Source organism: Schistocerca piceifrons, chromosome 3, assembly GCF_021461385.2.
Source record: "Schistocerca piceifrons isolate TAMUIC-IGC-003096 chromosome 3, iqSchPice1.1, whole genome shotgun sequence".
Classification (NCBI taxonomy): Eukaryota; Metazoa; Arthropoda; class Insecta; order Orthoptera; family Acrididae; genus Schistocerca; species Schistocerca piceifrons.
Window position 1 is genome coordinate 428,827,226 of NC_060140.1, and position 144,179 is coordinate 428,971,404.

Below are 144,179 nucleotides of genomic sequence, written 5' to 3' on the forward strand. Positions count from 1 at the left end.
TTGTTCTCCATTATAAGTAGCCAAAGAATGTTTTGCCGCTGAAAGTTTAGGGCGGCCGATAGCCGCATACGTAGCACTATTTATGAGAGTCACAGACGCACCAGTGTCTAATTGAAAATTGAAGGTCTTATCCTGGATGCGTAGCTTCACAAATAGTTTATTACACTGTCTCTGGATCGGTGCAGTGGAGGCGGAAGACACAAAATCAGCGCGTTTAGCGCGTGTTCGCTGCTTACGACAACTCGTGGGTTGGGCGGGTGGAACAACAACTCCCGCTTCACTTGCAGTCTGTACATTACTTTTTACAGCGTTGGAATTACGCTTGGGTCGCATAGCAGAGGGCTGGGTGGGTGGCTTATTGCGAACAAGTTTATTACCCACACGAACCGTGGAAGAGTCTTTAAACGCGACCTTCTGGGCGGGCTGGCTTTGAAGAACATGAATATCCATGGGCTGGGCAGCACTAGAATTGTTCTTGCGTTTACGCAAACAAACAGTCTGGATGTGTCCTTTCCTTTGACAAAAGTGACAAACCGCGTTTCTTAACGGGCAACGTTCACGAGGATGAGCAAGAACACACTTAGGGCAAGACTTAACTCTATCGTTTTGCACACGCGGCTGACGAATGTGTTGAACATGACGCGGCCGGCTAGTGTTTACAGTCTGACTCTGCCGGTGGGGCCGCGGGCGTGACATAACTTGCTTAGCACAGGCAATTTGAGAAATACATGGCTGATCTAACTCACACTCAGCATAGTCAAAAGTATCTTGGGCTTCAATGATGTTCATCACAGTCTCTAACGACGGGTCAGGCAACTTTAAGATAGCAGCACGAATACGAGAATCTGCAATGTTTTGAGTAATAGCGTCTCGTAACATGACATCACTGTAGGAAGCTCCACACACAAAATTAAATCGGCACTGACGGGTGAGGCCCCGTAAATCTGTTAACCACTGTTTATTAGATTGATGTGGCAGTTTCTTTAATCTGAAGAACTTGAATGTGGCTGCTGCCACATGAACTCGCGACTCGAAATACTCAGCAAGCTTGTTAACAACAATGTCATAGTCTAAAGCTTCTGGCTGGGATTCCGGGAACAACTTACAAAGTAGTCGATAGACTTCCACGCCTGCAGTGGAAATTAAATAAAGCTGCCGCTCAGTACCTGTGATTTTGTAGACTGTCATGTGCGCCTGCAACTGCGCGAAATATTCTCGCCATTCTTCTCTTGATGCATCAAAAGCACGGAAAGGTGGTGCTGCCTGTGCTTGTTCCTTTTGTGTTGGAGGATTAGCCGCTTGTTTGGCGATTGCTTCCACCAGACTTTGTATTTGCTGACTCTGTAACAAGATCAACTGTTGTAATTCGGCAGACATAGTGAACACAAATTAAACCAGCCCCCAAAATTTTATCTCTATAATTAGTATAACAAGAACAAGTTGAACCAGCCCTGCACACGAGTTCGGAAGTCCTCGTCGCCAGTTTTGTGGCGGCGTTCGTAGCGACAAACAATTCCCTGTAGAAACGGCTTACGAAGTCACCGCCACACTTTTAATAGCGGGTCGACCGGTCCGCTGGAACAGTGAACAGAAAGATGAAAACCCAAACACTCTGATTAAATAAAAGTCGGTACTTATCTTTATTGACGAAGATACAGAAACACAATAGTGAACTCCGTGTCTACAGATATCTGTCTAGTTCGAGTCGGAGCGGCTAGGTCAGCGTCGGCTGACGACAAACAACAACTCTGCTGCGATGAACACACAACTGACTAGCAAGTACACAATCCGGTGGCGAGTATACAACTGAGCGGCGAATACAGAACTGTCCTAGCGCTCGCGAGTCCTGCGCTTAAGAAGCCAGAAGCCAGCGGTGGCGCGCGCAGACTTGCGGCGATTTCCTGTCTCGCTGGCGCTGCTTATGCGGACGGTGTCCGGACTTTGATGCTGCCAACCTTTTGGCAGCGGGCTCGGGTGGCATTACCGGCTAGGATATAACAGATCTGTTACAGCCTACGACGTCTCTCAATGTCCCTCAATGCCCTCAATGTCAAAAACCATGACAGGTAATTAATAATGCAGTCACTGTCCGTCGATTTATGTGACAGAAGTACTTTCACTGATTGACCTTTCTGGTAACAGCAGCTAATCATGAACCAGTAATCTCCTTAGTTGCCCGCCCATCCCTAGAGGCGTAATTAGACAAGCAAAACGGTCATTCTGCAGGGCCCGCTGGGGCACGACCACAGCGTTGTGAGACAGAGCCTCTGCCAACTCCACAAATAGCGCTACGTCCTAAAGTTCTGTCCCCTTAGATGAAACCTGGCCCATTTGCTCTGGAGACGCGAAGTATATTTTGTTCACAGACAGTAATATAATTCAAACAGATCTCTAGAAGTATGATGTCACTATCACAAATCGTCAAAGAGTGCGCTGATATTTCAACTTAATGTACCACCTCTACTTTTGTGCAGCGTGCAGTTACACTGCTTTAAAATAGGAGTGGAGCACCGAGCAGGGGAAGCAGAAGGGAAATGCAACTTCACGGGTTAAGAGGGGACATTATTTGAGTGATTACACCATTGAGGAAAATTTACATGGAATTTGGCAGTATGAGCCCATTTAATTAGTACGATGTTAGACCGCATATGGCATGAATACATGCATTGATCCGTTTGGAAATGATGTCATAAGGCCTTTGTATCCTGTTCGGAGGCAAACTGGCCCACAATACTAGTCTCTGGTGTGGAAAACCTAGATACTGGCACAGTGATGGATTTGACATCCGAGCGGATTCCACACGTGTTCTCTTAGGGACAAATGTGGCAGTCTTGCTGGCTATGGGAATACCTCGACATAACGCAGACAGTTCATAGAGACACCTGTCATGTTTGGACGAGTACTGGTCTGTTAAAAGTGGCACCAGGATACTGCAGCATGAGAGGTAACCTGCCCGCATCTCGTGGTCGTGCGGTTGCGTTCTCGCTTCCCACGCCCGGGTTCCCGGGTTCGATTCCCGGCGGGGTCAGGGATTTTCTCTGCCTCGTGATGGCTGGGTGTTGTGTGCTGTCCTTAGGTTAGTTAGGTTTAAGTAGTTCTAAGTTCTAGGGGACTGATGACCATAGATGTTAAGTCCCATAGTGCTCAGAGCCATTTGAACCATTTTTTTTTTTTTTGAGAGGTAACCCTTCAGTACGCAGGATGGTCGCGACATGCTGTTGTGTAGCTAGAGTTCCCTCGGTTACTGCCAGCTGTGACCTGCACTGATACGTGACGGCTTCCTACATCATCTCTCTAGGAGTAACCCGCAGCGCCTTCCAAAACAGCGGAAGAACGGGAACTCTCCCCAGGTCGCCGCCATACCTACCGACGATGGTCATCCGGGTTAGTGCATAACACTAATTCATCGCTGAACACAATGTGATGACATTCCTCAGCAATCCCTACTTCAAGGCACCACTTCTACATCTACATCTACATAGATGCTCCGCAAGCCACCATAAGGTGCGTGGCGGAGGGTACGCTGTAACACTACTTGTCATTTCCCCTCCTATTTCACTCGCGAATATAGCGAGGGAAAGGCGAGTGTCTGCAGGCCTCCGTATGTACCCAATTTAACGTATCTTGTCTTCGTGGTCCTTACGCACGATGTATGTTGGCGGAAGCAGAATCATTCGGCGGTGAACTTCAAATGCCCGTTCTCAAAAGTTTCTCAATAGTGTTTCCCGAAAGGAACGCCGCTTTCCCTCCAGGGATTCCCATTTGTGTTCCCAAAGTATCTCCGTAACACTTATGTTCTGTTCGAACCTACCGGTAACAAATCTAGCAGCCTTCCTCTGAATTGCTTCAATATCTTCCTTCAGTTCGATCCGGTACGGATCTCAAACGCTCGAGCAGTACTTAAGAACAGGTTGCACCAGCGTCCTACACGCGGTCATCTTTACAGGTGAACCACTGTTTCCTAAAATTCTCCCAATAAAACGAAGTTGATTATTTGCTTTGCTTACCACAGTTTTCATAAGCTCGTATCACGTTAAGCCCAGATATTTAAATGACTTGACTGTGTCAAGCTGGACACTAGTAATACTGTATCCGAACATTACAGGTCTGTTCTTCCTACTCAGTCGCATTAACTTACATTTTTCCACACTTAGGGTTAGCTGCCATTCATAACAGCAACTGGAAACTTCAAATGCAACCATTGTTTTGTGGTGTTATCGACAGCCCACACATTTTCATATCATTCTTTCATTATGGTCTACGCCATAGGCCTGTTCCATCGTTTAGATATCTAGGTCTACCTACGGAACTTGTAATTAAAGGTTCAAAATTTAAGTTATATCATGATAGTCTTGAATATGACTTTATTTGGAGATGTTCTAGCCAGCTTTGTCGATTAGACCCTTGTTCACAGTACGAGCAGCCCTTAGCGGGTCGCCATCTCACAACTGTTCATGACGTCGCCTTTCCGTCTCAGATCTTTTTTAATATGTGACTTGTAAGTACTGCATCTTTTCCACTCAGTACAAACTTTAATTTTATTAATGTACTATGTACCTAATATGTTTTAGAACAGTTAGTCTAATTCTGAAGACGACGCTCATAGTAGCGTCGAAACCAGGTCAATTTTGACTTCATATTTGTGACCGAGGGCTTATTTGTTCCAAGATAATTCAACAGTCGCCAGCAGACTAGGGCAATGAATGTCCAGAATCCTAAGGAACGTAATGGCAAAGAAAACTGAGTAAACACAGAAGATTGCCACGCTTTTGCACAACACAATAACTCACAAGTAAATAAATGAATTACAAAATGGTCCAAATGGATCTAAGCACTATGGGACTTAACATCTGAGGTCATCAGTCCCCTAGACTTAGAACTAATTAAACCTAACTAACCTAAGGACATCAAACACATCCATGCCCGGGGCAGGATTAGAATCTGTGACCGTAGCAGCGGCGCGGTTCCGGACTGAAGCGCCTAGAACCGCTCGGCCACAGCTGTCGGCAATGAATCACAATGCACTGAGTTTGCGGTTACTTAATCTGACAAACTAAATTTTGAAAGCAAAGTTAGATGAAGTTGCTGTTGAAGTAAATGCCTGGCTGTAACTGAAACTTTGTTTCTTGAAAGTGACTTCAGTAACCTCAAAGTAACTAATGCAAAATATAGAAAAAGACAAAATAATTTACTTTTGATTATTGAGAGACTGAATTGAATTTACTTTAAGGATATGAGCAACCGATTTTCTTTCAACATAAGAACAACAAAGTATGTACCAAGCCAGCAGAAGCCAGTCGCAAAGATAAATACAGAATATATGAAATTATGCACTCTTAATTTGTGCTGTATCTTTAGTTGTTAATATTGCCAGTGAAATATTACGTTACTTTTGAGTGAGTAAAGTTAATACCCAAAATTGCAACTCCGTTGAGCACTGTTATGCAATAAAAGAATGAAGAGTTAGTGAGACAGCAAAATTTAGACCGGAACTGGTCATTAGCAAACAAACAAAACTGGCAGTAAATAGTTAATCGGTGATTGCAAGAACACAAAAGGGACTCTGCTTGGTAATAATGTATGAGGACAATGACTACACACGTGCCCTACAAGTTTTAATTGTTGCAAGTAATTATTCAAGATTGTTAGCCAATTTTTGTGAAAGAAATGCCAGTGGGTAAACCCCGTACAGTGTTAATTATATTCTCTCAGTCGACAATCTACAATGTTGTAGCTGTGCGGACTACGTAGAACGTAGCCGACGAAAATGCTGAACTCCTACTGTTGCTGCTGCTGCTTGAGAACCACGAGTCGCTTCGAGAGTCACAGATAATTATGGGACAAACAACAGTTAGCATTGCAGCTTCCTCCGCCTGTTCACTCCTATCGTACTCTTAGTACTCGCGGGTTAACAATGTAGACGCTCCTACACTGCTGCGATAATAGCTGGACACAGGATCTGCCGGAGTACCCAACAAACACTTCCGCACTCTTTCATGACTCAAGTTGCTTTGTTTCCTCTCTGCTTGCAGCGCGACAGAGTCTCTCTGTACGCCAAGATAAACGACGGCAAATCTACTGTCGATTCGTGATTGCTATCGATACAATTAAATGAAGTTCGCTTGGCTATTACCCAGCAATTTGCAATATTTACATGATAATTACAATCAATTGTATACATTGCCAAATAATTACACTATTACATACCTTACGTATTACATACAGTTTCTGTAAGAAAGCTTTCAGATTCAGAATTAGAAGTACAGTACAAATTAACAATGGATATTAAACGGCGAAAAATTTTGGATGATGCAGTGCAGAAGGTATTTTATCTGCATTTTCGGTGTTACCTCTTCGACATCTATTTCGGGGGGTTGCCTACCTTCAGGCGCTACAGCAGCCACTAGGATGAACTGGTGTAAAAATTTCTGACAACTATATTTGTAATGCGCTCAACAAAGTTGCGTGGGTGGCACCAAGGGTGTTGACGAATGGGAGTCTTCGGTTGACCCTTTGCCATTCTGATTCACGCGCATGTTCATGTTGCACTCTCACCTGATCACGTTACAGGAGGGTGGAAAACCGGAGCTTTGTAAGAGCATAAGTATCCTTTGCTGCTCTGGATCACGTTCTAATTTCATCCAACGATTTTTAAAGGCCCCTAGCGGTTCCAACCTGTACACGAGAGCAAAGCATTAGAAAGAGAGCGGAGCATGCTCAATGAGGATGCAGCCCCATAATGTCCTTAGAGATGGGCTGAAATGTGCACGCGTGTCAGCACTGTGAAAGGTTATCAAGAACCTCTTCCTGTTGCTCATAGCACTGCGGGTGTGGTTTTCGTGCGTGAAATGTTACGAAATCAATACCCCAGCAAAAGTGGTGGTTTCATTGACGCTCTTTATGCGACACCCTGATGCCTTTTCTTTTTCTTGTCGATTCTGAGCCGCGGCGTGTCTGAAATGTTTTCCTCGGCTTCCCATGAGAAAACTGGCGAGATTTCACCGCTGGATGAAGCGATTCTGACCTCCATTACAGATACGTCAAAAGAAGTAATGAATGTTGGTAAGAGAGGCTGCCACAACCTTTTCGTCGTGTGATACACCCACGGCGCTGATTGGGAGGATTGTGGCGAAGTTTATTGCTAATGTGACTTCATTAACGCACCTTACAGTTCTCATGAGCTTGCGGGCTTTGGTCTATTTCCTCAAGTGCCAATACCTCGTTGTTTGAAGCGTCGACGAGCCCGAAGGCGACATTGCTGGGCGCCACGCATTTGCAACATTACGGGGGAAGTCTGTAGACACTTTCGACTCAGAGACAGAAGACGTGTCACGCTGCCTCATGTCGGTGATGGCAGATCTTACCACACTCAAGGTCTGATTTCATTTATACAGCCAGGAGAGATTTAGATGATGGAATTCATAGCGCAAAAGCAATTGCAGTGATAGGTTCGTTATTGTTAGTCCGAGTTTGCTATAACCCCATGTTTTGCTTGTCAGTGAAAGAACCCACCTTACCCTCCAAATAATAATTATTATTCTCCACATCTAAATAATATGCTATGATTACTAAATGTTAATGCAACTTTGAAATTAAAATAATTTGTTAATCTGGCACTCAGCCATTATTGACTCACATGTCACTTGTCATTGTCATTATTAATACTTTTTCATGATTCTGAGGTTTTAAGTAGACTTTATGAATGAAATCCCTTCTCAAAAGGTATTTAGTGCTTAACAGGACCCAAGCAAACTCCTTTTTATTAAATTCATTCTTAGTAACAATAAGCTTTAGCCGTTGCTGCCACATGCTGCTGAAGATTGCAGTAAACTACATGGAAAAAGGCAGTTACCTACACAGGTGAGTGTAAAACTTAGGGCCAAAATAGAGACACTGACACACCACAACATGTCATGTACTCCAGTCCAGTAAAATCCGTTGCACAAGCCAGAATCTGTTTCACTTGTAAATTCTTGTTCAAAAACGCGGTCAAATAGCTTAGGTATTCGTTGTTACAGGTACATTTTTCCTGTAAGTTTTCATATTCAAATACCCAGACAGATAGCTTATCCAAATGTTAATTTTAACTTTTTCATGTATCGGTATGTTGAGGGCTTAAATGACAGTGAAAATGCCGATCGCAGTGGCCGAGTGGTTCTAGGCGCTTCAGTCTGGAATCGCACGACCGCTATGGTCGCAGGTTCGAATCGTGCCTCGGGTATTGACTTGTGTGATGTCCGTAGGTTAGTTCGGTTTAAGTAGTTCTAAGTTCCAGGGGACTGATGACCTCAGATGTCAAGTTCCATAGTGCTCAGAGCCATTTGAACCATTTTTTTGACAGTGAAAATGACACTCATACAACACGCACACAATGTTATGCAGTTAGATTCCTTTTACTGATAGCTCAGGTTGCTTATCGAGTCCAGTTTCACAGACGAACATAGACAATATTGGCTGTAGCTACGTTACATATTTGTTGCATATATGTTACATTGTGACTACTCTCTCGTCCCTTATATACCCTACCAGCTCCGGCAACAACACTAGACACGGACAGCACTAATGCAGGCTGGTGAGCGTTACAGCTGTCACAGAAAATTACAAATCTAATCATTTACATATGGGCCGATGTTGCGCAGGTATAAAGTTGCATTAACATCAAAACGTGGCTTCGAGACGCTTCACTTTTCATGTCAGCCTGTGTATTTATTGTTAGGATCGCATGGAGCACTTTGTAAGTTATAGATGTGTGTTGAATCACCTATCACTACCAGATCAGATATTTCAGTGGCAGTGCCCTGTTTTCTCAGGAACGTTGTGGACACAGAGATTGAAGTAATTTGTTGTGTTTCGCGGCACACCAGTGTGAGGAAGGTGAAACAATTTTCATGTCTTTACTGTTAGACGGACGTTTTTAGACAGAAAAAATTACCGCAAAAAACTATAATATTTCTTATATTTTATGTAAACACTGGTTATCAGTCGCTGACAAGCCTCTCGGACGCGGCTGTAACCCATTCGGACGTGGTTCTGTAACTTCCATAGAAGAGCCCCTACTTCCCCGAAAGAAATATTGCGACGGAAATGTAATCAAGGGTTGTACGATAGACGAAAGATAAGTTTCGATTCTCGGAGGGTTCATATGATGTCGTATGGTCAACTGTAGAGGGTCATTTGTACATGCAACGGGAAGAGTACATTACAGATACTGAAATACCAAGAACTGATTCAAATGGTTCAAATGGCTATGAGCACTATGGGACTTAACATCTGTCCCCAAGACTTAGAACTACTAAGACCTAACTAACAGTACGCCAGACATCGGACAGGTTTGCGCGACTTTGTTGCCGTGATAACAGACGCCTCGCCCAGTGACTCACCGCGCTTTTGTGGACTATCAGATTTCCATACACATTCTGCAAGCGCCTATGAATACCAGCGAGTCTCTTGGTTTTCCGTCAAAAGAAATGGACAGCTTTCTGCTTCGAACGCACCTGCGTTACAGACACGATTTGGAAGGCTACGTGTAGCGCCGCCACCTATGGGAAAGTCATAAAACTATTGGCCCTGAAAGGGATGTGTTCCACATCAAATTCCACATTATTTCCAACCGGAATTTTTCTAGGAAAAAAGATGGGTTCATTACTTATTGAGAGCCCCTTTTAAAAGGGGGAGTATTTTGTTTAAACCAAAGCACCACAACGATCGGAGATTTACAAAGGTGTTTTTCGGCCTTTCAGATATCTTAATAAGCAAGTACAAAGTATTTCATATAATACGCATCAAATTGACGCTACTGATATACACTGAAGCGCCAAAGAAACTGGTATAGGCATGCGAGTTCAAATACAGAGATATGTAAAGAGGCAGAATACAGTGCTATGGTCGCCAATGCCTGTCTAAGAAAACAAGTGTCTGGCGCAGTTGTTACGTCGGTTACTGCTGCTATAATGGCAAGTGGTGTGGCGGCCGTGGTGGCCGAGCGGTTCTAGGCGCTTCAGTATGGATCCAAGTGGCTGCTACACTCGCAGGTTCGAATCTTGCCTCGGGCATGGATGTGTGTGATGTCCGTAGGTTAGTCAGGTTTAAGTAGTTCTAAGTCTAGGGGACTGATGACGTCAGATGTTAAGTCCCATAGTGCTTAGAACCATTTGAACCATTTTTTTGAACGTGATGTTACAGTCGTCACACGAGCGGTGAGATACCACATCTCCGAGGTAGCGATGAAATGGGAATTTTCCCGCACGCCCATTTGACGAGAGTACTGTGAATGTCAGGAATCCTGCAAAACATAATACCTCCAACATCGCTGCGGTCGGAAGAAGATCCTCCAATAACGGGACCAATGAGGACGGATGAGAATCGTTCAACGTGACGAAGTGCAAACCTTCCGCAAATTTCTAGAGATTTCAGGTTTGAGTCATCAACAAGTGTCAGCGTGCGAACCATTCAAGGAAACACCATAGATATGGGCTATAGGAGTCGAAAACCCAGTCGTGTACCCCGATGACTGCACGGCACAAAGCTTTACGCCTCGCCTGGGTCCGTCAACACCGACATTGGACTGTTGTTGACTGGAAACATGTTGCCTGGTTGGACGAGTCTCGTTTCAAACTTTATCGAGCGGACGGACGTGTACGGGTACGGGGACAACCTTATGAATCTATGGAGCCTGCATGTCAGCAGAGGACTGTTCAAGCCGATGGATGCTCTGTAATGGTGTAGGGAGTGTGCAATTGGAGTGATATGGGACCCCTGATATGTCTAGATACGACTGTGACACGTAACACGTACGTAAGCATCCTTTCTGATCACCTGCATCCATTCATGTCCTGACCGAGCAAGATGGTGCAGTGGTTAGCACATTGGCCTCTCATTTGGGAGGACGACAGTTCAATCCCGCGTCCAGCCATCCTGATTTAGGTTTCCTGTCGTTTTCCTAAATCGCTTCAGGCAAATTCCGGGATGGTTCCTTTGAAAGGGAACGGCCGACTTCCTTCCTCGTCCTTCCCTAATCCTATGAGATCAATGACCTTGCAGTTTTGTGTCTTCCCCCAAGTCAACCCAACCCAACCATTCATGTCCATTGTGCATTCTGACGTACTTGGGCAATTCCTGCAGAGCAGGACGCTGCTACACCCCACAAGTCCAGTATTGCTGTAGAGTGGCTCCAGGAAGACTCTTCTGATTTTAAATACTTCTGTGGGGGTCCTCCACAATATTAGGCTGGTGTACCGGTTTCTGTGGCTGATAACCCTATTTTGTAAGACCAGAGCAGCTCCTTCGTAAAATATTCAATGTGCTACTTTCAAACTATTCACGCTGTATATGAATGAACTTTAAATTATGCTTCATGTCAGCAACTACAAAGCCTACATATTCGATGATGATGACATATGGATGACAGTGCTAAACAGCGTCTACACATGAGAAGTTTCCATTGACATCTAATCCATTAGACGAAGTAGGACACTTGACTGCCCAACTCTATCATTTTTTTAAAAATATCTCTATATTGTCTTCAATAAATGAAGCGAAAACATTGGAAGCTACATGATACTGGTATGACGAAGATTTCAGCTCAGTCCCCTCAAATAACAGCCAGGTAACGCTTCACATAGCTGGATACCATAATGTTTGGCATTCTCTACGCTTCCTGGTTACCCACTACTCGTCTGCAACAGAAATAAAGTGTGGAACTTCTCAAGTAATCTCGAGAGTGTTCTGTAACTGGAGAAACAAAATACAGACTCAAGAGATAGCCGCCGGATTTATCGCGGTACCGACACTATTTCTTCCCCAGTGTGGGGAGATGAAGATTTTTCTAGTACATTATGTACCACCTTTCACATACAGTGCGACGTTGTTTGTAAAGTGATGTAAATTCAGACGTTAGAAGTCTATGTCTAAAATAAAATATAATATTATTTCAATGTTTTGGCTCTTATTTCATTCCCCTTCTTGCTTCTCAATACAATGTTGTTGAGTCTGAATTACCATCACTTAGTTTTTATACTCTGTAAATGTTCTTGGTTCATGATCGATCCCATCTTGTGATACAGAACACGTTCTGGAGATGGCAGGACGGAAATCTTATGCAGAAAGTCTGCCAAACAGTCATTTCCAGTAGTCAAGTGGAATATATACAAACATGTATACAAACACTAATCTTTGTTCCATAGATCATGAATGATGAGGAATGTGTCACTTTAACATAAGTTTCCTTTACACAAAATAATTAATTAATCAATTGCTTTACAATTACTACTTCATAGCTAAAAATTCATCTGTTGAGTAGAAGGAGTTGTCATACAGACATTGTTTTAATTTGGGTTTAAATGTTGGTTGGCTATCTGTCAGACTTTTAATACTATTTGGCAAATGACCAAAGATTTTTGTGGCTGCATAATCCACCGCCTTCTGGGCCGAAGTGAGATTTAACCCAGAATAGTGACGATCATCCTTTCTTCTAGTGTTGTAGTTATGCACTTCGCTGTTATTTCTGAATTGGGATGGATTATTAATGACAAATTTCATAAGAGAATACATGTATTGCAAAGGTACTGTGAATATCCCGAGTTCCTTAAATAAATGTCTGGAAGGTGATATTGGGTGGGCTCCAGCTATTATTCCGATTACACGCTTTTGTGCAATGAATACTTTCTCTGCCCAATATATGATGCCATATGACAGCAGTGAATGAAAATAGGCATAGTAGGCTAATTTATTGATATGTTTCTCACCAAAATTTGCAATAACCCGAAGAGCATAAGTAGTTGAACCTAACTGTTTCAGCCCATCATCGATGTGTTTCTTCCAATTAAGTATCTCATCATTGTACACACCCAAGAAGTTCGAATATTCTGCCTTGGCAACAGACTTCTGTTCATAGTCTATATTTATCAATGGTGTTATGCCATTTATTGTACAGAATTGTATAAACTGCTTTTTCTCAAAATTTAGTGAGAGCCCATTTCTAAAGAACCACTGAGTAATTTTCTGAAAGACATTATTTGCAACTTCCTCAACAGATTCTTACTTTTTGGGTGTGATTACTACACTTGTATCATCAGCAAAAAGAACTAGCTTTGCATCTTCATGAATATAAAGTGGCAAGTCGTTAATATATATTAAGAACAATAATGGACCCAATACTGAATCCAGTGGGACACCATTCTTGATACCTCCCCAGTTAGAGGACTCTGGTGATTTTTACAGACTATGTATACTGTTAATTTCAACCTTCTGAAATCTTCCAGTTAAGTATGAATTTAACCATTTGCGCATTGCCCCATTCATGTCACAAAACTGAAGTTTATCTAGAAGAATTTCATGATTCACACTATTAAAAGCCTTTGAGAGATCACAAAATATCGCAAGGGGGTGATGTTCGGTTATTTAGTGCATTTAATATTTGATCATTGAAAGCATATATAGCAGAAAAGCTTTTCTGAAAACCAACTAGACATTTAGTTAGTTTTTACAAATATGTGATGTGACTCTCGAATACATTACTTTTTCAAGAATTTTGGATGGAGCTGTCAGAAGTGAGGTTGGGTAGCAGTTTTTAGCATCAGAACATCCCCCTTGTTATACAATTGTTTAACAATAATGTATTTCAGTCTACCTGGAAAAATGACATGTTTCAGTGATCTACAAAATTTTATGGCTAAGAATCCTACATATTTGTTGGGAAAAAGCTTTTAGTACTCCGTTGAAAATGCCATCAATTCCACGTGTCCTTTTACTTTTGAGTGAATTTATTATTTTCGTAATTTCAGTAGGAGAGGAGGTTTCTATTTCAGTTTTATCAAATTGCGTAGGTACTGACTCTTCCATATAATGCCTTGCATTTTCTAATGAACAGCTGGATCCTTTTTTCGCTACAACACTTAAGAAATGATTATTAAAAATGTTTTCTACTTCTTACTTCTTGTTAACGAACATTTCATTTTGTTTGATAGAAATATAGTCTTCCTGTGCTTTTGGTTACCTGTTTTCCTTTTAATTGTTCTAATTTTATTATCAGATGTACTAATCTCAGATATAAGGCACATACTTCTGGACTTTTTAATAACTTTCCTTAATACAATGCAGTAGCTTTTATAATGTTTCACTGTTTTGGGATCATTACTCCTCCTAGCTATAAGATATATTTCCCTTTTCTGTTTACAAGATACTTTTATCCCCTTAGTAATCTATGATTTTTACATGGTATCCTACAATTATATTTTACTGCTTTCGTAGGGAAACTGTTTTCAAATATACTTACAAAGATATCAAGAAATAGATTAAATTATAAAATAGCGTTATGTTCCCTGTACACCTCATCCCAGTCTAATTGTTGCAAGCTTTCCCTAAAATTTTGAATTGTTAAATGGTTAATTGAATGTGCTTTTGGAGGTCTGTTCTGCATTACTGTATGAAGCTATATCATATACTGTAACTAGCTGTGCATCATGATCAGACAGACCATTCTTAACAGGAGAAACGTTTATGTGATTAAATTTATCTTGATTTATGGAAACATTATCTATCAGTGTGCCGCTTTCCTGTACAGCCCATGTAGGAAAATCAAGAACTGATGTCAAATTGAAAGAACCAAGTAATACTTCAAGATCAAACTTTCTATCTGACCCTTTCAGAAAATCTTCATTGAAATCCGCACAAACAATAATTTTCTTTCCTCTGTCTGACAGAGAGCACAACAAAGAATCCGAGTTTTTCAAAGATAGTTGAAAATTTCCCAATGGGGACCTATATATGGCTACAATTATAAAATTGCCATTATTCAGTTGAGGGCTCAAATGCACATGCTTCTATATGTTGCTGTATGCAAATTTCATAAATTTTTCACGCTATGACAGATTTTAACATATATGGCAACTCCTCCTCTCTCCATAGTGTCTCTACTTACATGTGCTGGAAGCTTACATCCACCTACATTTACCATTTCCACGGATATTCCCGAGAAAGTGATTACCAGACAGACAATAGTTCTGGCAGACAAAACACTCAGGGTAACCAAAGTGGTTACAACAACGCGAACAAATCACCCCCAAAAATGGAAATAGTAATAACAACAACTTCAACCGAAAACGACACAGTGAAGGAAACTATAATTCATCCTTTGGTAACAAAAGTATGAAGACAGCTAATGAGTAGTGGCAAAATTGTGGCCCTGCGAATTTGCAAGCTCAACAAGGCCACTCCGCTAGGAACGTGCCTGTGAACAATATAAATACCATTCCCATGCCATCGCCTAATGTGACAGCGCCTCAGCATGTACCGTAACAGTACTCACTGCAACAGCAGGAGATTGTGAGAACTGTACAGGTGGTGGACGAGACAGAAACCAATCATGCGGACGTAGCAAACACAAACCGATCGATTTAAGCTTTCTCCATTTGGCCAGGAAGGCGCAGAGAAGAGTCGCACAAGGTGTACCTATACAGATGTTAAGGTATAATGAATGTAGTGATTTAAGACAGGAACTAATTTCTGAGTCTAGAAAGTGTAACCAGCAAAATGATGGACTGGTGCAAGCTGCGATACGAGCAAAGATGAACAGAGTACCGGTGAATGTACTGATTGACACGGACGCAAGTATCTCAGTCATAGACCAAGAGTTCTGTAAATGTGTGAATCAGTTGCAAAGGTTACCATCACTGCCAGTTCAGCACTGTAGAATATGATGGGCCATACGTGGTCCTGTCAAATAACCAAAAACCAAGTGCAGGCTGTATTAGACCTGGAAGACGAAGCACTAGAACGGTCATTCCTATGTGATCAATAGTGTAGTGGTGCCGTGCATTCTTGGTATTGATTTACTGCGAGAAAGGAAAACAAGAATTGACCTTTCTCGTGCAATATGCATATTTTTAAATAAAGGTAGAAGCATTGAGCTTGCATTGATTAAGACTGCTGCCGCAGACAGTGGTTAATGTAGGCAGATTCGGGTAACTTTTGTCAGACCCAAGATTCCACAGTTTAGAGATAATTAATCCATAGAGGGTTATCCGCGTTTAGTACAGGAACGGAAGCAGAAAAAGTAGCAGTACAACAAGAAACTACTGAGAAGGTCACTGAGTCGAGCTGGCTGGACCAAATCCAGCAGCGTGAACTAACTTGCATTCTAAACAAATATGTCACTGTGTTCGAAGAAAGGCCTGGGATCATTAAAGGTTACGTGTATGACATGCAGGTCAAAGAACACCAAACGTTTTGCTGTGCCACGTACTCCGTGCCTTGGTCAAAGAAGGAAGCCGTATCAAATGAAATACAAATAGCAAAGGCCGACGGAAGTACGTGCCTTGTGCTAGAGGCAGGCGATGTTAAAATAATCGTAATTCCTGTGCAGACTCGCCCATAAAATGTGGAAGAACAGATACAAAAGTTTCAAGGTGTAAGATCCTTTACCAGTATTGATCTGAAGGATTCGTACTGGCAGGTGTTGCTGTCTGAAGCATCGGGAAAGTACACAGCTTTGATTTTCGCTTGGTGTAGCTATTAGTTTAGTGTGTTGCCGTTCGGGGTCAATGTGAGCGTCAGCGTGTTTTTGCTGCACTGGACACCATGTTGGGTTCAGATTTATTGGACAAAGTAACACATTATGAAGATGATCTTCTGATAGCAACTAATTCTGGCAAGAACACCTAGAGTTACTAGAGCATGTGTTACACAAGTTTGTTAAGACCGGAGCTACGACGAACTTAAAGAAATCTAGGTTCGGCCATGAAGATATAAAATTCCTAGGACATATAATCTCGACAACAGGCATAATGCCGGATCTCAGGCGTTACAACAGCTCCCATACCCGCGCACTAAAAAGCAGTTGAGAGTGCTTATTGGCATTGATTCGCTTTTTTTTTACATTTTGTTCCAGCGCATTTGTTGAATAATGATGATTTACTGTCCTTACTCAGGAAGAATAGATCGTGGGTTTGCGCAGAGAAATGTAAGAGTGCTTTTGATGCCATTAGGGATGCATTGCTTAACTCAGAAATCTTGCATCACCCAGACCTGTCAAAGGACTTTTACTTAGAAACAGATGCCTCATTTTGTGGATTAGGAAAGTGCTTGTTCCAATAGGAACGGAGCATGACCGGAATGGAAATAACAGAAAAAGGTTTTCTCGGCCATGTGCTGACAGGCTGCGAGTGCTAGCTCTCCAAGATTACCGTTTTGAAATCCGGCACGCAAAGGGAAATGAGAACGTCGTGGCCGATACACTATCACGTTTACACCAAGGACTGCCTGAATTCGCAGAAATGGTCGAGCAATCGACAGAGTTTAAAATTTTATTACTTAAGGACTCGAACCGACGGCACGCATACTTGAAAATGTGTAACTAGATGCAGTCGCTGCAGGTGGCTGATGAATTATGGAAAGAAGTGATCGCCATGTTGAAAGCAAACGCTGCAAGTGAGTTGAATAAGCATTACTGAATACAGAATGAGATATTGTTTCATCGCAATCAAATTCATCCAGAGCGGTGGTGTGTGTGTATTCCAGCCCCATTGTTGGGGCCACTTTGGAGTATGAATGTGCTCAGACAACATATCAACATAGAATTGGAAGGAGAATCAGAATTGGTCTTATTTTTTTTTTGTTTTATTATCCGCAAAATCGATTTTCGGTCTCTTAGTGAGCATCCTCAGTGCTGTAATTTTAATTGTATATTACAGCACTGAGGATGGTCACTAAGTGACCGAAAATCGATCTTGCTAATAATAAAACAAAAAAATACGACCAATGCTGATTCTCCTTCCAATTCTATCTAATATTTGGTCGTGGTGCACAGAACACTCCATGGAGTCGCCAATCAACTTATCAACATATTGCTATTATCCAAACTTATCAGACTTGTCTGTAAGCCCATACGAACTTGTCTGGTATGTCAAAAGGCTCAACCAACTAATTTCAGCACTCGAAATGAGTTACATTCCGTAACAGCAACCGAAATCTTACAGCTCGCATCCATTGACGTCACAGGACCGTTACCAACTGCTAGGGATGGCTTAAAGTACCTGGTGGCAGTGTTCGGTTTATTTTCAAAATATCTGGAATTGTACCCCACTAGGAACTCCACCCTACTTGCAATAGTTCGTAAGCTAGTAAATGATTACATTCCGCAAATTGGGAGGCCCGTGACAATATTGTCGGAGAACGCCACCTACTTTAAAAGCAATACCTGGAAACAATTCCTCAGAGAACAAGGTCTTAAACACATTTTAGTGTCCTATTGCAGTCCGAGTGCGAATCCCGTCGCAAGAATCTTTCTTGAGTTCAACAGATTTGTATGGACATATGCTACAAACAAACACATGAAGTGGGTAGAGTATGTATTTACCTTCCAACAGGTATATAATAACATACCGCATATGTCCACTGTATGTACACCAGCGGAAATAATGACGCCGGGAGTAGAGGTGGACGAGCGAGTCCAAACCTTGCCTAAGATTCATAGGCACAAAGACCAAGAGCAAAAGAAACAACTGGCGTGGATAAAATTAAAGAGACAAGCAGACTTACGAAAGAGGAAATACAATTAGCAGTGTAACGCTATACATCAATAGAAAGATGAGGAGCTGGTAATGTGACGGACACGCCCGAAGGCATCCAGCATAAAAAGAATAAATAAAAAATGGCAAATGCTGTACTGCAGATCACATGTGCTTGTGAGGATTCCTCATAATGGGTGCTACTTTTTAGCACATCCGGCGACACGAAAGACAAGGGGTTTATATCGACATAAGGATATTAAACTGTACAGACAACAGGAACTTGACTGAAGCTTGATCACGGATCAAAAGTAAAACCTGTACATATGTAAATAGTGTTAGGGGTAGGCTAGGTTTATTGTTAGATATCATGTATAGTATAATGTTTGTTTGTATTGTTGTGTGATTCACGAATGACTGTGGAAACTACGAACCAATATACATAAGGATCCACTATGACACGGTAAAGCTGTTTAAATAACGTTTACAACCACACAAAATTTGCTATATTACTGCAAAAGTAAGCAGAATGCATGGTTCACAGTTATCTGTGCTTATTTCCGGTTTTTTCATTAAATATGATTAGGTCAGGTAACCTTGTTGTTAGAAAACATGATAGGTTTGTCAGTACTTACAGAATATGTAGAGACTGCGTTTCAATGTTGAAAACAGACAAGAAATTTGGGAATCATGAAACCGTATCCCAGCAGGGATATCTCCTGAAATAGTAAAAGCAAGAACCAGTGTCAAATGTTATGCATAAATGTGAAAATTACCTGAACTCAGTAGTCTAGATGACCTAATAGTCACACTTTGAAATATTAGGGAGAGACTACTGCTTAAGTAACTCAGAGCTGTACAAAATGCTGTAACAAAATATGAACAGTGCGTACAGTATAATGCAAGTGAGATTTGAACTATCCTTGAAGTGGACTTTCTTTCTGCAACTGTACGAACAAGTAACTGAAAGTGCGTTAAAGGTGTTCTAAAACAAAACTTTATGCTACGGACGCTTCACGTAAGCGCAGTGTTATAAAGACTGTTTATTATCAACAGTGAATTTAGTTAAATGGCCTGTGACCGTTGCGAGAACATTTTAAGATTGTGCAATTATGCATGTGAGTATTAAAGCAGTGTGCTTCGGCTGCGACAGAAAGCAACAGCCGAATCAGGACATCTGAACGTTACTACGACAGGTGTGCCAGCCAGCCACGAAAGACGAAATCACTAAGTTCCTGCACGTCTGTATTGAAGGCCCACCACAGTGCTGAACAGTGTCTATCAGTGTGGAAACTAGTGCATGAAAGCAGTATACGGTAGCGTTTCGGTGAAAACTGTACTTACAGCGAGAAACCTACTGTTCTGATGTGTTAAAGTGCTGGAATAGCAGTGATCGGAACTACACACACAGAAACAGAAACAATATTACGCGTGCGACTGAAGTGTGAATGATCGCTACTGACAACCTCTTTAAACCAAACTAAACTCCGTCTGAACGGACCTCGGATAGCCCAACGGCACCGACCGGCCGCCGTGTCATCCTGTGAGCCCAGGGGCGTCACGGATGCGGATACAGAGAGGCATGTGGTCAGCACACCGCTCTCCCGGCCGTTGTCAGTTTTCGTGACGGAGCAGCTACTTCTCAGTCAAGTAGCTCCTCAGTTTGCCTCACAAGGGTTGAGTGCACCCTGCTTGCCAACAGCGCTCGGAAGACCGGACGGTCAGGCTTCCAAGTGCTAGCCCAGCCCGATAGCGCTTAACGTCGATGATCTGACGGCAACTGGTGTTACCACTGCGGCAATGCCGTTGGCACAATTCCTGTACAGCGAGTTATAAATTATATTTTTGGCTGGAAAGTGATGCTCGGTGAAATGTTGTTACCTGACGCACGGGACGCGCGGCAGCGGGAGACGACGCAGGCGATAAGCTGATCGTCGCCTGTGGAGGAGCCTTCCCCTAGTTACAACACAGCACACCTGACGGTCAGTTAACGACCTCGCCTGCGAATGGCGTATTTCCAATCATCGTACTATCTCACTGGCAATATCTTCCGTGGGAGAACTCTGCTATGCAACAAAAATTGTACAAACTTTGTAAATGTGCATCACGCACGTAAATGTTTGTAAAACATGCTAAAATGAGCTAATGGTTCAGAGAGATGAAAGTTATAGACTTTGGTTTAAAAAAACGGGAACATAAATAATATGCAAGAACAGTTAATATCTAACGTTTTGATACAAAAGTCAAATATCTTAAACTATTTTCTAAGAAACATGTTATTTTTAAAACCCCGTTTATGAAAAGACATAACTTTGCCTAACAAATGAATAGATATAAAGTTCTGGAGAATGTTGCTGCCTGCCATCCGCAAACTAATGGGTTTACTGAACGCCTTAATAAGACCTTGGCCGACATGCTATCAATGTTCGTCAATGTTGAGCAGAGCAACTGGGATGAGTTGCTACCTTTCGTGACGCTCGTCTACAACACCGCCAAACAAGACACCACAGGATTTACGTCATTTTTCCTGGTGTATGGGCGTGAGGCTACTACGACCATGGACACTGTTTTTCCGTTACATCCTGATGACATGGACGACGACTACATCGGCCAGGTGCTGAGGAAGCTCGGCAGTTAGCTCGACTCCGCACGCTGCAGGCCCAAGGAAACGATCGCCGAAGGTATGACAGGAGCCACCGCCCTGTTGTCTACCAGCCACGTGGCCTCGTCTGCATCTTCACTCCTATTCGGAAGATTTATCTCTCTGAGAAGCTCCTCAGGCGCAACTTTGGACTTTATAAGGTTATAAGACAGTTGTCTGACGTTACTTATGAAGTTGAAGATTTCGACCACGACACAAGACGGCGAAAGATCAGAGATACGGTCGATGTCCTTCGAATGAAGCCCTATAAAGATCCTGGAACCCAGGGAAATTCGAAGCTCCAGCGGTAGGCAACAAGAGGAAAGATGACGAATAGCGCAGCGGGAAAAAAAGTTCTAAGAAGATCACACCCAGGGCGGGAATCAGTCGTCAGGGGTCGGACTAGGACGTAACACCGAGACGCTGTTCCCTTAAGGAGGGATCAATGTCGCAGAAGAAGCTGAGTAGCATCGCGGTGTAGTGGATATGATTCTAAACTATTGCGTGGAGAGTCGTGACTTCAAAATTCACCTGGACTGTACAACTTAAATTTTTATATTCGGTTCGAGTACATTATAGAAGTATCCACACATGTCTAGAATCGTTGTACTGGAATGTTCTGTATCCGTATATATACTGATTGTGTTCTGGCCGGAGACAGTGCGCTCCACGCTCTTGTGTGCAAGTGCTGAATAAACCTTCGTTAAGTGATGTTAGTGTTCGTCATTCATCTTATTACACTCTCTTCTACGTGACACTATCCTGGTGGAGGCGCTGAGTATTGGAACTTTTGATAACGCACATTATCGACGACACAGTGGCTCCCATCAGGCCACAACAGAGCCGCCTTTTACGTGGCGAGAAAGCCATATTCAACAGATCGCAATCTATCGCATACAGAAGAAGAGTATGACGTTAAGATGACAGCAACTGTGTACCACCACATGAGACATCCTTCCGGGTTCTCTGATGACTATGGTCAAGATGCAAACAAGTGGCTGAAAATATCTGAGCATATAGCCAAATTTAACAAATGGGATGACACCGTGTGTTTGGCTAACGTATTTTTCTACTTGGAGGGCGCTGCCAAGCAATGGTATGAGAACAATGAGGACAGGTTCACAAGCTGGGAAGTATTCCAGGCGGATCTGCGCAAGTATTTCTGCCACGAGACAGAAGTGCAAGGCTGAAGATAAATTAAAGTGCAGGGCACAGCGTCCAGGATAAACTGCAGCATCCTACATTCAAGACGTCTTTGAGCTGTGTAAAATAGTGGATCCTTCCATGAAAGAGGAAGGTAAGGCTGCACATCTCATGAAGGGTGTTGCTGAGAACATGTATCAAGCCCTACTCCTGAAGGAGGTTTCGTCAGCAGACGACTTCATAAAATTGTGCCAGTATATCGAGACACTGCATCAAAAAAGAATTACACGCCAGAAGTTTGAACAACTTCCAAACGTCGTATCGATGTCTGTGATGGAGGAAGGAACTGATATCACAAGTGTTCTTCGCCAGATAGTGAGAGAGGAAGTTCAGAAGGCACTTGGATTGCACAGCGAGCAAAAAACCGACGCTTGAAGAGGTCAAGAGGAAGGAAGTGGAACAGACATTGAACCCAATCTCTCATCCTCCATGTCCCTTTAAAACGGTGAAAAAGTCTAGACCCAGGCGAAGTTACGTTCCTACAATGCCGCACGAGGAACCTGTTTGGACACCAAAGAAGACTGACTTCTGAGGACCCAGGATAACCAACCAGTGTGTTTCCACTGTGGACGACTGGGACATGTGGTGGGCTATTGTCGAGAAAGGCGGCGGATATTTGATGAGGTCCGCGTCAGAAACAGCAGATCTATGTTTGACGACGCCAACTCCGGGATGACGAAGATGAACAAGAAGATGTGGTTGCAGGACGACGTAGGTCACCATCGCCGCAAGGTAGCCGCTGGAGAGGACGCTCCCCAACACGCCGATCAAGGTCTCCATCGACCAGCCGAAGCTCTTGTGGACTCTGGAGCATCATATTCAGTCATTTCGGAGAAGTACCGTCGCCAGTTGCAGAAAACCGTATTCGTCGACAGCAAAACGTCTCTGCTGAAGGTGGGTAATGGGAAGTATGTAAAACCTACAGGAAGATGTGTCATTCGTGTGGGTATAAGTGGCCATACACGGCCCATAGAATTCATCATCTTACAAGAATGTAGTCATGACGTCATTCTCGAATGGGACTTTTTGAAAGGTTGTAAGACAATTATAGATTGTGGTTGCTCGAAGATTCTGCTGGACGAGATGAAATACTGTGGACAGGAAGACGCACATACGAGTGTGTGGAGACTATGTGTGTTGCATGAAGTGATCATTCCTGCAGTCACCGCTAGAAAGGTAACTGTCACGTGTCATGCCATGTATCAACCCATGGATCTTGTAGTGGAATGTCAGAGAATACGACTGAAGACTAACTTGCTCATCCCAGCCTCTGTCGTCTCGTCTATGAATGGATTCGGTGAATTGTGGATAGTTAACTGCCGCCGATAACCGCAGATCCTTCCAAGACGCATGCGCTTAGAAGACTCTGAACCATTAATTTCCGAACAGTTGAGCGTCATAGAAACCTTCCATGCAGAGTCTGTGGGCTAAATTGGCGCTACCACTACGATACAAGATCTTCTAGCTCGACTATCGCCAGATCTCACTAAGGCACAAAAGAAGAAGCTACTTGCCATTCTTAAGGAGTTCTCTGAATGCCTCAATCCACAGGTGACGAGCAAATTAGACAAATCCACGGTGAAGCACCGCATTAGCACTGGAGACCATCAAACCATAAGCCAGAGAGCATACTGTGTGTCAGCAACGGAATGTCGAATAATTCGCGACGAGGTAGAGAAAATGATGAAGAATGACATCATTCAACCTTTGCAGAGGCCATGGTCGTCACTAGTGGTTTTCGTCAGGAAGAAGGATGGTAGTTGCCGCTTTTGTGTTGATTACAGAAAGCTCATAACGTAACTAAAAAGGACGTTTACGGCCTTCCACGAACTGATGATACACTAGATTGTCTAAATGGGGCAAAGTTTTTCTCGAACTTGGACATGTGCTCGGGATACTGGCAAATGGAAGTAGATGAGGCTGATCGTGAGAAAACTGAATTCATCACCCCTGAGGGCCTGTATGAGTTTAAGGAAATGCCGTTTGGTTTGTGTAATGCACCAGTAACTTTTGAACGGATGATGGATAATCTTCTAAGTCACTTGAAGTGGACGATTCTCTTTGTTATTTAGATGACATTATAGTGCTCTCAGACATTTGATGAACATGTAAAATGACTGAGGACCGTTCTTAAGTGTCTCCAACAAAGCGGACTGAAACTTAATCCACGAAAATGTCTCTTTGAAGGAAAGTAAATTAAAAATACTTGGGCATCCAGTGTCTAACGAAGGTGTGCGGCCAGACCCGGAAAAGGTGAGATCTATAACGGAATTTCCTATTCCTGAAAGTATTAGAGACGTGAGACGCTTCCTCGGATTATGTTCTTATTACCGTCGTTTTATCAAAGACTTTTGTATCAAAGTCAGGCCACTCCCAGAGTTGATAAAAGCCGATGCTAAATTTATCTGGTGTGGCGCTCAACAAGATTCTTTCGACGTGCTGCGAACAGCTATGACCACTGACCATGCACTTGGTCTGTATGATGAGAGAACACCTACAAAACTACAAACAGATGCCAGTGGGTATGGGATCGGTGCTGTTCTGGTGCAAATTTCGGATGGAAAAGGGAGAGTTATAGCCTATGCTTCTAGGAGTCTTACAAAAGCCGAGAGATACTACTCAACTACAGAAAGAGAATGTCTTGCTGTGATCTGGTCCATGTGCAAATTTCGACAGCATCTCTATGGAAGGCCATTCACAGTTGTTACAGACTACCATTCACTTTGTTGGTTGACATGTCTTAAGGATCTAACAGGACGACTCGCCAGGTGGTCACTACGTCTTCAAGAGTATGACATTACCATAGTGAACAAAAGTGGAAGAAAACACCAAGATGCCGACTGTCTCCCAAGAGTCCCTGTGCAAGACTTTGATGAAGATAGTGACTGTCTCACTGCACTCCAGGATCTCTCTGCTGAGCAGAAGAAGGACGCCAAGACATCTCAAATTATGCTTGCCTTAAATCGGTCAGAGGATGTGAAAGGTCAATTTAAGGTAGTTAATGGATTACATCGATCCGTTTGGAAAGAGGTGGCTACCAGTGATTGCTAAATACATGTTCTACAGAAATTCCATGACACATCTGAAGCCGGACATTTAGGATTTATTAAGACATATGATAGGATCCGCAAGAGATTTTTCTGGCCGGGTTTATTTAGAAGTGTCCGTCACTATGTGTCGCACTGTCGAGAATACCAGAGGAGAAAGGCAGTTCCTCAGATACCATTTGCCCGACTCATACCAATTCCACCAGCCGAAAGGCCTTTCTAGCGAGCTGGGATTGACCTCCTCGGACGATATCCAACGTCTGCTAGTGGCAATAGATAGATTATTGTTTGCACTGATTATCTGACACGCTATGTCATTACAAAAGCCGTGGGAACAGCCGAAGCATTCGAGGTAGCCAAATTCATCGTGGAAGACATTGTATTAAAACACGATGCCCCAAGGTCGTTAGTTACGGATCGAGGGAATGTTTTTCAATCGAATCTTGTGACAGAGATAAACCGTCGGTGCAACATTACTCATCACATGACGGCTGCCTACCATCCGCAAACTAACGGGCTTGCCCGACATGCTATCAATGTTCGTCAGTGTTGAGCAGAGAAGCTGGGATAAGGTGCTACCTTTCGAGACATTCGCCTACAACAACGCCAAACAAGTCACCACAGGATTTACGTCATATTTCCCGGTGCATGGGCATGAGGCGACTACGACGATGGATACTGTGTTTCCGTTATATCCTAATGACGTGGACGTCGACTACATCGGCCAGGTGTTAAAAAGAGATGAGGAAGCTCGGCAACTAGCTCGACTCCGCACGCTACAGACTGAAGAAAACGATAGCCGAAGGTATCAGGCGAGCCACCGCCTTGTTGTCTACCAGCCTGGTGACCTCGTCTGAATCTTCACTCCTGGTCGATAGGTTGGTCTCTCTGAGAAGCTCCTCAGGCCCTACTTTGGACCTTATAAGGTTGTAAGACGGTTGTCTGATGATATGAAGTTGACGATTTCGACCCCGACACAAGACGACGAAAGATCAGAGATACGGTCGATGTCCTGCGAATGAAGCCCTATAAGGATCCTGGAACGCAGGGTAAATTCGAAGCAGAAAGGTGACGAAGAGCGTAGCGGTAAATGAATTTCTGAGAAGATCACCGCAAGGATGAACATCAGTCATCGGGAGACGAAGTATGCACGACCGATGACTCGTTCCCGAACAAGGATGTAACACCGAGACGCTGTTTCCTTAAGGAGGGAGCAATGTCGCAGAATAAGCTGAGTAGCGCAGTCACCGTGGTGTGATGTTTATGAGACTAAACTGTTGCATGGAGAATCGTGAGTTCAACACCTACGTGAAATGTGAAATTTTAATTTCTATGTTCGGTTCGAGTGCATTCTATAAGTATCCACAAATGTCAAGAATCATTGTATTGTAATTTTCTGTAGCTGTATATATACCGTATGTGTTCTGCCAGAGGTAGTTCGCTCCGCGCTCTTCTACGTGCAAGTGCTGAACACACCTTCGTTAAGTGAAGTTAGTGGTCGTCATTCATCCTATTACACCTTTTACTGCGTGACAATATGTATTCTTGTCAAATGATATTTAACATGCAATTTACTATGTCGAATGAACAATGTTCAACTTAACATGAACAACTTACTATGTAACATAAACAATTTTCGATGCCTAATGAACAATATTCGATGTAACCCGAATAATTACTTATGTATGACGAACAATTCTGATATCAAACGAACAGTCTATCATCTGAAGTGAATTACCAAAGTTCATTGTGTATAGTTTGAGCAATTACAACGCTCAACCTCATTAACATACAGTGATAATGCTACATGTGGAATTCCTGTTAAAAAAAAAAAATATTGATTTTGAAACAGATATCCCAGGAGGCCGTTGTACAGTGTGCTCCTAGTAATGTCAATTAATAAAAGACGCTTGGTTTAAATAAAGATTAATGTCTACGAATAATAATAAAAATTTAGAAAGGCATTCTACAATTACGTTGTCGAGAAAATGTGGCAGCGAATCTGTGTATAAGAACGTATGTTCTTTGAAGCAAGTGACATTATTTAACGCTCCACATCACATTGTAATTCACAGATAATAACTGTGACTTTCTCTCTCTCTTGTACTCCTGTCTGAATAGCACGCACGGTTGACCATTGCCTACGTAGGTGTTAACTATTGTAAGAACTTTATGCTATTTACATGTTATCTAGTGTAAAATTGCTTTACTTAAGTATGCAGTCTCTCTCTCCTCCCAAAGCAAAATATTTTTATACGTTTTCAGGAAGTGTTTCGCTACCATTTGTTAAAATTAGTCTTATGTAGGTTTTGTATATGTTGTTGGCCACTGTCCTCGAATATCCCCATTTATTACCAGCTAATGTATGCAGTATGTTGATTTTATTTTTTTGCTTCCTCAGAAATTTTATTTATGCGGGTGTGTCAGTTTATTTGCTGTACATCTTTCGCTCCAGTCTTTAGAGCTACTTCTGGACGAGAGTGACACAAAACAATATTTGTTAGTAGGTTTTCTCAGTGGTTATTTCTAGAAGTTTTCCTGTGACCACTCTTTAAGGCGATTTATCTCTTGGTTAATTTTATTTGACAGCTGGTTCATTTTTATTTTGGTAATGAAACGCATATATTGCGGTTTTTACTTCTTCTGTTCTAGATATTTGTGAAGAGAGGTGACTGACTAAAGTATTGAATAATGTTGGCCAGGTCATAGCACCTTGAGAAAGTCATTTTTTTGTATTTTTTTACTTGATGTGTTATTTATCTTATATGAACATAATCTTGTGAAATAATACTTGTACAAACAAATCGATATATAGAAGCAGATGACTCAGATAATGTTAGAAAATGTCAAACCACTATCTACATGTCAGTGCAGCGTACGGAGAACTTATCTGTTTCCTCCGTGGTAACGCCCAGATTTTATCTCAAACATTTCATCGCTTATTTGACAGCTAACAATACGTTTCTGTTTGTGAGGTGGTAATCTTGGAGTGTATTCGGTGCTTTGTGCCAGATGGCATTATTCAAACATTACACTGGACGGTCCTTGAGTTCTATTTGCTAGGCCTGTACTGTCACAGAAAGTCAGATCAATCGTCAACAGTTTAAACTATGCAATAATCGATTGAGCATCACAATTTATTTAAAATGGGATAGTCGGAAGTAAAGCCCCTTCTTCTCCTCATGTTCAGCGGTGTTAACGTCTTCATATATGTTAGTGACTGAATGTGTGAATCTATGTTGGTTGTGAGATAAATAACATAACATAAACGATTGTTTCGCTTAGTAACACTGACTCCAGCGCGTTAAATGAGGCTGTGCAGGATTCTTCAGATCTACGGGACAAGCACTTTTTCACGAAATTGCTGCATTCAGGCTTTCTTAGGTAAACGCTTTTTAGGCAAACCAGTAATCGTGAAGATGTTCTTACATTGTCTAGAAACTGCTACAAATAGACAAAAGGAAATCAATCTTACAATTTTAAGTAGGAAAGTTTTAAAAATCACTCAAAACCGAGTATTTTATCTAAAACAGGGCCGGCCGCAGCGTGCCTTCGCTATTTGTTAGTGGTGTCTTTCACATCTCCAGTGACTGTTTGTACAAAAGGAAAAAGTATGCTAATATATCGTCACAAGGCTTAAAAATGAATGGGAAGGACAGAAGAGAGGGCTGATAATTCTCAGTACATATTGTATAGACGTATAAACGATAGATTCTGTAAATTTGTAATGAAACGACGTTACGTTACCAAGCCAAAAGAGTTTAAAGATTTAGTTGACAATGAAACAGCAAAGAGCTACAACGATCGACAGACGAGATTCATTGATCTGTACGTCAAGAAACACTTTGTGTTAAATTCGCAGACACGCAGCACGTGAAGAAATTGATGGTATAAAAATTAAAATTTATGAAGTAGTATACATTATTCTACTGTCATTTGCAACATTTTTCCATGGACCTGAACGAATAGTGCGGAGATTTTAATGTATATTACTGGAAAGAATGTTGGTTTAGTCAATTTTTCGATTTAAACTCGCTATTGTTGCATTTGTCGGGGGAAAAGGAGTGCAGGAACGAAAATCAGAATATTTGGAATTGATTGAAGACTTCGCGTTTTAAGTGAATTCGACTTCTCACAGTACACAATAACACACTGCAACGCGAGGAACATTGCATGGTGAGATACAACGCAAAGTGAGAGACAAATGCTTTGTGATTTGATGGGGATGCATTAAAAACGAAAATCGCTTTATGGAAGTGACTCATTCTGACAAAATCTGTCCAGTTACCTACGCTTGCTGCCATCAAAGTAAACACGAGGTCTGAAGCATTCACTGTGGCGTTGGAATACAAATATGGATAGTTTTCTAAACGTTTTCAGTACAGGCTAATACTGAATCCGTTTTCAAGCTGCTTCCGAAACCGTCTGTTGTTTCAGCTGATTCAAAATGGTTCAAATGGCTCTGAGCACTATGGGACTTAACTACTTTGGTCATCAGTCCCCTAGAACTTAGAACTACTTAAACCTAACTAACCTAAGGACATCACACACATCCATGCCCGGAGCAGGATTCGAACCTACGACCGTAGCGGTCGCGCGGTTCCAGACTGTAGCGCCTAGAACCGCTCGGCCACTCCGGCCGGCAAAAGGTTTCAGCTGAAATCGGCCCTGTGCATGTGCTGATGTAACCGACTGACCTGCAAGGTTATTACTGTTTTACTTTAAAAATGTCCAGGATGTCTACGGGTAGATTTCTATGTATCCATAATGAGACTGCAGAATTTCTACAGTTAAGTATTTCGATTGACATATTCGTGTAAAGACATTTTTCCGATTACGAAGCCAAGCAAGTCACTATTACGTGGAAACCTGAGTGTGAAAATCTGTGAAATTGTCTGCGTCTATCCGTATGCCGACATTTTGTACCAGATAAAAATTATATTACGTCCTCAGTGAGCCAAAAATAATTATTTAATACCATAATTCGTTTTCTTTCTTCGTGATCAACGTTGTTGCAAAATGTGGAATATAATACCAAGTCATACACAGTGCGTCTGCACTGCTATTTAAATGTGGCGTGTTTGCAGTTACCTCCTATCCCCTCCTCGCGGTCAGACAGCGTGTCATAGTGGCGGGGGAAGTTTCCAGTGAGGCCTAGCGCTATGGCACAGAAGCCAGGGAATGGCTCGCGAGCTGAAATCTTAGTCGCCCGTGATCTCAAAAGTTTATTTTTGCGCCGTTTTCGTGATAACATCATAAAATTCTGATGAACTGAATAGCAACTGAAGATAGAAAATGGATACTAGATTCCGTTCTGTTGCAATGAGAGAAAAACTGTATCTTACATTTTGGACATGAAATAAAGTTTATTTTCAGTTTTAACTCTTATAAGGAATTCAGTTACATCTTGTCGGTTTACAAGCCATATCACTTGAAACATTCATTTATGAAGGACTGTCAATAACAATACAAGAAATTAACAGAAAACGTATTTACTGTATAAGGGCTAGATCTTACAGTGAAGTAAAAACGGCAACTATCAACTGTACGTGTATTTATTATAAATAAATGTCGCAGATGCTGATTTTTAATCGACAGTTCCTCCTGATATGGCTGTTCCAATTCACATTATATTATTCTGTATGTATTCTATTAGCTGATTGTGGTGAAGTTACTTGGGATGATGGTGACCTACAGCAAAAATTAGTTTAAATAAAAGGACTATTTTATTGTGCATTTTCTTCATAGTAGACAGCATAGCAATGAATTTATGAAAGGAAAGGGCTATTTTCCACTTTGGCGCTAATAATTTTATTAGACCACGACTATCTTCATCCTTCTGGGCCATTCGCAAGTGATTTTCTTGTTTTGTAGTAAAAAATTATCTCAGATGTACTGAAATGGCACTGTCTTTAAATTTTTGTCTTCTTTTCCCGTTGCTGTCTTTTGGTTCGAGAGCTTGACATTTACAAAGGTATTACATAGATATCAAGTTAGGAGTGTTTTCGAAGGTTGCAGTTAGTTGTGAATTTGAAAACTTATTACATAGAAGTGGAAAACACCGCCTTCTGTTCATATTTTGTTGTAAATGGATTTGTCGATGAATTACAACAATGTAAATAACTTCCTAAGATGGAGAATTAATTAGTTTCATTTATACTGCATCTCCTGAATATTTGCTTCGCACTGCTGTTTTCGAAGAAATGAAAATTTCGACGTATACCAGAAAATAATTAATAATTTGCTGGACGTTAAACACACGTATAATGGAAAGAAAACACACACACACACACACACACACACACACACACACACATACACAACTAAGTATTTAGGTCCCATGGATATTTAGACGCATATATGGAGATTTACAAATAACTAAATTGAGTAAAGCAGTGGCTGTTAGGAATGCAACGATATGTAAATAAATCACACAGCATGAATGTTACACTAAATGTAATGTACACTGAATGAACATTAACTGTCGTTAATGTAAATTTTTTATGTTAATCACAGTTAACGCTCATTCGCTGTGCATTTCATCTACTGATGCCTTACGGGTGTAATTGTGTGTCTCTTATATACGAGGGCAATTTAGAAAGTAGGGAACATTTCCGTCTGACGCCGCTAGGCACGCACCGATCGCGTATATTTTGGTATGTGCGTGCTCGGAAGCTCAGTCGGCATTCATCCGTGACAGCTGGAACCTCTTTGCACGTCTGGTTTACTTCAATATTCGAATTTGAAATGTGCGCTGCAGTCGAAAATCCCGCCAGTTGTGAGGTGCGGTCTGGGATACGGTTTTTGTTGGCAAAAACCTAAAACCTCTAGAAATACATCGTGAGCTGTGCAAAGTGTGTGGGAACAATGTAGTGAGTGAATGTTTCGTCCGGAAATGGTGCATTCGGTTTAAAAATGGCCGAACCAACGTTCATCATGAAGAGAAGAGTGGACGCCCGAGCATTGTGACTGACGACTTGTCGTTATAGTTGATGATACGATTCGTAAAAACCGTCGCTTCACAATAACTGAGCTTTCGTTTTCTTTTCCACAAGTTTCACGGACTTTGTGGTTTGAAATTGTCACTCAAAAGCTAGGCTACCACAAATTTTGTGCACGATGGGTGTACAAAATACTTACAGAGCACTGTAAAGAACAGCGAATGGGAGCAATGTTGACATTTCTGGAGGACTGTCACAAACATGGTGATTCATCACTAGATAGAATCGTAACCAGTGAGGAGACTTGGGTGAAACACGTCAATTGCGAAACAAAATTACAGTCCATGGAGTGGGGGTACACAAGTTCCCCCCCAAAAACCAAGAAAATGTTTGGAAACCTTATTAGCAAGGCTGTTGATGGCGACAGTGTTTTGGGAAGGCAAGGTGTGCTTCTTATTACGTGGAGCAACCATAAATTCTTCCCGGTACTGTCAAACTTTGCACAGCTTTAGAAGAGCATTTCAAAACAATCGCCGTAGAAAACTGACGTCCAAAATTTTGTTTTTGCACAACAGTGCCCGACCTCACACGGTAAACAGGAATAAAGAGCTCCTTAATTCATTCAAATGGGAAATTTTCCCTCATCCACCCTACGGCCTAGATCTTGCACCAAGAAACTTCCACTTGTTTCCCAAGATGAAGAGCTAGCTTGCAACATAGCGCTTTGATGACGACGCGGGACTCAAGGCGGGCGTGACTCACTGGCTGAAGTCTCAGGTGGCAGAAATTTACGACAGAGGTCTTTCAAAGCTTGTCCACCGATATGATTAGTGCGTCAACGTGTTTGGTGACTATGAGGATAACTAGAATTTCAGTCGCTCTTTCTGGTGTATATAATAAAATGTATTCCTTGTACTTAGTTCTCTTTAATGTCAAAACGTTCCCTACTTTGTGAATATCCCTCCTATTATTGGCGTCGTTTTGCACTTTATTGCTTTAGTAAAAATTGGGTTTTTAAATCATTTTTAGTTGGTGAGGAATACTTGTACCACTAAATTTCAGAAAATTGAAGTAACAATCTTATGTGGTATGGCAAAAAGACCTTCAAATTTTACGTTGAAAATTGTTGTGTAATATGACACACATTTCACTGTCATGAGTGTATATGGATTTGAGTACTAATCTGTCATACATTTCTGTATTTAACAACAAGAGAGAGGTCTTCCACAAATAAAAATTTAACTCTGAATGTCATAGGTTCTAAGGAAATCTAGGAGCTAGTTCCATTCATGCGATCCATGTGCCCCACCTCACTTATTTTCAAAATCAGTCAACTTTTGTGAAAGCCTAATATTGGCCACTAGTGGACATGTGCGATTTCTATTTTTCAAATCCGTTCAAAATGAACTTTCACCGTGAGAGTATCGGCATTTCATCAAAATTATTACTTTAACGTGGATGCGTCTACACCAGCTACTAATGCTCGAGACGTGGTGGTTGTCTTTCTGATATACCCAGTGAGTTTTCTCCTGGGTAACAGCAAGCATACTGAATATTTACCTCTCCACTAAAATTGAAAGTGACTTCTTTAGTCCAAAGTATGACAACAAGCGTAGATGTAGACTCAGAAACTGATGAAGAAGATGATTATCGTCTGGGAAATTATCTTCGTTTAATGCTTGGTGACCATAGATGTGTTATGGACCTAATCATGTATAGTGCAGAATTCTCCAGAGAGTAATTCTGCGCCCACCAGAATTCCATTGGATTCATCTTATAGAACGGTAAGGCTTAAGGTTCACTGCAGCAAGTATATCTGCACTTGCAACGTCTTTAGCATTTCTTCTGACGTGTTTATTGCAAATGTTATTACTGCTCATGGCCACTACGGCGAACCTATGTCTCTGAAGCACAGTACAATATTATTTCTCAAATAGCTAATTAAATTCCCCCTATGGCAAAACTGCAGTTATTCTTCAATTGCCACATGAAATTTATGACATTCATATAAAAAATTGGGAGATAAAATAGATTATGATATTTATGGCATCAGGTCGGTGATGTACAGTACATTCCGTTACATGAGCACGATATGGTGAGGTTCCTGGTCAATGTGGGTAGGAACATACCGAAGTTATGAGTAGAATATTGGATGTAGATGTAAAAACTTGAATTGTATGCCAGATGACCAAGGATAGAGTGGGTTGCAGCATTAATTTGGGAGGAGCTGGAAGTGTGAGGCAGGTTATCGTTGGAAGGATGTGTCTCTGCAAGCCCCTGCTGCCTTCTGGTACGTCTCAGGACGATCTCAGAGTACAAATTACAAATAAAATGTCTCTTTGTTAGAAAATGCCATTACTCAGTGAACAAACTAAACAAACTAGAGATAATCTCTGAAATTGTACCGCCAAAACGTCTCTTCTTAGAGGAGAATAATGACAATGGCGTATTGTAGCATCAACAGTTCTAACACACTTCGGCTGAGTGGCGTGTTATCGCATAGCTTGTCGTTAGAAAGAGTTTTGTGATGATATCGCAAGAGAAACATATTGCACAGTGAGTAAACATTAGTGAATCAACTAACATAACGACTTCTAGAAAATAACAAAAATTGTAATTGTAAGGTATATGTAAACCACCAAGTCAGTTGCTGTTTATTAAATGCTATAAGGCTGATTCCGTTGGCGAGACCTGCAATTCAACGTAACAGACGCTTCTTAAGATATGTAGCTACAATCGTAATGTTAAAAGGGCTTTCTTCACGTTTTAATATTCACAAGTAGGTCTAATTGTTTACAGTTATACGCAGCCTCCGATGTTCTTACTGCTATTGTGGCTGATATTGTTTCATAAGACCACTTACGCACTTCAGAATTAGAGTTTTCTTAGATTTAAGACTGTTGTATCGTGTATTTGTTTAGGAGAGAGTAGCTAAGTGGTACAGTGTCCGGTAGATACTACCTTGTCCAGTTTATTTGTCCATGTTATAAATAAAACGACACAAGGTGAGTTTTCTGCTACTTGTCTGCACACTACTTGCCAATGTGATGCAACTGGTGGATTCCTTCGACACAAACACATTGAATTTTAGTAGCTGTGGTTCATTCATATTTGTACTTTATACTACACTTTATGTCACGAGGCTAGGTCTATAGCAACACGCTACTGAAACTGACAAGAGCGAAAGCGCTCCACAGTGTACAAAACAGATGTGATATTCTTGCGTGCATATTTTATTTTACGGTGATAATTGCATATATCTAACTATATTTTTGTTGTTTTGTACTGCAGAGAGCCAAAGTGTGTGTGTATGATGATCATAGCTAGCACAAAAATAAAATTATCTTGTAACTAGAGGTAAAGGTGATAAAGATTTAAACATTGTTTTAGCATTGTTGTTTGCGAAATCCGACGGATCGGCTTCAGGCGCCTAGTGAAAGATGTTCTTCCTCTCCGAACATCGGCCAGTTTTTTAAAGGCTATATGGATGGTGTGTTGCACTAGTACGTGTAAAATATATGTGGTGGTTCGTCGGTTGTTTCGGAGGAGGACACCAAACACCGAGGTCATCACTCCCATCAGCTTAGGGAAGGATGGGAAAGGAAGTCGGCCGTGCCCTTTCAGAGGTACCATTCCGGCATTTGCCTGAAGCGATTTAGTGAACGCGGAAAATCTAAATAAGGTTGGCAGGACTCGGGTTTCAACCGTCGTCTTCCAAAATGCGAGTCCAGTGTGCTAGCCACGGCTCCATCTCACCCTGGGGGAGTGCATGTGAGTGTAAATGGATGCATGTACATTTTGGTGCTAGGTTTGTTCAGGTTCTCTCATTTCGTAAAACATTGCAAAGAGATATGGAATTTGTTTAACGATTTTATCTACATTCGTTTGATTTAATGAGTGCAATGGCGCTGATAACATTGCTGTTGAATTCCCATAAGCACCAAACACACACACACAGTTGAAATTTAATCCAGACCATTAGCGTAGAGACTGACCAGGACCGTTACGCTACCACCATTTCTGGCCAAATATTAGCAGTGAAAATTTTATCTACAGCCAAGATTGGAACCGGAAAGCTTCCGAGTTGAGTGTCCCTGCACGCGTTAACGACATCGATTTCATAGGTGGGTAACCAAGGTTACAATTTATATAACGCTCAGTCGTATTACTGTGACCACCGCCTATGTTCGACATCAACTAGCAATAACCACTCACAGACGCCTTGTGACAGTAACAGCAGCGGCCGGTATGTAAAGCGTGCAGAGAGGACCCGGAAAACACTGCAGTCGTTGTCGTAATGCGGAAGTGGAGCAATTTATCTGACATCCTTAGGGCATCGTCATTGACGTGAGGACCACTGGTGGAAGCACTTCGAAAACGGCTAAGTTTGTAAACAGGTCGCGTGTTCGCGTGTCGCAATGGTGAAGGTATATCCTCCGTGAAAAAATGGTGCCATCCAAAACAGCCGTCAAGGCAACTGCGGTGAACCTCGGGCCATAGATGACAGGGGTGAACGACGGTTCAGATGTGTACGGGCAAACAGACGTACAATTGTGGAGGAACTCGCCGCCGGGATGAATCAAGGGGCTCGAAGCGCTTGAGAACGGGTGCTACAGACGAATGCTGAAAATTAGGTGGACTGATATTGTAAGTAATGAGGAGGTTCTAAGTAGTATCGGACAGGAAAGGAATATATAGGAAACACTGACATGTAGAAGGGACAGAATGATAGGACATCTGTTAAGATATGAGGGTATGCCTTCCATGGTAGCAGAGGGAGCTGCGGAAAGCTAAAACTGTAGAGGAAGACCGATTGGAATACATCCAGCAGATAACTGAGGACGTAGTTTGCAAGTGACAGGTTGGCACAGGAGAGGAATTTGTGGCGAGTCGCAAATCAAACCGCAGAAAGAAAGAAAGAAAAAAACAGTATGTACACCACTGGCAGGGATCTACGCCACTGGTGTGTCCCATCATATTTTAAGTGCATGTTTACATATTCATGGAAGAAAACATTTTGTTGTTAAGATATAATCTGTCCACAAGTTGTATTTCATTTCCCATGTTTTGCTGCAAATGGGGGCATCTCTTGATGGAATTCTTGAATTTACTGTTATTATCTGTTACTCATTTGTCATTTTAGTTGACTGTTAACTTCAACACTTTGTTGCTTGTTGAAGACTGTGATGCATAGTATTTATAATTATCCACTCTTATGTCTTATTTAACATTATTAATTTTTTTAAATAGCTGTATTTTCTAAGGCTTTAGTTAAATTATTTTGGTTACTTTCTCTGAAATTATAATTAACACTTCCGAAGAATTAGCATGTCACATTGATGAAGTTGCAAGGCAATTTGCAACTGAAAGTGAATACGAGTCAGATAGTAATGTAGCAAGAACTTGCAGGTTGGGTTGTGAGTATTCTGATACAAACACCAAACGAAATGAACAGGATGAGTCAAGTGGAAAATTAGATTGTGAGAGACGTTACTACGACAAAAATTAAATTGTGTGGTCAAATACAGAAGTAACGAAGCAGTGACAACTCGTGCTTGCAATATTATTGCGTTATTTCCAGGGTAGGAGCCCTTTCTAAAAAATTTAGTGTCGTTCTTCTAAGAATATATTTTTCAGTCTCTCCTCTAGGCATCCACAATGAATTGTCTCGAGAATCAGTGAGTACATTTCTATAGCTAGAGAAAAATATAAATATTAAGATTAAAATCATCTCCGGAATCTTGTTTGAGTTTCAAGGGCTTCCTGGTATCCTGTCACATTGTGGGTTATTCAAACCCAAAGATGAAGACGCCTAATCAAGGTCTGTGACAAAAGATACCAACATAATTTAGCCCACCTATTAATTGCTATGTTAGTAAACATTCCTCGTTACTTTATGTACAACACCCTTAACGACATTACTCTAAATTCCTCTTGCTTTGTATAATCGGTATTCATTTTTGATACATTACTAATTTTGTATTCTTTGGACCTGAGACTTGTTTTTAAATACAATTCCTTTTCTAATTTGTTACTTGCGTGTTCATATCATCGCTAAATATTTGTACCGTCGTTAAAACTGAAATTGTACGAAACGTCACTATAAAATGCTTTGAGTTTAGTTTCTAGACCCATGAAAATCGAAACTGGTGTCTATAAGTGATTGAGGTCTGGGCAGTAGGCCGAGGAAATAATAAAATAATTAAAAAAGAAACGGTTTGGCGTAGTATCCAGGGTGCAAACCATGCTATGGAGTACCACACATATTCTGGCGTACGAAGGCGTTAACTGAATCAGATTGTAATGCAGATATTACACAGCATTCTGCATCATGTTTATGTTTATCACTTCACATGGCACAATATTATGTACAGGGGCACTTTGATTACTTAATTCTTCCTGAAAAAACACCGAATTAAGATACTTTGTACTCTGACTAAATTTCGGGAAAACGTATCATTTTACTGTGGCCAAAATGGTACGAGAAAGCATTAATACGGTTCTGCCATGTTGAAAAGTTTGTGTTGCGCAGTAGCAGGCACCTAGACGATCTCACTCCTAATTACTAACCGATCGCTATGGAAACATTTCGTAAGGGTTAAGGATCTCAGGAACGATATTTATCAGCGGCTCTTGAAAGAAAAGTTGATGAGATAGCACACAGAAAGACATGTAAATTTTATCTTTGAGATGATTACACGGATACATGACACGTTGAAAACAATCGATATCATACTTGTAATGGAGCAGAGAGAATTTGACCTTATCCAGGTCGGTATGACGTCAATGACATTTACTATATAACTCCAGCTCATTTCCAAGCCAAACATTAGTTTCGTTCTGTGTTCGCCAGAATTAGCTGGAATATCTTTCGCCATGAAACGTAAGTTTAAACTTTCATTCTGTTTATATGCAGCTGACAATCAAAATTAATTGCTCCGCTTGAAATGTAACGTGGGTACAAGGTTATCAATAGAGGAGCTTCCAGTTATATTTAGTTACGTGTCTACAATTGCTTATCGTACACAGTCATTAATATCTATTTCTGAGGACTGTGTTATGGACTGAATTATGTATATTGCAAATGCTTCGGACTCCTTCTTAATCGCTCGTTATTAAGAGACTACTGGGAGCTACATTCTCTTCTTAACTAAAATAAAACCATGTCTGTCATGAAACGGTAATGCAACCGGGAGCGTTCTATTAACACAACATGGACGAATCGAATTAATTTGCAACAATTTATTTCTTTCAGTCGATATGCACAACTATACTTTTAAACCTGCCACTAGTAAACATTTCCCAGAGTTGAAGTGAAAACTATGAGAAGGAATTACACTTTAACACCTTCTAAAGTGGGACGTTGGTTTGCTGTTTTGTTCTGAAATACGTATTATACCTATCATAGCTTAGACGAACGAAATACTTCTTAAATGATTCGAAATATCGAAACGAAGATGTCAGCATGCTACAGTACATGACAGAGCGAGCGTTTCTCCATGCCTAATACTATTTACAGTGTGTGTTAAGGATGCGTTTTTCTTTCAATGCGTAGTATGCCTATTTTACTCTTTATAGTAGCGGACAGTGAGAGAAGATAAAGGTATAACATATGAAAAATTTTAAGGGAAATTTAAATACGACATTATGTAATAACATCATATGATACTACCATAGAAACTAAGCTGAAATTGTGCTGTTTCCATGCATTTCAACCTATGCACATTATTTCATGTGTTGTGTTATTGTACCTCAAGCTTGACATGTGACCAAACCATAAACTAACTTGCTTAGTAGAGAGAATTTCTGCATTAATTAAAGAAGCAAATGCTTGTCCTCCTATGTTCTACATCTTGGGGACAAATGCGTTCTGAAAGATCGTGACGTTAATCAAACTTAATAAGTATTTGATTACATTTTACCTCTTAACAGATGGAACCAAAATTCCAACGCCAGTGGGGGAAAAGGAATTTTGTTGGTCTTATTGCGCACTCCAGCTTGAAATACACGAAACACTAACCCTCTTTTCCTACAGTGTTGGCAGGCCTTCTGGTGCTGAGCGTGTTGGCCGCTGTGGCCACAGCGACCACCCCCACATGTCCCGAAGATGACGGCGCCACGGCCGTCTTCTATCCAGACGACACGGACACACACGGCTTCTGGGAGTGCAGCAACGGCAAGGCTGTCCACATGGAGTGCCCTGCTGGACTCGTCTGGAACGCCAATATCAACGCCTGCGACTGGCCGTCCTCGAGGAAGTAGAAGATGCGAGCTTGCCCCGTTACCAATAGATGTTTGCTAAGAAAACCTTAGAATAAAATTTGCGTGTCTTATGACTGTGGCTGATAATTTACTGTGTGTATTTCCTTTGCTACCATTGAATGTAATTATTATTACGTTTTCAAACATATTAATTCATAATAAATAAGTGTTGCACAATATATATATCTCTTGTTCATCCCCGTCTGTTCACTTCTAAGGACCACATCATCGAACGGAAATGAACTCTAGTTTTACGTTCTTCCGTCTTTCTTTCTGGCCTGCATATTCTTCCTTAGGTAATGCTCTAATCAACTATAGCTGAAGTGCTGATAGGGACTCTGATGTATTAATTATAAGGTAACTCAGTGTTGTGCTTTAATCAGACTGCTTCGTCTGACTTGACTACAGAAGGTAGTTATGCAGAAATAGCTAACACATCTAATGTACTGAAGCCTGTATTTATATAAAATCTGGTTCAGCTTCATCTTTACTTACCCAAACGTCTAACTGAAGCTATGATAACAACTTCACCTGTTTTTACAGAAGTTGCAGGTGTATTACTTTGATTTAAGAAGCGGACGGGTGAAATCTCGTACACGGAGTGAAAGAACTTACTTTTACACTTATTAATTGTTGTTCTGAAGATGTTAAGTAAAAAATCATACCGGTGGACAACTTTACTTAGGGAGCTAGTCTCCGGAACATTCAGAAGCACACACGCTGGAATTTTGTAGTGTAGTGAGGTAAATAATTTTGTCGTTCGTATTGACAAAAAGGGTTTCGGAAACAATTGCCTCCAGTTGTTAAAGACGTTTGTGGGTTCAAGTAAGATCTTCGGGCACTTCAGTCCAGCAAGTCCACTTCTTACAAGGAAACAGATAAACGCAGTGCAGCAGCACCCGACATACTAAAATTACGAGTCATTCTGCCACTAACTCTATAAACAGCATATCATCAGGCAAATGTATACAGGGGGGTTGCAGTGCCTCACAAGCACCTATCGCTAACTTAGTTATGAAGTTGAAGTGTCGACTTTAGCAGCGCGGGATTAGCCGAGCGGTCTTGGGGGCTGCAGTCATGGACTATGCGGCTGGTCCCGGCGGAGGTTCGAGTCCTTCCTCGGGCATGGGTGTGTGTGTTTGCCCTTATCATAATTTAGGTTAAGTAGTGTGTAAGCTTAGTGACTGATGACCTTAGCAGTTGAGTCCCATAAGATTTCACACACATTTCAACATTTTTTTGACGACTTTACACTCAAGATTTAACGGGAGGGGGGGGGGGGGTAGAGCACACAGAAATCATAGTTCGTCTAGAGGAATGTGCCATGTTTCATCTCAGATGAGGTGGAAGTTATCTGATGCAGGATAGGTTGACAGTGCAGTTAATAATCGCAAGTGCTTTAAATCATACACAGAAGAAGCGGCTGTATACGTGTCGAAAGCAGGCTATGTCACGTGACCGCAGATGCTTTATAGACGGATGGTTCTCTGCCTTCCTGAAAAGCGTCAAATACAGTAGTCAACTCGCAAGTATCACTGAGACCTCAATAGACATACAGTATAATGCTGCCTCAACGGACAAAAATTGACTGCTTCCATCATTCCCTTCGCTTCCATGTCGACGTTTTCTCAGATTCCTCTTGCTGCAGCATACTTGATCCCATGTACAAATTGTTATGCACCATCCGAAAGATACGCAAGTACATGCACAATGTCGCAGTATTTATATTCGATCAATTTATACCTTTCCCCCCATCACTTTTCGCGATTCTATCTACTTTATGTCAGTTCTACCCATGCAGTCATGACATAATCCCTTGTTCTGGTTTCTAAAATTGGTTGTAAGTTTAGTACAGCCACCAACACCGATTCGGAGGTGTACTATAGCACTTTACTTGATTGTATCCAGTCCCACAGGTTCCGAAGGCGTTTGGGAAGTCTTCTGATGAACTAGAGGTTTACAGTTAATGCTCGCAAGTAGCTAGTGCTTTAAATCATGTACAGAACACGCGGCTGTATGCGAGTCGAATACATGCTATGCCATGCGACCGCAGATGCACTGAAGTTTATAGACGGATTGTTCTCTGTCTTCCTGAAAAGCGTCAAATACAGTAGTCAACTCGCGTGTTATCACTGAGACCTCAATAGACATACAGTATAATGCTGCCTCAATGGGCAAAAATTGACTGCTTCCCTCATTCCCTTCGCTTCAATGTCGACGTTTTCTCAGATTCCTCTTGCTGCAGCATACTTGATCCCATCTACAAATTGTTCTGACCACCCAGAAGATACGCAAGTATTTGCTCTATTTCTCAGCATTTGTATTTGGTCAATTTATACCTGTTAGCCTATCACTTTTCGCAGTTCTGTTTTATGGCAGTTCTATCCATGCCATCGTGTAATAACCTCTAGTTCTGTTTTCTAAAATTGATTTAAAAATGTAGTACAGCTGCCAACACCTAGCCAAAATACATTGATCGGGGGCATAGTACAGCACAGTACTTGACTGTATCCGGTCACCCACACATTTGGAGAGTGTTTGCCCTGTTTTCAGTTCGACTGTGTGTATGCATGTGTCGCGGAAGGCTCCCAGGACCCATAGTAGAGTCTAGTTAGTGTTTGAGTGTGTATCTGCCACGCGTTATATATATCTGGACTTATATCGGGAGGCGGATCCACCTTCAAACCCATATTGTGGATCTGCATCCCAACATCGGCCCAGGTATAGTGAGTGGCGAATCCACACTCTAACGCTAACTCGGCTCTACTGCGGGTCCTGGGAGCCTTCCGCGACACATGCATATACACATAATGGCTTGTGTTCTGAGATGTGTGCAGAGGAGATGACTTTGTCCAGTGGCAAGGAAGGGTTGGATTTGACGTGGAATACTGTGACAGCAGAGGGGGGAGTATGTCAAGTGATAAGAAAGGTACAGATATTTCTATTTCCAGAGCCATAAGCAGGGTGTATTTCAGATACTTCGCTTATTGTCGACTGTTATTCGATTGTAAATATAGCGATCAAATACACATGTGTTCGATTTGGTAGGATGACTCTGTCTACGTGTGTCTTGTGGTGGGAATGATTCAAGTTTTCCACGAACAGTGGGAGGCAATTCGAATGGAGAGGGCTGTGGCAATGCAGAAATGTATTTTGAATTAACCGTGCAGTCGTCTAGACCACCGAATAGCGAACTAATACTTAGTATGTGTTGGACAGCTTTCGTGATGAAGTGGGAATTTGACAAGATTGAATATGGACGTGTGATAGCGCTGGGTCATTGTTCTGTTATCATGTAAATTGTTCGTCCGAGTGCTTCTTCGCGTTTGACTTCTTTATTTAGTTGAGAGGAAGTCTATGGTGGTGTGTGCATCTACCAGATGGAAGATACATTTGCCAGTTGTCTAGATATGAGAAAGACGTTATTTGACTTTTTAAATTATAGGGCATGATTTGGAATCTGCTAAATCACGGAAATCTCTGTTCGTGAGAGGAAATATTGGTCTACACGTAAATGTTTTAGGAGAGGTGATAAGTTTCTAAGTCGAACGTGAAAAATTATATGTGTTTTTGCTCATAAAACTGGACTTTATTTATTGTGAACAGAAATGTTTTGCTTTATTATAGGAGCGAAGTTGATGTTAAATAAATAATAATCGTATGCTGAACGGTGGATGTCGTCCAGCCTTGCTCAGCATAGTACGTCTGTGGGCCTGTGCCAGCGATGATTCGTAGGCATTAGGGATGAACAGGAGGCATTTGAAGGGGAAAGCGGGGCTTGATGTACATGGTGTGCACTCGATCATTTTGATTGGGTTGTTTGAGGGACGAGATGAGACAGAGAGGTCATCAGTCCCATCGGATTAGCGAAGGACGGGGAAGAAAGTCGGCCGCGTCCTTTCAATGGACCAATCCCGGCATTTGCCTGGAGCGATTTAAAGGAATCACGGAAAACCTAAATCAGGGTGGGGCCGAACGCGAGACTGAACCGTCGTCCGCCCGAATGCGAGTCCGGTGTGCTAGCCACTGCACTACCTCGTAATTTACGAGTTGTTTGCGTCTCTGCACATCAGCATAATGCATTATTTAGCGGTACTTTCGAAGTCTCTAAACAGTATTTTGTGACTCTGAGCACGTTAGGGTGAGTGTTTTGCATCAGTGTAATAAATAAGTTAGGTGATATCCGTTGCTAAATAAATTGTCCAAAAAACAAATAAACTACATCCCTTCCTCTCTCCAGTAGCCCAGAACACGCTGATTCGTTTTTCACATCAATTTTCCCTCCCTCCAGACCGCCGTCAGGGTGAGAGTTTTATATCAGCGTAATAAACTAGGTACATACGTTGCTCGATGTATGTAGGAAATGTGGTTACATGATCTTGAAAAGTAACTGAAACTAGGTAGTTGCCTATATGAATGAGCAGCCTCTAGTTGGGGTGACACCATACTAACCCCCCTCAGCAAAATTCTTAGACATTTTCTGAGAGGATGGCAAACACATTGTTGGTGGTAGTGGGTCTAATTGTTTAAATAAAGACCTACGTCCAGAGCTGAATGAGTGCATGTAATACTGCTATTAAAACACTGAGAAAAGGATATCTAAGCCTCTTGTGGCGGTAACACAACACTAATGCTGTAGGTAGATAACAAATTTAAACAAATATAAAAAATTTATTCAAATTTAAAAAAATTTACACAAATTTAAAGAAATTTATAGAAATTATATTCAAATGAATGGAAACAGAACCCGCATCAGCTTTTAGAGCAAATTTCGTGAACAGAGTAGATGGTTTTATTGGCTCTAATTGTTTAAATAAGGACTTATGTCCAGTGTATGTAATACCGCTATCGATATCTCAGCCTATTCTGGTGGTAACAGGAAACTAATGCTGCAGGTATTTAATAATAATAAATAAATTTAAATAAATTTTAAAAAATATAAACAAATTTATAGAAAGTATATTCGAATTGGATGTAAGCTTTTAGAGCAAAATTGGGGAACATTTTCAAAGAGGATGACGACCATGCTTGATGGTGGTACTGATTCTAATAGTTTAATAAAGACTTATGTACAGTGCGTTGGAACCGGTTGGATAGGTTAGTGGAGGTAGCGCAACTGCCCTTTCTTTGGCAGCATTTACTTTCGTTAATAGATGTAGCCCAATCGAGCTATCTTTCATAGAAAAATTTAAACTCCAGCCCCCTCCCCCCCAGTTCGTAGTATGAGGTGACTTAGGCTACTGCAGGTAGTACAGTTGACCTTTCTTCCCGCCAAAATTCAAACATCCAGCGAGTTCCTAGGAAGAAGTTACTTATATTAGTGGAGGATAACGATACACGCGTAATCAGCTGACATCACGTGACGTCATGTACTATCGTCATGGCCGCCATCTTGCATAACGGTACTTAGTTTTAGAGCGGCCCTTGGGGTGACCTACGGTAGGGTGACCTCCTTTGGGGTGACCTATTTTAGGGTGACGCTCTCCTTGCCCTACTACTGATGCTATCACTACATATTTGTATGGTCGTTAAAACTGTGATTCTACCTGATTAACTTTGACTGTCCGTAAGTCACTGACATAAAATAAAAGAGACTTCACCATAAAACGCTTTAAGTTTAGTTTCTAAACCCCTGAAAACGGGAACAGGGGCCTCTAAGAGACTGAGGACAGGGTAATAGGTTGAGGAAATGATAAAAGAACTAAAAAAATGAACGATCTGTTGTAATATCTGTACTCTTTCTTAGAAAGCCGTCAAGTGAGGTTTTATCTGCTTTCTTATACACATATACTTTACGTTTGCTTTTGCTGGCTTGTATGTTACGGTTTTCACTTTCACAACAATCATCCTGTAATCACTAGCCCCTGTACCCGTCATGATACTCCGTATTTTTCTAGGGGAATTTGTTGCAAACAATGTTAAGTGGGTTTCCGCGACTACTCGTATATGCGCTTCGCATAATCACCTGAAGACAAAAATTTTCGGAGAAAACATTCAGATAACAAATTTTCGCCAACGTTTCTAGGATTGCTTGAAATAACAACCAGTTGTAACTGACTGAATGGTCGTGTAAGGAATGAATCGCTGGTTAATTTATTTTGTGGCGAATACGTTCATCATACATAATATCTTTATGGATGACCTTGTTTTAAGAACATTGTGTCCGAATAAGAAAATGAAGTGGATTTGCTGGACTGTAGTCCCCAAAGCTCTTACTTAATCCCACAAACGTCTTTAGCAACTGGAGGTAATTGTTTGTGAAATCATTTAAGCAATACGAACGACAAAATTATTTACCGTAATACACTAAAAAATTCCACCGTGTGTGCATCTTAATGTAGTGGACACTAGCTCCCTAAGGAAAGTTGCCCACTTGCATGATTTGTTACTTAACATCTTCAGAACAACAAGTAATATGCGCAAAAGTAAATCCGTTCACTCACTGTACGAGATTTCAGTCATCATCTTCTTGAATCAAAGTAATACATCTGCAACTTCTGAAGAAACAGCTGAAGTTGTCATCATAGCTTCGGTTAGACGCACGGGTAAGTAAGTAAGCTTAACCAGATTTTATTTAAATACAGGACAGTAAAAAGATGACTTCTTCCTTTGGCTTCAGTACATAGATGTGTTAGTTATTTCTGTATAATTGTCATCTGTAGTCAAACAGCTGAAGCAGTTTGTATGAAACGTAAGACTGAATTACTCTGTAATTGATACATCAGTGTCCTTAGCAGCACTTAAGCTATAATTGATTAGAGCACTACGTGACAAAGAATATGTAGGCCAGTAATAAAGACGGAAGAATTTAAAACTAGGGTTCAGTGGCCTTTCGAAGAGTTGAACAGAAGGGTATGAATTATAGATTTATATATATTGTGCAACAGTTATTTATTAAGAATGAACTTGTTGACAAGCATAATAATAATTACATTCAATGGTAGCATAGGAAATACAGATATTACATTATCAGCCACAGTCATAAGACACGCAAATTTTATTCTAAGGTTTTCTTAGCAAACATCTATTGGTAACGGGGCAAGCTCGCATCTTCTACTTCCTCGAGGACGGCCAGTCGCAGGCGTTGATATTGGCGTTCCAGACGAGTCCAGCTGGGCACTCCAGGTGGACAGCTTTGCCGTTGCTGCACTCCCAGAAGCCGTGTGTGTCCGTGTCGTCTGGATAGAAGACGGCCGTGGCGCCGTCATCTTCGGGGCATGTGGGCGTGGTCGCTGTGGCCACAGCGGCCAACACGCTCAGCACCAGAAGGCCTGCCAACACTGTAGGAAAAGAGGGTTAGTGTTTCGTGTATTTCAAGTTGAAGTGCGCAATAAGGCCAACAAAATTCATTTCCCCTCACTGGCACCGGAATTTTGGGTCCATCTGTTAAGAGGCAAAAAGTAATTGAAAGCACAACAAAGTTCTTAATGCTGAAACAGTTGTTGAGCGTACTAATTCACGTACATCATGAACTCTCTCCGAATAAGAAGCTATTTCCTTATGACAATTAAAATATACAAGAATATATATATGAATTTTCACTCCCATTCATCAAGCTATTCTTCTGCCAGCCAATTAAATTTCATTAACGTCAAGATTTTTGAGAATCCATGGAAACAATATAATTTCAGCCCAATTGCTATGATGGTATCATATGATGCTGATACATAATGTCGCGTTTAATTTTCGCTTAAAATTTTTATTATGTTATACCTTTGTCTACTCTCACAGAACGTAACTGTAAAGAGTAAAATAGGCATCTTAGCATTACACACACTGTAAAAAGTATAAGGCATGAAGATACGCTCGCTGTATCAGGTACTGCACTATGCTGTCAACTTTGTTTCGATATTTCGAATCATTTAAGAAGTATTTCGTTCGTCTAAACTCTGATGGGGTATAACATTTATTTCAAAACAAAACATCAAACTAACTTTGCACTTTAGAAGCTGTAAAAGTGTAATTCCTTCTCATAGTTTCCATTTCAACTCTTGGAAAAGCTTACTAGTGGCAAGATTAAAGGTATTATTGTGCTTATCGACTGAAAGATATAAGTTAGTAGAACTTAGTTCGACTCATCCAAGACGTGTTAATGGAACGCATTACCGTTTCTTATCAGACGTGGTTTTAGTTGGGTTAAGAAGAGAATGTTGCTCCTAGTAATGTATTAATAACGAGCGATTAAGAAGGAATCCGAAGCATTCGCAATGTACATAATTCAGTCAGTAACACAATCCTCAGAAATAGATATTTATGGCTGTGGACGTTTAGCAGCTGTAGACACAAAACTAAATACAACCGAAGGCAGCTCTATAGATACACTTGTAACCATGTTACATTTGAAGCGTAGCAATTAATTTTGATTGTCATCTACATCTTAACAGAAGGAAATGTTGAGCTTACGTTTCATGGTGAAAGTTACTCCAACGAATTCTGGCGAACTCAGAACGAAACTAATGCTTGGTTTCAAATTGAGCTGGGGTTATATACTAAATGTCATTGACGTCACACCGACCTGGGTAAGGCCAGATTATCTCTGCTCCATTACAAGTATGATAACGATTGTTTGCAACGTGTCATGTATCCGTGTAATCATCTCGAAGATAAAATTTACATGACATTCTCTGTGCTATCTCAACAACTTTTCTTTCAGGAGCCGCTGATACATATGGTTCTCAAAACCGTTCACCCTTACGAAATGTTTCCGCATCGTTTAGTTAGTAATTAGCAGTGAGTTCGCCTAGGTGCTCGCTACTGAGGAATCCAAATTCTTCAACATTGCAGAACGGTGTTAATGCTTCCTCGTAGCGTTTCGGGAACAGTAAAACGATACCTTTTTCCAACAATTAGTCGGAGTATAAAGTATCTTAATTCGCTTTCTTTCCGCAAAAATTAATTGTGGTAGCTGAAGTGATAAATGTAAACATGGTACAGAATGCTGTGTATGATTCAGTTAATGCCTAGCAATTAATAGGTGGGCTAATTTACACTAGTACAGTCTGTCGTAAATATTGATTAGGCGTCTTCATCTTGGGGTTTGAATGGCCCACTATGTGACAGGTGACCAGGAAGCGCGTTTGAAACTCCTTCAAGATTCTGGAGATGATTTTAATCTTTTTCTTTATGTCTTTCTCTAGCTATAGAAATGTACTTACTAATGCTTGTAAGAATTTCGTGGAGGACACCTAGAGGCGAGACTGAAAAATATATCATCAGAAGAAAGACACAAATTTTTTTTAAAAAAGGGCTCCTACCCTGGAAATATTGTAATAATACTGCAAGCACGAGTTCTTACTGCTTCGTTTCTTCTTTACAACACACAATTTCATTATTGTCGTGGCAACGTCTCTCACAACTTAACTTTCCACCTGACCCATCCTGTTCATTTCGTTTGGTGTTTCTATCAGAATACTCACACACAACCTGCAAGTTGTTGCTACATCACTATCTGACTCGTATTCACTTTCAGTTGCAAATTACCTTTCACCATCATCAGTGTGACATCCAAATTTTTTGAAGTGTTAATTACAAATTCAGAGATGCAGTGTCATTCACAGAGACTTTCCCAATGGTCCCCAAACAAGTCATTGTAAACCAAAAGAAATTAAATGATGCTTTAGAATATACAACTATTTTATTTAAAAAATAATCTTAAATAAAACTTAAAAGTAGATAATTATGTTATACTCAGTCTGTATCGTTAAAAATATGAAACTAGAAAACTTACTTAACTGGATCAGCGTGTGCTCAGGAACCTCTCTGCAATCTGACAGTTATGTAACAATCTTCAGCAACCAACGAAGTGCTGTCGTTAACAGTCAACTAAAATAACAAAGCTATTGACAAACACACGGCCATTGCAGTACGTGTAACGAATATATACACTCCTGGAAATTGAAATAAGAACACCGTGAATTCATTGTCCCAGGAAGGGGAAACTTTATTGACACATTCATGGGGTCAGATACATCACATGATGACACTGACAGAACCACAGGCACATAGACACAGGCAACAGAGCATGCACAATGTCAGCACTAGTACAGTGTATATCCACATTTCGCAGCAATGCAGGCTGCTATTCTCCCATGGAGACGATCGTAGAGATGCTGGATGTAGTCCTGTGGAACGGCTTGCCATGCCATTTCCACCTGGCGCCTCAGTTGGACCAGCGTTCGTGCTGGACGTGCAGACCGCGTGAGACGACGCTTCATCCAGTCCCAAACATGCTCAATGGGGGACAGATCCGGAGATCTTGCTGGCCAGGGTAGTTGACTTACACCTTCTAGAGCACGTTGGGTGGCACGGGATACATGCGGACGTGCATTGTCCTGTTGGAACAGCAAGTTACCTTGCCGGTCTAGGAATGGTAGAACGATGGGTTCGATGACGGTTTGGATGTACCGTGTACTATTCAGTGTCCCCTCGACGATCACCAGTGGTGTACAGCCAGTGTAGGAGATCGCTCCCCACACCATGATGCCGGGTGTTGGCCCTGTGTGCCTCGGTCGTATGCAGTCCTGATTGTGGCGCTCACCTGCACGGCGCCAAACACGCATACGACCATCATTGGCACCAAGGCATAAGCGACTCTCATCGCTGAAGACGACACGTCTCCATTCGTCCCTCCATTCACGCCTGTCGCGACACCACTGGAGGCGGGCTGCACGATGTTGGGGCGTGAGCGGAAGACGGCCTAACGGTGTGCGGGACCGTAGCCCAGCTTCATGGAGACGGTTGCGAATGGTCCTCGCCGATACCCCAGGAGCAACAGTGTCCCTAATTTGCTGGGAAGTGGCGGTGCGGTCCCCTACGGCACTGCGTAGGATCCTACGGTCTTGGCGTGCATCCGTGCGTCGCTGCGGTCCGGTCCCAGGTCGACGGGCACGTGCACCTTCCGCCGACCACTGGCGACAACATCGATGTACTGTGGAGACCTCACGCCCCACGTGTTGAGCAATTCGGCGGTACGTCCACCCGGCCTCCCGCATGCCCACTATACGCCCTCGCTCAAAGTCCGTCAGCTGCACATACGGTTCACGTCCACGCTGTCGCGGCATGCTACCAGTGTTAAAGACTGCGATGGAGCTCCGTATGCCACGGCAAACTGGCTGACACTGACGGCGGCGGTGCACAAATGCTGCGCAGCTAGCGCCATTCGACGGCCAACACCGCGGTTCCGGGTGTGTCCGCTGTGCCGTGCGTGTGATCATTCCTTGTACAGCCCTCTCGCAGAGTCCGGAGCAAGTATGGTCGGACTGACACACCGGTGTCAATGTGTTCTTTTTTCCATTTCCAGGAGTGTATTTTGTATTCAGATGCTCTTGACCTGGATTGCCCCAGTTAAGGGTTAACGTTAAAAGCCAATGAGGGACGTCCCATGCATCGATAATTTTGGCTAATGTTATGTAACATCCATCTGACTGTCTCCATTACCTCTCATTATAGTCTTTTCAACCCAGCCAAATAAATTAAATAAAAAAGCTGACTCTCTATTAACGTATATTAAACATGATAACAAACGTCACTAGTCCGTTAAAATATTGTGAGGAGGTACTCCAGCATATGAAATGTATCATTAAAACAAAAATACGCAATTAGAAACGGACGGCGATCCATAGTCAGATGGCCATTGAGGATGCGACAAAAATCACAAAATTAGGCATTTCTCGTTTTTATAAGAATTGGAAGGCTTAATACAAACATTTATTTGTATGTACCATAAATAGGATAGAACAACATCAAAGTAGTTGCCGTCAAGTATCATGAAAGAAGAAAAAGAGCTTGCAATATTCATTTACACTGATTGCATCAATGCACTGACATAAAGACGAAGTTATATATACCACAGCGTTTAATTCAGAGTAAGTACATGTATTAGTTCGGCCAAGAAATTCATCAGTGAACGTATGGGCTAGCAATTAGTGATATAAGCTCCTCTTAAAGTTTATTAGTAGCCAAACGTGTAGACAGGCTGTCAAACTTGTGTATTTTTGAATGATGAACGTACTTACTGGGCCCAAGTTTTAGACTTTATTAAGGAAAACATATAATAAAAAGCAACAGGTAGTATACCATTCTTCTTCATGACATTCTTGAATTCATCCCGCGAATACATCGTATCATTTTTTCTACAGGTGACGTAAAAACAGGCAAATTTTCCCAGTGATATAGAAAGACATTTATATATTATTTAATCCAGTTAAAAATCATAATTTTTTTATTTACATGACAGTTTATTAAATTTGATCTGTAATGTGTTACTGACCATCTTCAGACCTGGTTACAGACACTTTGGTAGTCATATGGAGTCGGCGTAAGTATAAATGGTAGAGTCACATTAATACGTCTTTGTCGTTTATAATTGGTACTGTATCAGTTTTTCATAGCCCAATTTGATTTGATCTGAAACATGTGTGTACTCTAATCTGATGAGGGTAATTATAGATCGAAATTAATAACATGATATATAAAATGTTTTGTGATCATTAAATCGAAGAATAGGAGAACAAATCGAAGTAGTACATTCATTTGCAGCTGCAAATCTTTCATTTGGTTCATGGAGTTACTCCAAAATACGATACCAAAACAATGTCAGGAATGAATTAAGCAATGTATGCTAGATATTTTATTTTGACGACATCATTGCAGGTCATATTTGAAAAGGAAACATTTGTTTTGGCGTTTCAGGAGTTCTGTTCTGTGCTGGTCGACTGAATTTACTATCAAGCTCTAATCTCAAGAAAACCTGCCAATGTCTGCTAGTAGCATGGCGTAATACTGAGTGCATTTGTTGGGTGGAAATTTTTTGCAATTTACGAACAGTAATAGTAATTTCCTGTCAATGTGTAAAAGTACTGAGTTGGATAGAAACCATTAATCACAGTTCAAGAAATTTCGATGTTAGCACTTATTAATGCTATATTTTATTTGCGATTTATTTCTCTGTTTACTTTATTGGTAAATGAAACCAACACTCGGCTGCCGGTTTTAGCATCATTGTGAATGGTCCCACTATGACGTGTGATAGGTGATTAGGCACATATGTCGTGTGTGTTTATAGTAGTCACACTAAGAGAAAGGTTAGTGGCTCATAGTTTGTCTGCTGGCATCATGTGTTAGTGTTGTTTTGAAGCCTTTGTGGCATCTGTTTGAAATGTGATTCGCATCTCAGTGATATGATACGTGCATTGGGTTTATTGACGAGGAAATACGTTTTGCGTGTCATTTGAGAGATGTGGGATTAGATTTCGAACGGATGCCACAAAAGCTTCAAAACAACGCTAAAGAAGATACGAATAGACAAACTATGAGCCGCTAATATTTCACCTGCGTTGACAACTAAAAGGAACACAAACTCTACACTAACCGTGAAACCATAAGTGCGACAGCTTGCCGGTCCCTTCAAGAAGCAACTCTTACTACAGCTGGAAAAAAGTGAGAATTCCATCTACTGTTTACAACATTCTTTCAAAACTTTTAACACATTAAGAGAAAATTACTGTTACCATTCATAAACTGCAAAAAAATTCCACCCAAAAAATGCACTCAATATTAAGCCATACTAATAGTAGCCGCACGTGGTGGTCGAGCGGTTCTAGGAGCTTCAGTCTGGAACTGCACGACCGCTACGGTCGCAGGTTCGAATCTTGCCTCGGGCATGGACGTGTGTGATGTCCTTAGGTTAGTTAGGTTTACGTAATTCTAAGTTCTAGGGGACTGATGACCTCAGATGTTAAGTCTCATAGTGCTCAGACCCATGTGAACTAATAGCACGCGATGGCAGTATTAAGTTCTTGAGATTAGAGCCTGATAATAGATTCAGTTACGACCAGCATAGATTGGAACTCCTGAAACTCCTAAACAAATGTTTGCTTTCCAAATATGACCTTCACTGATGTCGTTAAAATAAAATATCTAGCATACGTTGCTTACTTTCATTCCTGGCCTCGGTTTGGTATCGTATTTTAGAGTAACTTCATGGATCAAGTGAAAGGTTTCCAGCTGCAAAAGAATGTGTTACTTTTATTTGTTCTTCTTTTCGACTTAAAGATCACAAAACATTTTATATATTATGTTATTAATTTCGATCTCTAATTACCCTCATCAGATTGGAATACACATGTATTTTTAATCAAATCGAGCTTGCATATGCAAAAATGGTACAGTACCAGTTACAAACGAAACAGACGTATTCTTGTGACTGCATCGTTTATACTTATGCCGACTCCATATGATTACCAGAGTGTCCGTAACCAAGTCTGAAGGTGGTCAGTAACACATTAGAGACCAAATTTAATAAACTGTTATGTAAATAATAAGATTGCCATAGTGTCTGTAACCGGGTCTGAAGTTGGTCAGTAACACATTACAGACAAAATTTAAGTACCTGTTATGTAAATAAAACTTTTATGATTTTTAACTGAATTAAATAATATACAAACGTCTTTCTGTATCACTGGGGAAATTTGGCTGTGATTACATCACATGTCGAAAATATGATACGATTTAAATATGACATAAATTCAAGGATGTCTTGAAGAAGTCTGTTGCAAGAAGGGTATATTTACTGTTGCTTCCTATTATATGTATTCTTTTAATAAAGTCGCATACTTTGGCTGAGAAAATATGTTAATTATTCAGAAATAGAAATGTTTGACAGCTTGTCTACAAGTTTCGCTACTAATAAACATTACGAGGAGCTTATATCATTAATTGCAAGCCAGTACCTTCACTGATGAATTTCTTGGTGGAACTAATACCTGTACTTACTTTTAATTAAACGCTGTGGAATATGTAACTCTGACATTATGTCAGTGCAGTGATGCAATTCGTGTAAATGAACTTTGCCAGATGTTTTTCTTCTTTCACGAAACTTTGAGATTGCAACTTTCGTGTTCGTCTATCCTCTTTATGGTGCATACAATTAAATGTTTGTAGTAAGCCTTTGGATTCTTATAAAAACGAGAAATGCATAATTTTGTGATTTTTTTCGCATCCTCAATGGCCATCTGACTAAGTATCTCTGTCCGTTACTAATTATGCATCCTTTTTTACTAATAATTTTCATATGCTGGAGTACCTCCTCATCACATTTCTAATGGACTAACAAAGTATGTACTCATATTTAATGTAGCTTAATAGTGACTTCACTTTTTTATTTATTTCCTTGGGCTGGGTTCACAATGCTGTAATGGGAGGTAATGGATGCAGTCGGCAAGATGTTACAAAATATTAGCTAAAATTATCGATGCATGGAACGTACCACAGTGGCTCTTAACGGTTACCCTTATCTGGGGGAATTCAGGTCATGATCATTTGATTATAAACTATGTATTCGTTATGCGTACTACTAGGGCAGTGTGTTCGTCAATAGCTTTGTTATTTTAGTTGACTGTTAACAACTTCAGTTTTTCGTTTGTTGAAGATTGTTTCATATTGACAGTTTGCAGAAAGATACTTGAGGATGCAGTTGATCCTGTTCTGTAAGTTTTATAGTTTCATATTATTCATGGTGCAGGATGATTGTAATACAATTTTTAAATAAAATAGCAGTAGATTGTAATGCTACGTTTTAAATTATTTTAGGTTACAAAGACCAGTTTGGAGAACATTGAGAAAATCTCTGTGAATGTGACTGATTCTGTGAAATAGTAATTAATACTTTAAAAGAATTAGGATGTCATATTGATGATTGCGAAAGGTAATTTGCAACTGAAAGTAAATGTGATAGTAATGTAGCAAAAAGTTGCAGGTTGGGTGTGGGCATTCTGATACAAACACCAAACGAAATGAACAGGATGAGTCAGGTGGAAAATTATGTTGCGACAGACGTTACTACGACAATAATGAAACTGTGTGGACAAATATAAATGAAACGAGGCCGTAAGAACTCGTGCTTGCAAAATAATTATAATATCTCCAGGGTAGGAGACCTTTTAAAAAAATTTAGTGTCTTTCTTCTAGTGATATATTTGTCAGTCTCTCCTCTACGTATACGCAACGAAATTCTTACAAGAATTACTAATTACATTTCTATAGCTAGAGAAAAATATAAAGACCAATATTAAAATCATCTCCAGAATCTTGATGGAGTTTCTACTGCTTCCTGCTATCCTGTCACATAGTGGGCTATTGAAACCCGAAGATGAAGACACGTAATCAATGTTTGCAACAGAAGGTACTAGCATCAATAATCCCACCTATTAATTGGTATTGTTGTAAACGTTCCCCGTTACTTTATGTACAACGCCCTTGACGACATTACTCTAAATTCCTCTTGCTTTGTATAATCGGTTTGCATTTTTTGTTACATTACTAAGTTTCTATTCTTTGTTCCTGAGTCTTGTTTTTAAATACAATACCTTTTCTCATTTGTTATTAGCGTGTTGTTATTTTCACTAAACATTTGTACAGTCGTTAAAACTGATATTCTACCTGATTAACTTTGAATATTTCTAAGTCACTGACATATAATAAAAGAGACAACTCCATAAAACGCTTTACGTTTAATTTATAGACCCCTGACAATTGGGACTAGTGTCTGTAAGTGATTGAGAACAGGGCAGTAGACAGATGAAGTGATAAAATAATCAAAAAGTAAACGGTTTGTTGCAGGATGCAAACCATGCTATGGTGTACCACACATATTCTGGCGACCAAAGTTGTTAACTGTTGAAATCTTATTCCGCATCTCAGTGATATGATACGCGTATTGAGTTTCTTGACGAGGAAATACGTTTTGCGCGTCTTTTGAGAGATTCGGAATCAGACTTCGAACAGACGTCACAAAAGCTTCAAAAGAACACTAATACAAGATACGAACAAACGAACTTTGAGCCCCTAACCTTTCACGTGCTTTGAGTACTAAAAACACGCACGACACCGTGCCTAATAACCGACCACACGTCATAGGGGAACCCCTCACAATGGAGCCAACGCATTTGACAACACGTCATTCATAATCGATTAAGAACACAAACTCACTACACTCACCGCGAAACCACAAAGACGACAGCTTGCCGATCCCTTCAAGAAGCAACTCTTACTACAGCTGGAAAAAAGTGAGAATTCCATCTACTGCTTACAACATTCGCTAAGTGAGTAACCTTAATGGGAAAAGTGAACAAAATACTTAACGAATTTTTAGCTACTCCAAATAATACGTAAGAGAACGCAACTCCGCTGTAGTGTCAATGACAACATAATGGAAAGCCTGTCAAATCAACATGACTTCACGCCTCAGTGACACAGCGAAGAAAACTTATCATCAAAACGGCTAGAGACGACCCATAATGCTAGCTACTTCCGCATTCCTGCAGGTCGTGACAGAGAAAAGGCCGTTTCCGTGGCCGCTCCAAGTACCAGGTCGCGAAAACAGCTAGCAGAGGCTTCGTTTCAGAGACAGAGCCGTGCACCACAGGTGGTACGACTTTTAAAATCCGGGGTGGCGTCGACCGCATGGCATAATTAAGTAACTAAAGTTGCTTCGCCCCACCGTGGATATCTACTCCTGTGTTACTCACGGAGGCAGCTTGTGAAAACCGTATTTAGTAACACTGCCTTCGTGACAATCAAATTGGTAACATTACCAACGCTGTCACGCGGTGAAGTTATTAATTGTAATTTGATGCCGGTGTACGTTTCATACGACCACAATCTCTTAAGATTTCCTGCCAGATATCGAGAGAGTTTTGACGTGGAGACTGTTAAAACCTTCTCGTATTGAAATCTGCGTTATTTTTCGAAATTCTGTAAGACGTCCCCAACCCTGAGGATTGTATGTTCTAAAAAACCTTGCAAGCTCTTTCCTTTCCTTCTGCGTCAGCTGCGTCAGTGTTCTGAGATATTTTGTGTACCACTGGAGATGTGTTCCATCGGAAAGGAGACCGCCTCTTAGAAAGCTGTCAAGTGAACTTTTATCTACTTTTTATACAGATATACGGTAAGTTGCTTTCGGTAGCTTGTATTTTACAGTGTTCACTTTCACTTCAACCATCGTGTAGTCACTAGTCCCTGTACCCGTCGTGATATTCCGTATTTCCTCAGGGGAATTTGTTGCAAAGAATATTAAGTGCGTTTCCGCGACTACTCGTATATGCACTCCGCGTAAACACCTGACGCAAACAATTTTCGAAGACAACATTCAATATAATATTTCATTCGATGTTTTATGGCTTCCATAGGCTCTGAAAACGAATTTCCGCCAATGTTTCTACGATTGCTTGAAATAACCACTGACTGACTGGGATGCCTGATTCAGAGGATACTCACGTCACCTTTGAATCCTTCTGGAACAGTATGATCTTAGTCTGGTGGTCGTATAAGGAATGAATCACTGATTAATTTATTCTGTGGCGAATACGTTCATCATACATAATATCTTTATGGATGACCTTGTTTTAAGAACGTTGTGTCCGAATTAGAAAATGAAGTGGACTTGCTGGGCTGAAGTGCACAAAACGCTTACTTGATACCACGAAGGCCTTTAGCAACTGGAGGCAATTGTTTTCGAAAGCATTTTTTCAAGACGAACGACAAAATTGATTACCGTACTTCACTAAAAAATCACAGCGTGTGTGAATCTGAATGCAGCTCACACTTGCTCCCTAAGGAAAGTTGCCCACCAGAATTATTTGTTACCTAACATCTTCAGAACAACAAGTAATATGTGTAAAAGTAAGTTTGTTCTCTCCGTGTACGAGATATCATTCGTCATCATCTTAAATAAAAGTAATACAGCTGCAACGTATGAAGAAACAGGTGATGTTGTTATCATAGCTTCAGTTAGACACTTGGGTAAGTAAAGATGAAGCTTAACCAGATTTTATATAAATACAGACAAAACCAAAAAGTGACTTATTCACTTGGTTTCAGGACATTAGATGTGTTAGTTATTTCTGTATAACTGCCATCTGTAACCAAGACAGCCGAAGCAATTTGTTTAAAGCATAACATTGAATTGCCTAATAATTGATACGTCACTATCCTTAGCAGCTCTTGAGTATAGTTGATTGGAACATTACCTGACGTACAAAATGTATCCCAGAAATAAAGACGGAAGAATGTTAAACTATGTGGTCCTTAGAGGTGAACACAAGGGGATGAATTCTAAATATATATATATATATTTTCCAACACTTATTTATTATGAATTAATATGTTGACAAGCATAATAATAATTACATTCAATGGTAGCATCTGAAATACAGATAGTAAATTGTCAGCCACATTCATAAGACACGCAAATTTTATTCTAAGGTTTTCTTAGCAAACGTCTATTGGTAACGGGGCATGGTCGCATCTTCTATTTTTTTGAGGGTGGCCAGTCGCAGGCGTTGATATTGGCGTTCCAGACGAGTCCAGCAGGGCACTCCAAGTGGACAGCCTTGCCGTTGCTGCACTCCCAGAAGCCGTGTGTGTCCGTGTCGTCTGGATAGAAGACGGCTGTGGCGCCGTCATCTTCGGGACATGTGGGGGTGGTCGCTGTGGCGACAGCGGCCAACACGCTCAGCACCAGAAGGCCTGCCAACACTGTGGGAAAAGAGGGTTAGTGTTTCGTGTATTTCAAGTTGAAGTGCGCAATAAGACCAACTACTTTATTTCCTTATGTGAATCAAAATACACGGTGTTACAAAAAAATACAGCCAAACTTTCAGGAAACACTCCTCACACGCAAAGAAAGGAAATATGTTATGTGGACATGTGCCCGGAAACGCTTACTTTCCATGTTAGAACTCATTTTATTACTTCTTTCCAAATCACATTAATCATGGAATGGAAACACACAGCAACAAAACGTACCAGCGTGACTTCAAACACTTTGTTACAGGAAATGTTCAAAGTGTCCTCCGTTAGCGAGGATACATGCATCCACCCTCCGTCGCATGGAATCCCTGATGCGCTGACGCAGCTCTGGAGAATGGCGTATTGTATCACAGCTGTCCACAATACGAGTACGAAGAGTCTGTACATTTGGTACCGGGGTTGTGTAGACAAGAGCTTTCAAATGCCCCCACAAATGAAAGTCAAGAGGGTTGAGGTCAGGAGAGCGTGGAGGCGATGGAATTGGTCCTGCTCTACCAATCCATCGGTCACCGAATCTGTTGTTGAGAAGCGTACGAACACGTCGACGGAAATGTGCAGGAGCTCCATCGTGCATGAACCACGTGTTGTGTTGTACTTGTAAAGGCACATGTTCTAGCAGCACAGGTAGAGTATCCCGTATGAAATCATGATAACGTGCTCCATTGTGCGTTGGTGGAAAAACATGGGGCCCAATCAAGACACAACACCAACAATGCCTGCCCAAATGTTTCCGGACATATGTCCACATAACCTCTTTTCTTTATTTGTGTGTGAGGAATGTTTCCTGAAAGTTTGGCCGTACCATTTTGTAACACCCTGTATACAATAATATGAATTTTCACTCCCATTCATCAAGCTATTCTTCTACCAGCATTTATCCCAAAGTTGTAGAACATAGGCAGACAAACATTTGCTTCCTTGATTAATGCAGAATTCCTTTCTACTAAGCAAGTTCGTTTATTTTTGATGTGGTTTGGTCACATGTCAAACTTGTGATAAAAGAACACAACATATGTAATAATGTGCATAGGTTGAAACTCACAATTTCAGCTCACTTTCTATGATGGTATCATATGATGCTGTTGTATAATGTCGTTTTTAAGTTTCTTTTAAAATTTTTCATATGTTATACCTGTATCTCCTCTCACTGTCCGCTACCGTAAAGAGTAAAATAGGCATCTTAGCATTAAAAGAAAAACGCATTCATAACACACACTGTAAATAGTATTCCGCATGGAGAAACGCTCGCTCTATCATGTATTGTAGCATGCTGACATCTTTGTTTCGATGTTTCGAATCATTTAAGAAGTATTTCGTTCGTCTAAGCTCTGAAACGTGTAATATATATTTCAAAACAAAATAGCAAACCAACTTCGCACCTTAGAATCTGTAAAAGTGTAATTCCTTCTCATAGTTCCCACTTCAATTCTTGGAAAAGCTTACTAGTGGCAAGATTAAAGGTATTATTGTACTTATCGATTGAAAGAAATGAACTAGTAGACATTAGTTCGACTCATCCATGATGTATTAACGGAACGCTCCCGGGTGCATTACCATTTCGTGACAGACGTGGTTTTATTTTGGTTAAGAAGAGAATGTAGCTCCTAGTAGTCTATTAATAACGAGGGATTAAGAAGGAATCCGAAGCATTCTCAACATACCTAATCGTTCCATAACACAGTTCTCAGAAATAGAACTTTATAGCTGTGTATGATTAGCAGCTGTAGAAAAGAAACTAAATGCAACCGAAGGCTACTCTGTCGATACACTTGTACCTACGTTACATTTGAAGCGTAGCAATTAATTTTGATTCTCAGCTGTATCTAAACAGAAGGAAAGGTTGAACTTACGTTTCATGGCGAAAGTTATTCCAGCGAATTCTCGCGAACGCAGAACGAAGCTAATGCTTGGTTTGAAAATGAGCTGGAGTTATATACTAAATGTCATTGACGTCACACCGACCTGGGTAAGGCCAGATTCTCTCTGCTACAAGTATGATAACGATTGTTTGCAACGTGTCATGTATCCGTGTAATCATCGCATAGATAAAATTTACATGACATTCTCTGTGCTATCTCAACGACTATTCTTTCAAGAGCCGCTGATACATATGCTTCCCGAAACCCTAAAACCTTACGAAATGTTACCACACCGTTTGGCTAGTAATTAGGAGTGAGATCGCCTTGGTGCACGCTACTGGAGAAACTAAACTCTTCAACATGGCAGAACAGTATTAATGCTTTCTCTTGTCGTTTGGCCACTGTAAAGCGATAATTAGTCGGAGTACAAGGTATCTTAATTCGGTTTCTTTCCGCATGAACTAATTAGTCTGAGCGCCCATGTACATAACATTGTGGCTGCTGAAGTGATAAATATAAACACGATACAGAATGCTGTGTAACATATGTATTACTTCTGATTCAGTTAAAGCCTTCGGACGCCAGAATATGTGTGGTACGCCGTAGCATGGTTCGCATCTCCGATACTGCAACAATTGCAGGTTTAACGACCGTACAAATATGCAGTGATGAAAATAATGTATTGATATTGCAGGCACGCGTTCTTACTGCTTCGTTACTTCTGTATTTGACCGCTCAATTTAATTATTGTCGTAGTAACGTCTCTCAAAAATTAATTTTCCACTGACTCATCCTGTTCATTTCGTTTGGTGTTTGTATCAGAATACTCACACCCAATCCGCAAGTTGTTGTTACATTGCTATCTGACTCGTATTCACTTTCAGTTGCAAATTACCTTTCTCAATCTTCAGTGTGACATCCTGATTCTTCTGAAGTATTAATTACAAATTCACAGAAACAGTGTCATTAACAGAGATTTTCCAATGTTCTCTAAACTGGTCATTTTAACCTAAAATAATTTAAAATATAGCATTAGAATATACAGCTATTTTATTTAAAATATTAAATAATCTTAAATACATAAGAGTAGATAATAATATTACACTCACCGTAAGATTAAAAACATGAAACTAGAAAATTTACTTATCTGTATCAGTTGTGTACTCAGGTACCTTTCTGCAAACTGACAATAATGAAACAATGTTCACCAAACAACAAAGTGCTGATGTTGACAATCAATGAATATGAATGATAAAGCTATTGACAGGCACATGGCCCTAGTAGTACGTGTAACGAATACATAGTTTATAATCCGATGCTCTTGACCTGGATTGCTACATTTGAGGGGTGACGTAACTCCAACCAAATTTTCCCACTGATATAGAAAGACGTTTATATATTATTCAATCTAGTTAAAAGTAATAAAATTTTGGTTTACATAACAGGTCATTAACGTTGGTCTGTAGTGTGTTACTGACCATCATCAGACCTGATTACTGACACTTTGGTAATCATATGGAGTTGGCGTGAGTATAAATGGTACAGTCACAATAATACGTCCGTTTCGTTTGTAATTGTTACTGTATCATTTTTTCATATGCGAACTCGATTTGGGCAGCAATACACGTGTACTCCGATCTGATAAGGGCAATTAGAGTTCGAAATTAATAATATGATATATAAAATGTTTTGTGATCTTTAAATAAAAAAAACAAATCAAAGTAACATATTCTTTTCACACATCAGTGAAGGTCATATTTGAAAAGCATAAATTATTTAGGCATTTCAGGAGCTCCGTTCTATGCTTGTCGTAACTGAATTTATTATCAAGTTCTATTCTCAGGAACTTAAATCTGCCAATGCCTGTTATTAGCGTGGGTTAATACCGAGTGCATTTGTTAGGTGGAATTTTTTTGCAGTTTATGAACGGTAATAGTAAATTTCTCTCAATGTGTAAAAAAAGTGAGTTGGATAACACCCATTTATCACAGGCGAAGAAATTTTTTTGTTTGCTCTTATTAATGCTATATTTTATTTGCGATTTCTTTCTCTCTTTACGTTATTGGTAAATGAAACAAATTTAGTGTATGGTATCGTTGCCGTGAGGTGTCCTTAACTGTAGAAAACGTATAAGTGCTGTAGAGGGTGTGAATATGCTTTGGTAAAGGACAGATGGTCGGAGTTAGTCAACGTGTGTGGCTGTGGTCGAGTAACGTCGGAGGCAACGTGGCAAGCTGGCATGAAGTGTGTGTCCAGCTATACGAAGTAACGTGCGTCCAGCCCTCCTGGCTATCAGTGCGGTCTGAGGCGCTGCTTCCCGAGCGGGTAGGCCTGCCGGTTCAAAATGATTCAAATGGCTCTGAGCACTATGGGACTTAACATCTGAGGTCATCAGTCCCCTAGACTTAGAACTACTTAAACTTAACCTAAGGACAGCACACACATCCATGCCCGAGGCAGGATTCGAACCTGCGACCGTAGCAGCATCGCGGTTCCAGACTGAAGCAGGCGTGCCGGTCCTCGGCACGAAACCGCCCGGCGGATTAGTGTCGTTGCCAGGTGTGCCAGCAAGGCTGTGGATGGTTTTTCGTGCGATTTTCCATCTTCTTTTTTACTATCAAAAACAGTCTTGATCACAATCTGCCTCAGCGAATGCGGGCTTGATAATCTTATTCCGCCTTTCTTTACACCATGTCAGCGATTGCTACATAAACACTATCTCCACATAAGCGTACACAATCATTAATTTACCACGCAAACATCTGGGGTTACACTCGTCTGGTATGAGAAGTTCCTGTCTGTGAGGAGGGAGGGGGGGAGGGGGGGGAGGGGGGGGAGGGGTTCCACTGTTCCACTGAGGCCAGAACCGCATAATAACCTGGGTTTAGTGTGGGGCGGCGTTGGGCTGAGTGGATTGATGTGGCCTCTTGTGGGGTTGTGAACCACTGAAGCCTACGGTGTGGACGAAGTCTCTCCGTCGTTTCTAGGTCTCCGATTCAATACACAACGCACAACATTCGCCCTGACCGTTGGTTGGTTAGCGGTGCCTCCCACTAGTAAGCACCGCTGTGGTTCAGTGGCGGATCGTCCCGTCAGGATTGTGGCAGAGCAGCAGTGATTTCACGATGTAGGTTGACACTATAACAGTTGACGACTAAATGACCTGCTGTTTGAATTTGTGTCCAGCGTAGGCGATTGGCGAGTATTTATCTGCACCAAACAGGTTTGTTGATGTCTTGCGACTACAAGAGTTTTGTACTTACCATTCCAAAGTGTTCCTGGCTATGGCCAACAGGTACACAGTAACGCCCAATGTGCGCTGTGTCCTGACACTGGGTCGGTGTATCGCTGGAAGTGGCTCACAATATGGCATACAGCCCATCACCCTAGCCTCATGTCACTACAGCGCTAATATGTGACTACAATGTACACCACATGTAATCTAGAATGAGATTTTCACTCCGCAGCGGACTGTGCGCTGATATGAAACTTCCTGGCAGATTAAAGCTGTGTGCCCGACCGAGACTCGAAAACGGGACCTTTGCCTTTCACGGGCAAGTGCTCTACCAACTGAGCTACCGAAGCACGACTCACGCCCGGTACTCACAGCTTTACTTCTGCCAGTACCTCGTCTCCTACCTTCCAAACTTTACAGAAGCTCTCCTGCGAACCTTGGAGAACAGGCACTCCTGAAAGAAAGCATATTGCGGAGAAATGGCTTAGCCACAGCCTAGGGGATGTTTCCAGAATGAGATTTTCACTCTGCAGCGTAGTGTGCGCTGATATGAAACTTCCTGGCAGATTAAAGCTGTGTGCCCGACCGAGACTCGAACTCGGGACCTTTGCCTTTCGCGGGCAAGTGCTCTACCAACTGAGCTACCGAAGCACTAGTCCGAGTCTCGGTCAGGCACACAGCTTTAATCTGCCAGGAAGTTTCATATCAGCGCACACTCCGCTGCAGAGTGAAAATCTCATTCTGGAAACATCCCCTAGGCTGTGGCTAAGCCATGTCTCCGCAATATCCTTTCTTTCAGGAGTGCTAGTTCTGCAAGGTTCGCAGGAGAGCTTCTGTAAAGTTTGGAAGGTAGGAGACGAGGTACTGACAGAAGTAAAGCTGTGAGTACCGGGCGTGAGTCGAGCTTCGGTAGTGTAATTTATTTTCCTTCTTTTCTACGTAATTATGTAGTTCTCAATTCGTTCGAGCAATCAATCATTCATGATAGGAAACACAATCATAGCTCAGTCGCTCAAAATGATTCTGAAATTTTGCTTGTTAGAATGAAATCAGGCGATGATTCTTCTTCTCTGCAGGCTCGTGCTTTGCGGCAGTCTGCTAATCTTCTATTTGAAGGAGCCATCTATTTATATTTCCTTTTAATCGCACAGTTCGTATCAGTTACCTTCTGTGAAAAACCTCAATAATCAGATTACAGTTCTTCCAAAACAAGCTCCGGCTAATCGGCACGAAGACAATCTCGGAAGCTCCCTTTCTTTTTTTTTAACAACCACCAGAGAGAGTACTACATAGAATACTTATGCGCTCATGGCATAGCTATTGTATGAGCTACTTTTCGCATGGATTCTGCGAGTATGAAGATAGAAAATTAGTAAACGTCATTCAAGGGTAGAATTGTATCTGAATAATTCATCGAATATAAAGAGATATTACAATGGCCCCTCGCAGCGAGCAAAGTTAATGATAATACACTTTGCGAGCTAACAGAAAAAATTTGTTGGGTTGTTTATTCAAAAGAGGAATATTTTGAATTAGTAGAATTTTACTATAGAGAGTATGGATAACATGTTAAGACAGTAAGTTACGAGAATACCTCAGCTGTAGCTTTTACATGTACCGCGGTATACCCGCATCCCAAGTACATAGCCAGGGAAGATGTAGATTGGTGTAATTACGAAAAAGGTCTACCCATTTGGGAACTGGCCTTCTCAGGGAAACCCTGGAAAAGCCGGAAGAATAGACCCAGCTCAAGTATTAAAGAAGATAGGAAAGCCTAAATCCAGTAATTTTGAAATATATAGAAGCTCCATAGATTAGATCGAAGGAAAAGTGCCTCATAGCCAAAAAAGATTTTACAATATTGCTCAAAAAAAATTTTCAAATTTCTTCTTTCGACGATGTATCCGGCGATCTCGTTGTGAAGTCTATGGAGCAGGAACACTGGATACGGACACTGGGTAGGCGACGTACAGTGTTTGGTGGAGGCGGCACGGAGGACAGGCGATGGCTTATGGTACAGGGTAGACGCTGGTAATGTGCCGTAGAAACAGGAAGATGTTCTCAGGAACAGATGGTCAGGGACGTGAACATGAAACAGGTTTGAAGTGGAATAAGAAAAGGTTCTGACTGAATAAATCCCTGGAAGAGAGTGGATTCAGGCAACGAAGTCCATATTACATCGTTGAACTCAAAATCGGAGTGGATTCTTATATTCTTCCATCTGTACTAGACTGGAACATCCATCAGTCCTGACAATCGCAAATTTTTTTGTAGTCCTCAATACCAAAGTTGTTTTGCATTACAACTGCTGATTGTCCAAAACATTGCCAAATAGACTTTGGGCATTTAAATTTTGTTGTAGCTCATATCGAATGTATTCCTCTCAAAAAAATTTTAAATCGAATCTTCGTTTTGTTATAGTGCAGGTGGAAGTAGAGCATTGAATCTGTCCGAGGTTTGCTCTCAATTACGAAATTATGGATAAAATTTAAGTGTACACCTGATGAAAAATTTTAAACATAGGCATATGACACTGACTCCACAAAAGGAATAATTTGAAAAATTTTCATTATTCTTATAATTAATTGATTTATAGATCCACTTGCAAATAAATATCATTAATGATGACGTATGTTCATTTAACGAATCATCCACTCGCAGAATCTTCTTCATCCTCTCATGAACATTTATGGAAATATATTTCAACAATTATGTCCATAATATGAAACACACAAACTGCTATACTTAAAATGTTAATTAAAATTCTTAAATTAATTCTCCTGGTAAAGAAGGCATAATGAAAAATCTAAAAATTATAATAATTTTCTCTCGCGCAACCAGAGAGTTTCTTCAATTGTTTGCAACAGTGACATTATCGACTGTTGCTTCATTTCACAGTTCATTTGTTTCCTTGCGCGAACAGCGCACATCATACACACAGCGTATTTACCTACATATCCCACACTGTTCAAGTTTCACACGCAATTCTCACATAAGTGCCGTGTCTTGAGGAAATGTAGATGCACTTTCATTGTATATGACTGTGGCTTCTGCTCATAGTCCACACTTACAAACACTAGTAATTAACAAATTCTTCTACCTATCTTAAAATTTTTGTGCTAAACTATCACAGGAGTAATCTCACTGTCTCTTAACCTATCACAGGAGTAATCTCACTGTCTCTTAACCTATCACAGGAATAATCTCACTGTCTCTTAACCTCTAGACAACATAAACTTCTTGATATTTATATACACATTTGACTCATAGTCAAATTCCACTCTAAATTCTTCTCCATATTTGGCATCACAGATCTACGATCCTTCAAAAAATTTCTTAATATCATTATGAGGGAATAATCCCTTTATTCTTTTCGATTCGGGATATGCCAACAAGTATGATCCAGGATTTGGTATATTTACAATAACATATGGTCCGGTATAAATAAGATTCCATCTCTTTATGTTCTTCATTAGTTTCTAGGAATGGATGTGTCGCCTCAATAAAACCTTTTCTCCAAGATGAAATGTCTGAATCCGGTGAATCCGTTTATCATATGTCAATTTCCGTTGTATTGCCTTTTTAGTTAAATTGACAAGTGCGAGTCGAAACTTTTCCTCCCATTTTAAATTCTGGTCTTCATACTTTTCTTACGTTGCCTCCAGGTTTTGGAACGGAGAACAATATGGACTAGATGATAGCTCAATCAAGTTCCATTCTAACAATCTATTTATCTCCCTTTGAACAGATAGTTTTAAACGCCAGGGGATCGGATAGTACGTGTAACAGTAAGTCTGATGTGGCTTCACTTGTAGGTGACAAATATACCCTTTAATAATTCCTGGTTTCTCATCAAAAATCTCTTCATATGCCTCTAACAGATAATGAATCTGCTGCCTTTGTTCTCCGGTAAGCTGATTTGATTCACTAGCTTTTATCATTGTTGTTTGGTTAAAGTCCTCCTGTTGTATCTAATCCTTTGAAAGCTCCTTCCAACGATCGTTTGTAATGTCAATTAATTGAATTATGGCACCGCGACAATATTTCTCATGCACCGTTTCATTTCTATTTAAATCCAGTGCTATCTCTTCTCCATTTAATCTAAATTTAACTATTCCAAAAAATCAATCTGACAATCGTACTCCTGCATACTCCCAATACCAAGAATACAGTCCACTAATAACTTCTCCACTACAAGGAATGTGCATTTTATTGCTACATTTCCCATTTTCATCTCTAATTGTGTTTGTATTTTGACATTGGGAGAGCGTGCTCCAACATCTCCGATGATTTTGCAGTTCTGTACTGGCAAAATTGGTACCTTCTTCTTCCTAATAATTCTCCAAAAAAGAGCGCCTGAGATGACATTGCCGGCCGCGGTGGTCTAGCGGTTCTAGGCGCTCAGTCCGGAACCGCGGGACTGCTACGGTCGCAGGTTCGAATCCTGCCTCGGGCATGGATGTGTGTGATGTCCTTAGGTTAGTTATGTTTAAGTAGTTCTAAGCTCTAGGGGACTGATGACCACAGATGTTAAGTCCCATAGTGCTCAGAGCCATTTGAACCATTTTTAAATGACATTGGCGGAAGCGGCGGTGTCCAATATCACATTCGTTGGAACTTCCTCCATTTCAACAAATACTTCCGATACCGGAACACTCGATCTGTCATTATGACACGTTATTAAAGCCTTTGTTAACTCTTCAGTCAACAGCTCACCATCATTATATCTTAACAATTGTAATTTTACTGTTTCGCCCCTAACAGATCCCCTGACCGCTCCTCCGGGGCACGATGCGGTCATGTTTAGATTGACTGATTGTTGGTCCGACTGGTATTTGTCTCTTCAGCTACTTTAGTGATTACCGGTTGTTGTGGTGAATTCTGTCTATGTTGTCTTGCTTGATTCGTGCAATTATTGTTGTTCTGCTAGTGTTGGTAGAACTGTCCTGTGTTGCCATACATTGGATTATATCGATTAAAATTCCTACTGTTCCTAAAATAGCCCCTCGCTGCACCATTACTAAAGTTTCCATTATGGTAATAATTATTGTTTGCATTTTGCCCATTCCTAAGTCTCCTCGGAGAGTGTAGTTGGTTATGATTATTGTTAATGCTACCATTACTGCCATTCCCACTCGAGTTGCAGCTCGGATTTGCTTCTATTGTTCTTCTTTGATATGACATTTCTCTTGCCCTTTTATTGTCCTCCTCAATTATATCAATACGATCAAGCATAGTCATAAATGAGTCTATATCCTTATCATTTATATATAACAGCTGATTCCTTATACTGGTGGGTAGTCTGGACTCGAGTATTCTAAGTATATCCGGCAAAGGAATCGGCACATCCCAGTACAAAGATTTATTAACGTATTTCTCAAAATACCTCTTTAGAGATCCTCTAGAAAATGAAAAAGGCTCAGGATATAATACTTCCTGTCTAAGTCTTTCTTGTACTCCAGCAGACCAATATTTTGCTAGAAAAGCCTGCTCAAATTCTTTGAAACATTTACAAGAAGATGTTTGTTCGGATGCCCACAATGCTCCTGTTCCTTGTATATATCCAGATACAAAACCAATCTTTTGCCATCCTGTCCAAGATCGTGGAAATAGACCTCTGAAACTTCGAATAAAGACTACAAGATGAACATTCTTTTTGTCAGGGTTAAAGATTTGAAATTGTCTGTGTTTAATCATCTTTTCCTCAACGGTACTACAATTCCAAAAATCATCCTGTTCGTACTCTTCCCTGTGGCTATCCGTTATATCGAATCCAACTTGTGACGTTCCAGTTCTGTCTACATCGGATCTTGACGTGGACGGAATGTCACGCACAGATTGAGAGTTTTGTTTCCTACTCCTCGGTGTTTCTAAATCCTCCTGCGAGAGATTTAGTGATCTTTCGATATTTTCTTTCCAACGCGAGAATTCTACGCCGAGTTGTTCTCGAACTTCGTTTAACCCATTGTTGAAAAAATTCGCCTTGGAACTCTTTGAAATTGACTGTAAGGCTACTTTCACAGTTTCTTCTATGGTTTCCGAAGGAAAATTTTGCCGCTCTAATGTCATTTCTGAAAACTTTCCCGCAAGTACATTCATTCTACGTTCCACTGTCTCCTGTCTTTCCTTCACTTCGTCAAATTGCTTCTTTATATTGTCTTGGGATTCTATAATTTCTGGTATTATATCTACGGAACACTGTATGTCCTTTTGAGCTTGTATTACTTGAGGAAACAGTTCTACTTGTTTTTGTATCGTGTCAATTTTGACGGATACATATTCGGTTAGTTCCGCTTTTAATTTACTATTGTTTTCTTGGCATTGTTGGCGGACCTGCTCAATTTGAGCAATAAGATTCTGTTCGGTCCTTTCTGCCTGTTCTTTTATTTCCTGTGTCTGGGTATTTAATCTCTGATCTAATTCGGTAAAGGTTGCTCTTAACTGATTTTGTAATTCTGTTTGATTTTCGGCTAGTTAATTTTGGAGTTCATTTTGTATAACGGAAAAGTCTCGTTTTACCTCCGCTTGGCCTTCGGCTAATAGAGACAACTGTTGCATAATAACAACTAATGTGTCAACAACAGTCTGATCAGCTGTTGTGTGAATGTTTTCTGAACCAGTGGGATTATTTATATTGCTACCGCTAGCCACAACAGTCTCAGAATTGCTATCCGTGGCCTCTGCTTCTGTGCAAACAGCTGAAGGCAGTTGCACGTCTCGTTGCTGATTCAATGACATTTTAAATGCCGCTCTAGTCAATACCATTAAATAACTGTCAATATCAGTTCGAATCACTAAATACAGTTTCAAATTTACTTTCGTAGACACACTTAACTTTCAAATTACTTCACAGATGGTATAAAGTTCAATGTCCAGATACGAAAACCACACAATATACAGTTCTACAATCCAACTACTATCTGGAAAAAAGTTCTTTCTAAATTGATTTCAAACAATTTTAGCTACAGGGTGCAAAAAATTAGATTTCTCTGGCCTTGTTCTGTAGTCTCGGTGTTGTCCAATAGTTGAAATCGTTTCTTGGTATCAGCAATCTTTTACAATGGGCACCGAATCTCTCTTCAGATTAGTTTCCTCTCTTTCTCGTTGGTTTTCATGAAACAAAGAATACATATATTATATAACAATCCAAGAGAGTCCTGTAACTGGCGCCACTGTAATTTTTTTCCTTCTTTTCTACGTAATTATGTAGTTCTCCATTCGTTCGAGCAATCAATCATTCATGATAGGAAACACAATCATAGCTCAGTCACTCAAAATGATTCTGAAATTTTGCTTGTTAGATGAAATCAGGCGATGATTCTTCTTCTCTGCAGGCTCGTGCTTTGCGGCAGTCTGCTAATCTTTTATTTGAAGGAGCCACTATTTATATTTCCTTTTAATCGTACAGTTCGTATCAGTTACCTTCTGTGATCAATCTCAATAATCAAATTACAGTTCTTCCAAACCAAGCTCCGGCTAATCGGCACGAAGACAATCTCGGAAGCTCCCTTTCTTTTTTTTTAACAACCACCAGAGAGAGTACTACATAGAATACTTATGCGCTCATGGCATAGCTATTGTATGAGCTACTTTTCGCATGGATTCTGCGAGTATGAAGATAGAAAATTAGTAAACGTCAATCAAGGGTAGACTTGTATCTGAATAATTCAGCGAATATAAAGAGATATTACAGTAGCTCAGATGGCAGAGCACTTGCCCGCGAAAGGCAAAGGTCCCGAGTTCGAGTCTCGGTCGGGCACACAGTTTTAATCTGCCAGGAAGTTTCATATGAGCGCACACTCCGCTTCAGAGTGAAAATCTCATTCGGGAAACATCCCCTAGGCTGTGGCTAAGGCATGTCTCCGCAATATCCCTTCTTTCTGGAGTGCTAGTTCTGTAAGGTTCACAGGAGAGCTTCTGTAAAGTTTGGAAGGTAGGAGACGAGGTACTGGCAGAAGTAAAGCTGTGAGTACCGGGCGTGAGTCGTGCTTCGGTAGCTCAGTTGGTAGAACACTTGCCCGTGAAAGACAAAGGTACCGAGTTCGAGTCTCGGTCGGGCACACAGCTTTAATCTGCCAGGAAGTTTCATCTCAGCGCACATTCCGATGCAGAGTGAAAATCTCATTCTGGAAACATCCCCTAGGCTGTGGCTAAACCATGTCTCCGCAATATCCTACCTTTCAGGAGTACTAGTTCTGCAAAGTTCGGAGGAGAGCTTCTGTAAAGTTTGGAAGGTAGGAGACGAGGTGCTGGCAGAAGTAAAGCTGTGAGTACCGGGCGTGAGTCGTGCTTTGGTAGCTCAGTTGGTAGAGCACTTGCCTGCGAAAGGCAAAGGTCCCGAGATCGAGTTTCGTTCGGGCACACAGCTTTAATCTGCCAGGAAGTCACATGTAATCTGTTCTCATTCATATGAGCACCATTGCATGAATGCAGGACTTTTTCCCATTTGCACCCAGTTTACTGTTGAATACATTTGACTTGACCCAACTAACACATAATATTCTGAATTACTTAAAAGGATGCACACAGTAAGCTGCACTCTCATAGATGACTAACTATACAAGTAGTGTGTAATTGCTGTCAAAGAATTTTACTCGCTATGCGTGTAAACAGGCTTGAGAAATCCTAACTGTAGCTTCAGTTTCATTTTCTTTTTTGCCATAAGATTAGATTACGAAGATACATATTATTTTTATTTACACATAAAGTTCCGTAGGACCAAATTGAGGCGCAAATCTCCAACGTCATGGAACATGTCAGTACATGAAATTACAACATAAAAGTAATAACAGATCAAAATAACATTTTTATGAATCCGAAAAAAGCCAGTTCGTAACTTTAAGTAAATGAAATCATCAATACAACAAGAATCAGCTTAATTTTTCAAGGAACTTCTAGACACAATAGGAGTGACCCATGAGGAAACTCTTCAGCTATGATTTGAAAGCGCGTGGGTTACTGCTGATGTTTTTTAATTAGAGCGGTAGTTTATTGAATGTGGATGCAGTATTATACGGCACACTTTTCTGCACAAGAGTTTAGGAATTCCGATCCAAATGCAGGTTTAATTTCTGCCGAGTATTAACTCAGAGATAGCTGCTTATTCTTGGGAGTAAGGTAATACTGCTAACAAGGAATGATAGTAAGGAATATATATATATATATATATATATATATATATATATATATATATATATAAATCTTGAGAGTGCAATGTCAAAATACCGAGACTCGTGAACAGAGGTCGAGAAGAAGTTGGTGAGGTTACACCACTTATTGCCCAACCCCCCTGTTTCTGAGCCAAAAATATGCTTTTAGAATAGGATAGTTACCCCAAAATATAATACCATACGACATAAGCGAAAGAAAATAAGCAAAGTAGACTAATTTTCGTGTCGAATGATCACTCACTTCAGATACCTTTGGAATAGTAAAAACTGGCAGCTTTAAGTCTTTGAACAAGATCCTGAACGTGGGCTTTCCACGATAGTTTACTATCTGTATGAACATCTAGAAATTTGAACTGCTCATTTTCACTAGTCATATGCCCATTCAGTGAAATTAAAACGTCAGGTTTGTTTGTATTGTGTGTTAGAAACTGAAAAAGCTGGGTCTTACTGCGATTTAGCGTTAGTTTATTTTCTACAAGCCACGTGCGTACGTCATGAACTGCACTATTTGAAACTGGAAGAGTGTTGAACACACCATCCTTTAGTACAAAGCTAGTATCATCAAAAATCAGAAATATTTTTGAGTTGCCCGTAAAACTAGAGGGGATATCATTTATATAAATAAGGAACAAGAGTAGCCCCAACACTGATCCCTGGGACACCCCCCACTTGATGGTACCGCACTCAGACCCATTCTCGACATTGTGATTAATGACCTTTTGCTGACTTTTACTAAGGTTAGAGGTGAACCAATTGTGAACTATTCCCTGTATTTCGTAATGGTCCAGCTTCTGGAGCAATATTTTGTGATCAACACTATCAAACATCTTAGTTAAATAAAAAAAAATATGCCTAGCGTTCGAAACCTTTTGTTTACCCCATCCACCACCTCACAGAGGAAAGAGAATATATCATTTTCCGTTGGTAAACGACTTCTAAAGCCGAACTGTAGATTTGATAGCAAATCGTGTGATATAAAATGATCAATTAACCATACATACACAGCCTTTTCAATAACTTTAGCAAACACTGATGGCATGGAAATAGGTCTAAAACTGTCTACATTTTGCCTTCCTCCCTTTTTATAAAGGAGCGTTACTATTGAGCACGTTAATCGTTCAGGAAGTTGACCATTCCTAAAGGAAAAAATACAAATATGGCTAAGTACACGGCTAACATGTGCAGCACAGTTCTTTAATGTTCTGCTCTCATACCCATGAGAGTCCTTAGTCTTCAGTGATTTAATTATTGACTTTATCTCGCCCTCACAGAGGAGTGTTTCAGACATCAATTTCGGAAAAGCATTTGCCAAGAAAGTTATATGATTCCCTGTACAAACTAAATTTTTATTTAATTCACCAGCACTGCTCAGAAAAGATTGTTAAATACTGTACATATATCTGATTTATCAGTAACAGAAATATTTTTACTACGAACTGACTTTATACCATCTACCTTGTGCAGCTGACCAGATATTTCCTTCATAACTGAACATATGGTTTTCGTTTTATCCTGTGAATTAGCTATTCTATTTGCATACCACATACTCTTTGCCTACGTAATTACATTTTCAAGCAGCTTACCATACTGTTTTCAATGGGCTACTGTAGGTTGATTGTGAGTACTTTCAACATTTTGATATAATTCTTACTTTGTTCTACATGGTACTCTCATCACAATAGTCAGCCGCCTGGGCTGCCTATTAAAACTAGTACCTATTTACAACGTTCTAATGAAAATCATCTCTCAAAGAGCATGAGAAATGTGATACGGAAATCGTTGTAATTATCATCTATGTTATCGGCGCTATAGATATCCTGCCACTCTTGTTCGTTGACAAGGTTTAAAAAACTCTCTATTGCTGTTTGAATTAACTTTCCAACATAGTTCGTAATTACATGTGACATTTGTTTGAGTACAAAAGCCTTTTAGTGAAAAAATTTGTGCATCATGGTCTGAAAAGCCATTCACCCTTTTCCTAACAGAATGCCCATCTAGTAATGGAGAATGACTAAAAATATTGCCTATGGCTGTGCTACTGTTCCCCTGCACACTAGCTGGAGAAAACACAGTCTGCATCAGATCATATGAACTTAGGAGATCTACTAACATCTTTTTTCTTGCACCATCATGTACAAAATGTATATTGAAGTCATCACATATAACTAGTTTCAGGTACTTCCTACAAATTGAATCGGAACCCTCTCTAGCTTGAGCGGAAATGCTCTGAAGTCGGAGTTAGGGGACCTATAAACAACAACAATTAGTAGTTTCACTAAATTCAACTGCCATTGCATAACATTCAAATATCTGTTCAGTGCAGTGTCGTGATACGTCTAGGACTCAAATGGAATACTGTTTTTAACGTACATAACCACTCCCCCACCCCGCAAGGAACTCCTTGAGAAACAGCCAGCTAATCTGTATCCTGGTAAAGGAAGCCTTTGAATTGTCAAATTATTTAAGTGATGCTCTGATATACCAATAATTTCAGAGTCATCATCTATAAGCAGTTCGCTAACCTTATCTCTAATACCTCTCATATTTTGACGAAATATGCTAATTCCTTCTCTACTTGGAAACGTCCTCTGAAGGTGAGCCCTTAGTTAGAGGGACTTCCTTTAAGCAGGTATACCTATCAGCTGACTTCAGTCTAGAAAAGGTGCAGCTCTAACAATAACTACTACAGGAATTTTTCCATGAGTGTTCCAACCACCAACTCACTACACCGTCACCTATAAGCTTTGCCAGCCTCCCCTTCCCGTACCTATTGAGTTGCACGCCATTCCTAGTGAAACGCGATCTACTGATAGACCCATTTGGCACCACTGAAATGCGACCCTTGCCCTCTGCCATCAGCACCCTCTCCAGCCCCATGTTAACACGCCTAACATCCACATTAAGATGAGGCCGATTTTAACGCTGAAACACTTGCGCGAGATGCACATTAGTGCCACCAGTTTGAATAGCTATTTTTACCAGATCACCACCTAAATCATATTCAACGTCCTTATCAAGTCTGCTACTAATTAATTTTTCCATAATTTCTGAAAATTTTTCGAAATCGTCTGGTGCGACTGTTTATCTTTACCCCCATTTTTTACTGTGGGACTGAAGATCAGTTCATTTCAGTCGTCAGAAGTAATTCCACTTGTAAATGATTGGTTGTGCAAATAACTTACTATTTTGTTAAAACTCAAAAGATCCCTCTTAAAACTGTCAATATTTTTTCATAACAACAAGAGTTTTTATATTAAAAGATACTGTAGTTAGTAGATGTTGTACCTTATAATGTCTTAAATGTCAAAGTGGTGTTGTTAAAATTATTTGTAAAATGTGGTATTAGGTAGTCCAGGGATGATTTTAGCCATGTGATCAGTGAAAAGAACGAATTATTCATTTTTTGTCGTTGTCTAGTTGGTGCACGTACACGATATCATTCCTAAAACTTTTTTTCTTAAAGTCCACTGTGTCCTACCATTCTGAAAATGGACTTGATGGACTGACATGTGAATGATCTTACTTGAATTCTACCAACGTCTTTGGGAACCGGGAGGCATCTGTTTTGAAAATAATTTTCCATAGACATAGCCAATGAGGAGTATTTACTTTACTACAGTGAAAAATTGACCTTGTGCGTGTGTCCAATGTTTTGGATAGAAGCTCCCTAAAGGAAGTTGTCCACCTATATAGTTAGTTATCTGAAATTTGAATGAAAGTGATGAACTTGTAACTTCTGAACAAAAAGGTGATGATATTATTCTAGTTTCAGTATGATGCTTGGATAAGTAAAGATGAAGCTTTGTCATATTATCTACAAATAGCAGACAGTAAAAGAGCGAATTTTTAGCTTGACTCAGTTCCTTATAAGCACTTCAGCTATGGTTGGTTAGTGCATTACCTGACGAAGAAAATGTAGGTTAGAAATAAAGAGAGAAAAATGGAAAACTAGGATTCAGTGTCCTGTCGATGATGTGGTCATTAGAGGTGTGTGTGTGTCCATGGCGCGCTTCACCTTTTGAGCCGCCATTCACCTCAATGACGACGTTTGTGGTCACGACAATCGACGTAAGTGATTCATCGGAAGACCCGACACGTTTCCATTGATCGATGGTCGAAAAGTGATGGTCCCCTACCCACTGAATTCGTAATTGGCTATGGCGTTGTGTCAACATGTGAACACTTAGGGATGGTCTGCCGCGGAGGTCCATGTTCAGCAATATACGATGAACGATGTACTCCGAAACACTTGTGCGTGCACCAGCATAATGCTCTTTCGTCAGAGATGCCATAAGTATCCATCTATCCTCTTTTACAGGGCAAAAAAACCTCAGAACCACACTTTCTGTGAAGTGTAGCGAACGTCCATCCATTCAGCGCCTCGTGGTAATTTCACTGTCCTTCTACCTCTTTCCGTAAATGCTCACGACAATAGCACGTGAACATTCGAGCAGCATCGCCGTTTTCGAGATACTCGTTCACAGGCTCTGCGTAATAATAATCTACCCTTAGTCAAAGCCGCTTGTCTCAATGGATTTCCTCATTTTCAACCCATATCTTCGCCAGAGTGATCCCCTCGTCCCTGTCTTCTCCGCTTACATACTTTTGTTATTGCGTCGCATTGCCGCAACGCCGCCAGGTAGGATCCAACGTCTCGAGGATGGCGGTCCTAATGAAGAGTCAGAAGCATTCACGATGTGCGTATTCCACAAAAGCAGAAGAATACGTTTTGCACCAACAGTCCTCAGAAATCGATTTCTATGGCGGCGTACGCTGAGCAATTTTAGTAGGCTTAACACAGATTTACTCTATCGATTCATTAGTACCCACGATACAGTTCTAGTGCAGCAGTTCATTTTGATTATTAGTTGCATGCAGGCAGTAGGAAACGCTAAATTTAGTTACCATGGCGAAAATTTTTGCAGCGAATTCTGTCGAACGCAGAACAACCCTAATTTTTGGTATGGAACTGAGCTGGTGTTGTACGCCCCATTTCATTGACGTCACACCGACCCGAGTAAGGCCATATTATTTTCTGCGCTATAAAAATGTGCGATAACGATTGTTTGCAACGTGTCGTGTCTCTGTGTAATCAGCACAAAGATAAAATTTATATGGGATTCAGTGAGCTATCTCAACAACTTTTTTTTTTTCAAGAGTATTCACATTTACAAAATATTTTCATACCGCTGGTTAGTAATCAGGAGTAAGATCGCTATGCGGTTTGCTGTTGGACAGTTAATCAACTGAGGGAGCCGTAAATTTAGACACTCTTCGACTTGACAGGACAACGTTAATGCCACCTTGGAGCGTTTTCGCCCTAATAAAACGATCAATTTTCCCCTCGTCCTGTCAGAAAAAAAATTGTTTAATGATATTAATCTTAATTCGCTATCATTTATACTAGGTTTCAGTAGTTTGAGTGCCTCGGTACGTATCATTATGGTATCTAGAGTGATAAATATAAACATAATACATAATGCCATAATATCTGTATTAAAATCCGATTGAGTTAAATGCTTCGGGCGCTACAATATATATCGTACACCGTCACATAGTTTGCATCTTAGGTACTACAGCAAAATGTTTAATTTTTGAATGTTATTTTATCGTTTTCTCAGTCTACTGTCGTGACTTACACCGTTTTTTTAGACACCATTTTATCTTTTCAGAGGTCTAGACAGCTGTGATCACCGAGACACTAAAGTTTCCGTGGTAGAATATTCGTTTATTATTTCCCAAAGACTTAGAAATATAAACCAAAACTCAGATAAAATTGTAGTTTTAATGACAGTAAAAATATTTAATGATAACATCAACAAGTCTGTTTCACAGCATATACTTACATCTTGTATGCTGATGAATGTTAAGTGCAAATAACAAATGAGTTAAAGAACTGTATTTATGAATAGGTCGCAGGACGAGGGAATAAATACTTAGCGACGTGAAAAAAACATGAAAATTGATTAAAAGAAAGTATAGAATGACGCTCACAAGGTATTATACAGAGTTATGTGGAATGAATATTATCATAGCAATTAATAAGTGGGCTAATATATGCTATTCGTGTGCTTACTGAACTGAAATCGTTAGATCCGAAGACAAAATTTTCTGAATATTGCTAACGGCATCTGGACACTTTACTTGAAATGCTTTATTTGTCAAGAAGGAAGAGTTGGAAGAGACAGCTGAACACCTTCGAGTACTGAAGTCAGGAAAGTAATATGACAAATAAATTTCTAAATCATTTACTTGGACAGGGGCCTATTGTTCTCTGTGTCAACAACTACACCCCACTGCGTATGACCACAGAATCAAGTTTGTGCATTTAAAATGTTTTATCCGTTAAGAAACGAAGGCGGAAAGAGGCAGCTGAGCATCTTTGAACAACGATGTGGGGAAAATAAGACGAAAAATTAATTTCTTATTTTCGTTGGACACCAGGGTACTGTTGTGGACAGTGAAAACAGTTATGCCTCTCTATATTTGACCCACAATGATGCAAATATGACGTGCTAAATGAGTAACAGATAACAACAATGAATTCAAGGATTCAAACAAGACATGTTCCCCGATTTGCAACGAAACATGGGAAATGAAATACAACTTGTAGACAGATTACGTCTTAAGGGAATAAAATATGCCATAACGAAAAATTGTTACAACCATGGATATGGACACATGCACTTAAAATATGACGGGAAACATCAGTGGTGTACATTCCTACCAGTGGTGTACAAACCGTTTTTTTTTCTTTCTTTCTTCTGCGGTTTGACTTGCGACCCGCCAAAAATTCCTCTCTTGTGCCAACCTCTCACTTGCAACCTACCTTCTCAATTATCTGCTAGATTTATTCCAATCTCTGTCTTCCTCTACAGTTGTTGCCCTCCACAGCTCCCTCCGCTACCATGGAAGTCATGTCCTCATGTCTTAACATTTGTCCTATTATTCTGTCCCTTCTACTTGTCAGTGTTTTCTATATATCCCTTTCCTGTCGGATACTGCGCAGAACCTCCTCATTACTTGAATTATCAGTCTACCTAATTTTCAGCATTCATCTGTGGCATCCGTTCTCAAATGCCTCGAGCCCCTTGATTTATCTCAGCGGCGAGTTGCTATACAATTGTACGTCTGTCCCCGGTACACAACTGAACCATCGTTCACCCCTGTGAGCAGTGGCCCCTGATTCACCACAGTTGCCTTGACGGCTGTTTTGGGTGGCACCATTTTTTCACGGAGGATATACCTTAACCATTGCGGCACGCGAACACGCGAACATTTTACAAACTTAGCCGTATTGGAAGTGCTTCCACCAGTGGTCCGCACGTCAATGACGATGCCCTCAGGACGTCAGATAAATCGCTCCACTTCCGCATTACGACAACGACTGCAGTGTTTTCCGGCTCCTCTCTATAGGCTTTACATACCGCCCACTGCTGTTACTGCTACCAGTCGTCTGTGAGTGGTTATTGCTAGTTGATGTCGAACATAGACGGTGGTCACATCAATACGACTGGACCTTGTATAAATTGTACAGTTTGTTACCCACTTATGTAAACGATGTCATTAACGCGACCAAGGGCACTCAACTCAGAAGTATGCTGGTACCAATCCTGACTGTAGATGAAATTTTCACTGCTAATGTTTGGCCAGCAATGGTTGTGGCGCAACGGTCCTGCTCAGTCTTTGCGCTAATGCTCTGGATTAAGTTTAAAACTGTGTGTGTGTCTGGTGCTTATGGGCATTCAGCGGCTAGGTTATCGGCCCCATTGCACTCATTAAATCAAACGAATGTAGATAAAATCGTTAAACAAATTCAAGCTCTCTGCAATGCTTTATGAAGTGAGAGCACATGAACAAACCGAACATCGATTTACAATCACATGCACTTTCCCCGGGCGAGGTGGAGTTGCGGCTAGCACATTGGTCTCGCATTTGGGAGGACGACGGTTCAAACCCGAGTCCAGTCAACCTTATTTAAATTTTCCGCGTTCACTAAATTGGTTTTAGGCAAACGCCAGAATGGTACCTATGAAACGGCACGGCCGACTCTCTTTCCCATCCTTCGCTAAGCTGATACGACTGATGACCTCGGTATTTGGTCTCCTCCCCCGGAACAACCAACGAACCACCACATATAGTTAACACTTACTAGTGCAACAAACCATCCGTATAGCGTTTAAAAAACTGGCCGATGTTCGGGGAGGAAGAACACCTTTCGCTAGGCACCTGAAGCCGACTCGTCGGATTTCGCAAACAACAATGTCAAAACAATATTTAAATCTTTATCACCTTTACTTCTAGTTACAAGATAATTTAATTTTTGTGCTGGCTATGATCATCACACACAGTCACCTAGGCGCTCTGAAGTACGAAACAACAGAGATATAGTTCGATATATGAAATTATCATTGCAAAATAAAATATACACACATGAATACTCACACCTGTATTGTACACTGTGGAGCGCTCTCGCTCTTGTCAGTTTCACTAGCACGCTGCTATAGACCAAGCCTCATGACATAAAGTCTGGTATAAAATACAAATATGAATGAACCACAGCTACTAAAATTCAATGTGTATGTGTCGAAGGAATCCACCAGTTGCACCATATTGGCAAGTAGTGTGCAGACAAGTAACAGAAAACTCACCTTGTGGTACATTATTTCTAACATGGACAAATAAACGGGAAAAGGTAGTATCTACCATACACTGTACCACTTAGCTACTCTGTGTTTATCAAATAAACGATACAACAGTGTAACGTCTAATCTTATACGGCAGAAATTACATCGGAAAGTCTAAGGAACGTCTTCTACTAAAGTGCATAAGGAGTCTTATGAAACATCATCTACAAGAACAGTCAGAACTTCAGAGGCTGCGTAAAACTGTAAACAGTAACACATGCTTGTGAAAATTAAAACGTGAAGAAAGCTCTTTAAACATTACGGTGGTAGCTGTATATCTTGATAAGCGTCTGTTATGCTGAATTGCAGTTCTCGCCAACGGAATGAAACTTACAGCATTTTATAAACAGCAGCTGACCTGGTGGTTTTCATATACCTTATAAATACATATTCTGTTATTTTCTAGTGTTATTTTCTAGAAGACATTATGTTAGCTCTCTTGCTAATGTTTACTCGTTGTACAATATGTATCGCTTGCCATATCATCCCAAAACTCATCATGACGACAAGCTACAGCACGCCACTCGGCTAAAGTGTGCCGGAACTGTTGATGCTAGAAAGAGTAACTGGAGTTTCATCACTGTTATTGCCATTATTCGCCTCTAAGAAGAGACGTTTTGGTGGTACGCTTTCAGAGGTTATCTCTAGTTCTTTTACTTTTTTCACTGAGTAATGGCATTTTCTAACGAGGAGACATTTTATTTGAAAGTTGTACTCTGAGAACGTCCTGAGGCATACCTGAAGGCAGAAAGGGTTATAGAGACACATATTACAGAGACAAATCCTTCCAAATTAGTGCTGAAAACCTTTGTTTCCTTGGTCATATGGCATACAACTCGTGTTTTTACATCTACATCCAATATTCTCCTCATTATTTCGATATCAATCCCTACCCACATTGACCACGAACCCCTCCATATCGTGCTCATGACACGGAATGTACGTCACGTCACCGACGTGATGTCATAAATATCATAATCTATTTTATCTTCAAATTTTTTATATGAAAGTCGTAAATTTTATAATGCAGTTGAAGAGTAATAGCAGTTTGGGCATAGGGGGAATTTAATTAGCTATTAGAGGAATAATATGAAACTGTGCGTCAGAGACAATGATTAGCAATAGTGGCCAGATTCAGTCGAAACACTTGTAACAAACAAGTCCGAAGAAATTCTAGAGACGATGATAGTGCAGATATACTTGCTGCAGTTAACCATAACCATTGCTTTTCTACACGATGAATCCAATGGAATGCTCGTGGGCACAGAACTACTGTCTGGAGAATTCTACACGATACATGATTAAGTCTCTAACACATCTACCGTCACCCGGCATCAAACGGAGATAATTTGCAGACGATTATCATCTTCTTCATCAGTTACTGGGTCTACATCTATACTTAACAATTGTCGTACTTTTTAGGGCTGAAGTCACTTTCAAATTTAATGGGGAGGTAAATATTCAACATGCTTGATGTTCCCTATTAGAAAACTCACTGGCTATGTCAGAAAGACAACCACCATGTCTCGAGCATAAATAGCTGGTGTAGACGCATCCATGTTAAAGTTATAATTGTGATGAAATGCCAACACCCTCAAGGTGCAAGTTCATTTTGCACATATTTGGAAAATAGAAGATCGCACATGTATACTCGTGCCCAATATTAGGCTTTCACAATAGTTGACCGATTTCAAAAATAAGTGAGGTGGAGCACATGGATTGCATGAATGAAACTGGCTCCAAGATTTCCTTAGAACCTAGGGTATTCAGAGTTCAACTTTTATTTGTGCAGGATCTCTCTCTTGCTTTCGAATACTGAAATGTATAACAGACCAGTACCGAAATGCGTTTACACGCATGGCAGTGAAATACGCGTTATATCATACATTAATTTTCAACGTCAGATTTGAAGATATGTTTGCCATATCACATATAATTGCTACTTTTTTTCATGACATTTACTGGTACAAGTATTCCCCACCAACTACAAATGATTTACAAACCCAGTTATTTCTAAGGCATGCAATAAAGTGAAAAACAATGCCAATAATATATACGGGACACAGAATTACACTCTTCAGTCATCAGCCAATGACTGAACAGTTGATTACTTCTGCATCTCTTTTCCTTTTATAACTGTGAGTGGGGCCTGTTGATTTCTGCGTCCCCTAGCAGCTTTATTTAGCTGACTTGAAACAGGTAAGTTAGCTTAGAAGGAGCAGAGTGTCATAAACTTGTTCAGCGCTAAAGACAGCCCCCGAGCTGATAAGGAACAGGGAAGACACGGTGTTCGAACTCGGCACTGTAGGCACATTAGAGTGGCCTGTATTCCATAAAACTGCGTCGTGCTAGATGGTAGCAGGAATACTAATTGGCGAGATAGAGATCTGAAATCTAGGTGAACAACACAGAAATTGTGACTGTGGGTCTGGTCACTGCAATTTCTCCATGAAGGGATGTTCGTTGAAACCCGAGCAAGGAAAACCCACACTGATAAAAGGCTCTTTTTCCTACATATGTCTATGTGAAAAGCTTTTGGCTGGCCAGGTTTGAACACTGTCATTCAGTGGGGAATGTTTTCTACCTCCCTTCCTGCACAACACCACTATTGGCTAACTATAACAAAATACACGAGTGCAGGAAATTTTTAAACTTGTTTGTAAAATTATTATTTCTTGGCTCACACAAGGTCTCTTGCAACTGGCCAGCGAGGTTCCTACGCTGTCAGAACCAGCTATGTTTCAGGGAGTAAAGTGAGAGAACACTCGCTGCTGCTGCTGAAAGGCTGATGAGACAAAAGCTTCAGCGGCGCACTACAGAATGCACTTCACTTTAGGCAACTGCAGTGAAAGATGTCTCCGACTTAGAGCAGAGTACAGAGGTCGAGTTTGAGTCACAATTTCCAGCTGTCACTGCAACTGTGTTCCATACTCATTCTGTCTAAGAATGGTAAGCAAGAGCCAGCTTCGAAATCACCTAGCCAAGGGCGACGCAAAGCTATTACATTTGCATCAAGACGTCACTGTACAGTTTTAACATTTGCAACCAGTGTGTTGCACCCATCATGCTCTTCGATGAATCTATACTGTTTGGATTTCCTTTTCCGAGGTTCTTTCTTAAAATCACCAACCATTTTGCAGTCATTGGCAGAATCTGCCATACAGTGTCACATAATGCTGCATGTGTCCACCAACGAGTACGAAGGCTATAGTTCATGAATATAATATTCGTTCATTTACTGAATGTTTATATCACTTTCCTTGACATCTTATGATAATAAAAAAAATTTTAATAGTGATTACTAGTTTCCTTTGGTAGTCAGATGTGACCCTTCATTAATATATCCGTACGAGGTGTGGTACTCGTTCTTTCATGCTTTATTGGGACACTCCTAGTAGTTTTCATTCAATAAGACGTTATCGGTTGCATGGCATCTTATGGGGAGCTTCTCTTCCCTGCAAGTCTCCAAGGGTCGGCCTTAGAGCATCTTAGGGGGATGAACACACTATCCTCACATTATCCTAATGACTATTAATAATTAATGCAAAGTACTGCAAGTTGTGGTCTGAGCGATTACCAATTGCTGGTTTTGCAATATAATCCTCCCACACTGTAGACAGACGCTTACGTTGACTAATCCAACATTTCGGCATGTTGTATCTGAGGGCATCTTTATATCTTTACGCTCTCGCCCTCACGTACGTTGTCCATACCTGTATCTACACCGTATGACAGTTCTGTAATTCACACTTAACTTCCCAGTAGAGGGTTCATCGAACCACTTTCACCCTATTTTCCTACCGTTCCACTCTCGAACGGTGTGCTAGAAAAACGAACACTTAAATTTCTGTGCGCGAGCTCTAAATTCTTATTGTTTATTTGAAAGTAATATATTTGTCTCTATGTAGTTGGGCGTCAACAGAAAATTTTCGCCTTCTGAGGAGAAAGTTGTCTACTGAAATTACGTGAAAAATTTCGGCGCAACGAAAAACACCTCTGTTTTAATGTTTGACACCATAACTCACGAATTATGTCGATTGCACTCTCTCCACTATTTCCCAATGGTACAAAACGTGTTGCCCCTCTTCGAAATTCTCCGTCAATTCGAGCTAATAAGGGTCTCATACTGCACAGCAACACTCTAGTAGAGAACAGGCAAATGTAGTGCAGGCATTCTCTTTGTGTCTTTGTTGCATTGTCTAAGTGTTCTCCTAATAAAAGGCAGTCTTTCGTTAGTGATTGTTTCAATTTCAGTTGATCGTATTCGTTATCCCTAGGAATTTAGTTGAAATAACAGCGTTTAGATTTGTCTAGTGTATGGTGTAACTGAAATTTAACCCTTTCTAGTACTAATGGGATGATCTCAGACTTTTCATTTTTTAGAGTCAACTGCCACTGTTCGCACCATATAGATATCTTGTCTACAGATTTTTACAATTGATTTTCATCTTGTGATGAATTTACTACACGGCAAACGACAGCATCATCTGCAAATAATCTAAGAAGCTGCTCAGATTCCCTCCAAAATCATTTATATACACTCCTGGAAATGGAAAAAAGAACACATTGACACCGGTGTGTCAGACCCACCATACTTGCTCCGGACACTGCGAGAGGGCTGTACAAGCAATGATCACACGCACGGCACAGCGGACACACCAGGAACCGCGGTGTTGGCCGTCGAATGGCGCTAGCTGCGCAGCATTTGTGCACCGCCGCCGTCAGTGTCAGCCAGTTTGCCGTGGCATACGGAGCTCCATCGCAGTCTTTAACACTGGTAGCATGCCGCGACAGCGTGGACGTGAACCGTATGTGCAGTTGACGGACTTTGAGCGAGGGCGTATAGTGGGCATGCGGGAGGCCGGGTGGACGTACCGCCGAATTGCTCAACACGTGGGGCGTGGGGTCTCCACAGTACATCGATGTTATCGCCAGTGGTCGGCGGAAGGTGCACGTGCCCGTCGACCTGGGACCGGACCGCAGCGACGCACGGATGCACGCCAAGACTGTAGGATCCTACGCAGTGCCGTAGAGGACCGCACCGCCACTTCCCAGCAAATTAGGGACACTGTTGCTCCTGGGGTATCGGCGAGAACCATTCGCAACTGTCTCCATGAAGCTGGGCTACGGTCCCGCACACCGTTAAGCCGTCTTCCGCTCACGCCCCAACATCGTGCAGCCCGCCTCCAGTGGTGTCGCGACAGGCGTGAATGGAGGGACGAATGGAGACGTGTCGTCTTCAGCGATGAGAGTCGCTTCTGCCTTGGTGCCAATGATGGTCGTATGCGTGTTTGGCGCCGTGCAGGTGAGCGCCACAATCAGGACTGCATACGACCGAGGCACACAGGGCCAACACCCGGCATCATGGTGTGGGGAGCGATCTCCTACACTGGCCGTACACCACTGGTGATCGTCGAGGGAACACTGAATAGTGCACGGTACATCCAAACCGTCATCGAACCCATCGTTCTACCATTCCTAGACCGGCAAGGGAACTTGCTGTTCCAACAGGACAATGCACGTCCGAATGTATCCCGTGCCACCCAACGTGCTCTAGAAGGTGTAAGTCAACTACCCTGGCCAGCAAGATCTCCGGATCTGTCCCCCATTGAGCATGTTTGGGACTGGATGAAGCGTCGTCTCACGCGGTCTGCACGTCCAGCACGAACGCTGGTCCAACTGAGGCGCCAGGTGGAAATGGCATGGCAAGCCGTTCCACAGGACTACATCCAGCATCTCTACGTTCGTCTCCATGGGAGAATAGCAGCCTGCATTGCTGCGAAAGGTGGATATACACTGTACTAGTGGCGACATTGTGCATGCTCTGTTGCCTGTGTCTATGTGCCTGTGGTTCTGTCAGTGTGATCATGTGATGTATCTGACCTCAGGAATGTGTCAATAAAGTTTCCCCTTCCTGGGACAATGAATTCACGGTGTTCTTATTTCAATTTCCAGGAGTGTACATTAGGAACTGCAGTGGGAACCTATAAGACTTCCTCCTTGAACGCCAAATATCACTTATGTTTCACTCGATGACTTTCCGTTAGTTACTGCGACACACGCACCTTCCTCCAATATTTAAACAATTAAATATTATGAGTTTAGATTAACCAATGCGGAGATAGGAAATCACGGGAACAACTCAAATCGCGCATCGCTTCGCAGCAATTACATTTATTGTAACACTTGATAACAGATCAAGAAAATGTCGCGTCTTACACTTGACAGATAATTGCACTAGAACAATAATAAACACCTCATTCAGTTTTCTGCACTTTAGTTAAAGTTCAACAGGGGAACACACTGTAAGTTCTCTCATAAATATAAATATGCGCGTAGGCGCGTTAAAGGACTGGTTATGAAACAGTCAATTATAACATCAAGGCAGGCACATTCCATGTAAAGAGAAAATAATTAGAAAGTTTACACAAAAAACACTAAATTGCAAATTGACAAATTACTCTCAGAGGAGCCGCACTCCATCGAAACAGCCCAAAAATGGCAACTTAATATCTATCTAGAGTAACAGATTAAGAATAGCATGCTTATAGATTGACTAGAATAAAGGAATAAATAACACATACACGGTTTCTGACGGCCGAAAAACTGTGTTGGGCTATTGATTAGCGATTAATTTAAAATAGCCACAACATACGCTAAACAGGTTAGCGGCGTATTTGAAGACAAGCATCGAGCAAGGACCCTGGTCAGAAGGTAATCAAAACTAGCTGGATTCCCTTATACGGCAGACGTGCCAACACATCCTTTCATACCCCAGAATCAACTAGTGCAACATAAATCATTGACACATTTCAGATAATATTTTAAAACAACATACTTAAATACCTTTGTTTACCACAAGCCTTAATTAGTTAACAGGTTAGGCTCTGTTATTGAAGCCACGCAAATGAGGTAGCAGATTAAGGTCTAGAATTGTATTTCGCCATTTAGCACGGGTCGTGACGAGGAAAAGGAAGTATCCAGCTAATTAATTGAATGTCACTACTTGGATCCAGTATTTGACGATGCGCCCAAAATCAGCAGACAAAGGTGAGGGTCAAGTTTACATTCGCAAACAACACACATGACGAAGAAAAGGAAGAATCCAGCTAATTGATTGAATGTCACTACTTGGATCCAGTATTTGACGATGCGCTCGAAATCAGCAGACAAAGGTGAGAGTAAAGTTTACACTAGCAAACAGCACACGCAGGACACGAGTATAAGGTGAACATTAAATAAACTGCTCCTTGTTCAATCATTTACACACCGACGAAACAAATAATTTCCGCCGAATTACTGTAGACGCCGGAATGCCCAGTTGCTTGCAAATACCGCAGAATAATAGTCAAAACGTCTTACTTGAAGTCCGACAACATCCGCAGGACAGGAGTTTCATTGAACAACCAGACCTCATCCCCTTTGATCCATCTGCGACCTAGACAGTAACATTGGCTGCTATCACGGCCTTATCGATGCACCACACCTGACACGAGTCACGCCAAACATCAACAAAATGCGTGGCCTCCTATACGCTCCCAGACATCCGCGCCGGCCGCTGTGGCCGAGCGGTTCTAGGCGCTTCAGTCCGAAACCACGCTGCTGCTACGGTCGCAGGTTCGAATCCTGCCTCGGGAATGGATGTGTGTGATGTCCTTAGGTTAGTTAGGTTTAAGTAGTTCTACGTTCTAGGGGACTGATGACCGCAGGAGTTAAGTCCCATAGTGCTCAGAGCCATTTGAACCATTTTTTAAACCAGACGTCGGCAGTTGGAGTTCCTCCTCCAGACCGACGCTCTCTCGAAAACACGGCAGGCAGCCGGCCGCAGAAACGCCACAGCGCCCTCTGGCCAGGTGAGGAATCAAGAAGCGGAAATTTCAAAAGGAACGGGCTACAGACAATGAGGAAACGCAGTTACTAAGAACTGTGAGATTTTTTCCAAGACATTACGAAACCAGTCGCACGACTCAGATGGTATATGATAGGCACGTACAATGATTAACAGCCGCTTGTGAGTAACGATATCAGATGACTTCTAGTACTATGGAACGAATTTGAAATCCCCAACCGATTGCACATATTGCTTCGTGGGAACAGAGAACTAGTTGTGTTGCACGCGGTCGAATTTCTTAATCCGTGCTGATTGTATCAGCACACCGTTTTCTTCCAGGAAATTCACAACGTTCGAACGTAGTATACGTTCCAAAATCATACTGCAGATCGAACCACTGACACTGCTCTATTCCTCATCGGATCACTCATGTTGCATGTCGTGAGTATTGGTGCCATCTGGGTAGCTCTCCAATCTATAGGTACGGATCTTTCATCGAGCGAACGATTGTGTACGGTTGCTGACTATCGAGCTATCATATCAGATCTATAAATACAATCTAAGTGGTATACCATATGCACCTCAAGTCTTAATTTAATTGCTCAAGATTCGACACAGATAATACGAGAAGCTTTTTAGTCGTTCCTCTCAAATGTGTACAGAAAAATATAATAATAATTATTATTAATATTTTTAAGAAAAAATAAATGAATAAAAATAGTAATAAAAATAAAATAAATAATGTTTATTTCATTAAAAAGAAAAAATCTCTCTTCCTCTCTAATACACACACACACTCACATTCACAAGACAGTTGTATGCAGAAAACTGAGAATATTGGTTACACTCAGAAACAGTGAACTGAAAGCGAATTGTAAGATGTCCACCTGGTTGCCAGATGAGAAAAAGCAGTTTGCTTAGATGCAATGAATTAGAAGTTATCTGTAAGTACCTTTCCATTTCTTAAAAAAACGTAAAGGAACTGTTTTTAAGTCTATAACCTAGATGTGAAACCATAACCTATGTGTAAAAATGGACAAATCCTGTAATATTTCAGGTCACCCACTGAAGATGCCTAGTAAAGAAGGTGAAACGCGTCTGGGTGCATAAATAAAAACTAAAATCTCGATGTGCAGCATACAAAAAAGGCATTTTATTTGAAACAACTCCAGTTTAAACTGAAAACGTTTCTCTTTAATAATTGCTCCTCTTCCGCAGTAGATGATCTATTACTGTAATGTGTAAATGGTGATGGGTAGGAATTACTGACTAACATATGTCTGTCTCTAATTAAAAAACATGAATCTAATAAATGATCAGTATGGAGGCTTATTTACCAAAAAATATTGACATCAGTACATAATGACTCGTTTTGTATCATTACCATTTATCATTCAAATGATACACAGAACATTAAACTAAGTATCTAATTATTGGTGTATCACAAAGCATGGTGTGGACTTATATACTTTGAAAACCTCAAAATGATATTCAAACGTAAAATGAAGCAAAGGAGCAAAGTGAACGCACATTGAAATTGTGCTATGTTTGGTTTTTCCTGAAAAACTGATAATGTTGCTGGCAAGAAATAGTCTGGGGAAAGATGCGAACAGGCTACTGTTGGAATGATAGACCTACATCTTACTCATTTTAGCCAGTCATTACCGGAAAGTCGACATAAGAGTTTTCTGTTTGGTACCGCGTCATAATGTAAAAACTACTGCTGCTATAGAAAAGCCAACGTTTCGGCCACGATTGCAGCGGCCTTCTTCTGGGTCTAATGGTGCATTCTATCTACGCAGTGTCCTTTATATTTTGTTGTTAGTGTTCACTGCGCATGCCATTACGTCATAATTTTAAAAAGGTAGTTAGTTTATTGGTCACTTAAGGAAGAAGGAGAAGGAACTTTATTTTAATAGGTTGTTGCGGTGGAGGGAGAACGTGACCTCTGTTGTCCATTGGCGCTTGTGTTATGTACCATGATTGGTGGCCACCGTGGAATGAGAAGTTTGCTGCTGTTTACCAACTGGTGGACGTCGGCCGCGCGGCGGCAGTTACTCGCCGGTAGTGCTCGTGCCTCGTGTTGACAGTGCGGTCTGTTGGGGTCTGATTGCTGGCAGCCAAGATGGGGCGAGCCTGAGTCCATCTTCCCTGTTCGTGTTGTTAGGGTGTTTAAGTATTTCGATGGCCTCTCTGATTTTGCGTTTCGTCATAATTGGCTGCTTGGCCAACACACAGGCTTCGCGGAATTTTATTTCTTTTCCGCAGTCATGGTGAAGTTCTGCCACTGCGGATTTGTTGTGCTGCCCTAGACGAATATAACGCTCGTGCTCCCGAATGCGCGTTGCTATTGGCCTAGCAGTCACGCCGATGTATGCCTCTCCACATTCGCATTCCACCTTGTAAAAGCCTGCAGTGTGTAATGCATCCACCTTGTCCTTGGTGGAGCCCAGCACGTCCTGGATTTTGCACATACACTGAATGTCACATCATAAGTAGGATTTCAGAGTGTGAGGATGGGTAAACTAGAGAGAGACTAATGAAAGAAAAACTCTGTTCTGCGTGGAGTTATACCTCTATACATTTCGACTTCTTTGATATTTCATGACCATTCACTTTTTTGACATGCACAAGATGCGATAGCATGTCTTGCTTCTTTCCTCATTGCATAGCAAAGAACGCATAGGTAAGTAATTTGCAAACTTGAACGTTAAAAATGTTGTGCATACGTGCTCAAAGCCGAAAATGTAAAAAACAAGCAGCACTACCAGTCAGCAAAGAAGCTGTGGTTTCGACAGCTTCATTTGCTATCGATGCAAATACAGTAAAGGTGGAATTAAATGAACCATGAAAGCGTGCTTTTCACAACACTTATTTCTGGTTCTGGTTATCCGGAATACAGCAGTATAAAAGTAGTTACGTTAACGAGGCCAAATGTGTTGTATTACTAGCGCAAATACCCGTTCAAGAACAGAATAATCGTTCGAAATTGCCGTCCTGACACTATGTTATTCATGTAAGATCTATTATTTTTAGAGTTTCAAACAGTCGTTGGGCACACACGACAGAAATAATGAACAAGAAGAAATCACAAACAGTAGTCTGCTTATGTTTTGGGATATTTAAAATGGTGGCAGGCCTCGCTCAATCTGGCTTCAAAACAACGTACAACGTAAGTCTTTAGTGCCATCTCCCATTTTTTTTACCTCCATGATCTAGCCTGTATCAGTAATAATACCTTCGTTCAAATAACAGTGAGACAACAGCTCTAAAAAAGTTAAATTAATTTCAATTGAAATAATTAAAAGAATTTCACCTTTAAAATAAGGTCAGAACACTATATTGTCAGTAAAGTCGCTGCACAACGTAACTAGTAGGTTGTTGTATTGTCCCTCTCCGTAGCAATATTGAGAGGACTTTTTAACAAACTACGATTATGTATATGTTGGGAGCGTATCTGTACTGCGAAGCGAACTTCTGCATTGAACTAATTAAATCTCTTTTTACCAACGTAGTGCATTTCATTGCTACCAGAACATAAAACTAGCCGTTCATATAAACGTGCGGCAAATTATTTACACAATTAAAGGAGTGAGCGGCGATAACATTGGAGGACGAATATTGTGTGGCTCTAATCAGATGAAACATATGTTAAATAACTGATGAATCTTGTGGTAATTATTGTTCATTTTCTTTTCTATGTCGACCATCGATAGCGCAAAACTATATCAACGGAGAATCATTCTTGGCAGCAATAAAGACAACCTAAGCGCCAAGGAACATCAAATACTTAAGGCAAAGAAAATAAGACGTGGATGAGTCGTAGTAACTAAGGGCACTAGTGTGTCTTCCTAGATATGTTCGTATCGGAAGGTTAGAAAACTTAGAATCTTACGTGCGCAAAGATGGGAGTATTTCATGACTTCAGACTGAAGTTTCTAGCAGGAGTAGTGTGTAGTAATATCACACAGTCGTATTAAAGTTTGTTAAATAATTGGCAACATTTTCCTACCGGATATCAGTACAAAAGGATAATATTACTTCCCACCTGTAGATTCGTGTAGGGACTCGTCAACAAATGCGAAGCGAGGCAGACGATTTGTGTGACGCAGGATCTCCAGACAACATTAATGAAGTAGAAGATGAAGGCAATGAGTTAGTATACCCTTCTGTCCAGGACATTAATTCAAAAACTAAATTAGTTCGGTCGGAAGTGAGTAGTTTGCAAAACATGGCATCCACTTACACAGAAACTACAGTAGATGCCGATTTAACTGATACAATATTGACAACAGTGCTCGTAATGGCTTTTTGTTGTCTTTTTTGGTGGTGGTGGGGGGGAGGGGGGGAGCGAGGAGGGGGATGGATTCTCCCGCAGATTGGAAGCAAAAGAAAAGGAACGTGAGGATCGGTTAGCTCTTTAGCTCTTAAAGAGAAAGAACATGAGTATCGTTAGCACTTAAGAAAGAGAACGTGAGTATCAGTTAACGGTTAAAGATAAGGGACGCGACGAAGCACTGTTGTTGAAACAAAGTAAGCAACAGGAGGCTCGTGATAATGAACGTGAAGAGAGGTTAGAAAAGAAAGCTGAAATTCTTACCCGTCAAATAAAAACAGTTTTGATAAGACGAGATGAAGTCACAGCCAAGAAAATCGCTGAGAAGCTAGGTACGATTCAAAATAGAAGAACTCAGGTGAAGGAAGCTTATCGAAAGCTACCGGTATCTGCGAAGAAGCTGATGATTCATGTGCATAAGTGTCAGACATCACAGTATGATATGAACATAAAGCTACAGGAGTTAACTACGAGGTTAGACCAACTTACTCTGAGACAGATATAGCAAGTGAAGGAGCAAATGAAGGCTCCGACAGAGGTGGCTAAATGGCTTGAAAAGAAGGACGAAGAAATAAGGGAACACGTAACCGCTGAAATTCAAACAGTAGTTCTGAGGGGGAAAATGGAAACAGAGATCGATAGAAAGGACTCTGCTAATGAATTAAGATCACAATTAATGCTTATTCGTCAGACTTTAGACGCAAATCTTCCGCAATTGAGGGCGGAGGTCACGTCAAGGATTGCACGAATAGAGAAAAATTGTTGTGCCTAACGGTGAACGAAGTCTGGTAACGAACAGGCCAAGATACAGTAAAGAGTGCCACTTACATCAGCCTGGTAGTCATAGTCCTATTCGTGAGAATACAGCAACAGCTGTTGAGCCCATACCGAACTGATCAACTATTAAACTACTGGATAGTCTAATTAAAGGAAAACAATAAATTAAACCACCCTGTGACATTTGTAAATGTAAGATGTATTGTTATCTCTTTAATCCAAAGTGCCTATTTCAGTAAGGTAAAAGTTGGTATAACCGTACTCGATACTGATTCAAACAAATTTCTGTCTAAATTGGATTCAACTGACCACATACCCAAGGAAATAAAATAAAATAATGAAATGTAATAATGGAAACAGTGACCGTTATTCTCCGAGATGCAGGAGAAATAACAAACACAATCTCAACGGAAACGCCAACGGCAGTCGTAGGAGAGACGAGTGCCGAAACAATGATGGGAATACCTTATATGCATTCGCAGTTGCCAACATGGACAACCATCAGCTGTGGAATGGAACGACTTCAATGAAAATTTGTGCCGGGCCGGGACTCGAATCTGGATTTCTCGCTTGTCGCGAGCAGTCACCTCTACATTTGGCTATCCGTGCACGATTAAAGGTCAGACCCGAATTTCCACATATCGTCAGTCATGCGCCTACAACCTACACAAGTACAGCTATTGCATATAATCCAGTATAGCTGATGTTTGTCCATATTTGCAAATTGCCAATGCTTTTAATGTATTTCGTAACAGCTGTAGTAATGGAAATAGTTGGTATCAACAACCACACGACAGTTGTGCCCGCCAAACTCCAAACAGAAATCAATACGACAAAAATCCGCTGAAGGGAAAGCGCCATGAATACGCCACTGGCGGTGCTAATCATGGCTTCCAAAAGTCAAAAGCAAGCACGTGTAACTCAGACAGATGGCAAACACGACATGCAGGTCCGTCGAATCGAAGATGCGTTCAAAATCACCCCGTAAGTAACCAAGAACAAGGTAACTTGCAAGGGCAAGATAGCCATGAAATGCTACCTAATCAGGGTTAACGAGTAAGAATAACGGCGGTCGTAGATGACAGCCGACCTGCAGTTTAACTAAATTAGACCACACCATGGCATCTTGTCGTGGCCCAGGTTCGGAGCGAAGGCATGTCATTAAACATACATTTAAAAAAGTATTGCATAAACCTGGTTCCCAGAACTCCTGAAGACAGACGTTGACTGTGGATATTGTATCACAGACACAGTCCCTTTGACTGTTCAGAGATGTCACTAAACGAGCCCAAAAATGAAAACAACAGCGCATGAGCAGCGCCTATTACACGATGTCCTACAGCCGATCAGGTTCAGTCATTCCAGCAGGAAGGAGGTACACGGCTCGGGTTTTCTGTAATTTAACCATGCCTAGACGGTCAATACTGCGGTTCCATCGCGGCCGCATTGTTACTTTGTGCCTGGAAGGGCTCTCAACAAGGGAAATTTCCAGGCGTCTCGGAGTGAACCAAAGCGAAGTTGTTCGGACATGGAGGAGATACAGACAGACACGTACTGTCGATGACATGCAACGCTCAGGCCGGAACCTGTACAGAAAATTGGAATAAAGATCAACATAAATATCATTTCCGCCCTTTTTATTGCTCATGAAAACCACACATAGCATGTTGTACCACCATACAGGGAGACCTTCAGAGGTGGTGGTCCTGAATGCTGTACAAACCGGTACCTCTTATACCCAGTAGTACGTCCTCTTGCATTCACGCATGCCTGTATTAGTCGTGGCATACTATCATACTATCAAGGCACTGTTGGTCCAGATTGTCCCACACCTCAACAGCGATTCGGTGTAGATCCCTCAGAGTGGTTGGTGGCCATGTCGCCCATTAACAGCCTTTCTCAATCTAGCCCAGGCATGTTCGATAGGGTTCACCTCTGGAGAAGATGCTGGCCACTCTAGTCGAGCGATGTCGTTATTCTGAAGGAAGTCATTCACAAGATATGCACGATGAGCGCGAATTATCGTCCATGAAGGCGAGTGCCTAGTCAATACGCTGCCGATATGATGGCACTCACATATCGTACAGCCGTTACGGCGCCTTCCATGACCACCAGCAACGTACGTCGGCCCCACATAACGCCACCTCAAACAGGAGGGAACCTCCACCTTGCTGCACTCGCTGGACAGTGTGTCTAAGGTGTTCAGCCTGATCGGGTTGCCTCCAAACACGTCTCAGACGATTGTCTGATTGAAGGCATGTGAGACACTCATCGGTGAAGAAAATGTGATGATAATCCTGAGCGGTCCATTCGGCATGTTGTTCGGCCCATCTGTACCTCGCTCCATCGTGTCGTGGTTGCAAAGATGGACCTCACCATGCACGTCGGGAGTAAAGTTGCATATCATGCAGCCTATTGCGCACAGTTTGAGTCGTAACTCGACGTCCTGTGGCTGCACGAAAAGCATTATTCAATAAGGTGGCGTTGCGGTCAGGGTCCTCCGAGCCATAATCCGTAGGTAGCGGTCATTCACTGCTCTAGTAGCCCTTGGGTGGCCTGAGCGAGGCATGTCATCGGCAATTCCTGTCTCTCTGTATCTCCTCCATGTCCGAACTACCTCACTTTGGTTAACTCCGAGACGCCTGACACTTCCCTTGTCGAGAGCCGTTCCTGGCAGAAAGTAACAATGTGGATGGGATTGAACCGCGGTATTTACCGTCTAGGCATGGTTAAACTACAGAAGACAGGCGCCATGTACCTCCTTTCTCGTGGAATGACTGGAACTGATCGGCTGTCGGACCCCCTCCGTGACATAGGCGCTGCTCATGCATGGTTGTTTACATGTTTGGGCGGGTTTAGTGACATCTCTGAACAGTCAAAGGGACTGTGTCTGTGATACAATATCCACAGTAAATGTCTATCTTCAAGAGCTCTTAGAACCGGAGTGATGCAAAACTTTCTTTCATGTGTGTATCTGTTATCTGACACAAGACTAATGGTTCCGTCTGCGTTCGCTACTGCCAGTGGTGAACTACTATAGAGGGAGTAGGATGATTCAATAATACCCCATTCGATAGTTTTCCTATTTGTTTTGTTATGGCTTCCTTTTTAGGCCAAGTAACAGAGTAGGTTTCACGACAATATGTTTTGTGCGGGTACACCGCCAAGTCATGAACATATCCCTCAATCGTTCCCGATTTCTCGGAAAAGACCGTTGTATACTTTGCTAGTAAACTCACAAGTTGAACTTGCGGTTGCTGGTCCAAATATTCATATTCGGCAACTATCTGTCGATTGAATTCCACATTGGCATTTACTGAACTGTCCTGACTCAGTTTTAACCACAGTTCTCCTTCGCACATAACTGTGTCTCAAACTGAGTCAAGGCAGTTAAATAAGTGCCAATAAGGTATTCATTCGACAGAAAGTTGCCGAATGTGAATATATGAACAAGCAGCAGACAGTTCAACTTGTGAGTTTACTAGCAAAGTATACAACGGTCTTTTCCGAGAAATCTGGAACGATTAAGGGATATGTTCAAGACTTGGCGGTGTACCCGCACAAAACGTATTGTCGTGAAACCAACTCTGTTACTTGGCCTAAAAAGGAAGCTGTAACAAAGCAAATAGGAAAATTTTCGAATGGGGTGTTACTGAATCATCCGACTTCCAAGATAGTAATCCACTACTGGCGATACCAAAGGCATACAGAACCATTAGTCTTGTGTCCGACGCCAGAAATATAAATGAAATAGCTGTACTGACACATACAAGACCAGAAAGTCTCTAGGAGCATATTCGAAAGTTTTTGGTGCGAAATATCTAACTAGTATTCATACACGATCCTCATAATGACACACTGCATTGAGTGGGGCCTTACGGAAGTATGCAGCTTTCCTTTTTGCAGATATAAGTTACCAACTTAAAGTTCTACCCTTTGGGCTTATATTAGTGCCGCTGCATTTAAAAAGGCTCTGACTGCTGTGTTGGGGGTGGAGTTAGTGGATAAGGTCACACTTTAGTAACTGCTACACCTACATGGGAAGATCATATAAAAGCAATTGAAAAAGTGCTCACAAAATTCGCTAATGCTTGTGTTACAGCTAATCTAACGAAGTCATTGTAGGATCCAAAGAAAATTTTTGGGATTTCTATGTCTGGCGAGGTTATAAAGGTGTTACAAAAAGGTACTGCCAAACTTTCAGGAAACTTTCCTCACACACAAAGGAAAGAAATATGTTATGTGGACATGTGTCCGGAAACGCTTACTTTCCATGTTAGAGCTCATTTTATTACTTCTCTTCAAATCACATTAATCATGGAATGGAAACACACAGCAACAGAACGTACCAGCGTGACTTCAAACACTTTGTTACAGGAAATGTTCAAAATGACCTCCATTAGCGAGGATACATGCATCGACCCTCCGTCGCATGGAATCCCTGACGCGGTGATGCAGCCCTGGAGAATGGCGTATTGTATCACAGCCGTCCACAATACGAGCACGAGGAGTCTCTACATTTGGTACCGGAGTTGCGTAGACAAGAGCTTTCAAATGCCCCCATAAATGAAAGGCAAGAGGGTTGAGGTCAGGAGAGCGTGGAGGCCATGGGATTGGTCCGCCTCTACCAATACATCGGTCACCGAATCTGTTTTTGAGAAGCGTACGATCACTTCGACTGAAATGTGCAGTAGCTCGATGCATGAACCACATGTTGTGTCGTACTTGTAAAGGCACATGTTCTAGCAGCACAGGTAGAGTATCCCGTATGAAATCATGATAACGTGCTCCATTGAGCGTAGATGGAAGAACATGGGGCCCAATCAAGACATCACCAACAATGCCTGCCCAAATGTTCACAGAAAATCTGTGTTGCTGACGTGATTGCACAATTGCGTGCGGATTCTCGTCAGACCACACATGTTGATTGTGAAAATTTACAATTTGATCACGTTGGAATGAAGCCTCATCCGTAAAGAGAACATTTGCACTGAAATGAGGATTGACACATTGTTGGATGAACCATTCGCAGAAGTGTACCCGTGGAAGCCAATCAGCTGCTGATAGTGCCTGCACACGCTGTACATGGTACGGAAACACCTGGTTCTACCGTAGCACTCTCCATACAGTGACGTGGTCAACGTTACCATGTACATCAGCAACTTCTCTGACGCTGACATTAGGGTTATCGTCAACTGCACGAAGACTTGCCTCGTCCATTGCAGGTGTCCTCGTCGTTCTAGGTCTTCCCCAGTCGCGAGTCATATGCTGGAATGTTCCGTACTCCTTAAGACGCCTATGAATTGCTTCGAACGTCTTCCTGTTGGGACACCTTCGTTCTGGAAATCTGTCTCGTTACAAACGTACCGCGCCACGGCTATTGCCCCGTGCTAATCCGTACATCAAATGGGCATCTGACAACTCCGCATTTGTAAACATTGCACTGACTGCAAAACCACGTTCGTGATGAACACTAACCTGTTGATGCTACGTACTGATGTGCTTGATGCTAGTACTGTAGAGCAATGAGTCGCATGTCAACACAAGCACCGAAGTCAACATTACCTTCTTTCAATTGGGCCAACTGGCGGTGAATCGAGGAAGTACAGTACATACTGACGAAACTAAAATGAGCTCTAACATGGAAATTAAGCGTTTCCGGACACATGTCCACATAACATCATTTCTTTATTTGTGTGTGAGGAATGTTTACTGAAAGTTTCGCCGTACCTTTTTGTAACACCCTGTATAGCTCCTGACCTGATAAAGCTAAATACAATTTGCGAACTTCCGCCGACCGCAACAACGAAACAATTAAAAGTTTTTCGTGGCCTGACATATTTTCACCGGTGCATGGCTGATTAGTCGTTGTAATAAGGCGTTACTGAACCTTCGACAGAAAACGAGCCGTGAATGGGACAGCAGAATGACAACAGGCATTCAATAGTCTCAAAAACGTCTTGGTATAATAGAACAGACGAAGCACACGGTGGAAGGATATAAAATGAATGGGTTTTACCAGCCGTGTACTTTCGCAGTGCGAGAGGTCATACTCTACAACAGAGATCGAAGCCTTGGCAGTTGTGTGGTCATTGAACAAGTTCCGTTATTACGAACATGGAAAATAAGTAGAAGTCGTTTGTGACCAGGAGTAGCTCATATTCCTACTATCTTGTATATTCTTACATACGAGACTAGGTGAAAAACCATATGGAAAATTATCGACACACTTAAGTAAAGAAGAGAAAAAGAAAGAAACAAGATTACATTTTTACGTTCCGCCGCCATCGAGGTCATTATACACAGGCGCACGAACTCGGATTATTTCAGCGAGGGGGAAGGAACTCGGCCGTGTCCTTTCAAAGGAACCATCTCGGCATTTGCCTGGAACGATTTCGGGATATTACCGTAAATCCAAATGAGGATGGCCACACTCGGGTTTAGAACCATCGTCCTCCAGAATGCGAATCCAGCGTGCTAACTACTGCACCATCTCGCTCGGACAGAGGGACAATATAACGTCTGCGAATGACACTCGTTTCCCTGGTTTTGTAGGTTACACTTTAAAAGAATTAGCAACTGATATTGATGATAGAGAAAACGAATTTGCAACTGATAGTGAAAACGAATCAGGCAGTCATCAGGACATAGACAAAAGTAATGTTGCCATGACTGAATATTTTTGATGCAGAAAGAGAACGAACTAATTATGATGAGTCGAATCGGAAATAAAGTACAAACATTATTATGACAAAAAGGGTTTATATGGCCAGTGACAGAAGGTAAAAAGCAATAAAAACTCACGCCGGCAACATTGCTACAAAAATGCCTGGGCTGCGAGGAATTCTATAAAAAATGCAGTCGCCTTATTCTAAGAAGGTATTTTGCAGTCTCTTTTCCAGAGACATCCTAAGTGAAATTGTGACGAGAACTAATTAAAAATTTCTATAAGTGGAAAGAAATATCAGAATCAAGATAAAAGTTTACTCCAGAATCTGGATGGAGTGTGAGTTTCAAGCATTTCTTGGTCTCCTGTTATATAGTGCAGTATTCAAATCGGAATATGAAGATGTCTTATCAATATTTGACGTTCGCCACAGATGGTACTAGCCGAGGCATGTTTAGTAGTGTTGTCTCTATCAAACGTTTGTTGTTCTTGTGTCCTATTTTGATTTTGATAACTCTGCTGCTATAGAAGAACGAAAAAGTGCCGATCCATCAGCAGTAATTTCAGTTGTATGAAGACGAACTTTTGAAAATAATTTTATACCTTTGCAATAAATGTGCATCGAGGAAATGATTCTGGGCTTCAGAGGTCGCTGCAGATCCCATATGTACCCATATGTATCTAAAAGCCTAGCAAATACGGGACTAAAATACTGGTTATGACAGATACTGGGAATAGATATTTTTACAATGCATACTTTTGTTCAAGAAAAGCATGTGATGGAAAAGGATTACATGGAAACCCACGGAAGTAACACAAGCCAACACATTTGGTTCTGAAACTAGCCCAGCATATTTCCAATTTATAGGCTTAACCTCAAATATAACTGGAAATAATTGGTTTTCTTCAGTGGAACTTGTGACGCAACTGAAAAAAAAGCAAAATAAAAAAACTGACACACATTTTTACTCTTAGGAAGAGGAAGGGGGGGGGGGGAGGGAATCCATTATGTTTTCTTCCTAAGAGGAGTCAACCAGAAGGTTCTAGAGTTTACGGCTATACAAACGACAATCCTCTGTTGTCACACCTTCACAAGAAGAGCAGTGCAGTTATAATATTGTCACTCACGCATTTTTGTCAGCAGTTGATCCACATATTAATAAGCCCTAATTAGTTCCCTTGGTTCCCTTCTGTATCCTGACAAAATGGCGGATGAATTCTGTAGGTAAGAAATTTGCGAACTACAGCACAAGTCGCTGCACTCAAAGATATCAATAAGCAGTCTATCATTCAGTGTTAGATACAGATGTAGTGAATTCATTTACACTCTTTCAAAGTAAGGAATCGCAATAGATATTGAAAACATAACCTTCATGAAAGATTTATCGAGGAGACATACACTGACACATCTTCAGTGTTGTGTTCAGCAAACGAGAATACCATTATCGCTAAGAACCCTAATTAAATACGTCTTGGAAGAAGACTGTCCACCGGAACTGCAGAATCACATAAATGAGGACCAGCAACATGGTGAGAAGTACAAAAGGAAGAGGGTTACATTTGGCCATCGTAAGCAGATAGGAAAGTTTCACATTATTATAAAAAACGCAAAAAATTCCGTCAGTAGTAACTGTCTCCAACCATTTTCAAAAAAAAAATCTATTTTTGTTCCCCTTTAATACGTGCACTAATCGCTCAGAAGTACAGGGTGTTTATAAATGAATATCGGGATTTAACGCTTTATAATATTTATTACATTAAACTTACGGTTATAAATGATATGTCAAATGAAAGAGCAACTCAGTTTTACCAAGAACCACATAAATGTTCAACGTGAGCAGCAGTTGTCACACGGCACACATTAAGTCTATAGCTGAGTTTTTCCGAAACGTCTATAAGTGTGTCTTTAGTGATTGTAGCAACAGCTGCTTCAATCCAGTTTCTTAATTCAAGGACGTCTGTTGATAACGGAGGCAGGTACACACGATCCTTGATGGAGCCCCAAAGGAAAAAATCGCGTGGCGCTAGGATCCTGGCATTGGACCCCTTGCGGCCTATCCATCACTTGGGTAAAGTGAAGTTCAACCAATCGCGTACTTCGCAATGGCAGTGAGGTGGCGCACCATCTTGCTGGAAAATGAAGTTCCCTTGCTCATCTTCTTCCAACTGAGGGAAGAGCCATTGATCTAGTGTATCAAGTTTACAAGTGCATGTTACAGTAGGTTCACCAAAAAAGAAAGACCCATAAACATTCTGCCGCGATATGGCACAAAAAACAGTCATTTTAGGGGAATCTCGTTGCATTTGTACCACCTCATGAGGATCTTCAGAGCCCTAGATGCTCACATTGTTAGTGTTAACATGACCACTAAGATGAAAGGTCGATTCATCACTGAAGACAACATGATCCAGAAAATCTTCATCGTCATGAAACAACATTTAGTTTACAAACATGACACATAATCCATGGTCTGCCGGCTTTAGAGCCTGTAATAGCTGTAAATGTTAAGGACGTAGTTGTACGAGTTTTCTTAAAACTTTCCAAACAATCGACATGGGAACTTGAATTTCACGACTAGCCTTCCGGACGATTTCTTTGGGCTTCGAGTGAACGACTCTCTTATTCACTCAACGGTCTCTTCACTAACTCTTGGTCGTCCTGTGCTCTTCCCTTTACAAAGGCAGCCGGTATCTTCAAATTGATGATACCATCTACGAATGTTATTATCTCTTGGTGGACCACAACTGAACTTCAGACAGAACGTACGCTGCAGAGTAACTACAGATTGGGTCTTTGCAAACTGCAAAACACAAAACGCATTCTGTTGACTAGTCATCATCTTCGCTACTACCGCTGTCTAGCGGTTTGCGGCGGAAACATTTCACCCTACGCATGCGAACTGTGCCAAACACAACTGTTTGAGTTGCTCTTTCACTTGACATATCATTTATAACTGTAAGTTGAATGTATTAAATATTATAAAGAGTTAAAACCGAGATATTAGTTTATAAGGACCCTGTATTTGTGAACATATTAAATTTGTAATAGAAATTCTTTTGTAGAAAATTTCAATGAAAGGGCTTGGTAATTAAGTCCTTAAAATGTAAGTCTTTATAATGTGTACTTTATTTTCTTACACATATTTTACACTTATAATTGTTACATTATTAATAAAACACAAGCGAAGAATTTACATTAGCTCACAAAATATTCTCTTAAAACCAAACAGGAAAAAACCGAAATGAAGTTTCGAATCATGATGTTCTAGATTTAATACTTGGTTGCATAGCTCTTTGTGTATATTACTGCAGCACACCTGGATGGCATACCTTCGACGAGTTTGTCTAATCACACCTGATGAATCTTCTTCCATTGCTCGCTCTGTTCTTTCTAGAAAGCCTCCAAGCTGGCGCGGTTTTGTTGACAGTCACATCTACCCAGAGTCCCCAAAAGATGTTCTATGGAGATTAAGTCTGCAATATAGCTTGGCCATTGTGATACCTTAGAGCTGCCTTCAGTGACCAGAAACGGGCTTCCGATCATTGTCACGCTGGAGCTGCCCATTAAGAGGCATATCTCGTCTTCCGTGAAGTATCAAATGCTTTGTTAATATTTGGTTACACTTCAGACTATCTTTTACCAAATGATTTCGACGAGAGGACATATACCACTCGCGAGGAAAAACCCCACACTGTAGTACCTCCTCCTCTGTTTTTCATGGTGGGTACTTGGAACTTTCTGTCATTCTTCTTGTTTTTCGACTGTCGAATGTACAGCGTCCCGTCTGGCTTTCATCACTCCACAGAACTTTTCATTAGTCTCCAGTGGTCTATGACGTGTCCTTCTCAGCAAACTGTAGTCTGGCCGTCCTATTTTTCCACTTATCATAGGTTTTCGAGAAGGTCACCTTCCATTCATATCTATAGCTGATAAACGACGTTTAGTTGTAGAAACATGAAACGTCACCCGTGATCGTCAAGTGTAGTCCACGCTGATATTTTGGGATCAGTCATCGATTGCCTTGCCGGCCGCGGTGGTCTCGCGGTTAAGGCGCTCAGTCCGGAACCGCGCGACTGCTACGGTCGCGGGTTCGAATCCTGCCTCGGGAATGGATGTGTGTGATGTCCTTAGGTTAGTTAGGTTTAAGTAGTTCTAAGTTCTAGGGGACTGATGACCACAGATGTTAAGTCCCATAGTGCCCAGAGCCATTTGAACCATTTTTGAATCGATTGCCTTCGGATGATCCTGTCTTCCTTTTGAGTGGTTTTGTGGGGCAGACCACTTCGTTCATTGTTCCCTATCGCCCCCCCCCCCCAAACCCATTTTTTCTGAAACCGGGCACAGTCACTACGAAGGAATTAGTTTGACCTTGACACAGCTTGTCTGAAATCTTCTGAATATTCTCCAGTATTAGGCTCTGCTGTAAGTAAATAAAATATCATAGTTCGACTTGATTTATGTAGTTGGGTTTGCTGTAGTCTTTCCATTCTACAAAATACTTATGAACCCCCAGGAAACACAGTTTACCGCTAAAGTCCATGCTTACCTGCACTCAACACTCAGTACACGTAACTGTGGCGACCTCTAGCAGTCGTCTGTCTGAAGAACCGTTTTGTTTCGATTTCGCATATATATAAATACGTCTACCAATCTAGTAACAAGATTACAAAATATTCTTGAGCTATACGGTAAATTATGATGTTTTGAAGGAAATAGTATTATACTATCGTTCTCGAATGCACTTTTAATGTGAATGGAAATACATCAGAAAGGTTCAGTACATATTTTATCTGTTTTAATATTATTAAATGAATGTTTTTTTGTCTTCAGCGATTTCCATGTACTCTAATGAAATTTAACTGACCTAAAAAAAAACAGTCACTATATTCCATGCAACTGGCCTGGGGTAAAATTAGAAAGATTGGTCGCTGGGATCCATCTGTTCACATTATATACGAGCTTCTCACGATTCCACTTAACATTAGAGGCTGTCAGTACTGCCAAGCGGAAAGAAAAATTATGAGTCAGAAGTCTCTTTAGAATAATTACATCTATCTCTAACGCTACAGCACGCCAGTACCATTAACTGCGAATATTCACTAGCAAAGAAGAGGCAAGAAGAATATATAAGAGTCTCCCAATTTGATATTCAAAGATCCGGGAAGAAGGAAGCAAAATTAGGCTGCTGAATAATTTGTGCTAAAGAGGGACTTCATTTCAAAACATTATTTCTGCATACGATGACCTGTCTCGAATAACAGGTCATATTCACTTCACTTCAGGAACAGAGCTGTGAACAGCATGGAATGAATAAAGTGCAGATATTAAAAACTAATTTATTATCTGAGCACAGAACCCACTTAGCACCAACCACTGTTGGCAAGGTAGTGATTTGAGATAAGAAAGATGGTGGACGATATTCGTTTATGATACCTATATACGTACTTAACGTAAATACGATCAATACAAATTAAAATCGAGAAATGGGAGCACAGATTTATCTTAAAAATAGAAATTTCATTTTTGTTTAGGTGTCCTAATATCATGTCTGCAATTACTTATGATCAATTTCAAATTACTGTAAATAATACAGCAATTACAATTTTTGCCTACATTGTTACCAAATGGACGCTATGCATTTTTCAATATTTCATATTGTTGACAGAGTGTATTCTTAATGGCAAATGTATGTATTGACACACTTTTTTGCCAGCTATCAGTTAAGAATGGCATAATAAGCCGACACCGAGACTTTGAATAAATTAAGTTGTGGACTGTGAACTGGAATTCGAGAGTAGGAAAATGGAGAGAAGGAAACATAATAGGTGAATATGGTTTGGGGGAAAGAAATGAAAGAGGAAGCCATCTGGTAGTATTTTGCACAGAGCATAACTTAATCATAGTTAACACTTAGTTCAACAATCATGAAAGAAGGTTGTACACATGGAAGAATCCTGAAAATACTAGAAGGTATCAGATAGATTATATCAGGGTAAGACAGAGATTTAGGAACCAGGTATTAAATTGTAAGACATTTCCAGGGGAAGATGTGGACTCTGACCACAATCTATTGGTTATGAGCCGCAGATTAAAACTGAAGAAACTGCAGAAAGGTGGGAATTTAAGGAGATGGGATCTGGAGAAACTGATTAAACCAGAGGTTGTACAAAGTTTCAGGGAGAGCATAAGGGAACAATAGTCGGTCTAAGGCGCTGCAGTCATGGGCTGAGCGGCTGGTCCCGGCGGAGGTTCGAGTCCTCCCTCGGGCATGGGTGTGTGTCTGTTTGTCCTTAGTATAATTTAGGTTAAGTAGTGTGTAAGCTTAGGGACTGATGACCTTAGCAGTTAAGTCCCATAAGATTTCACACACATTTGAACATTTTTGAACAATAGTCACAAATGGGAGAAAGAAATACAGCAGAAGAAGAATGGGTAGCTCTGAGGGATGAAATAGTGAAGGCAGCAGAGGATCAAGTAGGTAAAAAGACGACGGCTAGTAGAAATCCTTGGGTAATAGAAGAAATATTGAATTTAATTGATGAAAGGAGTAAATATAAAAATGGAGTAAATGAAGCAGGCAAAAAGGAATACAAACGTCTCAAAAATGAGATCGACAAGAAGTGCACAATGGCTAAGCAGGGATGGCTAGAGGACAAACGTAAGGATGTAGAGGCTTATCTCACAAGGGGTAAGGTAGATACTGCCCACAGGAAAATTAAAGAGACCTTTGGAGAAAAGCGAACCACTTGTATGAGTATCAAGAGCTCAGATGGAAACCCAGTTCTAAGCAAAGAGTGGAAAGCAGAAAGGTGGAAGGAGTATATAGAGGGTCTATACACGGGCAACGTACCTGAGGACAATTTTCTGGAAATGGAAGAGAATGTAGATGAAGACGAAATGGGAGATACAATAGTGCGTGAAGAGTTTGACAGAGCACTGAAGGATCTGAGTCGAAACAAGGCCCCAGGAGTAGACAACATTCCATTAGAACTACTGACCAATCAGTTTAACAAGCCACAGCTGCAAAATACTAACGCGAATTCTTTACAGACGAATGGAAAAACTAGTAGAAGCCAACCTTGGGGAAGATCAGTTTGGATTCCGTAGAAATACTGGAACACGTGAGGCAATACTGACCTTACGACTTATCTTAGAAGAAAGATTAAGGAAAGGCAAACCTACGTTTCTAGCATTTGTAGACTTAGAGAAAGCTTTTAACAATGTTGACTGGAATACTCTCTTTCAAATTCTAAAGGTGGCAGGGGTAAAATACAGAGAGCGAAAGGCTATTTACAATTTGTGCAGAAACCAGATGGCAGTTATAAGAGTCGAGGGACATGAAAGGGAAGCGGCGGTTAGGAACGGAGTGAGACAGGGTTGTAGCCTCTCCCCGATGTTATTCAATCTATATATTGAGCAAGCAGTGAAGGAAACAAAAGAAAAATTCGGAGTGGGTATTAAAATCCATGGAGAAGAAATAAAAAGTTTGAGATTCGCCGATGACATTGTAATTCTGTCAGAGACAGCAAAGGACTTGGAAGAGCAGCTGAATGGAATGGACAGTGTCTTGAAAGGAGGATATAAGATGAACATCAACAAAATCAAAACGAGGATAATGGAATGTAGTCGATTTAAGTGGGGTGATGCTGAGGGCATTAGATTAGGAAATGAGACACTTAAAGTAGTAAAGGAGTTTTGTATTTGAGGAGCAAAATAACTGATGATGATCGAAGTAGAGAGGATATAAAATGTTTCTGAAGAAGAGAAATTTGTTTACATTACCCCTATTTGATTTAGTATTTATAACCCTGTATTCACCTGACCAGAAGTCTTCTTCCTCCTGCCTCCGAACTTCACTAATTCCCACTATATCTAACTTTAACCTATCAATTTCCCTTTTTAAATTTTCTAACCTACCTGCCCGATTGTGGGATCTGACATTCCACGCTCCGATCCGTAGAACGCCAGTTTTCTTTTTCCTGATAATGACGTCCTCTTGAGTAGTCCCCGTCCGGAGATTCTAATGGGGGACAATTTTACGTCCGAAATATTTTCCCCCATATGACACCATCATCATTTAACCATGCAGTAAAGCTGCATGCCCTCGGGAAAAATTACGGCTGTAGTTTCCCCTTGCTTTCAGCCTTTCGCAGTACCACCACAGCAAGGCCGTTTTGGTTAGTGTTACAAGGCCAGGTCAGTCAATTATCCAGATTGTTGCCCCTGCAACTACTGAAAAGGCTGCTGCCCCTCTTCAGGAACCACACGTTTGTCTGGCCTCTCAACAGATAACCCTCCATTGTGGTTGCACCTACGGTACGGCCATCTGTATCGCTGAGGCACGCAAGCCTCCCCACCAACGGCAAGGTCCATGGTGCATGGGGGGGAGTTATTATTTAATGGCTATAAATAGACTTTTCCTCTACACTTAACTGAGGTGAGCTTTTTACTTGTCATTAAATTAAAAATAATTTTAAATAAAATGTTTATGATAAATCCTAGGGATTTATCTTTAAGGAGGAATAAATTTGTACCGTACATTACATAGTATTTCAATAAAAATAACCCACGCTTGATTAAAGAAACAGGTATAACAGTCACCATAACATATGAATGAGCTACACTTGCGTGGAAAAGCATTCAGTGCATTGGACCAAGTAAAATATATTTACAAACAAGGAAGTTACCTATAATGAAATGGATTATATTATTGTTTTACAGCCACAGAATGATCAAATATAAGCATATGAGAATATGTACGGCATATGGTAAACCACGAATCCTTAAGGAATCGAACTCCCTTCTACCAAATAGCTTCAGACATCTGTTTACTTTAAAAATAAGTCGATGAGTTAAATATTTCAAGCACGCAACCGAGGAAAAAATTTAGAAAAGGTTTGAAACTGTCTTTAAAGTTAAACTGATGTCGCTAAGTGCTCTTATTATTGAACATTGGATGGGTATATTCTGGGTAATTTGCCCTTTGTTTTAAATAAGATTCTCATGCATCTCAATGTTTATGATATCGTATTCTGCTAAAATTTTTCAGGTACAATTAGTAGCATATGTGCCTACGATTCGAAACATTTGTTGCGTACAGGGCTAGTAGTAAAAAGGTAATTCATTAAAACGTCGAGCTTGATGTTGAAGTTTTACTGCATGAAAAGAGAAAATATAGTTTGTGGTTCGATTGTGGCGGGTGTCACCTAGAAAACGTTTCGGAAAGGTTTGAAATTATGTGTAAAGTAGTTTGCAAGTGACAAAGTGCTCTCATTCCCAAATACTGGATAAATATAACCTGGATATTGGCGTGCGGTGAGCTATGCTGCCTTAATATTGTTCTTATTGTGTCAGACCCTTAACATAAGAGTACATAGCTTACTGAGAGTATGAGAGCTTCTTAAATTCTTAAATTTTGTCAATATTTTTGCGAAGTACACTGATGGGAAAAGCAAATCGTAACGCCTAGAAAGAGTTGTGCACCACAAACGAAACTTGGTAGGCGTGTTTCTACACCTGAAACATGTTATCTATCCAGATTTCCCGCCAGTCACATAAGAGCGGCGACTATGAGGATGCAAATCAGATTTGCTTTGAATACTCGTTGTAACTGTCGTGATCGTTATTTACCTTTGAGATTGGACATGGTGGGCTGATGTTAGTGAAATGTCTTTAAGGCGACAAACACTCCATTATTAGCACCTTGTTCATTTTGAACGAGGTCGTGTGATATGGTTAGGAGGAGCTGGATGTTGCTTCTACGATACTGCAGAAAGACTTCCCAGGACTGTATTCACTGTACATGACTGCTAGCAGCGGTGGTCACGGAAATATACAGTCGGAATGAGACGGGGCTCCGGACGTTCATGTGGCGCTACCGAGAGGAAAGATCATCGTGTTTCGCGTATGGCTTTGGCGCTACGTACTCAATCTTCAGCAATAATTTGAGCAGTAGTTGGCACCACAGCGACGTGGCGAACTGTTATGTTAAGGACAGCTCCAAACCAGACGCTCTGTAGCGTGCATTCCACTGTCCCCAAACCACCGACATTTGCACCTTCAGTGGAGCTCATTGGAGGGCAGGGTGAAAACATTTTGTATGAGAAAAATAACCAACACAGCTGTCTTAATTCTATCACACGACTAGTTTAGGCGGCACATTACCCCCATTCTCAGGCCCCACCATTGCCAAAAGAGCTGAAATCCATTCTTGAACCAGGATCGTAAGATAAATTCTTTTATTCAAGACAAGTGTTTTCAACAGTCTTATCTGCCATCTTCATCTCTTAAACTTTTTTTGTAGTAAATCATGTTATTCTACGCTAAACCTCATGCACAAGATGTAATTGGATAAAACTCAGCATATTATAAACGTTTGTCACCGCTAAAATATTTTAAAACGTACAAGACCTTGTCAAAAGGCCATGGCCCTGTGCTTTTTGGACGAGTTCCTGTGCGTTTTTAAATATTTTAGAGATGAAAAACGTTTATAATGTTCTGACTTGACATCTTGTGCGTGAGATTCAGCGTAAAATGAACATGGTTTAGTACAGAAAATGGTTAATACCTGAAGATGAGAGCTGACACTGTTGAAATCGGTTACCGTGGATTAAAACGTATTTTGTTGCGATCTTGACTTTTGAATGGTTTTTATCAGTTAAAACAGATCGCCCTTCATTACTCTCATGATGAGAAAATTCAATACGCCAAAGGGGTATTTGATTTCCTTGGCGTATTTGCTGTGCGGTCCTTGTTACTAGCACACGTGGGCTAGCTTTAATCGGGAGTCTTTACTCGAAATGGTGTTCTCTCCAATCCCTATTGCCAAGAAAATCAAATACTCGTTTTGGGCTGTGGTGGGCGTGACGATGGCGGTAATATGCCACCGAAACAAGCCGTGTGATAGAATAAAGACATTCTCAAAATACACCTCAGTTTACCTGAGAGCCCGCGGCCCACCGAACGTTGGCTGGGGTGACGAAACACGCTTGTAACGTTTGAACCAAGTACAGCTATGCACATGGTACACCCTTACCGTTTATTTTACATTTTATGCGAGTCTTTTGCCCTTTTGGGCGTTCTGTGTTAATGTTGGATCATGCCTCTTTAGGTAGTTCGTAGTCTTAGTGTGTTCCGAAGAAGGCGTGGTTATCCGCGCCGTAACCTAGGTCAACATCCGGTTTCTATTTGCAATCGAGGCGGATTCTTTATAATCATTAAATTATTGACGATTGCTGCCGCACTGCAATGTTAAAAGTTCTCACATCTGTGTTGGCACTTTTTCTCATATATATCATCGACTTAACTCCCTCGTCTAAGAGGTAAAATGGAATCTATAAAGGGCATTCTGTGTTTTCTGCTGAAAGCTGGTTCTGCCTCGTTACCACCTCTCTGCGTGCTAGCCACACTAGACCTGCACCAGGAGTTGTGGTCTAGTGTGTCTTCTGACTGGTCTTCTGACTGGTTTGATGAGGCCCGTCACGAATTCCTGTCCTGTGCCAATCTCTTCGTCTCAGAGTAGCACTTGCAATAGCTCTTGTAACTTACTACATCAATTATTTTGTGGATGTGTTCCAGTTTCTGTCTTCCTCTAGAGTTTTTGCCCTCTACAACTCCTTGTAAGTGTTTTCCACATTTTCCCTTCCTCTCCGGTCCTGCGCAGAACCTCCTCATTCCTATTAATCCATCTAATTCGTCTGTAGCATTACATCTCAAATGTTTCAATTCTCTTCTGTTCCGGTTTTCCCACAATCCATGTTTCACTACTATGCAATACTGTGCTCCAAACGTACATTCCCAGAAATTTCTACGCCAAATTAAGGTCTATGTCTGATAGTAGTAGAATTCTCATGAAAAGGAATGCCCTCTTTGCCAGTGCTAGTCTGCTTTTGATGTCCTCCTTGCTCCAGCCGTCATTGGTTATTTTGCTGCCTAGGTAGTAGAATCCTTAACTTCGTCTTCATCGTGACGATCAATCCTAACGTTAAGTTACCCGTAATTTTCATTTCTGTCACTTCTCAATACTTTCGTCTTTCTTCGACTTACTCTCAATCCATATTCTCTACCAATTAGACTGTTATTGCATTCAGTTCTTCATTTTCACTTTGAATAGTAAGGATAGTAATGTCGTCAGCAAATCGTATCATTGATATCCTTTTACCATGAATTTTAATTCCGCTCCTGAATCTTTCTTCTATAGTCATCGTTGCTTCTTCGTTGTACAGACTGTACGGCAGGGCTGAAAAACTACATCCTAGTCTCACACAATTTTTAACCCGAGGGCTCCGTTCTTGGTCGTCCACTCTTATTACACCTTCTTGGCTCTTGTACATATTGTATATTACCCGTCTCTCCTTACAGCTTGCCCCTGTTTTTCTCAGAAATTCAAACACCTTGCAACACTTTACATTGTTCAACGTTTCTTCCAGGTCGACAAATACAATGAACGTGTCATTATTTTTCTTTAGTCTTGCTTTCATTATCAACCACAATGTCAGAATTGCGTTTATCTTTCTTAAAGCCAAACTGATCAAAATCTAACATATCCTCAATTTTCTTTTCCATTCCTCTGAGCATTATTCTTGTCAGCAGCTTGGAAGCACGAGCTGGTAACCTGATTGTACGATAATTTTTGCGCTTCTCAGCTCTTTCAGTCGCCATTGTGTGGATGATATTTTTCTGAAAGTCAGATGGTACGTCGCCAGATTCATACATTCTACACATTAACGTGAACACTCGTTTTGTTGCCACTTCCCCCGATGATTTCAGAAATTCTGTTGGAGTGTTATCTATTCCCTCTGCCTTATTTGATCCTCCTCAAAGCTCTCTTAAATTCTAATTCTAATACTGGATCCCCTATCTCTTCTAAATCTACTCCTGCTCCTTCTTCAATCACATCAGACAAATCTCCCCTCTCACAGAGGCCTTCAATGTACTCTTTCCACCTATCCGCCCCCTCCTCTGGATTTAACAGTGGAACTCCTGTTGCACTCTTAATGCTACCACCCTAGCTTTAATGTCCCCAAACCTTGTTTTCAATTTCTTATATGCTGAATCAGTCCTTCCGACATTCTTCTTCGATTTCTTCGCATTTTTCATTCAGCCTTCTCGTCTTAGCCTCCCTGAATTTCCTATTTATTTGACCCCTCAGTGACTTGTATTCTGTATTCCAGAATTTCTGTGAACAATTTTGTACTTCCTTCTTTCATCGATCAACTGAAGATTTCTTCTATTACCCATGATTCCTTCGCAGTTACCTTCTTTGTACCTATGTTTTTCTTTCGAACTTCTGTGGTTGTTCTTTTTAGAGATGTCCATTATTCTTCAGCTGCCCTGCCTACTTAGCTTATTAGTTACAGCTGTATCTATAGTCATAGAGCACTTCAAACGTATCTCTTCATTGCTTAGTACTTCCTTATCCCACTTATTTGCATTTTGATACTTTTGAGTAATCTCTTGAACTTGAGCCTACTCTTCATCACTGCTACGTTGAGATCTCTGCGTATATCTGCTCCTTGGTACACCTTACAATCTGAATTCGGAATCTCTGCCTGACCATGACACAATCTAACTGAAATCTTCTCATATCACCAGCCTAGTTCCAAGTATACCACCTTCTCTTGTGATTATTGAAGAGAGTATTCGCTGTTACTAACTTAAATTTATTAGAGAATTCAGGCTTTCTCCTCCATAGTTCCTTATCTTAATCTCATATTCTTCTGTAACCATTTCTTCTACTCCTTCCACTACAACTGATTTCCAGACCCCCATGACTATTAGATTCTCATGTTTCTTTACTTACGGTATTACCCTTTCAGTATCCTCATTTCCTTTTCTATCTCTTCATCTTCAGCTTGCCGCGTCGACATGTATCCTTGGACTATCGTTGTTGGGGCTCGTTTGCTATCGATTCTGAAAAGAACAACCTTATCACTGAACTATTCACAGTAACGCAGTCTCTGCCATACCTCCCTATTCATAACGTATCCTACTCCCATTATATCACTTTCTGCTGCTGTTGGTATTACCCCATACTCATCTGACCAGAAATCCTTGCCTTCTTTCCACTTCTCTTCAACGAACCATGCTATATCTAGTATGAGCCCTTGGAATTCCCTTTTCAGATTTTCTACTTTTCCTACAACTTTCAAGCTTTTGACATTCCGCACCATGACTCTTATAGTGTTATCCTTTCGTTAGTTATTCAGTCGTTATTTCACGGTCACCTTTCCCCTTGCAGGCCCCGCCCAGTGATCTGAACTGGTACTAGTCCGGAATCTTTTCAAAAATGGTTCAAATCGCTCTGAGCACAATGGGACTTACATCTGAGGTCATCCGTCCCCTAGACGTAGAACTGCTTAAACCTAACTAATCTAAGGACATCACACACATCCATGCCCGAAGCAGGATTCGAACCTGCGACCGTAGCGTCAGCGCGGTTCCGGACTGAAGCGCCTAGAACTGCTTGGCCACAGCGGCCGGCCCGGAACCTTTTGCCAATGGAGAGATCATCATGGTACTTTTTCAACTTCAGACCCCTAGTTCTGTGGATGAACTTTGTGTGTCTTTAATGCAGTGGTTTCCATTCTTCATCTTCAAGCCTTTGATCTTTGCTGATTCTTCCGCTTTAGGGGCTGATTCCCATCGCAAGGACAAGAGAGTGCCCTGAACCTCTGACCACTCCTCCGCCCTCTTTGACAAGGCCGTTGACTTCTTACTCCGGAGGCCTTCGGCAGCCAACGCTAAGTATTAATAGGAATTCTAGCGGTGGTGGGTCTCAAACACGGAATTGACGACATTTTGATAGCTAATCAAAGATGGTACGAAAAGACCACTGCAAATTTGTGCGTCCGTCTGGTGAGCCAAGATGTTGTGCTTCCAGTTAAGAAAAGCATTGCTGATGTTGTTTTCCGACAAGAAAGCGCTCAACAACATATTAGAGTTGTAACCGAACATGCTCTACAGCGTGTCGATACGTTGCCTAGGCTTTCTCGATCAGCAGACCTGTCTCCAATCGAGTACATATGTGATATCATTGGACGGTAGCTCCAGCACCATTCACAAACGCATGAACCATCGCTTTAGTGACCAACCAACTGCACCAGGCGTGGATCTCCATCCGTCAACCTGGCAACCCGTGCCTGTACAACAAAACGCATGCACGTTTTCATCCTTTATTTCAACATTCTGGCTGTTACACCGGTTATTAACATACCACCATTTCTCATTTGCAGTGGCTCGTCTCACGTTTACATTAGCCTGTGCTCTTGCAATGTTAATCACTTAAATATGTTACTTAGGCAAATGTACTCTCAATGTTTCATTACTCTACATTAATTATTTTTGGTGTTGTGAATTTTTTTTCCTTGAATGTGTTTACAACCAAACTTTTGTTGCCCCTGAAAACCTTGAGTTAGGCAACCTGTAACTGTTACTATGAACTGGAAGTGTGGTGCATGAACCATGAAATTGGATAGCCACTTAGTAATAGAGGGCAGTGGTTGCTCTGGTAAAGTACTCAGACATGCAGACAATAGGTCTCAGTAACAGCTATTATTCTGTAGCAAAATTTTTGCGAATATAAGTTGAAAGGTTGTCATTGTGTCGTGCCGAGTAGCACTTTTGTTTCACCCGCAATTAGAGTGGAGTTTTGGTGGATTGTCCGCTAGAGCGTTCACTGTCTGCGCGGACGTTGTGGCAGAGGTGCGAGGACAGGCAGGGAACGGGCAGCCTGTGAAGAGCAACGTGTGTGTTGTCTGCTGCAGAGCTCGTGCGCTGGCGAGCGGGTTGTGGCCGCCGAGTTTGGACACACCAGGTCAGCGGGCCGCGTGTTTCCCAGATAAGAGGACGGCGATTTCAGAAGATCCGCAGGCAAGGCCTTCTATGTTACAAGTCGAGCAGCAACAACGTGCTCTGATGGCCGACAGTGAAATTTGGTAGGCTGAGTTAGTTAAGGGTTGTGTACAGTGTAAAGTGAGGTGTAGAATGTGAATGCATTGATTGTAACAAATTTGTCCGTCACGCTGTAATCAAAGAACCGCGTGCCGTGTTGTGTATTGTGTTTGTCTACACGTTGGACGTGCGTCTGTTGCCTCCAAACGAAAGCTCTGTAAATCCTGTTTGCATCCACTACGCTACGAGAATAGACAAGATGAAATATATAGAGGGAAAAGAAAATCGCAGCACCGAGAACGAGTTGAGTGACATAAATGGAAGTTGATACGCTTCTTTCTACATCTGAAAGACGATAGCTCTTCAAATTTCGTGCCAGTCGGATAACAGTGGCACTAGAAGCGCCACTATGAGGGTTCAAATCTGTTTTGCTTTAAATGCAAGCTGTAACGGTCGTAAGCGTTAGTTACCTTTGAGACTGGACGTGGTGAGGTGATGCTAATCAAAAACGCATTTAAGGTAACAAAAATGCCACTGTCAACACGACACTGAGTTTGAACGAGGTCGTGATATAGGGCTACGAAAAGGTGGATGTTCCTTCTGCGATACTGAAGGAAGATTTAGCAGAGATGTAGTCTCTGTACATTATTGCTGGTAGTGGTGGTCACGAGGATATACGGTCGCAATGAGATAGGGCTCCGGACGCCAACGTGGCACTACCGACAGGGAAAACTATCATGTTCGACGTATGGCTCTGGTGCATCGTACTGCATCTGCAGCAGCAGTTTGAGCAGAAGTTAACGCCACAGTGGCACAACAAACTGTTACAAATCGTTCACTGTAAGGACAGCTCCAAGCCAGACGCCCTATAGCGATCCCAGACAACCACCCTCCTGCAACGCTTATCACTTAAATTTGTTACCTAGACGTTTGAATTCCCGAAGTTTCATCACTTTACATTAATTATTTGTTGGTACTGCAATTTATATGTGTCGGTATATATTTCTCAATACATTTCTCGCATCGAGTAATCAGTTTGTTGATATTGTCGGTGTGTAATGGTTGACTTTAATGACAGAGCCAGTACCTCAACTCCTCTTGTTCTGCTGCGTCACTGTCAGAGTGAAGTTCTCGAAAGTCGGGCGCCGCCAGGTGGCGATTATATGCAGAATAATCGATGACAGTGAAAAAGGCATCGGCTTATTGCGGATGTCGCAGCGGTTGTGTGTGGTCTGGCATTATCATGCTGAAGGAGAGGGTGACCATTTATGGACGAACTCCTCGAATTCGAAACACAATTACAGCAAGCTGTTTCTCACGCACTGATATAGTTGCGTTACACACCTCCATGTTATACGGTACAATCTGGAACACCCTAGTGGCAGAGGGTTGCAACTTACGTCAGTGAAGCGTAAAGGTTGACACAGTAATATGCATGACATGTAGTACCTCACCCGATATTGAGGACAAAATAAAAAAATTCAGAGACTTTACATTTCTGCACGCCCTATACGTATAGTATTTTGTTTTATGTTATACATTTGAATGACCTGTAGTCTGGCGGCTGGTATTCTGATTTTATTGCTGGTATTGAGTTGATCTGGACTCAAGCTAGTTTTATAGTTGTGTATATCGCATACATTTCCAGGCCAATAGGAATTGTGTTCTTGTTATTCTCACCAAATTTAATGTTACTGTTGTTTTAATACTGACTTCAAGAAATATCAGTTCATTTAACGTGTTAATCTAATGAACAAAGCTTCAGATACTATAACTGGACCATGTAACAGAATTCAGTTTATTAAAATGCAAGTGTAATTACTGTAGAGGAAGATATTTTAATTTAGTAATTATTGTTTCTCAAAACTAGCCCACGACCTCACAAATACGAGCCCGAACCCCTCTCCACACGAATTCTATGCTATGAAATAAACATAATTCCTAAATTCAGATGAAGACCTTCAAATTGTTATTACTTGTCAAGGTTATATAACATCAATATTGCGATATCCCGTTGATATTTTGTTTATAAGTGGATGAGGTTTCGTATTGCTCTCTTTTCGTATTGTGAATGTGTACTGAAAAGAACATGTTCCAACGAAGAGGAACTACACATCTACTCACAGGATTTCATCATTTTACCCATAAACGCAGCTGTGGAACAGTGTCGTACTTTGTTCTTCCGTGCGTTAATATGTGGTCAACGACTTTGTTGTTGATTGGCAGGCTCCAGCTCACATAGTCTGAAATTCACATAAGAACGAAAAAAATCACATATTACATCAGTCAACACATACATCAGTCTTCTTCACTAGATAGAGGAATGCTGCCCTCTATGAGTCAAGCGAAGATTAAGAAACTGCAGACAATGAATTCTGGAAGGTCTTGGTCGCATATTAATATACTGACGCATTTGGATGCATCATCATCAGACATAAAAAAGTACAAAAACAAGACTTTCCACAGTTCATTTTGTGACAAACCTCACTACTGCTCTAAGTTTAGTCACAGATATCCTGCGCAGAACGGAGTCGAGAAGTCCTCGGTAGGTTTCCCGAGTTACGTGGTCCCAGATGTCTGCGCACAGGTCACGCAATTCCGGTAAATTATGGGCCGGTAGTTTATGAGCTTGGAACTGGGGCCCGATAGAGTCTGAAATGTGTTCCTTCGGTTTCAAATCAGATGATTCAGTGGCCAAGACATCAAAGCTAGTTCACTCTCACGCTCGTGAGTGCAATTTAACACGACACTGGCCGTGTCAGACAGGAAAGACATCAAGACATGAAGGGTTGCAAGGTGGCATGCAGTAATGTAGTCAGCAAGTTGTCACGGTGCCTTCAAAAAATGGCTGTGAGCACTATGGGACTCAACTGCTGAGGTCATTAGTCCCCTAGAACTTAGAACTAGTTAAACCTAACTAACCTAAGGACATCGCAAACATCCATGCCCGAGGCAGGATTCGAACCTGCGACCGTAGCGGTCTTGCGGTTCCAGACTGCAGCGCCTTTAACCGCACGGCCACATGTCGGGAATGGAACTCCAACTGAATGTGGCTCATACCATATTACTGTCCTCTCCAACCTGCGTTTTCAGTAAGGTGCATGTTTGGAGCAGCTGTCCGTTTGAAGAGGTGTGAACGACCAACGCCTAATCGCCTGCTCGTGGTTTCACGTCCTTCGAACTCTTCCCATAGATTTTCACAGCAGCAGCAACAGTCCACTACTTCTCCGTATCTGAGATGCTTTCCTCCAACATTTGGCAACCACAATCCGCTATTTTTCAAAGTCTCTTATGTCAGTCGCCTTCCTCATATGCTAGAATGATGATTCTGCATTCTTCACTGCTCCACTTACAAACTGTTCTTACCGCGTCACGCTACCTCCTGCCATCAGGTGACATTCGGTCTCGGTGTGACCCGTGTTCACAACGTTCTGTCTCATTATTTTATTGCGAATAAGGGCAGTCGTAGGTCCTTTGTTGACACATACGCCATTATATAGGTTTAAATGTTGATGTATACTCGTTTACAACGTGTGTTTCACGCAGAAGTGAAGACCAAAGAAACTGTTACCTTTCGCAATTTCAGTAGATTGCAAAAAAAGAAAGTTCACGTGCAGTGGCCCCGAAACGTATTTCTGCATTTCCCTAACTACCCACATCCAATGAATATGACATCCTGTCGCCTTTATTTTGATATAAAATGTAATTTATCGTAAAATCCTAATGATTAAAACAAAACTATCGTTGGCATTGAAGTCATACATCTGCAGTTTCAGAATGCTACGACACATTTTGCACATATCAGTGTGTTATTTTCAATTATTTAGACACAGATTGTTTATCTAAGACTAAAATTATACTACCATTACGCTTTAGTTTGAATATAACAACAATGATTTTGCAGTATATAATGCTTTCATGTTAGACCATTTACAACTTTCTAGATGTATTTCAGATTCCAAAGATAACATTCCGAAAAAATTGGAACTGTTACAACCACAATGTAATAACAGTTATTAACGTTTCTGTGGGCCTTTGCTTAATATAAATCATCCGATAATGGTTCAGCATTGCCAACGAATACCATTTTTTACATTTTAAAACAGTTAAAACTAATTATTATTAGTCATGAAAAATAATTAAAATTGGAATAGTTTATTATCACGTAAAAATTTGTGTGTCTAAGTAACGTTAAATCACCAAACATTTACTAGATATTGCACATATATAAAATTAGCTAAATAAGAACAACGGACTTTATACTCATGTACGTTTCTGTTCGAAAATACCTTTTGCAAGACATTCGCAATTCAAAGTAGCAGGTGATCTCTAGGCTGAGTTTGCGAGAGAAGAGTACACCTTACAATAAGGAATTTTTTTATAATTACATTCTGAAATGGATGAAGTTACAGTCAAGTATAAGAACAGAAATTAAATCAACTGAAATGATGTCAAATGCTTATTTATCGAAGGTATTGACAAAATTGAACCTGACCTTGACCTTTGTACTAGATGTGGTTACACCCGTGGACATCAAATTTCTCATTGTGTTTGATAAGTACGCATTTCACATAATACCACTCATTCATATATTTCTTCAGGCTTCTTACAGTCACGAGCGGTATAATTTTATAATCACTTGTGCGAAGAACCACTATTTCGCTTCAGATATACAAAATTATTATTCAGTTCAGATTTACTTTAAAACTGAAGCTATTTTGAACGGGTCTGGTCGGAGTCCTGAAGCTATTCTGGGCGGGTCAGGTTGGAGGCCTGTTAGGCAGTGTATCCTTTGATAGAGACTCCACTGTTCCATAAGAATGCAGAGTGATGCGGAGGATATAAATCATCATCCAAGACATCTTTCCTTGATTCCTTCGTGTGCTAAGTAATTGCCCACGTGGTTAATGCACTGCATGAGTCACTACTTTTTCTACTTCTACTTTGACTTACCGGAAATTTTATCTCTGAAGTTTCGATTCTTCAGTAAAGTTCCGTTGTTATCGTTCAGGTTCCACTGACTTTTTTTACTACAGACGATATGTTTCATTGACGATTTCTTTTGTGGTATCACTTTCGAAGGTTGTGTAGATTCCCTTACTTATACATATTTTTATATTTCTCCCGTCTTTTAAGTGTCATGTATGTGAGGAGTCCACTGTCCCTCAACGAATCACATTAATTTCCTGTTTCAGTTCGGGGAATATTTACTACAACTTTGCTCCGAGCTGTCTCATGTCGTTTCGTTTGTTGCGAGTTACATAGAAAGTTTCACAGTGTGTAAGTATGTAGTGTTTTCTTAAATCCTTTCGACTAGACTGATAGAAAGAAGTATCACTGATTATGTGGATGGAGAATCATACCAAAAATATATTTTTTTGGATTGTCTCATTGGTTTGATACAGCCCACCAAGACCTTCTCCCCGTGGTAACTTTTTCAGCTCATAGTCGCGATTTCAGCCAATGTCTTCAATTACTTCTCGGAAATATTCCAATATATTGTTCACAGTGTTTGTTGTCCACTGTTCCTTCTAGTACTATGGATCTTATTCTCTCGTTACTTAACACACGTCATATGGTCTGGACCCACTCAGAGTTTCCCACTTATTTCATTTCTCGTCGTTTCTGAGTCGATACTCCACAGTTCATATTTTACCAGTGGCCTTAGTTTCCAGAATTCTCTAGTTGCACCACATCACCGGCGCTTCGATTCTCTTCCTTTTTCGCTTTACCCACAGTCCATGATTCATTTACATACTATTCTGTGATCTAGATGTAAGTTCTCAGAAATTTATTCCTCAAAGTAAGGTCCTTTTTAACACTAGTAGAGCTCTTTTATCGACTGATGACTTAAAAAAGGATTTCAATTCTGTTTACCAATACATAACAATTTCAGCTAATAGAATCGAGAGTCTAGGGACAACGAAAACATTCGGTTGCCAACAAGCCTACATATTATCTTGGATATCCTGCTCTGATTCACCAATAAATTGGGGCCAATTACAATGACGGGACCAAAAAACAAAATAAAACTATGATAAAGTTCCTATGCACTTAACTGGTTATCAGAACGTCTCAAATGGCCACAGTAAATGACGTACCAAATTACGGGACAGTAGGTAGTACATGTTTTATTTTCTTCCGAGTATTGGCGGTTAGCTATAGGTCTACAGTAATATTAATGCATGATATGAAATGCAGAATCTATACACAAAACGCTACTCGTAACAGCGTCACTGAACTAGATGCCGCTGTGAATAAAGAAATCAATTAGAATTTTAGAGAGGGAGATTTAATTCTCTGTCTTGGAGCTCCGACTGAGATTAACCGTGGTCCGTTGAATCACCATTCGCGAATATCAGAAAATCTGTCTCATTGAGGCCAGATTAACGACGATCTTTCTCTGGCTCCACTTTCGCACCGCTCTCCAAATCGGTGCTATGCTTTCTATGTCGACCCTTTGGAAGCCAGTGCGATATGGTAAAGGAGTCAGTTCCTCAACTTCACTGCTGATCAACAATCTGCATCAATCCTGAATTTGTTATGTGATATGATAAATTTCCTTCGGAACTGCTCGTTTCTTCCACTCCGGTGTTTTAATTCGACACAGACAACTTTTTTCAGAATGAGATTCAGTCGATAAAACTAAAAATAATACATCCTACTCGAACTCTTTCCAGTCGTTCAGCTGGTGCAGTTCAGACGCATCATTCGCACCTTTTGGATACGTGCCAGTGGCACGAAACTAAACATTTAATGCAGACAGATTGCCAACAGGCATTTCCTGTTATTACAAAGAGTATGAGATCAGCTTATCTAATTATTCTTATATGTGTTTTGTCTAGTCAGCAGTTTAATAGAGCCTTTCTTTTCTGATTTTTTTAAAAATTTCTTTTACTGGAATGAAAACAGCAGGGGCGGATTCCACTATTTTCCCGTGGTTACGCCGAGGAAACCATACGGTGGAAAATGTTCATTTACTTAACGTTGGTGACAAGAGTACCCCTGACGACAATTAATCAATCGTGTCTCGTAGATTAACTAAGGCAGATAGCAAAAACTTACTAAAAGAAAAGAAACAGAGTAATAACACGTCAACATTAATCATCTTGGTGTAAGAGGAACATTTATATGTCCGAGAAGAGGACGGAAACAACAGGACTTGAAAGTAGGGAGCGAGGAAGCGTGCGACAGGAACAAAGTGATATCGTTAAATGCGTAGTGTAAAAATCCTAACGTCCTGGCAGAAACTTCCTGTATTGTTGTTTCAGCAGCTGGTTATCAAGTTTATGAAACAGCAAACAATAGACGTTTACTTTTGATGCATACTGTTTCATTATTCTTATTTTTTCTATAGTAAGTAATGGCGGCGTGTGTGGGGGCTTTTTATTTCTACGCAGTTCTGTAAGCGCCATTTTTTCCTTCTTCTTCTTCTCGCTTCATGGATGACTTTATATGACCTGTTGCGTTGCAGTCTTTCCCCTCTAGCTTGCGTCTCTAGGTTTGTGACTAATTCTTTATTTTGGAAGTATATTTTTATGCGATCTGTCTACATGTTCAAACTCTCTGTTTGAATGCACATCTATTTTCTTGTGCAATGGTTCAACTTGTAATTCATATCTGATGTTTTCGTTTCTGAAGCGATCTTCTGATACACATTACTGAGAAATCTCATTTCCGCACACTAGACCCTGCTCATCCTCTGTGAGGGAATCCACGTTTCAGATCCGTAGTAAAAAGTGCCATGAATTTGTAAAATTTCATCTGTCTCTTTCATGGCTTTTTCAACCGTGTTTCAAATTATTTCGCAGTCTGCGTAAAATTTTAGGATATTGTTATCAGTTTGATTGTTGAAATTTCGTACTCGTATGTCGCATTCGAGCTAGTGAAAGTGGCTTACCTCTTCCAGAATTACATCATTATTTCCTATCTTAATTTGTATTTAAAGATAATACAGTAAAATTCAGCTCGATTGTAATTTTTCTGCATGTAGTAAAACTTTAGAACAGATACCTTATAGCTCCGCTGTGTTATATGTAATACAATACAAGATGACAAGAAATTCAACGTTTAAAACTGATTATCGACTTTTCAACTTTTCTATTTTCCAGGTACAGCAGATTTAACCAACAACGAGAAGAGAGCTCAGTTTGTAGCCTGGTTCACCGAGACCAGACGCAAAGAAACTTTCGGATACATCGCGGAAGGAACCACCGTCTAAATCAACTATTCAGTATCGTTATCTATGAAACCAGGTACTGTTCTCCATAAGCATGGACGGAGTACGGCAGGCGTTTGCAAGGAGACCGACAAAATCAGTACGTACAGGGGCCATGGAATTGGACATGCCTCGATCAATAGCGCACCAAGTCTTACTATAAGTCGCCATTATGTCTACAAGACACAGCTACTTCAGGCACGAAAGCCAACGGAGAAACATCAGACTGAACAGTCTGTAGAGTATATAAACCAACAATGACTTTCTGTAAAAGATATATTTCTTCGATGAGTGTATTTTTTATGTATATGACGAACTCAGCGTTTGTAAACTGACTTGTCACATTACTGTGACTATCAGTCAAAAGCCTGAATATGTTCCCAAAGAATATACAGGGTGTTACAAAAAGGTACGGTCAAACTTTCAGGAAACATTCCTCACACACAAATAAAGAAAAGATGTTATGTGGACATGTGTCCGGAAACGCTTAATTTCCATGTTAGAGCTCATTTTAGTTTCGTCAGTATGTACTGTACTTCCTCGATTCACCGCCAGTTGGCCCAATTGAAGGAAGGTAATGCTGACTTCGGTGCTTGTGTTGACATGCGACTAATTACTCTACAGTACTATCATCAAGCACATCAGTACGTACCATCAACAGGTTAGTGTTCATCACGAACGTGGTTTTGCAGTCAGTGCAATGTTTACAAATGCGGAGTTGTCAGATGCCCATTTGATGTACGGATTAGCACGGGACAATAGCCGTGGCGCGGTACGTTTGTAACGAGACAGATTTCCAGAACGAAGGTGTCCCAACAGGAAGACGTTCGAAGCAATTCATAGGCGTCTTAAGGAGTACGGAACATTCCAGCCTATGACTCGCGACTGGGGAAGACCTAGAACGACGAGGACACCTGCAATGGACGAGGCAAGTCTTCGTGCAGTTGACGATAACCCTAATGTCAGCGTCAGAGAAGTTGCTGCTGTACATGGTAACGTTGACCACGTCACTGTATGGAGAGTGCTACGGGAGAACCAGGTGTTTCCGTACCATGTACAGCGTGTGCAGGCACTATCAGCAGCTGATTGGCTTCCACGGGTACACTTCTGCGAATGGTTCATCCAACAATGTGTCAATCCTCATTTCAGTGCAAATGCTCTCTTTACGGATGAGGCTTCATTCCAACGTAATCAAATTGTAAATTTTCACAATCAACATGTGTGGTCTGACGAGAATCCGCACACAGTTGTGCAATCACGTCAGCAACACAGATTTTCTGTGAACGTTTGGCCAGGCATTGTTGGTGATGTCTTGATTGGGCCCCATGTTCTTGCACCTACACTCAATGGAGCACGTTATCATGATTTCATACGGGATACTCTACATGTGCTGCTAGAACATGTGCATTTACAAGTACGACACAACATGTGGTTCATGCACGATGGAGCTCCTGCACATTTCAGTCGAAGTGTTCGTACGCTTCTCAAAAACAGATTCGGTGACCGATGGATTGGTAGAGGCGGACCAATTCCATGGCCTCCACGCTCTCCTGACCTCAACCCTCTTGCCTTTCATTTATGGGGGCATTTGAAAGCTCTTGTCTACGCAACCCCGGTACCAAATGTAGAGACTCCTCGTGCTCGTATTGTGGACGGCCGTGATACAATACGCCATTCTCCAGGGCTGCATCAGCGCATCAGAGATTCCATGCTAACGGAGGGCATTTTGAACATTTCCCGTAACAAAGTGAAGTCACGCTGGTACGTTCTGTTGCTGTGTGTTTCCATTCCATGATTAATGTGATTTGAAGAGAAGTAATAAAATGAGCAGTAACATGGAAAGTAAGCGTTTCCGGACACATGTCCACATAACATATTTTCTTTCTTTGTGTGTGAGGAATGTTTCCTGAAAGTTCGGCCGTACCTTTTTGTAACACCCTGTATACTTAGGTCTGCTGATCCACTGTCCCTTGAAGAACGACGATATAACTCAGGAACCGCCACGAAAATATTCCCCAGAGCATAGCGCTCGCTCCTCCGGACTGAAATCTTCAGACAATAGCAGCAGCATTTCTGTTTTCAGCCGTTTCATGGCGTGCACCCCAATGGCAATCTGTCCGATGGAGCATAAAACCTGATTCATATCAAAAGGCCACCTGTTGCCACTCAGTGGACGTCCAGTTGCTGTACGGGCGCACAGTCTCCGTCGCCGTTGAAAATCGGTCAACATGCTTGCATGAACCAGGCGCCTGCTGTGTAGCCCCATACGCAGCCCTGCTCGTCGGCGGTCGTTCAGGAAGCGCTGTTGGCAGCCCCTTGGTTTGTTAGGGCGGTCAGTTGCTAGGAAGTTGCCCTTCTATTCGCAGGCACACATCTCCGCTGCAGTCGTTCACCCCTCTATCTAAGGCCCTGGTGCATCACTGTTGCTTCGACGCCGGCTTTTGATACCGCCGTTTTGCCATGCACGGTATACTTTAACGACAGCGCAAGCAAACAGTTTACAAATTTTGCCATTTCAGAAATGCTTCCACCCATGGCCCGAAAGCCAATGATCATGTTCTCTCGGACGCAGATAAATCTCCCCGTTTCCGTATTATGGCAATGAATGCACTGTTCTCACGGCCCCCGACATGCTTCATAAACCCTCCACTGCTATATTGCCAGCTACCGTCTGTTATCGGTTATTGCATGTTGACGTCGAACATGGGCGTTAGTTACATTAAAGTGTCTGGGTCATGTATAAGGGGATCAGAATCCAAAGGACAATGTGTATAGGGAATTACGCCTAATTGCGTCAATACCGCACATCGTTACAGCTAGGCTTCAGTCAGTGGTAATTTTTACCTGGATATGCCTCAGGAGTTTGCTGCACCAGAATTGGAATACCTGCAAACCGGGAAATTCCAGCAAGATGGGGCACCATCTTAGGCATCTGACAATTTTTGGATCGAAAGCTTCGGTGTAGGTAGGTTGGACGACATGGTCCGAATCGGTGACAGCTACAAGCTCATCACATCATTAAACTTCTGTCTCTCTCTCTCTCCTTTTTTTTTAAGGAGGATCATGAGTATCGAACCAAAATTATAGACCTACAGGATTTGAAGACATGCATTCGCAATGCATTTGACAGTGATGTCGCCTTTGAGTACCTGCAGAGTACATGGAGAGAAATTGAATTTGATTGAACGTTACCCGTGCAAACACTGACGTGTATGAACGAGGAAACTAAAACCATATCGTGTGTAGGACCTCCTTATTAGTTACATGATCTACCCATCTAATCTTCAGCATTTTTCCGTAGTATCAAATTTCAAAAGCTCCTATTTTCTTCCTTTCTGAATTTCGTCATGTCGACGTTTCATTTCCAGCCAAGATTACACTCACGGCAAATACCTTGGCGAAACAATTTCTAACGTTTAAATGTGTATACGATGACAACAAATTTCTCCCCTTCATCAACGCTTTTCTTATCATTGCTATTCTACATGTTATATGATTACTTCGGCATTATCAGTATTATTTTACTGCTCAAATACCAAAACTCATATACTACCCATACTATCTCATTTTGTAATCAAATTCCCTCAGCATCACCTGCTTATATTCAACTAAATTCCATTACCCTTGTTTTGCTTTCGTTAATGTTCATCTTATATCCTCCTTTCAAGACACCGTACTTTCGGTTCAAAAGCACTTCCAAGTCCTTTGCTGTTTCTGACAGCCTAATAATGTCATCTGCAATTTTATCTTCCTGTGCAAATTTCTCTTTTCCCTCCTTCACTGCTTGCTCAGTACTGGCTGAATAACATGTTTGGTAGGCTACAAGCCTGTTACACATCCTTCAGAGCCCATTGTTCCCCTTTAAGTTCTTCGACTCAGCTGCAAATATAAATGAAGGTTTGACTTTCCTGAAGCTATCGTCTAAAATACGTCGCAGAGTCAGCATCGTCTCGCGTGTTCCAGCATTTCTCCAGAAGCTTAATTAATATATTCCCCGAGGTCGGGCTCTACTAGTTCTCAACTCTTTTGTAAATAATTCGTAGTAATATTCTCGAACCCTTTCTTATGAAACTGATAGTTCAGTAGTATTCACTCGTGACAACTTTCACTTTCGGATTGCAATTATTGCATTTTCCTTGAAGTCTGACAATATTTCCAATGTGTGTTATACATCTCACAAACCAGGTTGGATAGTTTAATCGCGGCTGGTTCGTCCAAGGATATCAGAAATTCAGGAGACTTTTTTCGGCTTGGTTCTTTCAATGCCCTTTCAAATTCTTCTCACAGCATCATATTTCCCATTTATCTTCATCTACTTCACGTTCTCTTTCCATAATATTGCTTTCACTTTCGTTTCCCTTGTACAGCTTCTCTATAAACCTTACTGCTTTCCCTTCTTTGTTTAATACTGGTGTTCCATCTGAGCTCGTGATACTGATACAGCTGCTCCTCTTTTCACCAATGACCTGTTTAATGTTTCTGTAGGCGGTATCTATCATTCCCCTAGCTATGCATGCTTATCTAGACTTACATTTGTCCTCTAGCCACTACTTTTGTGCCATTTTGCACTTCCAATCGGTCTCGTTTTTAATTAGTTTTCTTTCACCTGATTCATTTCTTGCATTTTTATTGTATTTTCTGCTTTCATCATTATCTAATGTGATGTATAAGGATTTCCGTTAGGTTTGTCTTTCTACCTGTTTCCTTATTTGATCATCTGTTGGCTTCACTATTTTGAGTATTGCTCATCAATTTTGGCCCTTTATCGGATTGGATTAATGAAAGATATGGGGAAGAGGTAACGAAGAGCAACATACTTCTTCACGTAGTTGTTATGGAGACGCTCAACAAACTCCAGTGGCAGACGCTACAAAAGTCGTTGTGGCCAACATATTAATTCCTCTCACATGGGTCTCATCAAATGACTGCAATGATAACTTACTGTTAATAGAGTTTCCCGACAAACATTCATTACACGTGATTGGACCAGTGGTGGAGGTTAAATGATGAAATTAATCTCCACCGCACACTGTAAGCTTGTATGTGGGTCTCATCCAACAGATTTTCGATATAGTCCTCGTCTAGCCAATAGAATGGGGAAAGCATTATGTAGCATACAATGCTATCTGTTGTAGAAAGTAAAGGAAGCACAAACGCACATTAGGCAGGGATCAGGGTAAAACTGTCGTGTCTTTCTCCAAGGAATCGGTGTATTTTCTATGCAGTTTCAGCAATTTAATTTTCTCGTTGTAGTATCGGTCGACATACTGAGTGACTGGTTGGGGATCAGGAAAGCTTTCTATGTAATGGAGTGGTACTGTTGCATCGTGGCCGGATTCCAAGAGAACCACTGAGAACGATACGCTGAACAACCTCAAAATGAAACACTTCATATTCATTAAATACCATTTATATTATTGAGGTGGGAAGTCTGTCCAGGAATTATGTATGTGAATGTCCAAAAGAACGATCGAAAATGTCACACCCAAGTCCCAGCCTTGTCAGTGAAGATGTTCTTTACGCAGTGCGTAACGGGTAGCCAGTTACCCCTCTCCGAAAACCTATATCGAAGTTACTCCTATCATCCATTCCTCTCTCAGATAGCATATAGGAAAATGCAAGTATTAAACAAAAAATAAGTCAACGGTATCCTCTTTCTGTCCAGATGAATCATTTGCTGGGATACCAGAACAACTTTTGATTCGCACTGGGCACTGTTCTTCATTAAATGACATGCAGGTTGTAAGCAATTCCACCATTCGTTCTAAGCAATTGCTACCGTTCGTAGTTGTAAACAAATGCCACCCAAGCCAGTTATTGGCGATGATCCAACATCAATAATACACTAAAACGATTAATGTTAAGAAACAGTAATACAAGATTCATTATTTGAATTAATGAATAATTATTCACACTTATTTGCGTTTACAATGATACATGCTTCTTAACAGACCAGGTCCACGAGAAGGAAAGGTAACGAAGGATGTGACAGTTAAAGAAAGAGAGAAAAAAGACTGAGATCACATCCCAGAGCTACGGTAATTGTACCTCTTCCTCCAAATTTTGGAACACAACTGATATATATTTTATAAATAGACTTCTGTACAGGAATTTCTTCCTCTTAAAGTTTGCAGGCAATGTGTGCAGGGTATGCGCCATGTTAATAACATCTCTAAACAGGATATATTCTAGTTTCAAAATCACAGCGAGTTTATGTGTACCTCCCTGCTTGCTACTCACTGGCAAGACCCAGCGATGACAAAACAAGTGCTCATAGTCTTACTGGCGTATTTAACCTGCACCATCCCTGCCCTCCCCACAGCTCACTATCATTCTCAACAGTCGATGATACCAAGCCGGTTTGTGTTTCGCGACATGGGTCAGGGCTTGGGATTGTGCACACGTGAGGCTTTATCTAACAACGAGTGACGTTCAGTAAATAATGCAACACATTTTGGTCTCGGCCAGTTTTAGTTTAAAAAATACAGATTTAATGTGGGAACTCCGTGGAATATTACCACTTCAGCCTCTATAGTTTCATGAAGTTCCGATAGGTTGCGGTCCTATATATAGGCTTCAAACCGGCGTCTGTATGTCTGTAACGGAGGTTCGGTCCAAGCAGAGAGTTTCTTTGGGCGAAAACCCAGAGCATCGGAGACATTCATAGGCGCTTGCAGAATACCTACTGAGACATGGAAGAGAACAAAAGCGCGGTGAGTAATTGGGCGAGGAATCTCTAATCATTGCTAAAAGGTCACGCAAACCTCTGTGGTCTCCCGCGAACTGACCGGCTGCACGTAGCTTTGACTCCTGCAGTCTTGGAACGTGCAGACATTCTATTTCGAAGCGACTGACGAATCACAGTCACTCACTCACTGCACAACTGTACGTCTCTGTTGATAGTGATGACACATTGGTCCACTAGCTGGGTTTCTCAGAGGTGTGTGCCCCCCTGGGTTCCTCGCCGTCTAACAAAAGACCACGAAGAGCAACGAGTTTGACCCAATGAAGGATACACTCCCCTGCAAGTAGAAAGTGGATGATGAGATTATTGATGAAGCTAGTCGTTGGCTCATCATGCAGTAGAATGGTATCAAGCATCCATAAAGGCCGTCGTAGTAAGGTGGCGTAAGGTCGTCACATTGAACAGAGACTATGTTAAAAAATAAGGTTTTGTTACCAAAACAGTGGAGAATAGTATCAAGTATTGGAATACTGAATAAAACCAACCTGTTTTGAGGAAAAAAGTATGCTGCATGAATATTGAACGCCTCTTGAACTTTTTAATTAATATCACCAGAACAGAAGCAAATCATTACAAAATCGTGTTCCCGAAATTTTACGATGCTGTCATAGTGATGTTGCTGTTAGTAATGATAATTGTTAGAGGAGGTTACAAGACAATTTTTGCTCAATAATTATTATTGTAAAATGTAAACGTACAATATGGACTGTCCCAATAAGCGAATGTTACTATTGGAGGTGGCGACCTTTAGCGCACATTATCATTCACACACTGTTAATTATGCAGTCCCTGCAGAGGCACTGCAGCCATGTCAGCTACGTAGCGATGTATCAGGACGAGTAATTGTTAATATGAAAGGGAATGAGAGAATACGTATGCCACTAGCAATAACAGTTGTGGCACTAGATTTTTTATGAGTCTGCGAGGACAACAGGGAGACGTGGCCAGGACGGCAGAAGTCAAAGAGACAGCCGTAAGCTCTTCCACGAAAGCATCTGGGCTTCTACAGAAGTGTGACTACTGCGTCTGTGAACCCAAGCGGTGGCCTTATACAGTCGGGCCACGAGGGAGGCCCGTTCTTCATCAAGACGATGGCCAGCGTCCTACATTCTGGAGGCGCATCGTCCACCTCAGGTGGGCGACCGCCAAAAGAGCGCCGAGCTTTATGACGACTCTAGGAAGAAGAACATCGTCTGCCGAAGGCATGGAATGCGAGAGCGTTTCTCTGAAATACCCTTTAGCAGCGGATAGCATTGATTTTGGCGGCAAACTTCCTCATTTAGCAGTACTTCTATGGCGTGTCTAGGGGGAGTTCTGGGGCACTCTTATAATTATGACATTGACGCAATTTGCGCTTGCAGCTTGATCATTGGAGGGGACAATTTTCGGTGACTCGAAGTGGATTTGGTGTCCAGAAGGGAAGAGAGGAGAGATTTTCGTGGCATTCGCTGAATGTCCACTGTAGAGGACGGACTGGGTAGTTCGGCCAAGGTACACTCCACGCTCGGCAAATCGGCGGATAACCGTGTTGGCATTTCCACCACACCAGCCATGATTCTCTGCATATCTTAGTCGAGGGTCCCAGCCACGGCCCTTTGCAGTTGCGCACCTGCAGCCACTCGACACATCACCAGTTGAAAAGTTCATTGTTGAGCATACTGGCAGCCCGAACCTATTTGCAACATTTGTCAGAGGACTTAGTCTTCACTGCAGCGAGTCCATCTGACCTGGTGCTGTATATTTCAACCACTTATCTCGTATTGACGTTCAGCTACCGGTTCACAAACACGGTCAGTACATCACATGTAGACAGAAAGCGTTGTTGCTGTTACCTTGAGGAAGGCATCGTTTTAGCTTGACGCCCTTCCCCTGCAATTACTTTGCCTGCCATCAACATCATCTGTCACCATGTTCTTTGATATTTGTTTGTTGTAATTTGATCTGTATGCTAATTCTGACAATTCACGTGTTGGCTTTGTAACAAGCTAAGTCTGAAAACAGCAACATTTCATTTCAGTGCCATATTCATCCTGGCTATTTGAATCAAAATTATTTTTTTTTCGCTGAGGGGGGGGGGGGGGAAATTACAAATTGGCGCCCTTGCCCAGATCTTACCGGTAGAATGTAATGATATATAGTCAGATACGTACCGTTTGCTCTTTAATATTTCACGCCAGAAAGAGGTTCAAACAAATTAGTTTCGCAATAATCTTAAACTGCTGGCACAATATGTACTAACATATGTGCTCTCTTTTCAGGTGTTCAATATGTTGTATGATTGGGTTCTATGGTTTCTGCATCACCTGTGTTCTTTGATTATTGGATTTGATAACGACGTTTTTAATTTTTGGAAAGTTATTTTCCTGATGTGTTCGTGTGTTTGAATTGCGTAGGTATTTGGAGAAATTTTGTTGACTGTAGGGTCGTGCTTGTTTGACGTCTGGGTGGTAACTAGGAGCAGGGCGAGAGCTGTTACTCCATAGGGCGAAGTGGAGGGCTCTCTTAACGTGGAGAACAATTGAGGAGCGCCGGAACAAAAACCGATAAATTCGCATTAGCTCTTAATACAGGAAGTAACAAATTGTGATTTCTAAATGGCTCCACAAGCTATAAAAAGAAGAAACACACCATAAAAAACTTGCGTTATGCTAAAAATTATTTTGTGTATTATTACTCCCGTATCTCCCCCCTACAGCTCAAACACGCAAATACAGCAAAAGTGGATATATCGGGTTTTGTTCCGGCGCTCCTCAGTTAGTGTACAGATCGGAACGAAACAGGAGACGAAGCGGTTGTTTTTCGCATGGAACAATCGAACTCAGAGATAGCTAATAGGTACCGTTCAGCGTCACATTTAGAGTATACTGAAACAGAAATGAAGTAATTGATGTAGCAGTTCACAGCAGAAACCCGTGACATGTGACGGGCTAGTCCGTCTCTGAGAACAATTACCGAAAGTAGGAATGTGACGGACAGCATCCTCGATTTTTTGAGAAGAGAAACAGAAAAAAAGGCCCAGAGAAGCAGAAGAACAAAAAGAGCGATTGTACAATGAGAAAGTAGGTTAATACGACGTATCAGGGATGTGTTAAGAGAGATAACTACATGCAAGAGGCAAGCAGACGAAGCAAAAGAGATCGCAACGGAAGCAAGTAGGGCCTGTCGTGTTGCTAGTATGGAAGCAATTGTGCACCGAAAGTATGCTAGGACAGCAAAAGTTTCGGCCATCAAATTCGGAAAGTTCTTATCACGATGTAGGAACAGGGACGCGAGATAATTCGGGAAACTCAGGTAAAGATTTCACAGCACTAAAAGAAAATTAAGACACACGAAGACAGCAGACAAAATTGTCACAGCTGGAGCTAGACTCTGAGAGTGTCGCCGAGCGACAAGTTAAGATCATGAGGGATGTTATGGATACTCGCGGCCGTATAAATACACTCCTGGAAATGGAAAAAAGAACACATTGACACCGGTGTGTCAGACCCACCATACTTGCTCCGGACACTGCGAGAGGGCTGTACAAGCAATGATCACACGCACGGCACAGCGGACACACCAGGAACCGCGGTGTTGGCCGTCGAATGGCGCTAGCTGCGCAGCATTTGTGCACCGCCGCCGTCAGTGTCAGCCAGTTTGCCGTGGCATACGGAGCTCCATCGCAGTCTTTAACACTGGTAGCATGCCGCGACAGCGTGGACGTGAACCGTATGTGCAGTTGACGGACTTTGAGCGAGGGCGTATAGTGGGCATGCGGGAGGCCGGGTGGACGTACCACCGAATTGCTCAACACGTGGGGCGTGAGGTCTCCACAGTACATCGATGTTGTCGCCAGTGGTCGGCGGAAGGTGCACGTGCCCGTCGACCTGGGACCGGACCGCAGCGACGCACGGATGCACGCCAAGACCGTAGGATCCTACGCAGTGCCGTAGGGGACCGCACCGCCACTTCCCAGCAAATTAGGGACACTGTTGCTCCTGGGGTATCGGCGAGGACCATTCGCAACCGTCTCCATGAAGTTGGGCTACGGTCCCGCACACCGTTAGGCCGTCTTCCGCTCACGCCCCAACATCGTGCAGCCCGCCTCCAGTGGTGTCGCGACAGGCGTGAATGGAGGGACGAATGGAGACGTGTCGTCTTCAGCGATGAGAGTCGCTTCTGCCTTGGTGCCAATGATGGTCGTACGCGTGTTTGGCGCCGTGCAGGTGAGCGCCACAATCACGACTGCATACGACCGAGGCACACAGGGCCAACACCCGGCATCATGGTGTGGGGAGCGATCTCCCACACTGGCCGTACACCACTGGTGATCGTCGAGGGGACACTGAATAGTGCACGGTACATCCAAACCGTCATCGAACCCATCGTTCTACCATTCCTAGACCGGCAAGGGAACTTGCTGTTCCAACAGGACAATGCACGTCCGCATGTATCCCGTGCCACCCAACGTGCTCTAGAAGGTGTAAGTCAACTACCCTGGCCAGCAAGATCTCCGGATCTGTCCCCCATTGAGCATGTTTGGGACTGGATGAAGCGTCGTCTCACGCGGTCTGCACGTCCAGCACGAACGCTGGTCCAACTGAGGCACCAGGTGGAAATGGCATGGCAAACCGTTCCACAGGACTACATCCAGCATCTCTACGATCGTCTCCATGGGAGAATATCAGCCTGCATTGCTGCGAAAGGTGGATATACACTGTACTAGTGCCGACATTGTGCATGCTCTGTTGCCTGTGTCTATGTGCCTGTGGTTCTGTCAGTGTGATCATGTGATGTATCTGACCCCAGGAATGTGTCAATAAAGTTTCCCCTTCCTGGGACAATGAATTCACGGTGTTCTTATTTCAATTTCCAGGAGTGTAGTTGTAAATACAGGGTGCTAACAGACGGAAGGGAGACGAGGAACAACAACGGAGATGGACCGAACTGGAGAGAAGAATGGCACTCGCTTCGATATTAATGAAACGCTAAATACCGTTGAATCCGCGTAGCAGAGATCTACTTACGTTTGCCCACCACGAGCGTGCGCAACGCAAGCGGTGGACCTCGCCACATTAGCGAAACAGTCGCATAATGGCGTGCCGATTAGACGGTTGGATGCGCTAATTTATGACGGGGGCAGTGACGTGCACGGCCATAATAGTTGACGGGACGATGTCTCACAGAATGAGAATCACAGATTCGGCAATGAGCGCACACGCAACTGAAGATCTAGGATTTGAGCGCAAACATATCGTATCCTTGCAAAATTTTCAAAACTGTCGGGATTACACAAAACAGCACACGATGTGGACATCTTGTGAAAGATTTTCAAGGTATTATGAACGAAGTGTTACATAGAATAACAATGATGTTCCCTGTTACTGTGGTTAAGAATCGTCAGCGTAAGGACCCGATACGAGAATTCGTTGACATCGGCACAAGGAACAGAGAACTGCGCAAGAAAATAGTAAAGGATGCGTTGCTCAAGTTACAGTTTGCAGGAAGGAGAAGGAAGGAAAACTCTGATAGGAAAGCGCGAGAGCGAGAATTTTTCATTGGACAGAAAGGTTTTCTTAAAGCGTTTCGCTCTCGAACAAACAGAAACAGCTGTGTCACAAATTCTTTTATGTCTACAGCGGACCAGTAAGCGTCAAAAGAACTACCGATCATAATGCTGTTGAACTTGAAACATTAAAATCTAGGAAGTCGATCGGCATACACCATATAAGCCACATAAAAACATTTCATAGAGTAAAGGAGAAGGTGAAGGATGGTATTTTTTGCTGTTATACCGGACTGAATAGTTTAAAGTGTAGAGTATTGTTTAACTAGCTTGTATGGGAACAAAAAAGTGAGGTTTCTCTTACGAACACGGTGGATGATAGCGGCCAATTGTGTCATTAATAAGGTATACATTTGTCTACTAATTTTAGCACGGTACTTGCAAATTGTGGCTGACTGGGTGGTCCATTGTATACAGAGAAAAGAAACAGTTAGGTCGTAGAAATCAGAACCAGACGTCATAGTAGTTACCCTCCTGGAGAAATGAATGAGAAAAGTGAGCTGGAGCATTTCATTCTACTCACATTGCGTGGTACATGAGGTAATTAGTTGCTGTGATCCACATTACGTGTTCGAAACTGTTTAGGTTCCATGGCCTGGTCCTCTTACCGCTGAGAGGTAGCATCGTGTGTGTTCCTTCTATGTTGTTGCGGTTGGTCACGCCTAGGAAATGTGTTGCTTTACATTTTCGTGGGTGTCTTCGGTAGTGTCTGCTTCAATGATGCGCGTATTATTCGAGATGAATCCGAAGGGCTAGCTTGCGTTGTTTTTCGCTGATAGTGTGGTTGGTATTCCGTTTTGTGGGAATGTGTTTGGCTACGCTACTGAAGCGCTGTGACTCTGTTTTCTTGCCGTGTGTCTTTTGACGTTTCGGCGCCATGCCGGCACGTATTACTCGAGGGAAGATTAAAGTGCTTGGTCCCCGGAATGATAGCGATCCGACCCCGTTTTTGCTGACATGCGAGAGATGTGCGAACGCCCGACGTCTCAGTATGTGTGCAAGGCGATCGCACTGTCGCTCACTCTCTCATTACAGACGTCGTTCATCGCACACCGAGTGTAGGCTGCCATTAGTCCTGACTGACGAACGACGGAAAAATAGGTCGACCGACAGGAGAGATACGACGGTTTGGTTCCCTTTAGATAAGCACGGTGTAACATTTACTGTATTGCACAAATTAACACCATTATGCATGTAATTTCCGATCACTTTATCTTAATGAATTATGAATTAGAAATGTGAAGTATTTGGTTAACGTAGCTTTGTGAGTTTCAGAGGGGAAAAAAGGAAAACAACGGGGAATCCATCATGAGGAAATTGTCGTCATGTATACAAATGAGCACATTAATTATGAATGATGTACCCACAGGACAATCAGCTCAAGGGACAGGGCCTAAACCTAGGGTAAGTATACAAGGACTTAGTGAGGGCAGATGAATGTGTGTTTCTGGATTTTAAAGGAACCACACCCAAGTATTTTCCCTTCACCAGATACCTCTTGTGAAGCTAATACAACAAAATTGCCAGGGTATTACCGTAGTAAACCTGGAACTAGGTAGGCTCTTAGACGAAACAAAAGCAGACATCGCCCGCGTCCAGGAACCCTTTCTGCGAGGTGGGAAGGTTGCAGGGATCCCCTCACATTATATCACAATAGCAAGAATACCAAACGCGAAAGCCGCAATAATACTAGTTATTAAAAACCTCATGGTAACACACATCACCCACTTCATCCAGTTTTGCTCTGAACACATCCCCACAGCAGAAATAACTGATGGAGAGGACGATTTTTTTTTAAATAGAGGTGGAGCCCCTCCACGCTCACACCGGCATGATGGCCAACACAGAAGGTACTGCCATATCTGCATAAGGGTTAGCTTTCGCTAAGGTGAGGTCTCGCAGGATGTGGGTACTGCGATGTTTCCTTGGGTCTGGTTAAGGTTAACCATTAACACCCGCTCATCTGGAGATAGATTGGGTCAACAGTTGAACGAAGGATAGCGGTTTGAAGGGCAGAGAAAAAAAAGTGTCAAGGCAAGATCCTAGGGAAAAAGACCTCTGCGATAGTTGGGTTGTAAGAGCAGTAGCGATTTTCTTGTACCTGCGACAGGTCATGCAAGGGTAGGCTTTGTTAGTAGTGGTATCATGCAGGTCGATACTTTTGTCGTTGTGAGATGGTGTTATTCAGCGGCTGCCGTTGGGTGCCGGTGTTGATTTCTCGGTGTCAGCACAGTTGTAACAGTTGGGTTCATAATCGTTTTGTGTCCGATAGATCATATATCAGATTCATAGACTAGGGTAATGTTGGCGGTTTGTTTGTGCGTCAGTGGGCGAGTTTGTCGGTTTCCCTGTTGTAGCCTGTTGGTCGGTTTTAATAGCAGCTGGCATGTCCAGTCAGCGTCGCTGATATCCAGGGCCTTCCCGATGTTGTCGCTTGTGGATCTATGTTAGCTCGTCATAGGCGGTTACGCCCTAGCTAGTAGGACGTAGAGCTCATGTCGTCTATATACGCTCAATATGAAACAGAACCTTTGTCAGACAAAATAATATATATTGCTCGCCACTCAGAAAGAAAAAGGCTGCTTATTCTAACCGATATCAAAACGCCAACAGACCTCAGAACGTACCGATCAATTTGCCTCTTAAACACGCTTGCCCAGGTACAGGAATGTCCCCTGCATGACTGCTTGCAATCGCACAGATGCCGCCTCGGCCTAACACCCCATCAATTCGGCTTCAGGGAAGGTAGATCAATAGAAGACGCCGTCAACTAAGCACTGATAGTAGCAAATGGCACCAGCGACAAATAGGTGACCGCCATGCTAATCGACACAGCCGGAGCTTTTGACAACCTTTGGTGGCAGTCCCTCTTCGCCATGTTACGGGAAATGCGGCAATCAGCTTCTGTCTACAACAGCTTCTTCGGCAGAATGGCGGAGTGGAGGACTGGTACAAGCAATGTTCTGAAGACAATAACGAAGGGATGCCCACAGGGCTCGATCTGCGGACAAATATTTTGCGATACTGCAGTCGGGCCCTTGCTGAAAACCCTGGACGATGATGACAGGGAAAGAGGAGTGGTGGCGTATGCAGATGACCTGCTCGTAGTGGTGTCAGCCAATTCAACAACAGCACTAGAGACAAAAGGCACGCAACTGCTTCAGAAAATGAACAACTGGTGCGAAAAAGTAAACTAAAAGTAGGGCCCATCAAAACTGTGTATTTACTGCTCAGCGGGACACTACAGAGGAACCCAATTCTAAAATTAGACAATACTAGCACATAATGGAGGCAAGCCGCACGTTGTCTAGGACTGCATCTTGTCGAAAAACAGGCTTGTAACAATCGCATCAACTGACAATTGATAAAGCCTCGAAAATTATGCACAAACTAGCAAGACTCAACATACTCAGTAAAAATTACTTACTAAGATAAGGACCTACCACATTGTGACATTTGAATCCATCGCATGCTGCGCCTCTTGGGCTCACAGAATGAACATACAGACTAACAAGACAGCTGCAAGACGAGGTCAACATAGTTTACTCCTCAGAATGAGCGGAACCTTCAACACGATATCACTAGAAGCACATAGCGTTGTGATGGGGACCTGCTCCATAGACATAACAATACGTTACAGAGATGCACCTTACTGGCCTAAGAGGGACAGGTTCAATAAAGTCACCAAAATTACGGGAACCAGCATTGTAAACGAGACACAAATGAAACAGTGGCGGATTCAAACATGGCAGAGAGAGTGGGAGGCATCCTACGAGGGTGGCCGAGTACAATCTTTCTTTCCTGACGCACGCGAAAGATTACAACTAAAACATGTAGACCCAAGCCGGGGGATAGTCCATTACCTGAAAGGCCTTGGGCATTATCCGGTGCACTTAAACCACATGGGAGTAACAATGAAATATGCCTGTGGGGAGAAACTGGGACACCAAAATATGTCACCCTGCTATGCAACACTCTAGCAGACGTGAGACCTATACAGAACGACAGTGACATCGCCGGAGTAAAAAGTAATCCCGATGACTGGAACACATTAAACAGCGTTGCCGATATTGTATCGAACACACTGCATGAAGATTTAAATGGTGCAAATGGCTCTGAGCACTGTGGGACTTAACATCAGAGGTCATCAGTCCCCTAGATTTAGAACTACTTAAACCTAACTAACTTAAGGACATCATATACATCCATGCCCGAGAACAGGATTCAAACCTGTTACAGCAGAGCGGTTCCAGACAACCGCTCGGCCACAGCGGCCGGCATTGCATGAAGAATACAAGGTCCAAAAACCATATAGACAAAGGCGTAGATAACCACAAACAACACAGCAAACCACATTGGATGACACAACCACGACCACATATTCCGAACCCGGGAAGGAACCAACAGACTAAGCGAACGTGACTCAGAAAGGATAAACATGTAAGCGAGCCGAAACAACAACGCATGACACTGCATGCCCTACCGCGTAGACAAACAACACAACGGGCAGTTACAATAATAAAACAAACACCGACAATTTAAGGAATACTGCACTCAAGTAGCAATGAACTACATTCTATTTCTACTAACAAATTTACAACCACAAAAACATTAAAACAAACAATTTCACATAAGAATAGCTCAAGGTTCTACCGAGACCTTCTCACCTGAAATGGGTAGAAATAGGCTATTATCAACCAACAAGCTACTTACACTACATTACACATCCAAGTACAGTATATCACTTTCCTCTACAAACTGCAACTTATTTTCACCACACTATTGCATTACATTTTTTCACATTTGCGTTATATAAATGATATTCTCCTCAACTACGCCGAAACAAATTGTATAGAACCGCTTTAACAATTGTTAAGCATTCAATTATCTGTAACCTTAGAGAATTTTTTATATATTATGTTCTTTATATTATTTGAAAAAAGCATTAACAACGGTATACCAGTAAGATTGTAATACTATGAAGTCTTTGCTATCACATTTAGAAGCATCCGACCCGCCTTACATTTCAAGGG